Source organism: Sander lucioperca, chromosome 2 (assembly GCF_008315115.2).
Source record: "Sander lucioperca isolate FBNREF2018 chromosome 2, SLUC_FBN_1.2, whole genome shotgun sequence".
Taxonomy (NCBI): Eukaryota; Metazoa; Chordata; class Actinopteri; order Perciformes; family Percidae; genus Sander; species Sander lucioperca.
Genome location: NC_050174.1, coordinates 2,090,058 through 2,212,966, shown reverse-complemented (window position 1 = coordinate 2,212,966; position 122,909 = coordinate 2,090,058). Strand labels below are relative to the sequence as shown.

At 40.5% G+C, this 122,909-nt stretch overlaps 7 protein-coding genes and 1 long non-coding RNA gene across 18 annotated transcripts; 1 reads left to right on the top strand and 7 right to left on the bottom strand.

Moving 5' to 3' along the window:
* Nucleotides 1–13,938: 13,938 nt before the first annotated feature.
* LOC116063211 lies at nucleotides 13,939–34,517 on the bottom strand. The gene is made up of 3 exons (XR_004108211.2): nucleotides 34,438–34,517; nucleotides 33,352–33,516; nucleotides 13,939–14,251 (listed from the first exon to the last, which is right to left on the bottom strand). It is a non-coding gene; the product is annotated as an uncharacterized LOC116063211 (long non-coding RNA).
* A 4,014-nt stretch (nucleotides 34,518–38,531) lies between these two features.
* Nucleotides 38,532–40,434, bottom strand: LOC116063519 (transmembrane protein 275-like). Of its 2 annotated transcripts, none has more exons than XM_031318516.2 (2): nucleotides 40,291–40,434; nucleotides 38,532–39,825 (listed from the first exon to the last, which is right to left on the bottom strand). In XM_031318516.2, exon 2 carries the CDS (start codon nucleotides 39,758–39,760, stop codon nucleotides 39,155–39,157), a length of 606 nt encoding a protein of 201 aa, XP_031174376.1. In that variant the 5' UTR covers nucleotides 39,761–39,825; nucleotides 40,291–40,434; the 3' UTR covers nucleotides 38,532–39,154. The 2 variants fall into 2 exon arrangements, with proteins under 2 accessions (XP_031174376.1, XP_031174377.1); XM_031318517.2 differs by having other exon boundaries at nucleotides 38,532–39,775.
* Nucleotides 40,435–41,090: 656 nt separating this feature from the next.
* Nucleotides 41,091–51,487, bottom strand: mknk1 (MAPK interacting serine/threonine kinase 1). 4 transcript variants are annotated; one of them, XR_004899127.1, is made up of 15 exons: nucleotides 51,363–51,487; nucleotides 50,592–50,654; nucleotides 49,498–49,600; nucleotides 49,273–49,371; nucleotides 49,085–49,182; nucleotides 48,121–48,200; nucleotides 47,957–48,030; nucleotides 47,578–47,852; nucleotides 47,385–47,480; nucleotides 47,047–47,241; nucleotides 44,180–44,344; nucleotides 43,543–43,586; nucleotides 43,011–43,231; nucleotides 42,397–42,976; nucleotides 41,091–42,337 (listed from the first exon to the last, which is right to left on the bottom strand). XR_004899127.1 is itself a non-coding variant. In XM_036008620.1 (15 exons), exons 1-14 carry the CDS (start codon nucleotides 51,426–51,428, stop codon nucleotides 43,012–43,014), a joined length of 1,464 nt encoding a protein of 487 aa, XP_035864513.1. In that variant the 5' UTR covers nucleotides 51,429–51,487; the 3' UTR covers nucleotides 41,091–42,976; nucleotide 43,011. The 4 variants fall into 4 exon arrangements, 3 of the variants coding, with proteins under 3 accessions (XP_035864513.1, XP_035864507.1, XP_031174243.1); XM_036008620.1 differs by having other exon boundaries at nucleotides 41,091–42,976; nucleotides 47,578–47,633; nucleotides 47,748–47,852; XM_036008614.1 differs by having other exon boundaries at nucleotides 41,091–42,975; nucleotides 43,008–43,231.
* A 555-nt stretch (nucleotides 51,488–52,042) lies between these two features.
* mob3c (MOB kinase activator 3C) lies at nucleotides 52,043–58,033 on the bottom strand. 2 transcript variants are annotated; one of them, XM_031318091.2, is made up of 4 exons: nucleotides 57,679–58,033; nucleotides 55,200–55,793; nucleotides 53,669–53,871; nucleotides 52,043–52,486 (listed from the first exon to the last, which is right to left on the bottom strand). In XM_031318091.2, the coding sequence occupies exons 2-4, from the start codon at nucleotides 55,615–55,617 to the stop codon at nucleotides 52,457–52,459; spliced, it is 651 nt and encodes a 216-aa protein (XP_031173951.1). In that variant the 5' UTR covers nucleotides 55,618–55,793; nucleotides 57,679–58,033; the 3' UTR covers nucleotides 52,043–52,456. The 2 variants fall into 2 exon arrangements, with proteins under 2 accessions (XP_031173951.1, XP_035864498.1); XM_036008605.1 differs by having other exon boundaries at nucleotides 55,200–55,634.
* Nucleotides 58,034–61,131: 3,098 nt separating this feature from the next.
* elovl1b (ELOVL fatty acid elongase 1b) lies at nucleotides 61,132–82,785 on the top strand. Of its 3 annotated transcripts, XM_036008593.1 has the most exons (10): nucleotides 61,249–61,404; nucleotides 63,554–63,557; nucleotides 76,027–76,141; nucleotides 79,428–79,530; nucleotides 79,615–79,805; nucleotides 80,002–80,082; nucleotides 80,168–80,224; nucleotides 80,314–80,419; nucleotides 80,790–80,926; nucleotides 81,162–81,488. In XM_036008593.1, exons 4-10 carry the CDS (start codon nucleotides 79,461–79,463, stop codon nucleotides 81,486–81,488), a joined length of 969 nt encoding a protein of 322 aa, XP_035864486.1. In that variant the 5' UTR covers nucleotides 61,249–61,404; nucleotides 63,554–63,557; nucleotides 76,027–76,141; nucleotides 79,428–79,460. The 3 variants fall into 3 exon arrangements, with proteins under 3 accessions (XP_031173949.1, XP_035864488.1, XP_035864486.1); XM_036008595.1 differs by lacking the exon at nucleotides 63,554–63,557 and having other exon boundaries at nucleotides 61,160–61,404; XM_031318089.2 differs by lacking the exons at nucleotides 63,554–63,557; nucleotides 76,027–76,141 and having other exon boundaries at nucleotides 61,132–61,404; nucleotides 81,162–82,785.
* zfyve9b (zinc finger, FYVE domain containing 9b) lies at nucleotides 69,963–92,503 on the bottom strand. 4 transcript variants are annotated; one of them, XM_031318086.2, is made up of 16 exons: nucleotides 92,205–92,495; nucleotides 89,849–90,648; nucleotides 89,624–89,723; nucleotides 89,341–89,537; nucleotides 89,114–89,225; nucleotides 88,152–88,274; nucleotides 87,820–87,975; nucleotides 87,337–87,561; nucleotides 87,171–87,253; nucleotides 86,921–87,025; nucleotides 86,682–86,832; nucleotides 86,173–86,253; nucleotides 85,722–85,884; nucleotides 85,461–85,566; nucleotides 85,192–85,371; nucleotides 82,968–83,716 (listed from the first exon to the last, which is right to left on the bottom strand). In XM_031318086.2, the coding sequence occupies exons 1-16, from the start codon at nucleotides 92,266–92,268 to the stop codon at nucleotides 83,555–83,557; spliced, it is 2,808 nt and encodes a 935-aa protein (XP_031173946.1). In that variant the 5' UTR covers nucleotides 92,269–92,495; the 3' UTR covers nucleotides 82,968–83,554. The 4 variants fall into 4 exon arrangements, 2 of the variants coding, with proteins under 2 accessions (XP_031173947.1, XP_031173946.1); XM_031318087.2 differs by lacking the exons at nucleotides 82,968–83,716; nucleotides 85,192–85,371; nucleotides 85,461–85,566 and adding exons at nucleotides 75,847–75,858; nucleotides 85,093–85,095 and having other exon boundaries at nucleotides 85,714–85,884; nucleotides 92,205–92,503; XR_004899121.1 differs by lacking the exons at nucleotides 82,968–83,716; nucleotides 85,192–85,371 and having other exon boundaries at nucleotides 85,467–85,566; nucleotides 85,722–85,994; nucleotides 92,205–92,503.
* Nucleotides 92,504–92,684: 181 nt separating this feature from the next.
* Nucleotides 92,685–98,389, bottom strand: btf3l4 (basic transcription factor 3-like 4). The gene is made up of 6 exons (XM_031318092.2): nucleotides 98,246–98,389; nucleotides 97,696–97,757; nucleotides 95,459–95,572; nucleotides 95,081–95,282; nucleotides 93,325–93,384; nucleotides 92,685–93,049 (listed from the first exon to the last, which is right to left on the bottom strand). Exons 2-6 carry the CDS (start codon nucleotides 97,747–97,749, stop codon nucleotides 93,003–93,005), a joined length of 477 nt encoding a protein of 158 aa, XP_031173952.1. The 5' UTR covers nucleotides 97,750–97,757; nucleotides 98,246–98,389; the 3' UTR covers nucleotides 92,685–93,002.
* Nucleotides 98,390–100,070: 1,681 nt separating this feature from the next.
* On the bottom strand, nucleotides 100,071–104,646 carry ptgfr (prostaglandin F receptor (FP)). The gene is made up of 3 exons (XM_031318386.2): nucleotides 104,058–104,646; nucleotides 102,884–103,692; nucleotides 100,071–100,902 (listed from the first exon to the last, which is right to left on the bottom strand). The coding sequence occupies exons 2-3, from the start codon at nucleotides 103,676–103,678 to the stop codon at nucleotides 100,588–100,590; spliced, it is 1,110 nt and encodes a 369-aa protein (XP_031174246.1). The 5' UTR covers nucleotides 103,679–103,692; nucleotides 104,058–104,646; the 3' UTR covers nucleotides 100,071–100,587.
* Between the last annotated feature and the right edge of the window lie 18,263 nt (nucleotides 104,647–122,909).

The following is a 122,909-nucleotide window of genomic DNA, read 5'->3' as shown; positions in this document are numbered from 1 at the left end:
TGAGGAAAACTTCCTTTTAGGGAGAAAACCTCGGACAGACCCAGGCTCTTGGTAGGCAGTGTCTGACGGTGCTGGTTGATGAACAGCGGCAATAATAGTCACAATAAAGATAATGGAACTATGACTAGAAATAGTAGTTGTAGTAGTTCATGGCGTAGCAGGGCACTGCAGGGCGTTACAGGGTGTAGCAGGGCATAGCAGGACGTAGCAGGGCACTGCAGGGCATAGCAGGGCGTAGCAGGGCACTGCAGGGCATAGCAGGACGTAGCAGGGCACTGCAGGGCATAGCAGGGCGTAGGAGGGCACTGCAGGGCATAGCAGGACGTAGCAGGATGTAGCAATGCATAGCAGGGCGCGGAGCAGGACCACGGCGACAGCTGCAACCATGAACCATGAGTTAGGTGCCACCCTAATCCAAGGAAAACTGCTGGGCGAAAAAAACACAAGGGCTCCGGGGAATAAGCTCACCAGAGCTAAGTTAGGAACAAGCATTTCTGGGACATGGATGCACACAGATGGAAAGAAAGAGGAGAGAGGAGCTCAGTGTGTCAACGGAAGTCCCCCGGCAGTCTAAAACTATAACAGCATAATTAAGAGCTGGTGCAAGGCAAACCTGAGCCAGTTCTATAAGGGTTGGTAGATGAATCTGACGACTATGAAGAGAAGCAGAGAAGAGAAGCCTTAGTGTTTAGGTAAGTACATTTTAAACTTATTTTAAATACAGGCAGCAGGGAAACAGTCTGGCTCTATCAGAAGGTTCAAAAACCGTCTACCAGCTCCTCTAAAGCTCACAAATCAAGACGTTATATCTGGAAACACTAAACTGTTGCAGGGAATATGTTACCATGTTGAACCTATGACCTGACGTTAATCAAACAGTATCCCCAAAGATTATTGCTGCATTCATATGGTGTCATAATAATTGGAAAAATTAGCTCCCGACTGGGAAAATTCACATGAATGCCCCCTCAAGTCAGAACAACAATTTGGTTAAAATACATGTTGGTTAAATTTTTACTACACGACTTGCCGATTTGGCGATAGATTACGCAGTAACAGGGTGGACGAAAGTAAATGTTTGATTAATTAACGTATTGCAAAGCAATTTTTTGCTCACATGTAATTTGTAATATGGTATTAGGTTAGTTTCTTATTAGCATTAACCCTGATAACAAGTCAGGTATAACAATATTTGAAGAGTTTTAGGGAAAGCGCTGGTGCAGCAACAAGCCTGGGAAAAAATCGCTAATATAAAGCTTAAAACTGGAACTAAATACTGGAAACAGCTATTTTTTGAGAGCTTTGAGTAATGGGGACCGCGAAGAGCACGAAGAGCACGTGAATGCAGCATATGACACGGAAATGTTTCAGTGCCAATGAATGGGCACTTGAATTTACAGCACAAAGTCATACAATGTTAGTTAGTTTTAACTTTGAAAGCACAATAGCATGGACTTCACTTCTGAATTAGAAAGAGAGAAAAAACACTGCTGCAGTCATAATTTTATCTTTTGCAATTGATCGTCCTTTGAGCTATAGGGAGGGGTAAACAGTAAACAAAAACCAGTTGCCAGAAACCAATGTGAAGTATTTACTTTAACAAACTAAATAAAGAGTCTAAGAAATGTAGTATTAGATAGTATTAAAAGTATTAAACTGTGAAATTCAGCTGTATTCCCTTTTAAAAATCGTTGTATGGCACACGCGAAAGGCTTCCATCCACTATTTGACTGCCGTGATCCTGTAAAGTAGGAAAGTCTATATTCCCATCCTTCCAAAGCCAGCCTACCATCCAAGAGTAATCCTCTCTGGTCTATATCAGCCTCACAAAGCTGTGCACACTTACATGGAGAAGATGATTTTTTCTGTCTGTTTTATCTGATTTGGAAGCACTTAGAAACAGCTCTAAGTCTTCTCTCGATTAAAAGAACTAGGGAAAAACTCAGTCGGTGTGATAACTGATCCCTCCTACAGCTACCTCTCATCATCCAACATCTGGCTATTGTTGTTAAATCTGCTTTAAAGCATCAGTGGGTCATCTGGATTCAAACATTTAGAGAATTGAGGCTCATCTGTTGAGCTTAATTCACTGTCGAGTTGCACTCCTCTCCTCTTTAGTCTCTCATCAGAATAAAGGCTGCTGTTTCAAACACCTCTGAAAGTGCTGCTTTTCTGCCTAATATCTGATAATTGAGCTGCAATGAAGTCCAATGCAACTTTGTCTGAAGGTGTGTGCACACATACATGCACAAAAACATCACAGATTTTTCCATTATCATTCCTTAACTCAGACGTTGTGGGCCTGCATCTCAGCGAGAGCACAGCTCAAGTCAAGCTCTTCCCCCCATAAGCTCTATTATGCAGTGTTTTATGAAATGAGAATAAGGGGTTGATTTATTGTTATTTCATAATCTGGGTTTATGCCTTGTTCTGCAAAAATCCTTTAAAAAAAGGCTTTGGCTGGCAGTCAGGGCAGAACCACATCCAGCATTAACCCACTGACTAACCAATGCCTTGGGGCCCCAGCATGACCATTTGAATAGGAGCCAGAAACTGTTTGTCAAGAAGGGCCAAGGGTCAAAATTGTGTGACTTGTGGAGGATGAATAATTAAGTATAAATAATTTCAAATAATAAAATATCATAAGAGAGAGCGAAAACTGCATTGTTGCATATGTGTGCCAAGTGCCACACATAACCCTCCAGTTATGTCGAAAAAAAATCATAAAAAAAGTCATAGTATAATATGTCGAAAAAATTATGAAAAAGTCATAGTATGTATGTCGAAAAGAGGCATAGTATAGTACGGTCGAAAAAAGTGATAAAGTCATAGTATAGTATGTTGAAAAAGTCATAGTAAGGTATGTTGAAGAGTCGGAAAAAAGTGATAAAAAAAGTCATAGTATGTCCAAAAAAGTCATAGTATAGTATGTCGGAAAAAGTGATAAAGTCATAGTGTAATATGTTAAAAAATAGTCATAGTAAAGTATGTTGAAAAGAGTGATGAAAAATTCAAAGTATAGCATGTCGAAAAAAGTCGAAAAAAATGATAAAAAAAAGTCATAGCATAGTATGTTAAAAAAAAACATTGTTTAGCATATTGAAAAAAGTGATAGTATAGTATTTCGAAAAAAGTCATAGTATGGCATGTCAAACAAATTATTAACACAGTATGTCGAAAAAGTAATAAAAAAGTGATAGTATGTTGAAAATAGTGATGAAAAAGTCATAGTAGGAAGTATGTCGAAAAAGGGCATAAAGTCATAGTATAGTACGCCAAAAAAGTGATAACAAAGTTATAGTACTGTATGTTGAAAAAAACATCATGAAAGGGGCCAACCCGGACTGGTAATTGAACCTGGGTGAGAGTCTGCAGTGAGTAAAAGTTGGGCAAACCACCAAGCCACTGTTCCACCAAAGAATTTATGTTGAAAACAGTAATAGCATAATATGTCAAAAAAGCCATTAAAAAATCAAAGTATAGTATATCGAAAAGTGACAACATTGTCATAGTATAGTATGTCGAAAAAAACGTCATGAAGAGGGCCAAACCAGAACAGGAATCAAACCTGAGTAGGTTTGCAGTGAGTAATTGCCTGTTGGAGCAGTGCCAAACACCGAGCCACTGTGCCACAGAAGAATTAATGTTAAAGCAGCCATATTATGCTCATTTTCAGGTTCATATTGTATTTTAAGGTTGTACCAGAATAGGTTTACATGGTTTAATTTTCAAAAAACACCATATTTTTGTTGTACTGCAGTGCTCTCTCTCACTGCTGCAGATCCTCTTTTCAGCTGGTCTCTGTTTTAGCTACAGAGTGAGACCTCATTTCTTCTTCTTTTCTGTACTATCTTTGATTGCACTTGCACATGTGCAGTAGCTCAGATGTAGATCATGTCAGCTAGCTAGCTCCATAGACAGTAAAAGAAAGGCTGTTTCTACAACTTCGGTCAGTTACAAGGCAGGATTAGCTGGGAGACTTCTAAATAAGGGCGCACATGTAAGTAGTTCTTTTGTAGATTATGGTGAACTTGTGTGTGTTGTAGCAGTGCTTTGCTATTGAGAACGAGGTAGCATGCTAGCGTTAGCATTAGCGTTAGCATTAGCATTAGCATGCTAACGCTATGAGCTAATGGTTGCGGTTAGCCTGCTCGTTTCGGCTTGTGACGTCACAAGCCGTGCTGATTTTGAACAGCTCACCCAGAGACTGAAGGTAGGACACATTCAGAAACTGTATCTCACTCTAAACAGCATGGATGGATTTTTTTCAAAGTTTGTATGTGTGTGGAAGCACCAGAGACACAAAAGAACACCCCAAATCCCAGAAAAAGTGATTTTTTCATAATATGGCCACTTTAAGAACAGTAATAGCATAGTATGTCGCAAGAAGCTATTAAAAAGTCATAGTATAGCATGTCGAAAAAAGTGAGAAAAAAGTGATAGTATAGCTTGTCAAAAATAGTCATAGTATAGCATGTAGAAAAAAAGTGATAAAAAAGTCATAATATAGTATGTCAAAAAAAGCCATTAACTTGTCATAGTATAGTATGTCGAAAAAAATTATAAAAAAAAGTCACAGTATAGCATGTCGAAAAAAAGTCATAGTATAGTATGTTGAAAAAAATTATAAAAAACTCATAGTATAGTATGTCGAAAAAAGTGATAAAAAAGTCAAAGTATAGTATGTCGAAAAAAAGTCATAGTATAGTATGTCAAAAATAGTGATAAAAAAGTCATAGTATAGTATGTTGAAAACAGCGATAAAAAGTCATAGTATAGTATGACAAAAAAGTGATAAAAAATGTCATAGTATAATATGTCAAAAAAGGGATAATAAAAGTCATAGTATAGTATGTCAAAAACAGTGATAAAAGTCATAATAAAGTATGTCGAAAAAGGGATAATAAAACTCATAGTATAGCATGTCGAAAAAAAATGATGAGAGAATGACAGGAACAAAGCTTCTATTCATCTACCTGCATTCTTCATTTCTGTAATTCAAGTCTTGAAACTAACTGAACCATACTGGATTTGAACAGCCAACCTTTTGCTTTTGAATCATTTGCTTTCCCTACTGAGCTATCTGACTTGACTCAAAATAATGATTTTGGTCAAAATAGTCTCTTTCACTTAGTGTCTGTGACCTCAAAACTTACTGACGAAGACAGGATTTGAACACTCAACCTTCTGTCTTTCAATCATAAGCTCATCACACTAAGCTATCTGACCTGACAAAAACCTCATGTTTTGTTAATATAGTATGTCGAAGAAGAAAAAAAAAGTTATTGTATAGTATGTTGAAAAAAGTGATAAAAAAGTCATAGTATAGTATATCGGAAAAAGTAATAAAAAAGTCCTAGTACAGTATGTCAAAAAAAAGTCATAGTATAACATGTCAAAAAAAAGTGATAAAAAAGTCATAGTATAGTAGTATGTCGAAAATAGTGATAAAAAAGTGATAGTATAGTATGTTGAAAACTGATAAAAAGTCATAGTATAGTATGTCGAAAAAAGTGATTTAAAAATGTCATAGTATAGTATGTCGAAAAAACTCAGTACAGCATGTTGAACAAAGCAATGGGAGAGACTGACAGGAACAAACCTTCTCTTCATCTATCTGCATTATTCTTCTTTGTAATTTAGGTCTTCAAACTAATTGCGCCATAGGTGGATTTGAACTGTCAACCTCCTGCCTTCGAATCATTCTCTTACCACTCTGAGATATCTGAACTGACTCAATAGATATGTTTTTTGTCAAATTTGTCTCTTTCACTCAGTGTATGTGACCTCAAAACTTACTGAAGCATATGGGCTTTGAACACGCAACCTTCTACCTTCCAATCCATTCTCTCATCACACTAAGCTAACTGACTTGCCTCAAAAGCTATGATTTTGGCAAATTCGTCTCTTTCACTTAGTATATTGGACCTCAAAACTTCCTCAAACATAACAGATTAAAACACTCAACCTTCTGTATTGCCAACATTGTCTTATCACTCTAAGCTATCTGACCTGACTGAAGAGTTTATGATTTTGGCATATTCGTCTCTTTCACTTAGTATATTGGACTTCAAAACTTCCTCAAACATAAGATTTGAACACTCAACCTTTTGTCTTTCAATCATAATCTCATCACCCTACTATCGACATGACACAAACTTTATGTTTTTGTAAAAAAGTCAAAATATAGTATGTCGAAAAAGTAATAAAAAAGTTATAGTATAGTATGTCAAAAACGGGATAATAAAAGTCATAGTATAGTATGTTGAAAAAAGTGATTAAAAAGTCATAGTATAGTATGTCTAAAAAAAGTGATAAAAAAGTCATAGTATAGCATGTAGTAAAAAAGTGGTAAAAAATTAATAGTGTAGCATGTCGAAAATAGTCATAGTATAGCATGTTGAAAAAAGTGATAAAAAAGTCATAGTATAGTATGTCGAAAAAAGTCAGAGTATAGCATGTCGAAAATATTGATAAAAAAGTCATAGTATAGCATGTCAAAAAAAGTCAGAGTATAGCATGTCGAAAATATTGATAAAAAAGTCATAGTATAGCATGTCGAAAAAAGTGATTAAAAAGTCATAGTATAGTATGTTGAAAGAGTCATAGTATAGCATGTAGTAAAAAAGTGGTAAAAAATTAATAGTATAGCATGTCGAAAATAGTCATAGTATAGCATGTAGAAAAAAGTGATAAAAAAGTCATAGTATAGTATGTCGAAAAAAGTTATAGTATAGTATGTTGGAAAAAGTGATAAAAAGTCATAATATAGTATGACAAAAAAGTGATAATAAAAGTAATAGTATAGTATGTAAGAAGTGATAAAAAAAGTCATAGTATGTATGTTGAAAAAAGTGATAACAAAGTCATAGTATCATAGGTCGAAAAAAAGTCATGAAAAGGGCCAACGCTGTCACTGTGTCACCACAGAACTTTTAGTATGTTAAAAAAGCCATTAAAGTCATAGTATGGTATGTTGAAAAGAAGTGATAAAAAAGTAATGGTATGTATGTTGAAAAAAGTCATAGTATAGTATGTGGAAAAAAGTGATAACATAGTCATAGTATAGTATGTCAAAAAAACATCATGAAAAGGGCCAACGGGGTAATTGAACTTGAGTAGGTCTGCAATGAGTACTTACCTGTTGGAGCAGTGCAAACTACCAAGCCACTGTGCCACCAAAGAACCTAAGCTGAAAACAGTAATAATATAGTATGTCGAAAAAAGCCATTAAAAAGTCATAGTATTGTATGTTGAAAGAAATCATAGTATAGTATGTCAAAAATAGTCATGGTATAGTATGTCGAAAAAAGTCATAGTATAGCATGTCGAAAGTTATAAAAAAGTGATAGTAAGTCAAAAAAGTCATAGTATAGTATGTCGAAAAAGTGATCACAAAGTCAAAAAGCTATTAAAAAGTCATAGTATGGTAAGTCGAAAAAAGTCAAAGTATAGTATGTTGGAAAACGTGATAAAGTCATAGTATAGTATTTTGAAAAAAGCCATTAAAAAAGTCATAGTGGGGTATGTCGAAAAGAATCTAAGTATGTCGAAAAAAGCCATTAAAAAGTCATAGTATAGTATGTCGAAAACAAACGTCATGAAAAGGGCCAGGGTCGAACCTGGGTCAGAGTCGGCAGTGACCAGTGTTGTAATGTAACGGAGTACAAATACTTTGTTACTGTACTTAAGTAGAAATTTCACGTATCTGTACTTTACTTCGCTATTTAAATTTATGTCAACTTTCACTTTTACTCCACTACATTTCCTAGATTAAATGTATACTTTTACTCCGTTATATTTCCACTAAGCATCTTCGTTACTCGTTACTAAAAAAATAAAATTAGAAGAAATGTGTGCAATTGCAATAAGGGAGGTTTGGCGAATCACTGCTCCTAGATTGCATTACGCACGCTGATTGATTGATTGATTGATACACCCGTGGCCGTATTTGCAAGAAAAGTTTCTGTACATTGGAATGAAAGATTCTTCCTACCGGATGATTAAGAAGATATGGGAACCCTGAATATGCTTTATGCTTTACTATAAGAAAGCCACAATAGAGTTCACAATAAAAGTTCTAACCGCTTGCTTTTTAAAAAAATAAAAAAAAATAACTTTTTACTTTTACTTCAAATACTTAAGTACATTAAATATCAGAAAATTACTTTTGATACTTAAGTACAGCATATATATCAGATACTTTAAGACTTTTACTTAAGTAATATTCTAAAAGGTAACTTTCACTTCTACCAAAGTCTTTTTCTAGTACGATACTTGTACTTTTACTCAAGTATTGCTTTCTAGTACTTTATACAACACTGGCAGTGACTACTTGCTGGTTGCCTGTTGGAGCAGTGCTAACCACTGGACACTGTGCCACCAAAGAATTTATGCTGAAAACAGTAATAGCATAGTATGTCGAAAAAAGCCATTAAAAACGTCATGTTGAAAAAGGGTTAAAAAAATATGATGGACTCTTCAGAAGAGGTAATTATCTTCACTAGAGTTTCTGCGTGCGAAAGTTGCCGGACAACACAATCTTTTGAACATAGCCATACTGACAAATACAGAGAGAGTTGTGTGGAGCAGCATTCACACAATAAAAGATTCCTGTCCTATTGTTATGCTGAATTTTCCATTTTCCGTCTACTTTTTGCATACTTTTATTACAGATATATGGGTAGAGTCTGTGTAACATTTTATTATAACTCAGACAAAGTTCACTTCCCTTAATTATAGCATGATAACAATGGGCAGCAAAGTTGATATCATATTCTATTGGGTTATACCTGCAGATCAGCAACTCTGCTCCCAGCCATTTAGCTCTAATTACATTGTGCTGGAAGCGTCTGCAGAGAATGTAAGCCAGTGTGGAAATAAGTGCTTAAGAAATGACTGTGTGAGAGATGGCCTGAAGGCATTGAGCTCTCTGCAGAGACGCCGCGCTAGGCCACTTAACCTGGATACCTGCTCACATGGATCCCACCAATCAGGGACGAATGAAGAACACTTATTGTAATACCGCGGTGAAAGCATGTTAACTGGCATCTGTATCACTCTTAATACTGAAATGAAGGGGGGAAAAACACTCCCTACAGCCACAAATGAGCACCTCCTTTACCCTCAGAGACAGGGAATAAGGGAGGGAGCAGTGGTGGAAATTTGAGAGAGAGGCCTTAAGAATAAAAAGGCCCAAATGGCCATGTAAAGAGTCGGCCGTCCTGCCAGTCAGATGGCGGCTGGCTGGAGGAACCCGGGAGTGAGAACTGCTGTCTTCTCATTAGATAATCCCTCCAGCACACAGCGGCAGCAGGGGGGGCAGAGAGAGCCTGTCTCTCCATTTAGTGCATGTATAGGTACTGAGCATGTGTGTGTAATTCAGGCCTGTGTGTAATGTGTGTAATAACAACAGAGTGAAAACATTGTAATTTCCCCTTGCAGGATTAATAATGTATACATTATTATTATTATTATTATTATTATTATTATTATTATTATTATTAATAAAGAGAGCCAGCGCTGGATGGTGGATATCTGTATGTATTTATCTATTTTCTAGCTGCCCACCGAGGTGGAACGTGGGCATGAGAAAAAGTAAATACTGAAGGAAAACACTTTCCTGTGAGCCTAATTCTGCAGGATATGAAATGGTAATTTGTTTTGCATACAAATATATTTTTGCATTAAAAATATGTCTTTTTTAAATACTGCTGCTCAAAATCACACACATTTGTCACATTTTACTTCCCATACAGTACAGTATGCTTCATGGTGAGATTGACTACGATGGTTAATGTGTGTGTGTGTGTGTGTGTGTGTGTGTGTGTTTTGAGTGTGTTTTCCTTGCCTAGGGGTCCTGCCGCACACCCCCCACCCTGCAGAGGAGCCCTTTGGCAGAGATCTGACTCCACATGAATATGAATGAGGAGGTAACACACAGGGGAGAGCCAGGGAATCTGATGACAGTGCAGGAAAAGACCAGAGCATCTACGGGGATGTATGACTTCTCAGCCCTGCCACTGATATGATAAAGTGACTGAATTTGAATATATGTGTGTGTGTGTGTGTGTGTGTGTGTGTGTGTGTGTGTGTGTGTGTGTGTGTGTGTGTGTGTGTGTGTGTGTGTGTGTGTGTGTGTGTGTGTGTGTGTGTGTGTGTGTAAGGGTGTGTGTGTGTGTGTGTGTGCCTCGCCTCAGAGTGTGTCCCGTCAGATGGATATGAATAATGTATTGATAGCCAGCCCCCTGTGGTAGTCCATACAATCACGCCTGTGTGTGTTGTGTTTAGCCTGCCCAGCTGGCAGGGTCACAGGGGATGCACACACATTATGTCACAGTCCCAGGAGAGGTTAGGGTGCATGTTCCCTTTTTATCATCAATCAACAGAGCAAACTGTTTAACAACAACAATGAGGCAGTTAAGAGGCCCCTCAGTTCATGCCAGAAGTGGTGATAATTACCTAAACATGAAGTTGTCACTCTTCTCCCTGCTCAGCCTCTCCCTGCATCTGCCCCTTTTGATTTTGTGCCGAGTCGAGCGTGACTCACTCACAAGTGAGACGGACAGTAATTGGTGAGATTGATTTTTAAAAGCTTATTCATTTGACCTGCACCATGTCCATATGGAGCCTTTTCATTAAGCTTGATAAATGCATCAATATGTTTCCTGATGCACTCGTTATGGTTTCATTACCTTTCCAGAAACCTCTTCTTCCTCAGTGTAAAATGAATCTGAATTCCCCTTTCTGCTAAAAGGGGTGGTCAAACACACCTCCTGTCAAATTGTCAGCAGGTCTGGTTGAATAAACCAAATGCCTCACACTGCCTGCCCTGCCTAAATGCATTTACTTAGCTTTCCACACCTTAAACACTCTGACTGAGATGTTTTATGATGGCAACCTAAATGCTTTACATACAGCATGTCAGCAAATAGAAATTAAATGAGAGTCCCTTAAAGTGCTCATATTATGCTTTTGGCTTTTTCCCTTTTCTTTATTGTGTTATATATCTTTTTTTGTGCATGTTATAGGTTTACAAAGTGAAATAACCCAAAGTCCACCCCAAAGGCACTTAACATCTCCAACAGAAAACACTGTTACAAACTGCTCCAAACAGCTCTATTGTAGTCCAGCCTTTACTTCTGTGACGAACGTGCGTCACTTTGTAACACATGTTATAATGCTCGCTTAGCTGCTAGCATGGCACTCCCTCATACTCTGCTTCTGACTGGCTAGCTACTGCGCATGTGCGACTCCCAACAAAGATGGAGTAGAAGTAAGATGCCTCACTCTGTAGCCAAAATGGAGAACTCAACACACAGGGTGAAAAGAGGAGCTGCAGCAATGTGCAGTCCAACAAAAATATGGTGTTTTTTGAAAATTAATCCACATAAACCTATTCTGATATAACCTTTAAATACAGTTATGAACCTGAAAATGACCAAAATATGAGCACTTTAAGCAATCAAAACTGCTCCCTCACACGCACCATTTGCCAAATACCATGGCAGCATTGTGGCTCTTTCAGTAACATGTCTGAATAAAGCCATAATGAAACATTAAATGGGCACCTCTGAGCGATGGCATTGACATCTTATCACCATAGAAAAGTGTGTTAGAAAACAGTTGCCTACGTACACATCCAGAAGAAACAAAGCAACATTAGTATTTTTTTGGAGTCGTGGCCACCAGTTTAATATCCATTCGCCTTTTAGCTTTTTGTTTTCACCAAGTCCTGAGGGAAATATCTGACTTTTGTTGGCCAGCTTGTTGCGATCTGTCTGTCTGCTGTTTGGTGCGAGGTAGGTATCGTACAGTGGGTTTTTAGAGCTGAAAATTGCTGCCTGCTGCTGCTGAAAGTGACGCTGGTGAGAGCAGCGAGAGTGAACCGAAACACCAACAAGTTGCAGTTTGTAAAACCAAAACAATGAGCTGAAAGACACTTAAACGCACCGTATACTGTAGCTGAGCTAACTGCAAAGTCGGGTGATAATTATCTGTGGGTTCGTCACTATGAGTAAGCCCTTTTACATTACACATACTCATTTCGCTTTAAACAGGTAGATGTTTGCACCTGCTAGGCTCACGGCCTGCCGCACCTCCACCAGTGCCTGTCTGGTTAGATGCGGGATCATCAACCGAGGACTACAAGTCATTAATGTTTCGCCCCTTATCCAGGAACACCACATAGTGGTGGGGACTGTGACCAGGGACGTCTCCCTGACACCCCTTGCAGCTAACCCTTTCTTTAGGATCTGCTAGCTCCCCAGATCTTGTCACGCTTACTCAGCCATAACCAGAAGCTGGCCTTCTCTTCCTCTTCTGAGAGCTCCCTCATGTGCTCTTTGCCTCGTAGCCCTAGGTGTCGGAGCAGGTGTAATGTTGAGCTCCCCACAAAACCCCTCATTCCAATCTCCACAGGACAGAGTTTCGTGCTCCATCCTGCACCCTTGCACTCGACAACCAGGTCTCCATATTTCGCTGCCTCCACCCCTTCCTCCCATGGCACAGTCAGTTCCAACAGCAGCGCTGATTTAATCGCTGACCAACGCACCATGTCTAGTCACAGTGTGGTGCTGCAGATCTCCCTTGGAAAGTGAAGCTGTTTGCCCAGGTCGACCTCCATTTAATTATTTGTGAATATAATTTATTAATTCATTCAACCTTTATTATACTCGAGAAATCATTGAGGGGTGGCCCTCATTTACAATGACATCAAGACAAATTACAAAGACAAAACAACAACACAGAAAAGAAGCAACACCATTATAAGAAAAATACAAAAACACTAAAATGAATGCAATTATTAATTAAGAAAAATTATTTTATAAATAAATTAGGATAATAAGGAGGCAAATGTAAAGCAATTACAAGTAGAAGTTTGCAGGTTTAAAACCAGATTTCTAAATTGTCCAAAAGGCACAAATGAGTTGATTTTAACGACGTGCTGTAATTTGTTCCAGGAGTCAGGTGTAGTAAAGTTAAAAGCAGTTTTTCCAAGTTCAGAACAAGCTTGTGTAACATAAAGCAATAGCCAGTCAGCAGATATAAAATTGATAGAAGTAGCCAGCGATGTTACAGTGTATATTGCATATCTGCGAAGGGCTTTATTTTTAAAATGTTGCATACAAGTGGTGAAACATAATTTTCATATTTTATTCTCTCTTTAACAATTCACCAAATCCCTTATTGAACAACATATGGAGGTCAGTGTCTCTGCAGGAGCTGGTACCTTATTTCTCTGGAACAGTTAGCCCTCCACTGATTTCTGCTTTCCCCTTAGCTTAAGTGTCAGCTACAATAAAGAGATTTTCCTGGTTTGATAGTGTAAGCGATTCACTGGGAAGGTTGAAGAAGAGACAGGAAAGAGAGTATATTTAATGACAGCAAAGTTGCAGGACACTCCAACTGAAACTTCATTAATGAGCACTGACGTGAAAACCGAGAGAAAACCAAAACTACTATATTTTATTACTTTATATTTGCATTGCACAGATGAGAATTGTGTGATATTACACCCTAGTACAGCTCAGTGGAAAGGAGCTGCAAAGTTAAAATGTGGCTGAGTTCTTTATTAACGTTGAGCAGGCTTGCAAAAGCAGACTCGCTTCCACAGAGTCGCATAGCCTTGAAACACAGAAACCAATCCATGATATTGATCAGTTTGTTTCACATCGGCCCCTGTAATCCATCAAGCTAACAGTGCGGGATAGGTCTAATTTATATCATCTGAAAGGTGTAATCAAAGATGAATGAACCCCAGCGTGATAGAAATGTGCACTGGGTCATAATTTCTACCACTGTGAGTAATGGTGGGAGGCGATAAACACAACAGCCGCTGCGGAAAATAGGTAGAACTAAACAGAAGGTTTGTACAGCCCAGCAGAGTGTGCATGTGTGGCACCAACATGGTCTTTTGTGCAATATGATACAAATAAATAAAATAACGTGATATGCAAACTCTTCTTTTGGATCTCCACAAAATGTTTTAGATACTGTTCGAAAACAATTTGACAACAGCAGTTTGATTCACCTGAGGCATGAAAAACGTATTAAATTACCAGTTACAACATGCATGTAATGACTATATATCTACAGTCATCTTTAGTTTTGATGAATTAGTTATGAGTGTTGCTACAAGCTCAAACTTTAACAACAGCTTTATCCATTGTGCAATAGGGAAGCTCATGTACATGTGACAACGCAGGCTGACCCAGAGGTAAAAGATGGCGGTGACGAGCTTCAAGAATAGCTGTGGAGAGGGAGAGAGAGTAGCTGTAAATTTATGTGTAAATATATATAAATGTTTCCTTTTAAAAAGCCACTTAAGAACTCCAACCCTTTAAATAAGGCCAGGAATAATCTGTTTCCTCCGTTGCGGTAGATCCAGCAGGGATTTGCAGAAACATTCGGCAGTGACACAGATCTACATAATCATTTTAAGTTTCTACCCGCTCCTTCCAATGATTCTCCTGCTGTCACTTTAGATACCGCTAAAACTGATTTGGGCTCCCTAATCTTCCAGTATTTCTTAGACTTTAAAAATCTCTAATATTATAAGGAGATTATTTCATTTATAATTGATTGAGTGCATTTGCCGGAGTGCCACTTCAAAGTTGCTGAATTAAAGATGCATTTAAGAAGCCTGGTGCCGGGCGCTGTGAGTCACAGGGTGGGGTGGGAGGTTGCGTCGGGGGAGAGGATGGTGGAGGGGGTTTGGGAATAGTGGTGGGGGAAGCTTGTGTCTTCTCGGTGGAGAGAGCGGGGCTGATCCATGGAGATTTCTTAAAATGGGCTCTTGCAAAGTGCCTCGCTCGGAGAAGGCATCGGAGGACACTAGCCAATGACAGCGGACCAGCCGTGGCGGGAATCTGTGTCTGTGTTGGTAAAGACTCTTCAGTAAAGAGGTGGCTCTTGTTACATTTACTCTCTCAGAGAAACTGCCAGTCCTGTCCATCCTCAGAGTTCCTCTAAGAACACATCAAGAGGATGATTCCCAGGTGAAGTCTGCTCTACCTGTAAGAGACTTTACCCAAATATCTTCCTTTTCACTCAAGGGAAACCACACTGGACTGCCAAAAAGTGTACGTTTTTTGAAAGCCTTTTTTTCTTAAGCTCTATCTTTGGATTTCCAGCACATAGGACCCTAAAATCTCCACAGGCCAGGGCTAAATATGAAGCTCCCTGATTCCCCATCTTTCCCCTTCTCCAAACCGAACACAATTCAGGAGGCAGGCTCTCACCTCCTCATTGGCTTACAAATACCTGCAACTCCCATTGGACCACTTTGAGGGTCTTCATTAATGCAGAGAGAGAGATAGAGAGTCTTTAAAGAAAATCCCCCCCAGTCCGAAGGAAGAGGAAGAAGATATGGCCTATTGGAGAGCTCAGGCCTATTGGAGTGCTTAGTTCTGACTAAATGAATCTTGACAGTGAGGAGGATGCTCTCCTCCTGCCCAGTATTGTACCAGCCGACTATATACCCCCCCCCCCCCACATCCCACTGCCTTAGATGCTCTGTCACTCCAAACCCCAAACCCCCCCATCCACCACCACCACCACCACAGCCCCAACCAGATCATAATCCTCTTAACGCTCTGCCTTATTAACCACTCATCTAAATGACATGAAAGCAACCGGCTGGAGAGAGGGGAGAAAAAAAAGTAAATTATTTCCCCTGGAATAAAGTCCTGGCCCTTTCACCATACAGTACTTTGTATTTCACATTTGATTATGTGACAAGTGTATCTAAGTCTGCTCGGGGCTCAAGAGAAATGTATTTCAGAGCCCATCAGGCACAGCAAATTTAAAAGAGGGTCCAACAGCCCTGTGATTGTACATGCACATACACACTGTGTCATATTAACACACACACACACACACACACACACACACACACACACACAGCTAAATTGAATTCCAATTAAGACGACTCCACAGATGATGAATAAATGGATGATCTATTTGGCTCACTTTTTCAATTGGTTAAACTGATCCCTCTTACCCCAGAGGAATCCGCTCATTAGGGTCTATTTTTGAATTAAGGACTCCAGTTTACATTTACCCACATTTGCCCTCACGCCCTTCATCACCACCCGGGCTGTACAACCACAATCTGGTGAACCTTTCTAATACTCGAAACTACCACCTGTAAATTAATTCTTGTTTCAACCATTTGACCCAGTTTTTGCTCCAGAGGTAATAGAGGTTTGTCCCTCTGTGCATTCACAGGCCAAGGCTTATGCAGGACTAACTGGGGAAATGACTTGTATTCAGGGAGTTAGTCACACACACACACACACACACACACACAGTTAGGTCTCTGGCCAAGTGTTAAACAAGTGTGAAGGAGTTAAGATCAATATATCTAAGAATTGGACCTTCTGTGGTCAAATGTTGAGGCAGGACTAATACAAGACGTTCCCTGCATCAATTCATGTTGCCAAACATGCATTTATCCAGATTAAATAATAGTCCAAGACATTAAAGCTACACTAATCCTTATTGTATCCATTAACAATGGATAGATTTATGTGAAAGGAGTTAATTATCCTCCCAAAATCTAGAGCGATAGGCTAAATAAAGTTGATAACTTAATTAATTAATAATGGTGTTCATGCTACCTGTAATTTTTTTTTTCTATCAACATGTACGTATGTATGTTGTATTATGACAGTAGAAATAAATTAAAAAAATACCCTGGAGACCAGGGAAGTATCAAAATTGGTTGGAGGAGTTGAGGAAGTTGGTGGAGACCAAAACAGAGTTAAAAGGAGAGTGAATATTGAACAGGGCCCATAACAAGTTCAACATATAACTAGGGGGATAATATGCCAATGTTCTATTTACTGCTTGTTCCTCAGCCACAAAGTGGCCAAAGAAAATGTATCACTGCAGGTTTTAAGAAGCAATTAATATAATTTGTCCAGCACTTGAATACAGGAGTTTAGAGTATAGGAGCTCTCACTTTTCATTAGAGTGATGGCTGACAGGGAGGGTATATCAGCTCAGTATGAAATAGTTTTCACCTGGCCTTTACAGTAGTTTTGGTGGCATCACCACAAGGCTTTCATTCATCACATAATTTACCACAACATCCTGGTATATTCAGTAAACTCTGTTTATCTCGCCTGCTTTAAGATGAGGTGCTAATTCGTAGTTCTTGACACAGACTCAAGAACTCAATAAGTCTCTCAGTGATGAGCCACAGAATTGGGTTTTCACCCTGCAAGCTTGAACAAAAACAAAGTTTATTCATTGTCTATTGTTCTAGTGGCAGAAGAGTTTGATGTCATAACATTATAAAATCAGATAACTAAAATGGGTTAGAGAAGGCAGTTCAAATTGCACTCATCCTGATTATTTTAATAAAAAGAAATACATCTCCAAAATCTGCAAAGATTACTGCTTGTTTTAAAGAAAACACCCATTCTCTTTATGGTCCATCAGCTGGCCAAGATTTTAAATTCATCATATACTTCCTGTCTTTCTTAAGCCAGTGTGTGGACTGTATTATCATGGCTGTGACAGAATCTCACACCACAACCATAAATGACTCTTCTTCTGGGTCCAAGTCTGGATCACAGAGCTGCCCTCGAATCTGTGCTTAGCCAGAATGAGCATCACGTCACCAACTAGCTTTGGCTGCAATAAACTTTATCTTTGTATTTAAGATTAAAGTATTGCAGAGTACAGGCTTCCCCCCCACTCAGACCACAGTAAGAATCAGAGAGAATAAACATGTTTAAATAACATATTGTAGATCAGACATAAACTGGTTTAACAGGCTGTTCTCCTCCGGTTTTCTTTCGATTCTCTGTTGGTATCACTTGGACACTTTTCAGCATGAAATACAGCACTGGTCTGTGTTTGGACCTGCTGAGATAAAACCGAGCTGAAATTTGCCTTTCCTTTTACTCCCCTAAGTGAACACCATACTCCTGTTAGGTTGACTAAAGACACCATGTCCAGGGCTTTGTAAGGTCTGTTTGGTTTCCCCACATCTTGTTTTCTTGTGGCTCCTCAGCACTCTAAGTCCTTTTCAGGGAGTTTATGAGGGCCCGCCTTGTGGAGAGAAAGCCTTGGCTGTGTTTGCTTTGGGAATAGTCTCCTGACAGGGTGCTAAAGGAGCATGTCAGAGCACGGGTCCCAAAGTGTTTGGGTAAAGAGAGCCGCTACCTCTTGCCACTGAGGAATCCGCCCTTCTTCGGTAATCTGTCACACCTCCTTCCAAATAAAATGGCTCAGAGATTTTCACACGAGTCTGTCAGGGTTAATATTTACCCCTGCCCTCTGGTCAAGAGGGAGGGAGAGAGAGAGAGAGGCAGACAGACAGACAGAGGGAGGGAGAAAGTGGGTGAGTTTGGTTTTTGAAGCAGGGAGTCATCTTGCGTGTCTTTACAGCAGGACCTGACAAGGTGATAAAATATTGACAGACACATTTAATCAGACATTTTTCCTTAGAAAGGTCTGATTGGTAATTTGTTTATAGAGATTTTTTTAGAGAAATTATTGAAGTATAAAACTTTAAAGCAGCAGTTTGACATTTTGGGAAAAATGCTTTATTGCAAATTCAATCAATTGATGAAGATTGATATGACTCTCGAGACAGAAAGCAGGGTTAAAAAGCCTAGCTCTGGCTAAAAGTAACACATTAGCACCTCTACAACTCACAAATTAACACGTTATATCTCATTTGGCAAATCTGTCCAAAAACCGGATTGTAAACAGGACAAGTTGTGGACTATTTCTTCACCAGGAGCTGCAGAGTCTCCACTGGTTGCATGTCATAGTGATCTTTAGAGGTGCAGGTATGCAGATTTTGTTACATTCAGACAGACCCAGGCTTGCTGTTTGTCTGAACTGTCTCCTGGCTCTACCTTCCTATTTAATGGACAGATATATGTGTGATACTAATCTAATCATCAAACTCAAACTCCAAAGTCCATTTCCCAGAATGTCAAACTATTCCTTTAACAGGTTCCAACTAATGAATTGGCAGCCTATTATTCTTTTCAAGTGAATAGAGGTATCTTTTTCATAAACATGAGCATAAAATTCCCTTCTATCAGTTTCTGTGTCTGTCACAGCCTGTCAAACACGTGTGGCGGTGGGTGAATTGGTGGAGTCGCTGCAGGAGAGTACAGGAGGAAAGAGCAAGTGGGGCGGAGGGGAGGAGGCGTGGGGATTTAGCGTGGCCTGTTGGAGGGCTAATTCCTGTGCTGGCGTTGGAGCTCCTCAGCTCCGCCGTGGCTCAGATATTCAGATTTGGGCTGGGCTGCCATGTGGGCTCGAAGATACTCCGCAGCCGGCTCCTCCCCCGCTCTATTCAGGGCCTGCGAGGAGCCTTGGGATGGCGTTAAAAAAGGAGATTAAGTTTCCTCCAGAGAGCAAAGCTCCTTAAGTGGGTATCTTTGTGCCTCTCAGCCGCCTGGTCAGTGAGGGATGCGCGAGGGGGGCCTCGCCATGAACTCTACTGAAACTGGGGGGCGGGGTGACACATAAGAGGTGGGGGCGAGGAACGCAGGGAGGCTGACCTGACTCCCACCCGATGACTGGCTTCACCCTGACCCTGGTTACCAGCTCAAATGTCGATATCAAATCACATTCACTGCTTTGGGTGCTGTAGCAGAAAGAATCCCCCCGATAAAGGATGGAAATGGATGATATATCACCTGAGAGGATTTTGGTTTTGTTTGTCTGTATTCGGCTATCATATAATGTCATTTTAGAGTATGTCTCAGGGGTTTTGTGAGCATGACCACGCATATGTGCTTTTGAGTGTGTGAGGGAGATACAGTGTGTCTGTATACAAGGACAAGTCTCATTCACAGAGCTTAAATTTGGGCTCCAAATGGCAGAAGTAATGCTTAAACATACAACGTGATTATAAACGCACAAACACAGACCAAGCTAAATGTACATAGATATATAGACATTAAAAACTCTTTTGTGGAGGATTAAACTTCTGAAAAATGGTCTGAATAGCATCAATCAGTGGTTTGGATTAGGTCAAAAGCACCCAGGCGTCTATTACACTTCTGATATTAGATCATTAAGTGGCCATTCAAAAGGCAGACTTATAAGTATTGCACATTCGGAGCTATGAAGTAAAGTTAAAATCTACCCTTCAAAAGGCTTTGATTCCTTCCTTTGAATCAAAAAGGGCTGGAGCGCCAAAGCACAAGTGAAAAAAAACCCTTACACATTCCTTTATTTGATTAGCAATACTGATGACAGGGTTGAATGAGAGGGGGAAAAATCTAATGACTTCTTCAGCTTTGTAGCAGGGCTGAAAAAGCCTTATCTGCTTTATTCAGCAGTGGTCTCTCCTGGGAAGCGAGGATCACAGTGCTGAGGGACTGTCAGGTCCTGCCAATAGCCGTAATGGGCCCTAATTCCACATTAATGCAGTCTAAATGAAGTGTCACAGGAAGATTGATCTGTTGAGGGCGTTGCCTTGATGGAGGTTGTTCTACTGAGTGGGCGCCTCAGTGGACACCTGGTTACCCTCTGCAACGCCCCAGGGGCCTCATCTGAAGCCTGCAGAGCAACCTGTCACATGTCTGAGTGCATGTTCAAAAATTCTTAAATATATTTAAAGAAAACGGTAACTGAGTCAAAGTAAGAGTGTAATTTTCTATGATTCCTGTGAATAAATGCTAGCAGGTAGAGGGATGGAGCCGTCCCGTCTCTAATGTTTTGAAGATTGTCTTAATATTCGCTAGGCTCCTTTTGATGAAGGTACATTTTTCATCGTGTTCTGTTGTCTGACAGGTGCATAGGCCGGATAATGCTGCCAGTGGGAGACTTTGCAGGGAGCTTAAATACAACCAGTCCTCCTACTGTACATATCTAAAACCCCATTTTACTCCTTTCCATTAGTAATTCTTGTCCACAGAAATGGATTTTTACTCACTGTCAAGTTTAAACTGCTACTTTTCCTGTATGTTGAGTATTAGGCTAATCATGCAGTAATTCTAGTTTCTGTATGCTTGTCAAATATACAGTATATACAGCTGGGCAGCCACTTGTGACAAGATCTTTCAAGATCCAAGTCAGGTCAAATGATGGAGCGTCTTTTAATTTGTCATTTAGGTAGTGACAATTTGGAATATTCATTTCTAATATAGGCCTACTATATATTGAGTATTTTATGATGATTAATAAACTTTGTATTCTGAAAAAGTGTATCACATTGAAAGACTTCCTGTAAAAGTATTTTGTTAAACAATGTAATGATACCTTAACAAATTTTCCAAATAAGTGAATCATCATTTACTCACTTATTTACTTAAGTAAAGTTATATTACATTAAGGTATATTGCATAATAAAGTATAGACAGGTATAGGTATTATAAAGTTTGGTCCTTGTTTTTGTTTGTTTTTTTATAAGGAAGTGGGGTTGGGGGTCCTTCTCTGGATCCAAGATTGTCCGAATTGAAATTGTGATTTTGGGCTACACAAATAAAATCAACTTTATAAAATGTACTTTAAAAATTAAAGAGGCCCTCGGCGTACAAATTGGACAAAATTAGCCACACTCACACATGGCAAAGTGCAAATTATATTTTACTTGACTTTTTATTTTATTTGTTGTCATATGTGTGGGAGAGTCAAATTTTCACTTGACTCTAATGATTTAAAGTGTGACTCTAAATAAGGCCTATGGGCCCTTCAAGGTTCCATTTGATGTTTAAATCACATTCATGCAATCGTAACATTTAGCCATGAGGCTCACAGTACTGGACACACTTCCTTCACATCAAACAGTCTTCCACACTTAATTGGAACTCCATAAATTATATTTCATTTAGCTATGGTTGCGGAGGGGCGTTGCAATGAGTGTGTCAAGCTGCCGAGTGTGTATGACTGCACATGAGCAATATATGCATACTTTATGTGTACACCTTCGACATAAGAAGCAGCAGGGCCCTGGATGAGCTTCATAGGTGACCCAGAAGACTACAGCAAGTGTGTCAATGTCAGTTTGATTAACTCTAATACCGGGGCTTTTGGCACATGTGGTCAGGTTAATGAAACTCAGTGAGAAGGCACTTTTTCCTGGTTCCCTCCCCGCCAGGAAGCTGCGGGTGATGGGATGAGGTTCAGCAACTCGCTCCTTCTCTCCCTCAGCGGCCCCCCCTCTCCACCAACGGGACAGTCTGATACCCTCTTTAGGCACCGAAGCTGTTGAGATGTATTACTCATCCACATCCCTCCTTCTTAATCACATCCCAGTCAATTTATATTCAACTGATGAGATAATCAGTTTGGATTTCTTTACTAATGGAAATGTATAAATGTAAAGTTTTGAAAATGCTCTTCCTGGTGATTAATGAAATCTCATGAAAGCATGCAACAAAAACAGAATTTTTTTTGTATAAAATCTCTGAATGGGTTGGATCCTGGAAACTTCCAGTAACAAAATCCAACCAATGAAAAGCTTTCTTTAAACACACAGAATTTAGTTAAGGTTTTCTCCAGGATTGCCAAGGTTATCATGACACCAGCTCTTCAAAACCTCTCTTTCTTCGCTGACACAGAAGTAGGGCACACCGGAGAATGAGCAACACAATTGGGAGGCATCCTGTCGTTTTAAGAGGGGGACCCATCTAATCTCTCCCTATCCACTCAGGCCCTGGATTTATAAATTTCCTGCAATCTCGATTCCTAAAGCCGTCTTGATTTTGAGAGTGTGTGTGTCTGCCTGTGAGAGAGGAAGTGTAGGACTGGCAAGAGGTACTATTGGGGGGTTGTGGTTTGTTTGTGCTGTCCTTTAGAAAAAGAGCTTACGAGTTCAGCAGAAGAAACGCGGGGAGCTAATGTGAAGATTTAGGACTTTCTCCGAGGCTTGGCCTCGTCTAAGCTCTGTTTGCTTGAGCCGTTTGTGGGGTCCTGCTCACACTAAACCCAGATTAATATTCCCCCCATATCCAACCAGCCCAGACACCGGCTCCCGGCCTTGCTGTCCTCCACCCCCCCCCTCTCTTCCCTGCCTTTTCTGGCCGTGATCGTCTCCATTCCCTAATCCAAGTCCGCTGCCTCTCATCTCGCTCTTTATCTCGTCTAAGTAAGCACCTTTCTCGTGGCTTCTTTCCATGAGGGGAAAGCAGCAGGAGGAGCGTAAATATGTTTTCCCCGAGCCCTCCTCATTGCTCACTGACCTCTGTGAGGTGTTATTATCAGAGTGACTGCTAAGCCCTGAGATTGCTTTTAGCCAGGTTCAGCAGGGGAGAGTAAGGCTGGCTTCAATGGCTCTGTATTGGTTTACATGCCACCCAATGAACACATAAAGGATGGGTATTAGGTAAATATCAACCATTAACACACTAATATACCCAAATAAATAAGGAGGTAGACTTTTTTCGTCTAAAGAAATATATTTGACTTGTCATTTGTTTTACTTTTCGTTCGAGGCCATGCTAGTTAATATCTTCTTCAACATTTTGCATATTCATCAACAAATCTACTTTGAGTGTAAATTAACAAACTAATCCAAACCACTTTCTGCTACATCTCTTGTCTAAAGTAACTCCAGTGATTTCTAGACAATCTTATTTACTCCAATGTAACTGCCACAATAAATTAATTTTCATACATGTGACAATAGTATGTGATCCATTAGAGCAACACCAAGTATCAGCTTCAGAATTGACCGTAATATTAAATCAAGGCCTTTCCCCACACTCATCACAAAACATGCGCAAGTTAAATTAATTGCAGTATTTTGGGGATTTATATTGGATTGCATTGCACTGTTGGGTGTTCCTGTTATTTTGCCCACATACATTGTCCCCTGTGCATCTCCTTATTGAATAAACACATTTGAAAATGAGCTGAGATTGATTTTTAAAAGATACTTTTGCACTTAAAAGCATTCAAACGCTATATTATTTTATATTGATTAACTGTGAGAACAGCAGAAATGCATCACAAGCAGTGGGCCAATAGCAACAGTAAGATCATCACTGCTGCACTGCTGCACTTCCCCACTGCTGGTTTCCCAGACTCCCTCACAAGATTGTCACCGAAAGCCTCTTCTTCATTCTTTTTTTGTTGTTTTTCCTCCCTTTCTTGTTCCTTTTCTACCATCTGGATCAAGGGTGAGAGAAGAATAACAAATGCATTTTGAGCCGAGAGAAAAGGGGGATGATTTTGGCGTGCTAAACAGGCAGGCTAAACCCATTACCTAAGTGTTCTTTATCTTCCCATATGCTTTTGTTGTTTAATCAGCTTTGTATCTCTCCAAATCCTGGATTGAAATAACAAACAAATGGATAAGTTCAACGTGCAGAGTAAGAAAGCCTTTTGGCTGGCACCTTAAATGCCAAAGACTAACCTGGTGCTGCGCAGTGGTCAGAGCAGAACATACAACTGGGTCAGATTCTCTGATTTTTGGACCAGGCCAACATCCATTTCTCCCTAAAATTACCTCCTCTACTCCCCCCTGTTGTAAGGGAATGGACCCAGAGAGAGAGGGAAAGGGGGGAGCAAAGCTGGAGCTCACAGATTTGCAATCTTCAGCCACGATTTCTCTCTGCTTCTTCTACATAAGAAAAGGAGGATTCTAGATTATCTCTGGCACTCAAAGCCAGGGAGAGTTGAAGACTCACTGCATACAGAAAGGACTTTACTGCCAATGTGGTTGTACAATAGCCACAATTGTTATCAGATTTACTTTTGGGCTTCTAAAAATATGGTTTGTGTCTGTGGCTGCTATAAATACTGACCACGAAGACCTAAAGGTGACTGTGAACTTTTTGAGAAATACTCAAGGGGAAAAAAAACAGCCAAAATGTTTAAATTCTGCACATATCAGCCTAAAGCGTGTCTCCCTGCGATTGATCTAAAGTGACGTGGTGTTATTGGCTTTGTTTACATCTTTTCATATTTTCAGTACATTTTGTGGTAAGGAACAATGTTATTTTAAAGTGAGGCTTTTATGACACATCATCACATTCACTTCATCTGTCATAACTGTCAGGCCTACTTGCGCTTTGAAGAACTTAGCCAGTTATTTAAAGGGGACAGAACGCTACAAGACCATCAGAGTCATGCTTAAACCTGCACAACAGGTTCTCACTCCCATCTCGTAAAATAAGGACGTTTGGTCAGGTGCCTTTTGTCGTTGTTATTGACGCTGAAAGTCTCCTTTAGCGTTTTAACTAAACGCGCTTGGTCGGGACTATTGGCGTCCCTTTTGACGCAGTTATGTTAAGGAAAAGGTCGTGGGTGGGCTTACGGTTCCGTGACACGCGGGAAGAACGGGACGGTTAAAGAAGAAAGCGACTTTAGGAAACAAGTGGTGACAAGCAGGACACAAACCCCGGTCTCCTGGGTGAAAGTCCTGTGTTTGACCCATCCACCACCCCAACCAACCTCCCTACGCGGAATTTCGGCCTTACATACTACTCGCTAAACCTCGTTTAGCTGCTGCTCTCCCCACTACGTTCTACAAACACGTTGAAGGACGCCTTTTTCGTCGCTTCAGACACTGACAGCCACTGTCCAAACGTCTGTATTTTACGAGTTCGGAGTGAGAACGGGTTGACCTGCAATAACTCGGTTTTTTTGGGGGGGAAACCAGCTGTAAACAGAACACTGACATACAGGATCATGTACATTTTAAGATGACATGATGATATTTATACAGCTTTTAGAAACGAAGCAACATTAGCATTTGTTTCAAGTCTTGCTTCTGGCTACATTCACTCTACTTTTAAATTAGTTTACTATGTATTTGAACTTACGATTTGTTTGAACTATCTGTCACTTTAGCTGCTAAATCCACTATGTTCTTGTCTGTCTGCTGTTTGGTACCGGGCAGGAGGTGTACAGTGGGGTTTTAGAGCTTTTTCACTCAAAACAGCTGCCTGCTGTGGCTGAAAACAGAGTGAACAAAAACAGTAGAGCTGAGGCCAGAAAACTAAAACAATGAGCTGAAAATGATAAAATGCTCTGTAGAGCTGAGAGGAACTGCATTATTCTCTGTGGGTGAATTATTTCTGTTTTGACATTTACCTTTTTAATCCCTTTGCATTATATAAAGTCTAACAGACAAACAAAATAATGGTGCAGCAAGTACACACAAATGTGTTTGTGGAATTACTTGTACTTCATCATAAGTATACAGTCATCTTCAGGATTCGAGCACGGAAAATATTGCATCACTTGTCAACGTGTTGAAGGGCTCAGAAGTTCCTCTAAGTGACACCAAAACTCATCTTTGACAGAAAAACACACGCACAGAAACAATTCTGATCAGACCAGAGAAAGTGATGATAAGAGTGGGTGCAGGTGACCTGAATGTGCATCTCACAGTTGAATTCCCTCAGGGTAGAGGGGCTCATCGCCCCTTCTTGTTCCCCCCATCAGCTATACACACACTGACACACACAAATACACACGGTCTGGGAATGCTGAGGAAAATAGCCCTCATTTATTATTGCCACACTCTCTCGTCTCGTCCCCTCGGTTCAGCGGGTGCGGCGCCAAAGCACGTCTTCCACCGCCAATGTCACACAATTACCTCTTAACTGCTCAAACAAATAGAGCGACCCAGAGAGTGACATCAAATCAAAACTGTCACAGGTGATTGAGCCTAGTCATCAAGGCAGCCCGCCCGCTACCTGTCAGGAGAGTGAGGGAATGAAAGGAAGAGGGAGAAAAGAGGGAGAATGTGATAGCAGCTTTATAATAGACCCCTAATAATGTATAAACACCCCCTCTTTTTTTTTTTGCTCCACTCATATTAAAGTTGGGCACAGAGTGCACGATGCCCTCCTTTTCAGCCGCTCCGCTCCCTCTCGGGACTCAGGATGGAGAGAAATGGCTGTGAATGGAGTAATGATAGGGAAAATGATAGAGGGGAGATTGAAATTTCCATCCTCTCTGAACCATACCGGCTCTGCTCCTGAAAAGACATTGGCTGCTAATGGGGTTAGATCACACGCATGAGAGTTTGAGAACTGAGTGATGTTAGCTGGTGATACTCCAGACACAGATTGTAAAAAAAAAAATAAGAAAACTCCCTTAAGGTTTGGGCATAGAGTGATAGTCCCCAGACCCCAGAATCCAGCAAACAGTTTGGGCTTCACTGTGCATAGGAAATCACAGAAGAATCCAGACAGTGACTGATGGTTCTCGTGTAGCCATGATACAGAGGACGCAGAGAGGCGAATGGTGCATCAGAGACAGACAGAGAATAAAAACAGAGAAATAAAGAGCGTGAGCAAGGGGTTGAGCAAGAGCAAGCCAAGGGGACATTAGGGACATGATGATGTTGTCAGTATCTGATGTAAATTGGAGAACGACACAGTCAACAGACACGGCTGGCTGCTCGCCGAGGCAACACGCCGGGGCCGTGACACTGACAAATGGAATATTTCGAAGGACTTAATCAGAGGAAATGGGGTTTGGTCTGCAGGTGACACGAGTCCCGCTCCACTGCTCACAAAAAGAAAACTGATTGCCTGCCTTGAAACCCCCTCCATCTCTCTATTTCTCTGTGTGTCTGTCTGCTGCCTATCTGTTTCCCTGTCCTCGCTCGCCTCAGTCACTCCGATACAAGTGGGGGGGGGTTTACTATGAGCATGTAGTTCAATTAGATTCAATCAGAGATAGCCTGTGAAAGCTGTGCCAAAAAATGCAGATGTAGAACTACAATATACAGTAGACTGTGTAGTTCTGTTTAGTTTGTTCTGTAGACTGTATTAGAAGAAGAAGGAAAGCATCTCTGTGAGGCTATACTTAGACACAGCGGTGCTTTGAGCTAAATGCCAATGTCAACAGGTTCACAATGGCAATACCAACAGTAATGTTTATGATGTTCACCATCTTAGTTTAACGTGTTAGCATGCAACATTTTCTTAATAGCACTAAAAGTACAAAGTACAGCTAAGGCCGATGGGAATGCCTTTAGTTCTGCAGGTATTCCATCATAAACCAACATATTGGTCAAATCAAGTTTTTGACCTGATGAAAAAATTAAGGCATGATTAAAATGATCCTGAGGGGGAAATTAATGTCTGTTCCGAATTTCATGGCAATCCATCCAACAGTTGTAGAGATATTTCACTCACAACTACAAATGTGAACCTCATGTTGGCGCTAGAGGAAAAGTCAGGGGATCACCAAAGTCACTAGGCTTCATCCTCTAGGGACCATTAATGTACAAAGATTTATGATGATTCATCCAAAGATATTTCAGTCCGGAGCAAAGACAACCATCCCCAGAGACATGCCTCTAGCATGGCTAAAACTGACATGTGCATTAGTATTAAAAATTCAACACAAAGCCACATATATTGTTGTAAACTGACATGTACTTTGCGAATACAATGCTAACAAAGTCATAAAGCATGCAGAATAACATTGTGTCCCGGGCACGCTTTGCTGGTCTCACTGCGCATCAGGTTACCACACAGAGGCAGATCTCCCTGCTTCCAACCTGAGGAGAGGTGGAGGCATCTTGGCCAACGCAGGGGAAGGACAGCAAGAGGAGGGGGAGAACTACATTAGCAACAATGGATGAGGAGAGAGAGAACACCTCTAGGAAGAAAGTTACGTTTATTTCACTTTCTGCAGGCTACTTCATGGTCTAACTAAGACGAGAACAAAGTCCTGAAGATTTTAGAGTTCTGGGACAACATGCCAAGCAAGACTCCCCTGCTGGTAATTAGCCTTGGTCAAAACCGCCACCTGGAAAGTAGCAGCAAAACCCCGAAAAACTGAAATCCATCTCCTAACTCCTTTGTTTCCAGGACCGGGCATGGCAGTGCCACCAGAAGCTGCATGCGTCTATGAGATTGGTGATTTGGTGCCTCAAGTCCAGTAGCCCCACGCCGGGCATGAATCATGGCAAGGGGCTGCTGCCCTGTCACAGCGGCTACAGATCAATGATAATTACCACCTTGACATGAGTACGCTTATTACTGAACAGGATCAGGGACAGGGGCCCGAGCTGTGGCGGCCGTAGGGCCCAATCGATACTCCAGGAATAATGGCTCTCTGGGGCCCGAGATTGGACTTTGCCACTAAACAAGCCATTACAGCCACACGCATGACAGCTTAGGTCTAGATATGCGTCCTAACTCTCCTTCTCCTGGAGGCCTCTCTCTTAGAGCCTGCCTCACTATGGCTCCCACATGCCTCAGTACTCAATCTTGTCATGGACTGTTATGGGCAGGCGAGACACATGCCTCTGGCTTTGAGACGTGTTAACCAGAAGTGAGTGATTGGGGAAGCATGCCGCTACAATACAATGTGCTACCGTGCAACACGCCGGTAAAAGGGGCCTTGCAATGTGACCTGACGATTGCCACTGAGTATAGAGATCAAACACAGCTGCAGCGGTGTGTGTGTGTACACAGGAACACATATAAATATATATATATATATATATATATATATATATACACACACACGCATGCACACAAACAAAACGCACACAAAAGCAAGCACATCAATGCGTCTAAGCGATGCTGATCCGTCTATGGCAGCCCTCATCTTCTTTTCTCTTTGATTTTTACCATTTCCCTCCTCCAGATCCCTTGTTTTTTTTCCCTCTCCTTTTTTAATCCGGTCATACCTGTAATCGGGCTCTGCGACAGGAAACTTCAGAGAATCAATTAGTCCTCGCCTCATCCGGGAGCCAAGACGATTCCTCTCGACTTGAGCCGCAAACTCCTTCTATCAGGAGTCATTCTGCCTGCCTAACACCCAGACTCCTCTCTCCTGAGCCCGGATAGGTTTGACTCTAAGCTTCTAAAACGTTGACAACCCAAAGCGCCTTTCTCTCGGCGAGCCCTAACCGCCTGCCTCACCCCGGCCCCTTCTCCTCTTTCTAACCGTCGTTGCTGCTAAATAAAGCAGGATTTGTTTTTCTTCCACGGCAGAACTGTGATAATGATGCTGCGTTACCGCATTTCATCCACTATTTAATAAACAGTCCCTTTGAAAAGAATTCAAACTTCATCTTAACGCTAAAGCTCGATAAGAGTGGATATGAGAGGAGAGGCTGGTGACTCCGGGCCTTCCTTTGTCCCGGGGGAAGTTAGCCACTGAAGAGGCAGCATTGTGCACAGAGTTGTTTTTAAATGCCGCCACATGGCACAAAAGGAAATGCAAACCTGGGACTCTTCTGCTGGCTACAGCAGGCCCTCGAGTGGAGTCTGGAACAAACAGAACATTGAGGGGTCAGATTTAATCCCCCCGCCCCTGCCTTTTGTATTCAGATTAAAGACTAAGGAGGATTTGCAGGAGCCTGGAGTCTCTTGTTAAAAGACTGTGTTCTCCACTTAACCTGCAATTTACCTGTCACTTAAGCCCGCTGCAGCCATCATCCACACCTCTGGTAGTGAAAGGGGCTGTTATTTTTTTCTGTTTTTTTAACAACTCTGAAGAAAGGCTTTATGTTCACTTGAGCATAATGAATTCCCTGACAGATGCTGATTAAAGCAGCAGCGGTCCGTGAAAGATACTTAACACTTTGGAAATAAACAGGAGTGAGATTGCCACTAGTACACACACACTCACACACACACACACACACACACACACACACACACACACACACACACACAAGTCTATTTCTAATAAACCAGAAATCACTGCTTGACCAGTCAGACTGTTCTGATGAGGTTGAACTCGGTGTGTATTCTCTAGAGTGCCGTGAAAGAGATGCCTGCAGGACACAGAGCCGAAACACATTGTGAAGCTTCTTGACTTGATTTGTATTGCCAACCCTCCTCATCTGCTCTACTGAAAAATCCTGCCATGGAAACCTGACCTTCTTTTTCCCTCCGTAACCCTCTCACAGAGGCCAAGCGTGATTCATCTCCACCAAACCCTAAGTCAGGGGAATGAATGAAACTGCCGCCATCATTCTACCCCACCTCATCCATTTCATCCTCTCCTGTGAGTTGTCTTGGCCTCCGCTGGACCGCCATAACGCCCCTCTAAATCTTCCTCCTGAACAGAACTCGCTAGGTCCATGGTGGCAGTAAAGCGGACCATTCGTTTTCAAAGCACAGCCAAAAGGAGTAATGGGAGTGATGTTGAGACATTATCAGTCACTCACAGGCTGCCAAAGTGAGCTGCCCCCTTCTTTATAAAAAAAAAAATAAAAAATCATGTGCAGATGCCCACCAAACAACCGTACAGCTCTTGATGGAGCTTTACACAAGTCTTTGATACGTCCCTTAATCTCCACTAAACTATCCCACTGGTTTTAACACCCTTACGCATTAGCCTATGTCTTATAACTTAAGAGTTTATCGTTACGTGCTAAATTTAGACGCCCTTTCTTAAGACTCACGGCATCTTGGAAGCTGTGTGCATACAGCATGCAAAATTATAAACCTTTCCGAAACGTTCATTGTTTTAGGACTCAGTACCTTCTGCGATTGAGCCATAACAGATTAAAACAGTTTGGAGGAACTATCATCTGGATGGAGGAGATAATTTTTTGTGAACATTTGAGTCAAAAGAAAGCAAAACTCTTTCAGTAAGCCCAATGTGAAGGGCAGGACCAAAAACAGAAGTCCCTCATCTGCTGAAACCCTTGTCTCGATTTCTTTATGTTAAAGAAGATCGCTGTCTGGTCTGCTTTATTTTTTAGAACATTTCCCGTCCTCTTTTCTACATGTCCTCTTCTTTTCCTCACCCCCCCCCCCTCCCTCAACCGAGCCTGTTCTCTCTGGTGCCCGTGAGAGTTTCCGTCTATATTGTGTAGGAGCCCACCTGTCCACCTGCACATCAAACCCATCCCCGGTGGGCTTCTGTGTTAAATTCCAAAGTTAAAACCCATTACTGAGCTATCAGCCCACTCATAATGCTGTCTAACTACCTCATTTCCCTAAGTGTTAGCCCTGTCAGTCACCAGAGGCCCTGTCAGCTCGGCCGCCCATGTCCGAGGGTCCCGGCTGCTCTGAGGCATCACCGCCACTGCGCGCGCCTCATCTCAGCCCGTCCTCATCAAAAACAGGATAGAACGCTCAATCTCTGGAAACATGTCAAGGCAAAGTGACTGGGGACACAGGGGGTAAGAGACTTTGGAATGAAAGTGCCGGGTATTTCATTTACCATATCCACTCTATTAGTCAGAGCGGCACAGTCAATCAGGGGCCCATTTTGATTCAAGGGGAGTCCGGGGAGAGAGAATTGGGACACGGCAAAATGGCTGACGGTCACGGCGTGGCTATTCCAGCTCAGCCCAAATCAGTTTGAGGAGTTGGTGTGTATAAAATGGATTATTACCATTCGGATCCAAAACGTCACCGCCTGTCCTTGTTAACCGAGGAGGTGGCACTGAGCATGTGCGGGGAGGAAAGTGTCGAGAGGGGACGAGAGGGTCGAAGCAAAAAGTGTGTGTTTGTGCATGTGCTCACTGTCTCCTCCCCAGGTCTCCCAGCGTACCTTTCTGTGAAATCATTTGGTAAATATGGAAAGGGGCCCCTAGGCCACACAGGCCCGGCCCCTCTTTAGGAGTGGATAATTGACTCCTTTTCCTCCTTGATAATTCATTGCTTGCATATGCCAGCTAATACATCAGCTGAAAACTGCCATGGCCCTCATCTCCCTTGACACACACACACACACACACACACACACACACACACCACCCAGAGGAATGAGCGACTGTGGAGAGCATAAAAAATGGGGATGACAAATGGGAGCACTTCTAGATCTATGAATGAATTATGTCTTCTAAATACCTTGAGCAGAGGCAACTGTCAGCTGGCGTCTATACTAATCTGGGACAAAATATGACCAGCTCCACATTAAAAAAAGGAGGGAGCAGGGCTGCTAGAGAATGAGGCGAGAAATGAATGAGCATTCAGGCCATTAAAACCTGGTGTCTGATTCAGCTTTGGTGGACATTTGCACATTTATCACGAGATGGAAATATCCTCCCCTTTTTGTCATTTTAATACGGCCCCTTCCATTGAAATAGATTAGGATTATTCCAACAGGACAGAGATGTCATTTGTTTTACAATAGCCGAGTCAGCACTCACAACAGTCATTAGGAATTAGATCAAGCCGGCTGCTGTTTGGAGGGACGCTTTGCAAACTGAAAAGAAGGATAAAATTAATGGCACTTCACTATAAGAGGTGGGATGTTAAACGCCTGTTCTACCCGACAACAGAGGTGGGACGGAAAGACAAATGGTTTATACAAGAAGCGGGGGCAAACCGTATATGAGCCGGGCCTGTGTATAGGAAATCAGCGTACATGAAACACATGGGGTCACTCACCTGGTGATGATTATGTTAACAGAGGAGGTCAAAGACATTGCAACCTTGCTATTGTTCTATCTTGTGAATATCTGGGAATGTAGTGTATTACCTGTGGGAAATGTATTTTTCAGGCGGCGGTTCGGAGACGACCTGGCTTTGGTTCAGGGCCGCAGGAGGATCACTGCATCGCTCTCTGAAACGCAGTGAGCTGCAGGCAGGAGACGGCACCAAGGACGGTGCAGTTAGAGGCCGTGGTGTGTTCAAGGTCCAGACACTTTGGAGGCGGAAAAGTGTAAATTTAAAACAACTAATCCAGCCAACCAGAAATAAGGAAATAAGAAAAACTTACACTTCTTTACTTACAGGAACATACATTTTAAGGAACTTGATGATACAGCTGTTAACTTCTTTATCAATTGGAAGAAGAAAAAATGAGATTGTGCTCAGTAGTGGTGATTATTTAATTCCATAATAGATCTTTTTTTAATGGAATGTTCCTATTAAGACTTGTACCAGGCATGTTTTAAGACACATATATGTTTTCCCCAAAAAAGTGAATTCCCTTAGTAATTCAATTGTTTTGTTAATTGGCAGATTTAAATTACATACAGTTCTTCTCACTCATTCAAGAATCCATTTCAAAAGTTGAACTACTGGATGTCTACTCACTGGTAAGTCCATTCTCACTGCAGGTTTCAAGTTTCAACAAATCCAACACGTGTAAACTGCATGTTGGCGACCAAACTATTGTGATGTCAAAAAAATCATCTCATACATACAAGTTTTCAACTCAGTTAGCACAAAGACACTGTCCTCCTTCAGCAGATGAATTAGACAACAGCCGCCTGCTGCTCATACTTCTCTCAACCAAACATGTGAAGTGACAATAAGCACATTTCTGAGTGGAGAGGGACTTTAAATCTGCACTTTCTATGAGGGATTCTCCACTCAGTTGCTAGTTTAGAAGTGCACCCAACTGTCTAATACAACAGCGCTGTAATAACACTGAGCGGTGTCTCTCATTTGTCCATCTCATTTAAATATCAATCAGGGTGGGCTCAACATTAGAAGAGAGTAACGTTACGCCTAATGTAAGCGTTGCACTGGCTTTCGTATTGCTTTCTGATTAAATATGATTCAATATAATATCAAAGCCAAAGACTAAAATCAAAACAAACCCAGCAAATATTCTCACCTCGAAATGAATACGACATTCCTCACCTGGCGTGGAAACACTGTGTGAATGGCGATGCTGCCCTCTAGTGGCAGAACTCAGTACTGGAGACAGTGAAATACATGAACATCTATCCTGTTGTTTCATTTTTTTTTTTTTTTTTGGTGGAACACTTGAAGAACACTTGAACATGACATATAATGCAACTTTAACCTTAATAAAATGATCACGATTTTTAAATGAATGCAGACTCAAAATGAGAGGAAACAAGAGATGTGTCATGTGACATTTCTTACAGTAACTGACATCCTGTTGTCTAAATTCCTTTGAAGCACCAGGCTACAGGATGATGCTATCTGCTTTAGTACTTTAAAGGGAGTTCTTCATTAGTAGAAGTTTTGCACTTCATGAGCACTAATAGAATCTACTAGCTTCTCTCCAAAAGCAGGAGTCAAACGACTTGATGTAGTTGTATCTCTGTCAATGGAGCTGACCTCTTTTTTAAATAGTTTTTTATACAAATAAGCTCCACAAATAATCATTTACTGAGCTGTTGCATTTGAATCCAGTTCATTGTACATTCACTGAGCACGCTCCTCGTTCTAATGGGAGCTATTTGCATAAAAGTAAAACCTCAGCCGTAGCCTTTTGTGAACCATTCAGCTCTCACTGACAATTATGTGATTATGAGCCTTCAGCCTAACTATTATTATTACATTCATAAATCATTACTTTAACGAGTGGAGTGGAATAAAATAAAGATTGCTTAGTAGATTACGGCTATTTTATGCATTTGTCAATTATCAAAGACAGTAATATTTGTGGACTCGTGAGAATCACTATGAAGAACAGCAGAGAGCAAGATGCTGGTGAGGCTCCACAGTGGTGAAATAGATCCAAGGATAATCTTTACAGGAAACATGAACACACACAATACTTTTATTCAAAGTCCTTGTGTTCACAGTGCTCTTTTTTCCGATCATTACAACATTTGCTCTGCCATCGCTGCAGCAACATCACTTTCTTACTGTTTCGGTCAAATGATTGCCACTATATATACTTTAGACCATCTGACTGACTCAATGAAAAACTGTAAACTCCTTGACTGTGTGTTGTCATATAGTCAACGCTTAATCTGGTGAAATATGGTAAAATAACCCACATTCTTGTCAGCAATGGCTTCTGGTACGTTTTCTAGTTGTGTTGTGCTAGCCCTTTGGTGATCCAGGACCAGAAACCCTCAGTATGGTTATTGTCACAGCATTGTGTTTGTTGGTGTTAGAGGAGAGAAAGGATTCCCAGGAGTCTTCAACGTTTTATAGGCCAAGAACCCCTTAGCTGTAAATAAACAGAGCAGGGACCCCTTACTATATAATTTATATTGTATAAAATTGAGTTGCATATTAAACTGGACCTACAATAAAGTGTATGGCGGCCTAAAGCCTTTACAAATACCTTTTTATGGTGCATACAATGCTAAGCTCTTGAAATAAAAATTGTCTGCATATTCATATATTTAAACATTATGTTTTAATGTTAAAATGTGGCACAGTGAATCCTTAAGCTTAACTCAGTGGATGGCTACCTTATGGTTACCTTAGCTATCATCAATGTTGTGTACATTGTGTGTTTTTATCTTTACTAATAATATGTTGGATCCATGTTGATTTTTAGACATATCAGACATATATATATATATATATATATATATATATATATTGAAACCATTAAACAATAATTTGGCGGCCCCTTTATAGCAACTCTGAGGACCCCATAGGGGTCCCGGACCCCCTGTTGAAGATCTCTGCCATAGAGAGTCTCAAGTACTGAGGACAGGCCAGGACACTGGTCAGGAAATCACTTTGTTGGGCATTGACTTGTCCTGCTTTCCAGCACAGTTAGTTTTCCTCTCATTATTAGACATTTTACAACATATGTTTTGCCTGGAAAACACTAGTTGAAACATTCTCGACTAGTTCACTTAATAAATATTCAAAGTTGTCAAAGTTGTTTTCTGTTTATGCAGAGGTAAACCCTGCATCACTTGTGCTTGCTTATTTGTGACATACATTTTATACTTTTATATATATTACAAAAAAAAACAGCCCACCGACACATCTGGCACATTTAAGCAATTCTTTTTCTATATTTATACTTGTATTTTTATCCTATTTTTTTTTTACTTCATCATTTTACTATTATTCTTATTATTTATTGCACATAAGTATTTTAGTGCACCGTCAAAAGTCTAAGTCGTCAAAAGTCAAAATCGTTTAAGCATGTGACAAATTAAAACCTTTCAATCTTGAATCCAAACTGGGACGGATTGAATGAAGAAACAGAATGAATTGATCCAAGATGGTAACCGTCGATGATGCAACAGAACATCTGAATATCTCTGAATAATTGAGCAAACTGCCAGAACAATTCCAACATACGCTGTTAACTGACTCCTAAAATACTCCTTTATCAGCAAGTATTGCAGGAATTCTGCATCTACCTATCTACTGCATTTACTTTCTGTTAAAATACTAAAGGGGAGATAGGTTTAGATTTTTGTTTTGATATTGTTGGTAACAACTATAGCAAATCAGATATTTGAAAGTCAACCGTTTTAGAAGCGTTGAATGACGATGCCAATACAAATTACACACTGAACTACTTCTATTGAAAGGCCCCAAAATGTAACTTTTGAGTATCAAACTTTCACCATCAGTAGGTTTATGCAAAGGCGGATGCAAAAAAGTTTATTGCTTCCTTCTAATAGAGACAGCAGATTTGTTCATCTTATATCAGTGTCACGTAGAACAGAGCTGGATTGCAGCCGCCTTCAAGCCTACAGCGTGTCAATGTTGAAACAACAGCTGCTATATGGATGCAGTCAGCCAGGGGAGGATATTATCTCTGAGAGGCCACCCATATATTTTCACCTGGGTGCCAAACTGAAGGCTGCTCTACTTAATAGAGGTCTTGACTGGCATCCCCCAGAGGTTGTGCCCAGCAGTGTTGGAGACTTTCTGTGGGCATCCTTCCTCTACGATGATCCCAGTAATCCTACTGGTCTGAGATTGATCCCGAAGAGGGTTTCTGGTCCTCGCTAAACCCAGGAGGCTGCCTCATGACCCAGTCTGCCTCGGCAGGCCCCCTGTTGTGTGCCGGTCTGGGGCTTAGAGATGGTCTCATGCAGGCAGAGAACAAGCACTAGATGATGAACTGGGATGTAAAGAAATGTACAGAAATCCCAAATTAACACAAAAAAAGGAGTTGTGTTATACAAATGTGTCATTATTACTGTACCTGGATCGCCCTCTGACAAAGATCACTATGACATATTACACTCAAGTTTAATATTAAGTTTTGTTGCTACTTTAATTTTATACAAGAAAATGTAATGTGAAGATAGTCCTCATTAATTGACAGAATGTTTCCTTTTTGGTCAATGTTGTGAACAAAGGTGGTATCAGGTCCCATTCATAGTTTTAATACCATGTGTCATTCATGTATGTCTTTAAGTGAAATTCAAACTCAAAGTTGGAGTAAATGATCAAAAATACAAGAGGAACTGAGAAGATTGTTATGATCCAAAATGGATCAGTTACAGCAACTCTGCACTACATTAATGTCACTGTGCCATCAGTCAGAGCAACATGACCTTTATAGTTAAATGAGTTCAGGTTACCAAGACATGTCATCCCCTTTATGGAAACACTAGCGGTCATATTTCTGACTCACTAGATAACTACAGACACCCACACTACCTGCCTATAGCCATTCATAAGACAATAACAGCTGACAGTGGCTGTCCTGTTATCTTTTCCAGTGGTTGAGCTGTGTGTGCAGTTGCTCACACTGTGTCTTGCTGTGTTTGTGGACAGCAGATGTATAATGATGAGTAAACAGGGCTCTCGCCTTTGCCAGCCGCTGTTGGGTCAGATGCCAAGTGATGGGCAACACGTCATGAAGGAGCTGTTTGCACTGGCGCAGCTGGCTTTTTCCCAGATAACAAATTCATTATCTTCGCAAGCCGTGTACCTTTCTTAAGTATAGCCTGACATGTATGTGCCATTGTGGTTTTTCTATGTTTTTTTAACAGAAACACAACATATACCTGACAATCAAATCCCATTTTAGCTTTATTTATCAAACATATAGGTGCCACAAACATGTATGACGTCTGCAGTAACATCATGGCATACACATTCACTAATTTGTTCTTGAATATCCATCTTGACACAACACAGGTTACTCACTCACTGCAGTTGATGCAAACAAAAATTAGAACATTTCTTTCAAAGTGTGCGAAAAAAAAAAAAAAAAATGTGGCTGAGATTTACCAGGCTTACAAGAACAGCTTTCGTGACTCAGAGAAGCTTGGCTGGACATCTTCTTTCCCGACGTAGGTTGACAAGCGCTAACAGCAGGATTTTTAGCCTTAACTGTTTTATACAACAAGAAGTACACAAACAGACACTTGGATTAAGGTATCATCTCCAGTTCCTGTTTCTGGCAGAGTAAAGTACACACTGGGACTGAGCAATAAACATTCAACAACACAACACACCGAATAAGCTACAAACAGAGAGGTTTACAGAGGTAACACATTTCAGTCTACAGTCTGAGAGTCTGATGGCCATTTATCAGGCTCTTTTGTCTGTGGTCTCCTCTTTAAAGATGCCAATCAGTCATGTCAATCACATCAGACATTTCCACCTGTAATCAGCAAAAACAAAAGCCCATGCTACGTAGAGGAAGTGTTCTGGCCAGGCAGCATCTGTGCGAGAGTGCTCGCCTTGCTGTCAGAGGTCAAGGCGGTGTAATCTCCAGTGACAGCCATGTCAGACATCTCTGACATGAGCGGCTCGCCGGCTCCGTCCTGACAGCCCGGCGGAGCTGTGTCGCCCCTGTGGCTGGAGCTGGACTTGTGGGAGGAGGTGGGGGAGTTGGTGGGGCTGAGCTGGACGGCAGTGGTGTCCTGCAGCGTGTGCTCGCTCGTCTCCATCTCAAACGCTGCTGTCCCCATCCGCATCAGCCCCCACTTCTCACCTGCTTTAGCCTTGTGGGCCATGTGGGCCGGGGGCCTCCTGCTGACCACACAGCACGCTGTGAAGAAGGCCAGGGCTATCAATAAAAGAAGAGGACCGATGATGATGGGGGGGTTGCCAGTAGGGATGTAGGTGCCAAAGGCGAAAGCTCCCACCAGGGTGATGTTGATGCCAGCCAGCATGATGCACAGGCCGCAGGCGCAGCACAGGGCTGGGGAGGGCAAGCTCTGGTGCCGCAGGGCGTGCTGCTTGGGGACCTTCTTAGGAGCAGAAGGTCTGGAGGTTTTTTCAGGTAGCACCATGTCTCATTGAGAGCTCTGTGAGACCCAGAGAAGCTGATGAGACTGACTGATCACTGAACTCATCACTTTACAGAGAGAGAGAGAGAGAGAGAGAGAGAGAGAGAGAGAGAGAGATATGGTGATAAAGAGGCTGAAGAGCATATGGGAGACGTTGTAGAGGCTCTTATACACTTTAAATGTTTCTAACACTTGATTATTTTAAACATTTTATTCAAAGGTAATTCTTAAAATGCTACAAAAAAAAAATCCTCCATAAATGTAACTAATTATAGAAGTTACACCCACTGAGAAAGCTTTTCACACAGCAATAAATAGGCTAGCAGCAATAATAACGCAAAAAAACATGTAATGCATTCGGCAATCCCACTAAATGAGCAGCTATTTCTAGTGACACGTTTATAAAACAAAACATAAGAGATACCTAAATATCAAAATCTTCACTGCTGGTCACGCAGCCTGACGAAGAAAGAAGAAAACCTGAAAACAACCATACAGCAACATTGTTGTGTACTTTTCTCAGTGTTACTTACCTTAGATCAGACCCATGATCCTCTGTGATGTTTTGCCGCCTTCCGTCCGTCCATCATGTTGCGCAGCAGGAGCTTTCTTTAACTGTCTATGAGCAGGAGTGGTGGAGCCCAGCAGGAGAGCAGCAGAGTGATCAGAGACAGCAGAGTGACCAGAGACAGCAGAGTGATCAGAGACAGCAGAGTGACCAGAGACAGCAGAGTGATCAGAGACAGCAGAGTGACCAGAGACAGCAGAGTGATCAGAGACAGCAGAGTGACGCTGCTGCTCACACGCCGCAGCTTTAAATAAAGATGGCCCACCGGGGGCGCTAAAGGGCTCTGAAACAAACCGTCCAATCAAATCGAGGGCAATAAAGTTTTTTTTTCCAATAAATGCACATCTGACCCATTTTCTAAGGGATTTCTGAGAAATAAGTAGAAACTCAGATACACAGGATGGAAGGGTGGGAATGTCACTGCTTCTTGTGTCATTAAATCCATTATTAAATTATAATAAAAGTGCATTTTGTTGTTTTGGACTTTGGTTATCCGGATACACACACTTCTCTGCTTTAACAAGGACATCTGTCAGAGCGATGCTATCTCATCAGTGTCTGTGCAGGTTAATCACACCCTCTTCCTGTCATTTCACCATCCTCTCAGCATTCAATACAAAAGTACCAAAGGACCCTCGCTGAATAAAAGGTTTAAAACCACATTTACTCCTATATGGAAGAGAAAGTAATTTGCTCAATACAGCTGAATGAGATCTTGCAATTAAAAAGCATACAGAGTAAATTATTTGATGTACGTAACACAGATTAGACAGGAGATGTTAAGGATCTTTTTATTGAGAACACAGCATGCCAGTGAAAACATGCTCCACACTGAGAGCTTTATGCATTAGACCCCATAAGAGCTTTGACAAATTTCAATGGGAGTCCATAATTGCACACAAATTACTGTATCTCATTTGATGCCATTACATAATGAAGGGGGGGGGGGAAACAAACAAGTCCTTTTATGATTCGTAATGGGAGAGAGAGGGCTTAAACGTAGCAAGTGGTTGGATACTAATGTTTGTATTCGCTCTGAGCAAATCTCTGACAATTCCTTCCAGCCTATGAAGGACCTTTGTTGCTATAGGGATGGGGTGTCCATGGCAACAGTGTGAAATCAGGGGATGTGTCATTAAGCGGGAAACACATGACGTTAATAGGGTTAGGGAAAACAGAGGTGATAGACTGCCATCGGTGACCCCATTCAAACATTGACGGGGTCCATAAAAAAATAGAATTAAAAATGTTTCTTAAGAAATAAAATTAAAAAAAAAAGATCAAAAGGAACTTGATGGACTTAAGAAGTCTTAGCATGGTTAGTCCATTATTCTTTCCCTTGGCACATTCAGAGCCAGTCACAGAACCAAAACTACAAAACTAAACAATATACAAATACTTGTATAAAAATAAATCCCTTTCAACCTGTTTGGAATCCTCTATTTTACTACAGCACTTACATCAACATACATCTTAAGCGTAACATTACTATTCATAAAACCTCTGTAGGTCTTACTAGCTACATACAACCAAAACTAAATTCTGCAAAATCCAAGTCATTCAGACTAAAAACACTCTGACATATCAAATCAATAAGACAATTAGAAACTAAGACTAAGTCTTTTTGGGAGGGTGTTACGTCGGTACAGTAACAAACGTGCAAAGACAAAAAAAAAAAAAGGTAATGTCAGATTCTAAGGAGGATAAAAAGTTAAAACCCCTTAAAAGATAATTACTGCAGGTGTGGATTTCACATTGTTAGACCAAACTGATTATTTCCAATATAATATTCTCCCTTTCAGATAAACTAAATAAGTGACTTATTTTAAAGTACATCAGTGCTACAGGTAACTTGTGTTGAAGTGAAAGCTAGAACTGGAAGGAAATACAAAACTATTTGATCAAAGGGTCTCCTCTAACTTCAACATCCATTCACATTCTTGCACTTTCTGGAAGTTTTACGTAGCATCGACAAGAATGACTTTAAAAAAGGGTTAAAATGGAGAAAAGCCCTTTTCCAGAGATGGACAGTCTCCTCTAAGTGTAGTCCCATTTTTATCGTTTAAACCACATACAGTACATCCACACACTTCAAATCACATACACTGACATACTTGAAAAAAAAGCAAACATAAAAGATAACTCATCCCTTTCCCTCCAGCAACTGAGAAACATTTACCAATTCACAGTTGCACAAGATAAATAAAATCTATCAAAATGAGATATTGCATTAGGACAGCAACAGCTGCAAACCTGTGCTGAGCCCACGTAATGCTGTGTTGATCATGATATGTACGGTTTAGATACTCAATATAAACTGCTGGCATTAAGAGCGGTCTCTGCTGTATTGGGGTAATCCATGTACATATTAAAATCATTGGATAGAAAATAAACAACTCTGTTAAGACTAAGCCTAAAATATAACCCAAAGCTATTCTCAAATGAAAGTTGTTCTCAGGCAGCTTAAAACATTTCCTGGACAAATCTCAAGAGTTTCAACTATGTTTTCAATTAGGAGGTGGTAGCCGACGATTAACTGTCCCCTTGGTGCTTAAACTCTCTCTAGGTGATAAGATTACTGGCCATGGGAAAGAGCTTTAACACCAAGAACAGTTAGTCTCTTCTGATACTACAAGGCCACACACACACGCACACACACCCACACATGGGGACTTGTACTGGTCCTTTAGGCTGTGAGGTCGTCCGAAGCGGGTGCGAAGTCCGTGGTGCGCAGGGCGTTGGACTGCGCCCGTCTGCGGGCCAGTCTGGAGTTGGAAGGAGGAGAAAGCCTCATGGAGCAGACGATTCCTCCGACATCCTCCTGCTGCTCGTCGTGCTGGGATAGCTGCCGGTTAAAGGCGATGGCTTCTGCTGCAAACTGGGTCAGGTCCTTGGTGCTGCTGTTCCTGGAACAAGAGAGGGGGGCAGGAGAGAGACAATGTTTACCTTTGTACTATCTACACATTCCCATAGCACATTGTGGTTTTCCTGCCTCTTCTTACCACACACACACACACACACACACACACACACACACACACACACACACACAGGCTCTACTGTCCTATCAAAATGTAATAATAGTACAGTTGTGATTATTGCTTTTATCTGAATATACTTCCACTGTAGAGAATTTTAAAATAATACAATTTTGTTTAAAGCACCTTAAAAACTTCATAAATACATTTGACTTGACTTTCTAAGCCGCCTGTCATACCTCTGTAGAATATGAGGAGTTGGAAGACCTCTCTCTGGAGCGTTCTGTAAAACAAAAAATAAATAAAAAATGGTCAATTAATTTGAAAAAAAATAGCAGTGAATGAGTGTGTACAGTGGTGTTGTATCAGACAATATTAGAGTGCCAAGTACAAAGCAGCTATTCTCAGGGTTTGATTTGTGAAAAAAAATGAAAAAAATAAAATGCAATAATGAAATCCCCCTTCAATACCATGGATAGTGCCACTCAGCCAGGCATGCCAAAACGCTCATGTATGAACTTCAATATTCAATGGAAAATAATCTCAAAATGAAATAGCACTACGTGGTGTCAACATAAAACGGGGAGCGGAGTTCATTTCCCGGGGGAAAACAAAATACTTTCACCCAGGAAACATGTGTTCGTTCCTCGGGAGTGTTTTAATCCAAACCATGATCTTTTTCCTGAACTTAACTAGTCGCGTAGGTGTCTAAACTTAACTGTCGTTGCCACGTGACGCTCACTTTTTTCCGGCTAAACTCCACTACCATGGCCCCTGAAAGGGCCGTCATCTGGCGGTGTCTGTAGCTGGCTCACAGTCACCTATTAGCAGCTAAACACCCTGGCTATTCTAGTGCACAGATGTAATAAAACCTACCCCCTGCACCCAAGGGTGCTTGAGGACCTGAGCAGCACTGAGGCGAAGAGTTGCGTCCCGAACCAACAGCTTGGATATGAGATCCTTGGCCCCCTCTGTGATGTGATCCCAGTCCTTGTCTGGAAATTCATACTTGCCATGCTGGATGCTCTCAAACAGGTGACTCTGAAGAGAGGATATGACACAAGGTGCTGTAAAACCGTTCAGCTGTCGGTGGTTTGGTTATGCAGTGGTAGTGAAGCGGAATGACAACATTCTCCGTGCTGACATTTGGATCAGCATTAGAGTGTCTGCATGTGTGTCTGATGGTGACAAAATGCTCTGGAGGAGAGATTAAACATTAAACCCGGACTCAGATAATAATCAGGTGACAACAGAGGAAAACAATTCATGTCCAGAATTACAGACGCAGTCACACCTAAATCAAGCTATACAGTCACACACTTTTTGTTCCTAAAAGGTTAAAAGTAGAGGTCGACCGATAGTGGATTTTACCGATACCGATAGCTAGGTTGGGCCGTATTTGCCAATAACCGATTAATCAACCGATAGTATTTATAACTTATACAGTTGACAAAATACATACATTGTTTCAAAAAAAGTCCAGACGCTTTTGCCAATAATCAAAATAATAATGTCATATTTATTGATATTACACCCACAGCAATGCTACACAAGCATGTGTGTTGTCTAAAACAGTTCTCCTACATATTTGGAGTCATCCAGTGCAAAAATAAACATAATGAGCATTATAATTCATATAAAGGACAAACAATCTCAAAACAGTGACGCCATTCTTCTCTGTAGAACGGTTTAGAACGGTAACAGACGATCTCTGACCTGGAGGGATCTATCTTTCCCACTATATACTCTTTGTTCTCGCTTGGATGCCCATATAAGGCATAATGTGTGACGGACCTGCCTTTCCATTGGTTGAAAATATAAACAAAGGCATCATGGGAGATTCCCTTGTCGGTAGCACCAAAGAATTTCTAATATGGGAAGAAGTTCCACTCTCTCGTTACTTCCGGCTTCTGAACTGGTTGCAGTTCCACCAGAGTTCCATATAGGGGGCGCTCACAGGCCAGTGCAGAATGAATGGGACTCTATGGAGCTATACCCCTCAAAATCCACTTTTCTCAGGATATAATTTTTTGTCTACTAATTTGAATGCTGCATTTGAAAGGGGAGGCTAAGAAAATACACACTGCTGGGTGTTAGATTTTTTTAAAGTTGCTTTTTTGTTCTAAAAAGCCTTTTAAAATGTCAATGACGTCATACACATATACGGCCAGAGATACTGCTTTACAGCAAGCTTTGAGTCGCTTCCTTTTTTCTCTCGAGGCATCGACAACACAGCTGACAGATTAGACTCTCCCTGTCAATACACGTGCTAGAAAGAGGTTTGCTAATGTTTTAAAGACCACGCCGAAATATTCACTCTGGCATTCTGGTTCTGCTTCGGATGCCGTCAAGCGGGATCTCCGATCGTAATCAGTCCTTCACTGACCAATCAGCATTCATTAGCAGAATGCTAGCGTGTTATGGGCAACAACGACTCAACCTGTAACAAATCGAAAGGGCATAAATACTCGTTCATTCAACTTTTGACCTATAATCCATGTTGAACTTGCAAAAACTACAATCAAATCTGAGATTTCTCAACGACAATCAGGCGAAAGAGACAAATTTAGCCGTCTAGCTCCATAGAGACCCATTCATTTTGCACTGGACCGTGATCACCCCCAGTGGAACTCTGGTGGAACTGCAACCAAAGTAGGTACAATGGGGCTAAATAGGGAGTGGAACGGCTTTCCGTAGACGGGCTTTGGTAGCACCTACTGTCTATGGGTAGCACGGAGTTAGCGGCAGAAATGACCAAAAACGTGATGAATTATGGACATCGAGTGGATAAATCTTGGATGTAACAGTTTGGATTTAACGCTCAACAACCCCGAAAAAAGGAACAAGTTCCAGGCTGGATAGAAAATCACCTGTAAAGGCTAGAAAGACACCAAAGACACCCCCGTGACGGCTAACTCGTTAGCTTTTAGCTGCAGCAATCAGTAAGTCTCTACGTTTAACTGTTATTAAATGATCTAAATATGAATCAGAGGTGCCGTTTGGGATCGTGGACGAGCCTTTAGGGTTCTGATTCTGACATTTGGGTCGGACTTGCGTTTATTTTTGTCAGTGTTTTAACCGCTTGAGGTAAGTTAGCCTACTACTAATGTTTACTTACTAATGTCATCTCAGCCTCGAAAGCAAACAAACATACTGTTGTGCTGTTCTTTCTCTACTAATGCAGCATCTATTCAACAAATGAATATGTACTGTATACATACCTTTTTGCTGTCGATGCTTTAAACGTGCATCTGATGTCAGTCTTCTCCGCACAGCATGTGCTCTCCATGCAGCGCGCAGTAACACATGTCGAAAATAAACAACACGAGGCATCAGTGATAGTTTTTATTTCGCCTCTAGAGGCCGCTATTGTAATGCATGATGCCAGCAGACCCTTCTCAGCTCTCGCGTACTGTGTAATGAATGAAAGCGCGCGCTTCTCAGCCGCTCCAGCAACGGACGCAACCATCGGTATGGATTTTTGCCGATAACGATAGTTCCACCAATCAACTATCGGTGCCGATTAATCGGCAAAACCGATGAATCGGTCGACCTCTAGTTAAAAGAATACACTTAGATTAGATATCACTAAACCAAGAGGCACATGTACTATGCAACCCATATAACTGCAACCCATGCCCATAACAAGTTCCCAGAGTCCAAGGTGACATCTTAAAATGTCTTGTTTGTCGGACCAACAGTTTAAAACTGAGCGAACCCAGCGGCTGATTGGGCGGACATACCTGGCAGGTTCTGCAGGTTTCTCCCCGGTCCCAGCCACAGTCGGTGCCACAGTGGCCTGTGAAGGGGGGGCTGCCGCTCAGCAGGATGTAGAGGATGACCCCGAGGCTCCATAGGTCACAGCGTTTGTCGTAGAACGAGGCCTCATCAGTGAACACCTCCACTACCTCTGGAGCCATGTACTCTGCTGAGCCACACTAGGAAAGGGCAAAAATTAAAATAAAGCACACGGGAAGTCATAAAACTGTTATCCATTAGGTTCGTTCAGTGTGTGTGTGTGTGTGTGTGTGTGTGTGTGTGTGTGTGTGTGTGTGTTATGAATTAAAAACTAGACTGCTACCGGTGTGGTGAGCTCTGGAGTAGTTATGGGCGTACAGGCACTGCTAAGCTTCACTCCACTTCCCAAGTCAAAATCACAGATCTTTACTGGGGACACCTGAGTAGAAATGTGGGAGAAAACACATTAGACTGTTATACCTCTAGGAACAACTAATGTCCTTCTGAAAGCTCCCTGTCCTTTAAAAGCCACTTACCCGATCTGTGTATTCACAAAGGATGTTCTCCAGCTTAAGGTCTCTATGGGCAATGCCTGCAGAAAAGCACATTGTCACCATGACAAAAAATAAATAAATACATAAATAAAAGAAATCCACAGCTATTCTATTTGGACATCCATAGGATAGCGGTTTGGATGTTGACTTACCTTTAGTGTGTAGGAAATCAAGAGCTTGGGCAATGTCCCTGACCACCTTACTGGCCTCTAGCTCATCAAAGTACTTCCGGTTCTGGATGTGTGTAAGAATGGAGCCTAAAAGGAAGAGAAGCAATCAGTGTGTATTTCTAATGAGCCTTCTGAAAAAGCTAAGTGTAGATGCAGACGGTGTAATTGTTGAGCTATTCTTTTATACTTACCGCCACGCAGCTTTTCAAAGACCAAATAAAAGCAGGAGCTGTCTTCAAAGAACTGGATCAATTCCAAAATGTTGCTGGATCAAGAGATTTCCAAATGATTAGAATCTGTTTCATAATTAGTTTAAAAAAAAAAAAAAAAGAAGTCTTATACAAAATGCACTCACTTGTTTCCTTGACACTGGTAGAGAGTCTCCACTTCTCTAAAGACTCTGCTGCGGCTGTGCCCTGCACTCTTTTCTATGATCTTGGTAAAACAAAACAACATATTAAACACATTAAAGGGGTGCTATGCAGCTTTGGCAATTTCTTCGCCGTCTTCTCGCTTTTTGCTCGCAGGTTTCTCTATAGAGCTCCCCCTACAGCTTCGGAATAAATATTTGGCAACACTGTTATAAAAACTTGCTCGGTCAGTCTGCCATTTCCTCTTTCTCTGTTCCTCCGACAATGCTTTCCTAGCTTTCTGCTTCTTTTTTGCCCGCTCAGCCATGACGATAGCGTGAAAAACTCCATCGCTACCTTGTTCTTATAGCTAGCCGGTTCCTGGATGTGTGCAGCGCCGTGAAGCAATTTGTTACACTGCGAGACCTGATATCACGCGATACTTCTTGACGCTGAGGCCGGCGGCTCGCCGGCCTAAAGTTGCAAGGGTGGTTTATCAGCTCACGGGGAAGCGAGACGACCACCATTCAACCCCACAAAGGTCCTATAGCCATTCCAATGACTCCAAAGCTGTTCAGTTAAGGTAAATTAAAGGTCCCATGGCATGAAAATTTCACTTTATGGAAGTTTTTTAACATTAATATGAGTTGCCCCAGCCTGCCTATGGTCCCCCAGTGGCTAGAAATGGCGATAGGTGTAAACTGAGCCCTGGGTATCCTGCTCTGCCTTTGAGAAAATAAAAGCTCAGATGGGCCGATCTGGAATGTCCTCCTTATGAGGTCATAAGGAGCAAAGTTACCTCCCCTTTCTCTTCTTTGCCCACCCAGAGAATTTGGTCCACCCATGAGAAAGACAGAGACATCATGGCTTGAAAACAAGCGAAGCATGGCAGTTGGTCAAGGCCACACCCCCACCCTCCACCTCCAAAAAAATCACTTACTTTGTTAGATAAAATATATCGTCACTCACCTTCACAGCAAACTCCTGTCCATTCTGCAGACTTATGCATCCTTGGACTTTAGCATAAGCCCCCTGACCGAGCACCTCATCTGTCAGTTTGTACAGATCTGAAAAAAAGGTGACGTACATGAGACGCCGGTCGGTGTTTGTTTCCTCTTTTGATTTTTGATGTCTTACAATAATATCAGCTTGGTTACCATCAAAAGTGCCTGTGGAGCTGTCTGTTGCTCTAGTTCTTTTCTTCTTCTTTCTTTTAGCTGCATCTGGGATATTCACTGGCTGGCTTTTCTCAATTTCTGTAGCAAAAAAAAAACATATGCAAGCTAATCAGTTAAAACAGTCCAGACTTTGCCAGTGTGTTATTGTATGCACCGTTAATTTCAGTAGGTCCAGAGCGGTTCTGAATCATAGCGCTATTGTACCTGCTGGACCCTGTGAAACGTGCTGTCTCTCCTCTGAAGCGACCCCGTTCTCCTGAGTTCCCCCGCAGCTCTGCCCTACTTGGCCCACAGCCAGGGACTTCTCCTGTAACACAGAGAAGGAGGCCGCATCGGAGGGGGGGGGAGGGGGCGCAAGAGCAGCCAGAGAGAGATCAGGTGGTGTTACAGTGGAGAAAGCACGAGAAGGAATACATAATTCTTTGTTCTTAGTAGGACTGTGTATTGGCAAGAATCTGGCGATACGATACGTATCACGATTCAATATATTGCAATACATTTCGATACTGTGCGTAAGGCGATATATTGGGATTTTTTAAAAGTATAATTTTAGAAAAAATTATATTTAAAAACAGACATGATGTTCATAAAAGTCAAAGAAGTTCACTTTAGGTAAACAATTCAGTACACAGAAAATCAAACTGCCAGTTTGGGATTGTTGTTCCCAGGTTCTTAGTGAGCTAATTTGTATATGCTAAAGTAGGCCAAAGTTCAGCCATAGCTACATTGTTAGCTTCTAGCAAAAAGTCAGGCACTGCTAGTCACTGTTAGGCGAGGACACTAGTGGTGTGTCTCAGCATAGTCATCTAGCGGTAGGGGGTTTAAACACAACATAAACGTGAACCACTGTCTTACATGAATATTTTTTAACTTAACGCTTTTTGAAAATCGATACAGTATTGCAAAATAAAATATCACGATACTCAAGTGTATCGATTTTTTCTTACACCCCTAGTTCTTAGTGTTAAATTGTGACAAACTTAAAATGTCAACTGTCTCCAGCAGGCTAACACATATCATTGACAAAACCTTTTTTTGCAACCTAGCTGATGTTATTTCCCCCCTGGCAACGTGCCAAAACAGTGACCTGATGAGAATACAGGATGACAGGCCTTGCATCACCCTGGATATTACCAGAGGCATGACTCATGGGGGAATGATGAAACTTCTACATTTCTGTATAGATAACCTTGACAGTTAGTAGACTACTTTCTAGCAGCTATAGGTGGTATTTAACACAACATGTTTCAGCAAGTTAAAGGTTTTGAAATCCCCAGTATTAACAGTTCAGATCTTACCTGGAGAGACTGCTGGAAGGTTTGCAACTCCGTCGTTATGCTGTGCCTCACCATATCTGCCCACTGAGAGTAACAAATACTGAGTTAGTCTGGAAAAGACTACATCGACAGAGAACACGATAACAAGTCATTACAAGTGGTGGGAAGTCAAAGAATTTGAGCAATAAAAAAGAAGTAAAAACTCGATTAATCACCCCGCGGTAAACTGACGTGTACCAAAACGGTTTCCTCTTTCTTTCACTCTCTTCTGTCAAATTTTGTTTTGCTGTTCGCGGTTATTGAGTAACAGAAGCCGCAGAAGTACGTTTAGCTATAATATCCAGCCTTACACCAGCTCAAAAGGTATAGCAGATATGTAATCATAGACTGTATATTCATTAATTAATATTAACAGTCTATGTATGTAATCCTTAATCCTTAAATATCTGCAAAAGGTCCTTCTCGTTAGCAAGTGACAGCCAATACTGCAGCTAACAATTGCCACATCGTTACTTAACATTTGCACTGTTGATTCACACATCTAGGCACCCTTACCAAGACGAAGCAATGTCACGTTATAAAAGATTAACCAGAACATTAGGAAAGCTAGAGTTAGCGTTTACTGTTGACTGTATAATCCGATGTTATTGTCGTTAGCTACCCCGAGCTAGCTAGCAAGTACCCTTAGCTAGCTTGTCCTAACGATTTACGTCCATTCGCATAACGTTCGTATTTTAATACCGGTCAGGTCTCGTTAAAACGAAAAACATAAATGCAGTAAAGCCTTCAAACCTGGACTCTGTGTCCAAAACCAGCCAAATCCCCTCTGTCAAAACCTCTCACAGCTGATGTAAGCATCCATCGCTAGCTGAAATCCATCAGTCAGACAGCCAGTGACGCGCAGGGCGGGAAAAACACATAAACAGACGTATGCCCCGCCCCTTTCTGCATACCTCCTTCTCCCATTGGTCGACAATATGGTTTATCGTAACGACGTCACTTGGCTTGATTCCCCGTCACACCCCACTCCACGTAGTGGGGATTTTTTGTGCATGATGATGATGACGTTTATTTACAGATGCAGATGTTGGCAGGTCAGCAGCACCGAAGAAGAAGTAGCCTATATGCATACAGTCTATGAATATACGGCTCACGACACATATCTACAATGTTTTATCATTATTATTTTTTAGTCTACAGTTAATCATCCATGTCTTTATTTATCCTGTGAAATATGTATGTATGTATGTATGTATGTATGTATGTATGTATGTATGTGTTGGTTTTGGCCTGAACCAAACCTTTAAAGCAAATATATGATTAAAAAGATATATAAGTAGCCTAATTGTCTTTTGTCTTTTCACTTATGTGGTAGAGTGTTGACTTTTATAATGAAAACAAATTCATGACCCAATGTTTTTTTGTACAAATGTTTGTGACGCAGTGCAAAAACACATTTGCAAAAGCGTTGATCATTTTTAGGCTACATTTTTATGTTCAAACTATGAAAAACTTCAAATAAAATACAAACTTTAATTCAACAAATAAGACTCAACACTGTATATAAAAAAAGATCCAACATAAACATACATGCACAGGAGGAAAGAAAAAGCATGAGTACAGGAGATGTATTGTAAACCAACACAAAGTCCTATAATGATGGCTTCAAGCACCACAGTTACTGTTAGTAAAAACCTCTGTGAGGGCACAGTGCCACCATCTGAAGAAGTGTGGTAGGTTAGTGGACCATCCCAGTTATGCTTAGAAAACCACTCATACAACTTTATGTAAAGTTGTTCTTTGTTTTGAGTGTTTTGAAGCCGATGATTTCTCACGGGGCTCAGATAATGTCAAAATGTAAACTCCTTTTGTCCATGTGGTTTTGTTTAATTGCATATCTTCTCTGTCATCTCTTTCTGTAGGAAAAGAAAAGAAAAGACATGTTTAACACATCAAATTCATATTGTAGGAGGAGATGAATGATTGTTACGAAGTGCAATCTACACTTTTAATATGAAACACATTATTTCTTATCATGAGACACTCTTGTTCCTTTAAAGGTGCCCTGCCACACAAAACCGTTTTTACTGGTATTTTTTTTAAATATGTTAGGTCCATATGTGTTTGTGTTATGTCGTGAATGTGAAAATGAACTGCTACCTCCTCTGTCAGCTCTAGCCACTGAAAAGAAATAAGCGGAGAAATCAGGCCAATTACAAAAGCTGGTCAGTCTGACGTGGTGTTGCCTGAGCTCATTACTATTCATGAGCTCGCCCAGTTGGGCTCGGTAAAGGATGCTGATAGCCAGGCTCTCATTAGCTAGCTGTTAGCCAGTCAGAGTCAAGCAGCTTAGCTCGTTGAATATTAATGAGAACTGGCAGAAATCGAGCTGAGTCTTCCTGCAGGCTTTCTATACCACGCTAGAATGGCTTGAAACAAGGTAACCAAGGCATTTGTTCCACAAAAAAATGTTACAGAGCCCATGGTAGAACTTCAGACATTACCACAAAGTAATGAAATACGTGTGGCAGGGCACCTTTAAGACCAACAACAACAACAACAACAAAAATAATATAATGAGGATAACTGAAGCCTTTTATTGACGCTTAGAGCACCATTTTCCATCTGGTCATATGTGATACAAACTCTGCTTCATTACTGCACAAAGTCAGTAACTTCTCTAATGGGAGTTGGTGTTTCAAACCTAATCATTTTCTGTTAACAAGGGTCTATCATGATTGAAAATTGTGGGAAAAGCGAATGCTGATTCCATTCCCAGTGTCAAATGGAAAATGATTGTTATCTTAGGGAGAACAAGTAGTCTGTGCGGTTTCAAACGAAAAAAAAAAATGCTGTAATTTTCTTTGCGCTGCATGTGCACCAGCCGGGAAGACACCCTGACATGGGGATAAAGCTCAATCTCACCAAGCATGCTGCACAATAAGGTTATAGATGGCAGGATGGCTGATATTTTCTGCGAGACTGACAGTAATTAGAGCAATACTGACAACCCTCCCAACACAAAACATCCATTTGATCCTCTTTCTCATGCTCCCCGTCTTCCATCTCACACATCTGAGGTCTTGCTATTGTCTCACCAGGGGCTCCAGTTCAGAGTGATCAATGAGGTTGAACTCTGAGATGAAGTAGTAGTAGTGCTTGTAGCAGGTATTGATGTGGGCCTCTGCACCCATGCTGCAGATGCTGTCAAAGTGATGGATGTAAACATGCACAAACACCCTGAAGAGACGGCTCAGGATCTTCTTGCACACCTGCTGGAAGTTCTTAGGAAAAGGTACACCTAGTGTGAAGAAAAAACGAGAAACGAGTTACAGACTTTAATAGACTTCCAACTGAGAAATTGTTTGATTTAAATCTGTCACAAAAAAAGTAATTATTGTCTTTATTGAAACCCATCATTTAGCAGATGTAATATTCTATAAGTAATACAATTTCTCCTCAACAGCATCAATTGTTGCGTTCTAGTCAGTAGCTTAATGAAAAACCAATTTACATGGACAATGTATTTAAGTGACAAGAAGCCACAGCCTCATTTTAGGTACGGGTTTGATAAAAGTGGACATAAAAGAGAAAAGATATGACCTGTAACTTAATACTGTATTGCACCTTTATTCAAAATCGTTTAACAACACAATTTTTCAGTTACATGAGGCCCCAGTCAGTCTTATAAGTGCCCTTTATGTCTTTATTTCTGCAGTTACTGTGGATTAGCTCTTCCTATTTGACGAAGTAGAAATTATAATTTGATTAAAAAAAAAAAAAAAAAAAAGAGAAAGTTTGTTTAGGAGGAAAATGAACAAACAAATATGACTACAAATAGGTTTGAGCCTAATCTTTAGTACATTTACTGCCACTATAACCAATAACATAAGAAGTTGTGTGAGTACATAATACAACTAGAGGGGCACTCTGAGAGCGCAGACCTCCGCCAAGGCATGCCCTATCTCACAATGTTAATGCAATGTGAATTTTCCTAGCCGGGAACAACTTTTTCTGATTATTCCAACACCATGCAGCACAAACTATCTGGCAATGTTTAACAAAAGTAAAAAAGTGTGTCTGCCCCGTGATTCGGATCTGCTCCAAAATATAATGGGTCCTTCCTTGGCCCATCTTACACCCATCCACCAAGTTTAATGAAAATGGGGCGTGTAGTTTTTTCCGTAATCCTGTCGACAGACAAACCAACCAACAAACAAACGGTCATAGAGACAAAACCCATTTACACCTATGGGAAAGGTTTTCATTTCACCTGACCTGCATGTCGGCAAGCAGCGCTCCCAGAGGACACTCTTGCAAAATCCACACAGAGAGGCCCCTGATTCTCTCCTCTAATAAATGTTGACTGTCAAATCTGGTGCTGAGATAAAATACCACCACCATCACCCATTCAATCTCCCCTAAATGTCAACCTCATTGTTTAATTAACCTCTGCTGGAATGTTATCATCCCATTTGAGATATTAATGAAGGGGAACAGCATTGCACCACCAGGCTGACACTTCAGCATTGATGCAGCACAACGTCAGTGCAAGCAGCAATCAATCATGTATTAGGTTACACACTCAATAATAGTTCTGATGCCTTCATTTGTAGACTCCTCACACACCTACTCTGGTGGGGAAGATGTCCTCATTATTGATGAGCGACTCTATCCAGTCCATCAGCAGGTTCATGTACTTAAGAGCGGGCAGCTTGGTGGGTTTCTTGTAGTCGTCACCGTCCTGCCACCTGTACTCGTACCTCAGCCCCCCAGACATGATGGGACACGTGCGCTCGGAGCAGTACTCGCTCACCGTGCCGTAGATCAAGTTGATCCTGTTGAAGAAATCCACCACATGGACCGCAATCCAGTCGTTGATGTTCTCTCCCTCCGGCAGCTGCACCACTTTCCTCAGGTCCAAGCCGGACTTGAGCGAGGCCTGGGCCTTCTTGTAAAGTTCAAAGCGCTGCGTGCCCGGTTCAAACCGCTTTCTCGGCCTGAATGTTTTGTCTTTGCTGAACACTTGTCCAAGACACAACGCCATTGGCTCAGCCGCTTCACCTGAGATAAGGGGAGAATACGCTCTCCAGAATAATAATTAGTTTTGCGTTTGATAAAGTGTCACCTTCCTGAGCGATAGAAACAGGATGGTTTCAGCTCGGAAATCAGGTCACAGGGGGTCAGCGTCTGTCATGTAAAGATTGCAGGGACCTCTTGTTTCTGTGAAGAAGAAGAAGAAGAAGAAGAAGAAGAAGAAGAAGAGAAGTCAGAGGCCTAATTCACTGCCTGTCAATCCACTGCTTTAGGCCAGAATGGCCAAAAATTGCGTATGACCAAAACATCAAAAGGTATAACTACAAACTGTACATATCATTGTGAAATTGTTTATAAAGGAGTCATATAAACCGTGAAGTAGGCATGACATCAAAATTCACAAGCCAAACATTTTCAAGAACTACATCATTAAAATGACTCATGTACATACTGCATAGAAAATTGTACCCCCCCACCACCCCAACTAAGGGAAAACCAGTGAGTTCATCCCAAATGTGACATTTTTGCCTCTACTGCTCTGTGCAACCAAGATGACCAAGATTTTCAGTGGCTCCCATGAATAAAAAATAGCAACAGTTTCAGTAGGTTGTGGCCAAATTCAGGCCACTAGAGTTGAACATAATTGAGAAAATGAATGGCATGCTGCGACTCACTAAAGATTAACCATTTCTAGAGAGAGTTTCTAGTTTCTGACAGAAAATGTCCACAGCACAATGATCGCTTTGCCTCGAGCCTCATTTAGAACTATGAGGTATAAAGGTAGATGCTATGACAAAGTAAGTTTGTTGTAAAAAAGAAGAAAAAATACACAACATGACAACCGATGAAAAACACAGTGTCAGTTCCCCCTTCTGGGAAATTAGTCCTAAGATATATGTAACACAACCAATACATTATTGACAAGTGATTTGTTTTTCTTTCTTATAGCTATTAACCATCTGGCTGATAATGCACACTGATCAGGAGCATGCCCTCGCTGAAGGGCTGGTTATGTGATCCAAAGCCTTTATTGTTATGATAATAAAACATAATGTCCTCATTTGAATATTAACTACAGTAAGTAGGTCATTATAGGAAAATAATGTGGGCAGTCCAAGTACTTCACATAATAGAAAGGGTTACATTTTATTGTGTTACACTCCTCTGAGTTGTGTGTTTCCATTCAGCAATTTGGAAGACTGTAGCATATGTTGATTTTGCAGATTTGACACTGCAGTCACATTTTAGTAACTGCGGTTGCAACATGATACTATGTCCGCATTTGTGTCCGATTTTGTACTGACTGCCTCAACGTTTCCTGTGGTTGTTTCTCTGTGACTCAGATTAGCAGAAGTTTCAGTCTCTGCATAATCATGTGTGCTCATGTTATGGACCATGTTATGATACGGTGGTTTGTTGTGAACTTCTGTTGCCCTCGTTTCAGAAGACTCACAATCCACAGACTCCTCACACTGGGTTCTGTTTGCTCTTATTCACACTGAAACATTGATGATTTCAAATGCAAACAGCATTTGAAATATGAGAAGGGTACTTTTTCTTTCCACTAGCTTTCACAGTCTGCCTGATCACCACACACCACTGGGGGAGCATGAATACGTGGTCATGAGATAGCTCCTAATTTGTCCATAACAAAAGGGCTTCTGAGGAAGGATCATAGTTACAAGTGTGTCATTCAGTATACTCCATTCAGGGAGAAACAGTTCCAGCTAAACATTAAACTTGGACACTTTTTGTACTGAAGACAGTAATGGTAGACAGTAACAGTAAAGAGACTGCATGTGGGACCGAGTGACATAAAATTTTGATCACTTTAAGTCTCCCAGCGTGCCTCAACAGCCTCAGACTAAAGCCTGTCTGATTACGCACTGTTGGCATGCTTTCACATTTTTTCTGGAATTGGCCTCCACACTGCAGGCTAACACAAGTCGGCTCAAGACCAGACACATAAATGAGAAAGAAAAAAAGAAGGCACTGCAAGTAACCAGAAACAAAGGAAGAGGGAGGTCAAAAACAAGAGATTACACAATGGAAAAAGCAGTCTGCACTGTACCTGGATGAAATCCTACAGCAGAGGAATGTGGTGGGAAGTTGTGGGAAGTTCAGGGAGGATTCAGGCTCCGGAGCCCTTCTCTTTAAACTCCCTGTGCAGGAAAGCTCCGGCAGCTCTGCCCCCCTCTAGCTCCTCTGGATCCTCTCCCTCTCTGCCGGGCACTAACAGACCGAGAGGCTCCAACTTCACTCAGCAGCAGAGACAACAGAGTAAAGAGAAAAAAAGTTGTTTGGCTTCTTTTCCTGTGGATGATGTCACATCCTGATTTTGCCTTCTGCCCTCTGTCGTCTATGTGTGTGTGTGTGTGTGTGTGTGTGTGTGTGTGTGTGTGTGTGTGTGTGTGTGTGTGTGTGTGTGTCAGTGCCTGTGTGTGTGTGGAGGACCTATAAATTGAAAGAGAAAAAGGGCTGGAAAAGGTCTTTCAAAACCCCAACTCAGCCTTCCCCATTTTCCATTTCTTTCCTTTCTTCTCATCCTGTAGGCAGAGGAGCCAGCCCTCTGGTAAAGGTCCTGAGAAAACAGCCCCTCCTCTTAAGCCACATATAGGACAGAAAGAGCAGAATGATCCCACAAACATTTCTGGATGTTTGGCAGTCCATGCCCCTCTTTATTGTGTGCAGTCTCAATAACATATCATTTAAATTCTTGGCCTTTTTAAGATATTGTCATTGAACTCAGAGCTGTACCTTAAAAAGAGAAAGTGCTAGTCTCCAAATAAAAGCTAGTCTCCAAATAAAATGCATTTAAATCATGAACAAATAAGGCATGTTTGACTGAAACTATTTACTGGTGCCCTTGGGGGCAGAGTGTTCTTATGATAGCTGCCCTGACGCGTTATTATGGAACCCACGTCACTTCTAGGAAAGGCCCGCCCTACGAAGCAGCTCGATAGGCATTGAATATTAGTCTCAAAGGTGAATGGGTGCCACTAAAATGAAGAGGGTGTCTATTTGTCTGCTATGTAGTGGCACTCAACCAGCAAAAAGATGCTGTCTAGACTCTTTGTGATATAAATCCCTCCAGAATGATAAAACAGTATAGAGAGGTATAGCTTTATGACACAATTTACATTTTCTAAGTTAAGGAGCAAAGGCATCAAAAGCCAGCAGTGCAGACAACTATGCCAGATTTGTGATGACAGCTGCCTTCCTTCCTAAGATTAAAATATCGTAACAGGGTTCAGTGTGTGTCCTGAACATTCCCAAAGTGTTTCACTGAGCTGCAGCAATCAAGCCAGTAGTTGAATTAAGGTGGTGAGAGTTCCAATTTTGGGGTCCTCTGTGGGGCAACAGGTATACCAAAATACAGGATTTTATTGCTTCCCTGACCTTTATCTCAAAACGCTTGATGTTGCTTGATAGGAAGAATTCTAAACCTCATCTCACACTCATTGGATTCAAGATGCATTGTATTTTAGGAGGTTAGAAAATATAAAGTATTTTTGCTGCTAAATTTGATTGCATTTTTACTTCCGTTTTTTGGAACATGTTGAAAGGTTATTGCTTTATATGTTTGACTATATGTGAAGCCAAACATGTGCTACAGTAGCAAGATTTAACCTAAGACCTAACTGCATGATTTTTTAAAATAATTTATATATATTTATACGCACACATATGTATGCATATGTATATAGGTAAATATGTATACATTTTGTTGAGTTTCTTATATATTTAATTCTACATCTCCATCTTTATACTATTCAATGCTTACTGGAAACTTAAATAAAAAAGAAAACAGACAAAAGAAAGTAGGTATTAATTGCAGTTACACAACATATCCACTTGGTGTCAATATATTGGTTATTATGATGAGTGCTGTTTTATGACACATTCTATAGTAAGGGTTTTCAATAAGTTATCATCAGAGGAATACCCTTTTTTCAGACTAGTAGGTGGTTTTGCGGATTAAATATAGTTCAGTGCTTATCAATTTGGCATAACATGTTTGTATACTGCACAATATATAAAGAAAGTAGCTTAAGGGTAAGTGAAAGACGAGTGTTTGATTAGCCAAACCCAATTCAAAAGGTTGAAGTCTTTAAAAACCAAAAACTGGTTAGGAGGTGTATATTATTTTACATACAACACGGATCTAACCAAAATATATGACTTCTACATACACAGTGTAAGGTTTTTCAAAAACTCCCAATGGTGACGGCATACACAGGAAACACACAGATTAGGCCTGCTGCTGCCCTATGCTCTACTTTTGTGTGGTGTTATCACCCAGAAATGTGACACAAGAGGAAATGCAACCAGCCAGGTCTTTTTTCCACCTTTGATTGTCACTCAGCATCGCACTCCCTGTCATTATTCCTCAAAAGCACGCTGCCTGTCCAAACAAACACGTTTAATGACACTTGTAGCTGTGGGAATGGGGTAAGCCTGTATATTGAACTGTGAATATGTGTTGCTACTATCTGTTCTCAATTAAAGTAAAAGTAAAATTAGAAAAATACATATATTCTAGGCATTTATATATCTTAGGTAGCTACATACTTATACCAATATTTGGAACCAGACACCTTCCAAGCTTTTTACTGGCAAGTCAACTTTTGTCTAAGTTACCATAAGGAGATATTTTTGTGTATTTCTGTGTCTTATGTGTGTCTTATGTGTGCATTAAACTATTTAAACATATGACTGATGGTGTGACGAGGACGAAGATGGATGGATGGACTAATGGTGTAGGAGGAGTTGTTTTTTTCTGGTTTAAAAATTCTCCTGGAGGTTTCAGGTACGTAAGAGAGTAAGAGAGTTTACAACCACACAGGTGGATGAGTTATGGTCATGCAAACAAAGCAGGTGTCTGATGCTGCCAACTCAATACAGATCCTCCATTCCCTCAGTAAATCTCTGTCTAATCATTATGGTGACGCTCACCATCAGAAGAGCGTCACCCACAGCATTGGAATTCCATTCATCTCACTTTAACAGGCTGCGAGTGTGAGATCACATTAAGTAATTAGATCATTTTTTAAATGTGTTAGGTAAACTGGCACATACCTGAGCAGAGGTAGGTTTACATAGTGTAAAATGCAAAACATCTGACAGCCGCTGTTTGACAGACATGTACAAGCAGACCTTTATCTTTACTCGGATTCTGTCATTCACTGCTTTGAAGCCTGAATAACAGTGTTGTATACATTATCTTGCTTTTTTATCCTGCCTGGTGGAAGATAACATCTGAATAAAAACCAATAAAAGGTGGAGGCAGATAGGCCTAGCTCAGGTGTGCTTTTAGCTTATTATTTTGTTACAAATATTATGGTTATGGAGATTGTTGTTTGATAGTTAGGTATTTATATATGCCTATTTTGGTGGTAATATGATGCCATCTATATACTTCTGCCTCTTTGCTCTCTTTACATCAAAGACTAAAATGGAGTGTAGCTGTATAGCAGAGTTTAGATATCCCCTCCCATCAGAAGCAGCACACAATTGGTCTGAGAAAGGTGCCAATTAAAAGTCTGTTAGAATGAATCTGCCGCGGATTGATTTTGTATCGGTGATGATTGACATTTGATACAGTGAGTTGGTTACGTCCATATTAGGCGACCAACTCACAGCAATTACAGAGATGACTCCACCTTTTTCCAGCTCCATCAAAGGGGGTTGCGTCGAGAGATTCAAGCGGAAAGGAAGAGGAAGCAGAGCCGACTTCACCCAGTCGCTAGACGAAGTTATCAGCCTGCTTTCGACAGTTTTCGCAGGTTAATTTCCAGTGAGTACTTTCTAACACTTTTTTTCTACAGTAGTTTAACAGTTAGCAATATGTAGGCCTACGCAACGAGGTTTTAGTTCGTGTCAGGTGCGTTTATTTATTATTTTATGCGCTGCCAATTTCCGTAACGTTATATTCAAATTATATTCATTCATGTGGCTTAACTTGTTGTGTTTCTTTATAATGAGAATAGCTTAGACGTAGACTAAAAGACACAGATTAGTTTGCTGTAAATTGAGTAGGCGCGAGTCACCTCTGACCTTGTGTACGGCGGTGTTGTGCCCAAAAGTGTACCCCCTGTGTAGTTTGGGGATTACATTTGCACACCAATTAGTTTAGCTATTTTGGCTATTGGTGGTTCTGTATCGGTCTGCTTCTCATCACTTGCACCTGTGCTGTGGACAAAGAGTTCATTGACAGCCGGCTCTCTCTCCGCTCAGTGGCTATTGTTACTCTGCACTTTGAAGGCAGATGCTAATGTTGACGGTCTTCTTTTTGTTAATGGTAGCTGCCATACATCTTCATGCTAAGTGAAACAGAGAACTCGTAGATGTGTGTATGCATGTTTAACAACTAGGTTATGAATTAGCACATACAGTATCAGACTGGTCGATCACAAGTAAAACTTATCCTGCTGGCCAAATGTTATAACGACAACTGTATCTAACGGTTCAGCCTCGTTTTCACTAAGCAGCACTCTAAACCAGAGATACATCCGTGGGTCCTGCATCTTGTTTTAAGCTCATGGTGGCCCCAGTTTGTGACTCGTGTAATATCAGAGAGGCACATACTGTATTTGAAAATGGGTCCAGTTTTCTCGCAAGCACAATTTTTAAGACGGGTGTTATTTTCTTCAGGTGTTTAGCTGAGTATTTGTCTATTTACCAGGCTACGATTAATGTGATTAGCCTGTGTCAAAGGTGATGCAGCCTAACTATCTACCACGTGTCATATAGCATATAGGCTACTTATTACATGCATACATATATTTTTTTTTTAGATTGTAGTATTTTGTTCCAGTAAAACACATTTGACTCATTTGAGCAAGAGGAGGAGTTGAACTTTCGACAAAAAGTGATTATGAATACATGAGTAAATATTAAAGATAACGTTCTCGATAATGACTTTGATAATGTTGTCACGCACCTCCTTTATTGGGTGCAACAGTATTAGTCATGTCAAACTCTTGTTTAATTTCACCATTCTGGGAGAAAGACAGAACCAACCACACCTAATTTTTACAATGCACAATGAATTAATCAATCAGTTTTATTGGTCACATGAAATCGTACATGGTACAATTCCGGTAACATGTTGTCCCATCAGCTCTTTCAACGTTTGCATGATTCACCATAAAGCAGAATGAGGCCGTCAGATCGGCACACGGCACTGGAAAGAATACTGTGAGGCTAAAATTGTAGGTTTTTTTTACCACACAAGTAAGTGCCAGTTGACATCTGAAAATGATCCAGATACAAGTAGTCATGCTAAGATGACACTGTTTACATGGCCACATTTGAATGAAAACACTTGTTTGTGCAATGCATCAGTAACTGTTTGCACATTGAAAACAATTTACAAAATATATTTTTACCAAAAAAGAAAGTGCTAAATATGTTGCAGCAGACCCTGATCTCCTCTCTCGTACTGGCGGGGCCTCATTGATGGTTATCTTCTCAGATGTTGGCCTCCTAAGGCTGTTTATGGATCACTAACTCTGTGTAGACATGTAAACATTAGCTGTATAATGAATGTGGGATGGAGACAAAGGGCCTCAAGGTCAACAAGCCCAGGTGAACTCACTGATAGTAATGTAAACACTACGGCAGCACTGTGACTGTTACCACTCTAGCGTTGCATGTTGTTTTCACTTCCTCAACTTCCAAAGTCAACACCCTCTCTGAAGGATTCACATTTTTAAGGCAAGTTTCAGCCAGTTGAAATGACATGATGGACTCTCTTTAAACCAGGTTGTTCCTCCAAGAAAACTTTTGCAGGCTGAGCTGGGTGTGCTCATGCAGCAGTCAAACTTCACACAGTTGAGCGCTGTCTTGTCCTGTTGGTTACTGAGCAGCTGTAGTAAAGTGCTGTGCTCGATAGTGGAAAATGTTAGTCATGCATGTTTCCCTTACCACATATTCCCAACCAGGCTGGTGTTAAAGGGATCCTTGTCACTTCTTGGTGACTTCCCTGAAGCACAAACTGTAACTCTTTGCTTGCTTACTTGTCAGTTAACATGGCCCCTGTTTGCTTTGTACGTTAGATAATGTTACGGAAGTTACGAATGCCAGTAAGAGTTCAGTTGAGGATACTGTTATCTGTTACAGCTACACCTTGATAGTTTTAGTTTGAGACAATGTTGTTTTCATACAGTGTACACCTTGTCTAGTGCAACTTCCAAACCACTCACGCATTTTGGTTTCATTGGATTGAATTGACTTTTCACACAAACTGACGAAAAAGAAGAGTGAACTTATCTTTTAACACTGACCACCGGTTTGCAGTTTCCCTGGTTAAAAACAGTCAGTCAACTTTAAGTTTGAATCCACATGAACCAACGCAGCAGTAGTATTTTGCACTACAGCACGTGCTTCAGTGTGAATTTACCATTTGAAGCTGCTTTTTAGTGGCTGTAATAGTAGTACAAGGTTTTGATTATACAGCTTGTCCAAGGACAATCTATGCACATATTTAACCTTTGTGTGGTGTTCATATTTTTGTTACACAGCCAATGTTCCCGGGTCTGGTGGACCCACCACATTATTAGGCTTTTAAATCAATACAGCCATAACATATCATCATAACAATGATATATATATACACATCATTTATGGTTCATATTTGCCATTTACCCCTGTGAGATCACATTTATGATCATATGATATGATATCATCATATCATTTTCGTTTTTTTGTGAGAAATTCAATTATAAAAAAGGTTAAAAAAAAATAGAAACAAGATTTTTGATCATTATTGGTGCTTATTTCTTAGAACTTTTTTAATACGTGGGCCGTTATAACTGACGTTCTCAACTACAATTCAGAGTTGTTTGAACTGCAGAAATCTGTTTAGAATAATGCAACAAGGACGAAGCCTGTAAACTGCGCTGTTTGTTTATTCAGAATGGAACGGATCGCAAATGGATCCGAATGAAGAAACGTAAAAAAAAGAAACAATGATGAACAACATATTGTTGTCACTGCCCACGACTTGTGTAAACTGCTTCCATACCTCCAACTTTCCTCCACACTTGCTCAAAAGGTAATTCTCCTGTTTTTCTTTTTTTCTTTACATCCTCAAGCTCCATGTTGCACTTAAGATACACAATACAGCACAGCAGCCCGGTGTGATGCGTGCGAGAGGAGGAGACTCCGCGCATGAAGTACTGCATTTTGTAACTGCAGCCTAAATTTTGTACACATTTGTTACTTTTATATAGCTTATATATATATATTTATAATATTTCTGATTATGGCATAGCTTTCTCCCCACCCAATTAGGCTAAATAGGTAATGGATAAAAAAAAAAAAAAAAAAAAAAAAAAAAAAAAAAATTGCTTGATCAAGGGTCCGGCCCAGGCCCGGCCCGAGGATAGTGGCGGAAAATAACGGCCCGAGAATCTAAACTCTAATAGCAGGTGCAGAAAGACAACATAGTTTCATGGCACCTACATTTAAATACACTCGGGTCCAGTAGACCCGAACACCTCATATGTATATTATATATATATGTATATTATATATATATATATATATATATATATATATATATATATATATATATATATATATATATATATATATATATATATATGTTATATGTAGGGGGGGGGGGTGTACCATGTGCAGTCATTGACAGTAAGCTATTTTTTATGTTCTTCACAGAAAATGAGCCAAGGCCAATGAGTTTGAGTTAGAAGAAATAATAAATAGCATCATTTTTCTTTTAGCAAACATTGAAAACGGGTCCCACAGACCCAAACACCACACAAGGGTTAAGTATAATATATAAAATCAAACAATTCAGCACACGGGGAACCACAGAAGTGAAGAAGAAGTGAGAGCAGGGTGGTGGTTATGCACCAGTTTAGTTCAACACTAGTAATACGTAATACTACGTAATAACTTAGTAAATAACTGTAACATGGTTCTGAACAGTGCAAGGATAAGAAAAGTTTAGTGTTTCCCACAGAATAAAATTCTATTTGTGGTAGTGGCTGACAGGGTTAGGCATTGGAAAGATGGCTGTGTGTTTTGACCAGAATGTCTGGACAGGTGGCAACATGTTAAGGTGTGTTTAGTTTTATCAGTGACTGGTTAGGTTTTTTTTTAGTTTTTGTGTGGTCCTGTAATTATTACTTTGCCTGTTGTAATGTTTTAATAATACAAACAGCTGCATCATATTTTTTTTGGAACTTCAGACTAAAGGTCAGATTTAGAAAAAATAACCACAGTTATTACAAATTGTAAAAATATAGAACTGTTTCAGATGTTGGTGCAACTGGCTATTGTTTTCACTTTCTCTCTGTTAAATGAGTCAGATTAGAAAATTGCAGATGTAAATTTACTACGGCTTTTTTTTTTTAACACGTGTGCATGTTTGAAACTATCAAGTGGAAGTTCCTGTCATAGTAGCATGTTAGGTATTCTTGTTAGACAGATGTGTCATTCCAGTCGTGGTTACGTCTTGCATAATAATCCCAACCGGTCTACAGGGCCAGGTTTACACGTGACCCAGATATCAAGTCTGGAGTTGTTTTGTTAATGAGTTTGAGCATGCTCTCCCATCAGACACTCACAACGGCACACACCCTAGAGTGGGCAAGAAAAAAAACAGACTTTTTACACAAATGTGTGAATCCCTTTCTGTGGTTATTGGCGCTAGTGGGCAAATGATAATGAAGTGAAACAATATTACAATTGGTCTGGGTATCGTTGCACGGATAGAAAGCCATCCAGATGTGCACCAATCAACTTGGGAGTAGCATAGTTAAGTTTCCTGATTGGAAAACTTGAAAAAAAAGTAATTTAATTGCCTTTTTTAATTGTTGGAGTAATCTGTCAATTCAGGTGCCAAAGAGTACTTGCTTGCACTAAATATGAACCTACTAACTGTATTAAGTGCAATCTGTAAGTGTTTACATTTAGTCTTATCATCATTCAGATATCAGGAGGTTGTCTCAGGACAGACAGTGGCGTTCGAGTGTTTCAGGTGATGGCTTGTTTTTGAAGGGGACCCTCCTATGTAAATCCTGGTAATTATTCCTCTGTGTTTATGGGTTTAGTTGGAAATCCCTTTCAGATTACTAAACTGGCAGAATACTTTACACAGCTCTCGAATCAGAACTTGTGCATTTTTGCAGTCTTGAGCATTGACTCCCAATGTACCATCAGCTACTTGCAAGTTGGATGTTTTTTTCCGTTGCTTCAACCATCGTTTAAATAATTTCGCAAACATTGTACTATCCACTAGGGCTGGGCGATATGGAGAAAATCAAATATCACAATATTTTTGACCAAATACCTCGATATCGATACCGCAACGATATTGTAGTGTTGGCTATTGGTGCTTTCACAAAATATTTATACAATGAGATTTTTGATAAATAATCATCAGTAATGTGGATATAACTTCAATTTGTGTTTATCTGTTCCGTATTTTCAATGATAAAAAAAAAAATCAATTGATCTTAAAAAAAAGTAATGTGGATATAACGACTAAGTGGTTAAAGGCAAATAATAGAACAGTTACAACAGCCAGAAAATGACATCACTTTACTGTAATGCAGCCTTTAAAACCAGGAAAAGACAACACTTATGCCATATTACGATATCCAAAATTTAAGAAGATACCTAGTCTCATATCACAATATTGATACAATATCGATATATTGCCCAGCTCTACTACCCACGTTCCTTTGCTGAGATCTCCATAAAACAGCTGCATCCCTAAAAATATATCATACAGAATGTTTTTTTTAAAAGCTCCAGGTTAAAGAAAATCAAAGGTGAAGTAAAATTACAACCCAAAGTGTTTGTTATTAACACCCGTCACAGTTTACAGAACACCTTCCTGGTTCAACTACAGTACTTTAGTTTCCATTGTTGTGTGCACACAGTTTTCCTGTGCAAGGAAGGTTATTGTAGACACTACAGGTGCTTACAGTATATTTGGTTTTTACCTCTAAAATGGTTTAGATAATCTGGCTGAGTTTACTACTTGTTTGCACAATTAAGTTCCTTGTTTGATATCTCCATGTTCTCACATACCAGCAATTACTTTGAGTACAATATAATCCTAACTATTGGGAAACCCAAGTTATGATGAACCAAAATTACCCTTTAACATTGTGTAATTAATGCCACTTTTTATGTGCAAACTAAATTGTCTAGTTTCTAAGATACAACAGTTCTTTAGCTTAATTATTTGCAACATCATACCTAACCAGTTGCAGCAATCTTTGCTCATAACTCAGGTGGGATCAGATAATTCTGCAGGTCAGTGGGTGGAGAATGCCACCATGCAAATTCACTTTTCTCCTCATTCTGCTCATTCAGAAGGACCCATGCAGTATTGTTGTCTGTGGAAAGTTCCAGAAATCGGAGTCGTTGAGACCTGTCGAGGGGGGGGGATGGGGGGGGGGGGGTAACGTGAAGAGAATGAGACCAGTGTTAAATGGCCGACCTTGTCTGAATACTCGCAGGTACTGTAGGGGTGATACTTATCCCCCACTGTGTGCGCGCGCGCACACACACACACACACACACACACACACACACACACACACAGAGAGAAGGGGAGATGGTGTAAAGATGTCAGTGTCCAGACAAGTTGAGCAACATTCCTGTGCTGGGGGGGGGTAACGGTACCTACGACTTAAGCCTTTGATTGTTTAAGTTTGTTTGTCTTTAATATGTATTAAAATATATGCATTTTGTTTCAATTTATACCACATATCTGCATGGCTGGAAACTAATGGCCACATTCAAATCTAGATGTGCAGTCACTTTTGACAGAGGACATTTGTAAGAATAGCCTTTTGATTTCGATTATGCAACTGACAATGTCACCAACCCGTGCATTCTTACTGTATATTCAGATGCAGGAAAAGACAAGGTTGCAGAACAGATACAGAGTTTATCCTGTGAGATTTCTTTTAAAGAGACCAGAAAAGTTTGCTATAGATTGACGTTTTCTAAGAGTTTGTTAGAAGTGAGGAGGATTTTTCTTTTAAATTCAGTGTTGTCTAAACTTTGACATGTAATAAACCCGTATTTACGCTAAATGTTTTACTGCCAAGTGTCTTATTGACCTTACTGGATTTTTTAGGCTGTTGCACATTGGTGTTTTTTATTATCTATTTTACACAAACAACTAATTTTGGCACTTTTTTTTTTTTGACAGGAAAATTTGGTTACTGAAGAACTGTGATAGATTTCACACAGATGTGATAAGGAATAATTACAGATGTAAAATAACACCAACCAAGATGACAGTGATAGCCAATATATATTTATAACTGGAATGTTTACTGGAAAACATTTGAAATAAACAGTAACTTAAATAAAATGACTAAAGAAACAAAAAGTATTAAGCTTAAATATACATTATTGAAATATGTGGCCTATTGCAATTTCTGTTTGCATGTCTGCCAACCAACATATACCAATACTATATATAATACCTATATATATATAATACCTATATATATATATATATATATATATATATATATATATATATATATATATATATATATATATATATATATATATATATATTTTATATAGAATACTATAAATCTATAAAACAATCCAATCTTTCAATAATATTAAATCATTGAAATATTGTTTTAAGCTTTACTGTGCCTGTATGTGTGCTTATGTTTCTAACCAGGCAGATGTTATCAGGTGCACACGTTCTCTGCCACTCCTGTAGACCCTGCATGGCTCAGACCAGTTTGTATTTTAATGTATATGTAAATTAAAAGCTTTTCAACTTGGCCCTCCTCATTGCTCAACCTGTAATGTTGCTGACGTAGTCCTCCTTGTAAAGCTTTCCCGATTGTGGCATATATGTCATAGGGCTTTTTCTTTGGATGACAAAGCCGCAGAACGAGTTTGGATTACATTAGATCATCATTTTTTTTGGAGTCAGCTCTTTTTTTATCTCTGTTATCTTGAGACACCGTTACGTAGGCCTGTCACGATAACAAATTTTGCTGGACGATAAATTGTCCCAGAAATGATTGCAATAAACGATAATATTGTCGTTCTGAGACCATTTTCATCTAATATAATGATAATGGCATACTAATGCAGGTACACCTTTTCAAAGATCAATAAACTTTTATTTCTAAAGAATATTTAACACTGGAACTGGAAGACATTTTAAATATCCACAATATGTCTTTGATCTCCTTTAGTATGTCGTCTTTCACGCTGTTGTACAGTTGTGTAATTGCCGTTTGTGACACGTATGTTCTCCCAGGCAATTCGTACTGGCTGTCAAATGTTTGCAGCATTCGTCGAGTGTTAGTGCGATAGACTAGACTCTATACACACACACACACACACACACACACACACACACACTTCTGTTTACTGATAGCTATCGTTTACCTCAGGCTAATTTATTAGCTAGTAAGTGGCGATTTTTGGCAGCCAGCCTTCCAAAAGAAAGCACAATGAAATTAAATAACCGATCATTAACCGCTTACCGACAAGCAGGTAACGGAGCCTCTGACACACTTTACGCACTCCGTATCCGCGGACAGCTGTAGGCTTGTACCGGTTAATGTTCTGTGCATTGTCGGACACATACAGCCACTTTCCTGAAACCACTTGCGAGACTGACAAGTCCATAGCGTTGTGTATGTCTGAGCCTGTCTCCACCGCCTCCACCTGCAGGTTGTCAACTGTGTGCTTTGAAATGAAAGGGAGAAAACAGGACGCCGAGTAACACGGCGGATATTGCTCATATAATTGCTCAAGATAGCGCCTTAACTGCAAAGTGCTGTGGGAAACCCTGCTCCAACAACTAGCGTTTTCTCTGTCTCTCTCTCCGCCAGGAGTCCCGCCTCCCCCAACACAAAGACCATGCGACTGACAAGAGGGTTCTCTCCTCGTTACGCTAAGGAACCGAGAGTGGTCATTCAGTCTCTTTGAGAGAGAGAGAGAGAGAGAGTGAAAAAAAACACAAAAGCATGCAAATCGAAATTATCGCGGCCGGAAAAATTATCGAGCTCATTTTTTTTTAATCGTGCAATTAATTGATTTATTGACTATCGCGACAGGCCTACCGTTACGTCAGACACATTTGGACTGAGAAGACTTGGTGCCCAGGGAGAGCACCCTGACTCATGCATAGTTTCCTCTTCAGTGAGTTTGTCATCCTGCTGGCTTGACTGGAATGTGTGATTTCGTTATGTGACTCTAGTAATCACTTAGCTGATACTATCTGTTTTAACTTGGCATTCACTCAATTCAGTCAGGAACACTCTTGTCATAGATTTAACCATTTATTGCAAAAAAAAAATGGAAATACAGTTATGCTTGGCGTTGATGGCTCCGCTCTTGAGAATGCTCCCTGGACCAGCCAAGCAGCATGCTAAACTGAAACAGGGAGCCCATGCAGAAACCCCTCTGGGTAAAAAAAAAAAAAAAGAGTGAGCCAAAAGAAAGACATTGAAAACCATTTTAAACTTTGAGTCATGTTAGGACTCTAAACTAGGAAGGTGGAGGCTGGGGTGGTGGAGGCAAAACGTTGCCAGCAGCAGCAGTGAGTGAAGCAGCGTCAGTGTAGCAGGGATCAGGGAGAAGGGAGTCACATTTAAAAGTTCCGACCTTGATGTGAGAATGGCTGTGATTGGTATGTGTGATAGGAATGATAATTCAATCAGTGGGCGTATGACTTCAACAACTAATGCTAAGCTTAATTTTTCAGAGTAATGTTGTTGCCATTCCAGACTTTCTGCTGACTTGTTTAAAAAGTTGTGAGCACAGGAAGAGACCAAACTGTCAAACATTAGCATAACATATTTTGTCCAGAATGCTAGTTCTGAGCAGAACCACTTAAGGTTGAAATACCATGTCATTAACCTTTTCATTTTTGCATCAATCTCTGAAGGGAATGCCTCGACGATATGACCTGGCTTTGATTCTGCTCATCCTTGTACGCGACAATGGAAGTTATTTACATTGCATAGCTTGACCTGACATTTGTACCTTGGCAGCAAAGTCAGACTCCTCACACCAGTATGTGACATGCTGGTGGAAATTCTGGGAGACTTGTGCTTACTGCTATAATGCAGCTGACACCCACACATTCCTGCTTTTACACTTTCCAGCCTATCATTCATTGGTATTATACTGTTTTGGTTTACGAAGATTATCAATACTGTAATTTAGAATCACAATTTGGCAGTTGTATGTCAAACACACTTGAAATCCACATTCAATGAATTTGATGCATTTTAGGATAAAGTTATAGTTTTCAGTAGGTAGGTCACTCAGTACTTTGTGTAATGAATTGATTGGATGACTTCTGTTTTCTGTCACACATCAGTTGTGAACCCATACTGTGTGTCTTTTAAATTTGAAATGTTTTTGTGGCTCTATGAAAATTAAAAATAGTATCTATTAACAAGTCTTATTTTTAATTTCATTGGTGTAAAGTTTTATTGACGGAGCACAGTTAATCTGTGGTTTGGTTTTTACTTTGATAAAATACACCTGATAACAAATAGTCGAGGCTTTTACTTAACTAGGGTAGGGCTGTGCTCGATTAAAGAAATTCTTAGTCGACTAACACTCATTCAATTGTATCGACTAATCGATTAGTTAATTTAAATCGACAGATCTGTAAATCTGAGTTTCTCTGCAAAGAGTCATGCAAAAGCACCACTTTAATTCTTGTGTTTACCAGGGATGTGCTCATACGTTTCTTGGAAATAAGTCATTCAGCATGAAAAAAGCATAAAACATGACTAATCGACTAAAGAAATCTAAGTTGACTAAGACCAAAACGACCGATTAGTCGACTAATCGACTAAGAGGGAGCAGCCCTAAACTAGGGTTACCATAACTTTAACTTTTACTCTCTTACATGACTGCTTATGGTTTGTTTTGGTTTGATGGAGCCTTTTTCAGTCACACACTGGCATAGTCTGAAAGAGGGCAGTTTTAATTATTCCATTTCAGAAGTCGACCATAGGTAAATAACTACATTTGTAAACCGCCCTAATTGGAATTTTCTTGAGTTGCTTATTCAGCAAGGTGGAGAGGGCTGTGTTGGTTTCCAAGGACAACATTGCTATCATGTTTGAAATGGCTTTGTCTGTGACTAGCAGAGAACGATGATTTAGAGTGACAGGTAAAACCAGCCGAGTCCATCAGATGCGGTGCAACGCTGAAGACGTCACGGCATTTACTGTGACATGATCACTCACGCAATGCTTTCAGATGTCTGATATGAACAGCCAAGTTCAACTACTGTAGTATAATAGTGTGCTTTCAATAGCAATGTGTGTGCAAAATGTATTTTTCTTATAGGCCTTCCACTAAAATGAACTAAAATTATCCATAAGCAGAAGATTTTACTTTTGTTTTTTTCTCCTTGGAACAACTGGGTGTGACCTCCTTACACAACACGCTCAGAAGGTGTTAAGCATTATTGTATGAGGCATGTCTTCCCTTTGCAGCAATCATTTTGGTCTGCTATTAACCATACTATCCAACCCTGAGCAAACATGAAGCTTTTATGACTATTTATGGCGCTTCCTAGCTCGAATGTAATAGATTTTTCTCTGAAAGGCTGTCATGTGTCGCACTCCCTGTAGTTGCCAGTAAACTGGAAACGAATGCTTTAATGTGTGAATACATGATGCAAGCATGCTGTGGCTCTGTGCCAAATATTAGGCAGACAAACAACAAAAGTACACAAATGGAAAGAAATGCAACTACTCCTGACTTGTTTCAGGCATTTTATCCATGATATGGATCGTCTCCCAACAGAGAGAGAGAGAGAGAGAGAGACATGGAAGCTAGTTTTGCTTTATGGGTGTTGGTCGGCCAATAAAGAGGTAACAATGGCCCCCTTCATGATAACAGAGACTCCTCTGATTTCTCGCCAGCTGCCTGTGAATAATAATATCAGCCCACCCTTGAGCAAAAACTTACAGGGCGACTCCAGAGTTATGCGTGTTTCTCTACGTGTGTGTTAGGGCTGTTGGAACGAATTCAAAAAGTTGAATATAATTTGAATATTAAAAAAAAAAAAAACTATTCAAATGCTGAAATTACTATTCAAATATAATTTTTTTATAGATTTATTTTATGTTTATTTTTTTTTAACGTTAGCTAATCTCCCTCTTCTCATGTCACGTCTGATGAACAATAAGTACAGGAGTGAGAAACACAAGACATTGTGAGGTAACTTTGTGTACCGAGTAACGTTGGTACAGGGGGGAGTGACAGGCTGTGGCTGGAAATCGGAAGGAGGATGGGAAATAGTTTTAACATGACTTTAAAATCGATATCCAAAATGCCAAAATGCTTAAGTTATCAACAGTTAGCTCGTTCTGGTTTCCTAACTGCGTCGCGAGTTTTGGAGTTCATGGAGACAGCTAGCTAACGTTAATGTCAGCTGCCCTACAGCTGTCAGTCGAATTTATAAACTCAGCAAAAAAAGAAACGCCTCTTTTTCAGGACTGTATTTTAAAGATACTTTTGTAAAAATCAAAATAAGTAGAGATCTTTATTGTAAAGGGTTTAAACAATGTTTTCCATGCATGTTTAATGAACCATAGACAATGAATGAAAATGCATCTGTTGAACGGTCAAAAAGACAATAACTTAAGGGCGGTAGGCAATTAAGGTCACAGTTAAAAGAAAATTAGGAAAGTAAAGAGTAGGGCTGCCACCTCTTAGTCGATTAGTCGACTAATCGGTCGTTTTGGTCTTAGTCGACTAAGATTTCTTTAGTTGTCATTTTTTATGCTTATTCATGCTTAATTACTCATTTCCAAGAAACTTATGAGCACATTTCTGGTAAACACAAGATTTAAAGTGGTGCTTTTGCAGGATTAATTGTGGAGAAAGTCAGTTTTACAGATGGTTAATTGACTACATTTATATTGTGCTTTTCTAGTCTTAACCACCTCTCAAAGAGCACAGCTCTGTCGATTACATCAACTAAACGATTAATCGACAAAATCATGTAAGTGTTAGTCGACTAAGAATTTCTTTAGTCGAGGACAGCCCTAGTAAAGAGACCTTTCTACTGACTCTGAAAAACACCAAAAGAAAGACGCCCAGGGTCCCTGCCAATCTGCTTGAACGTGCCTTAGGCATGGTGCAAGGAGGCATGAGGACAGCAGATGTGGCCAGGACACTACATTGCAATGTCCCTACTGTGAGACGCCTAAGAGCGCTACAGGGAGACAGGAAGCACAGCTGATCGTCCTCACAGTGGCAGACCACGTGTAACAACACCTGCATAGGATCGGTACATCCGAATATCACACCTGCGGGACAGGTACAGGATGGCAACAACAACCGCAAGAACTGGCCAGTCTGGTGCAGTACATGAGGAGGAGATGCACTGCAATACTTAATACAGCTGGTGGCCACACCAGATACTGTATTAATACATACACACACACACACATAACATTTTAACAGCTATATTCTCAGTAACGTGACAATCTGCAAGAAACAGGTTGCTTATAAATCACTAAAGTCACTAATAGTGGCAGCACCATTTGGCTTAGTTATCAATGCCGTTACAATCGTGGTTAACACTATAGTTACTTAACTAGCTAGTTTATTACAAATCGTTTCGGCTGTGCTTTTGAACATGATGTCATTGTGCTAACCGAGAAACGTTAGCCTTAACAGAGCCGCTTCAATACACTTGTTAGATAATGTTTCATTACAGAGTTCTGTCGATTTGTGTTTGTCGCTGTGTGCTTGGTGGAAAATAATGTAAACAGAGAGCAGCGTGCCAGAAATGCAATGCGCCATGACGTAGGTCCCCTTCAAGGCCAGGCTGATGTTGGAAGTCCCTCTAGTGGACAAAAGTGTAACAACAACCACATGCTTATAGTGGCATTGACAATGCATAAGCCTGAGTAGTGTAGTAAAGGCTGCATTTGAGCATTAAATGTTCAAATATTATTCAAATAGTTAAAAAAACAACAAATTAAATTTGAATGGTATTATAGAAGACTGACAGCTCTAGTGTGTGTGTGTTTCAGTGGGTGGAGGGCATGTAAAGGGGGGGGCTTGTTGAATTCAGGGCGGCAGTCACAAAGTAGCAAGTCGCATTATATTTCGGTGTGTTTTGTAGTATGGGTTTAAATAGGGGCCATCTCTCTCTCACCCCAGTTGTACTCTCTCTTGGCGCCCGCTTGCACACAGTGCTTGCTCTCTCTGGCTCAGCCTCTTTCCCTCCCTCTCCTTCTGTGAGCTAGTTATTCATCCACTGTGTGAGTCAGGGAGGGTGGGGATTCGGAAGACTGCTGTACCAGTCACACTTTGTCAGTTTACTTTCTCATTCCCTTACCCCATCTCTCTCTCTTTCCCTCTCTCTGGGTTTTTCTTTTTGCTGCTGCTGCCCCAGGCTGCCTGCCTGCCCGCCCGCCCTTATTGTTTACAGAGAGGCTTTGCCGTCTTGTGAAAGAGGAGTCCACATTGGCTTTTGATGATTTAAGGGGAAAAATTCTAGTCTCAATAAGGTAAGTTGCATAATGTTATATAGAAGTTGAACTAACTTGTGTTGAATCTGCCTGCATGTTGAGCAGGGAAGATTTCTGTTCTTTTGGTAATTAAGGGTATCAGGCTGTTCTGGTTAAAATGTTTTTGTTTTTTACTTTACTGTGTGTTTAACTAATGGGTTCCTCTCAGATTTTTTTTGGTTCATCATTAACTTCTACCTCGTGAGTGTGAGCTCCTTTTTTCCATCCCTATGATTCATTGACATGGCTCTCACAGGAAATCGTCCCCCTCCCTTTCCACTGTTTTAGATCTCCTTTGTAGATGTAAACCGGCCACCTCGTTGTCAAGGTTGCCTACTGTATTGTTGAATTAGTGGTTGTGGTGACACATACAGAATAAGTAACGGTGTGTTAAAACAACTTTATTTTACTTTGGTCACAAGAATGGACTGGTGTAGCTAAGGGCTGTAAATCGTGGACATTTCTGTTGAGAGGGAACACAACTCATTGCCTAAAGGTTGGGTGGTGCATGTCATGTGTCTGCAGCTAAATTGCTTCACTCTGTTATGGGAATACCACAGCAGACACTTTGTGGACCCCTCTCACAGTTATGAGGAAGTTCCTGTCCTCTTGTGGAACTGCTGCTAGTATTGCTGATATAGCTGAGCAACAACGACCGTTAAACAGTAAAGTTCAGTTGATCAGTTTGTACTGGTTCCAATTCTCAAGTAACATAAGAATTTAATTGACGGAGATTAGAAATGGTAACATGGTGTCATTATGTAAGAGTTCACTGATAACTAGAGGCAGGAAATGGTACAGAAGTGTCAGAGCAGTATGGTTCACAAACTGTGGTTGTTCTTGTAAAATGGTCTTTGGCAGTTGATTGTGGTTCACTGAGCTGGAATGGAAGGGGCTTTATTTTTCACTTAGGTTACAGAAATATTGTTTACTCTTTCTTCTTCCTGTTCATCATAAAACTATCCCCCTGACTCACACAGTCAGTTTCATTATTAGTCTGTATTCTCTAAAGAATCACTTTAAAGTGAGTCACATGTTGCATGTTCATACAGTAGTTTGAACATGCAAACTGGAAGATTTAGATAACTTGTATTCAAAAAGAAAAACCTTCATATTAAATCCTATTTATTTGTAGGATTTAAAAAAAAAAAAGTCTCCTTGTGCACTGTGAGTGTCTACAACCCATTTAATTAAACTCAGAGAAGTGGCTTTTGGTGCCAAACAAACTAAATCTGTTTTCTCATTTATACAAACCTATACTACCAATCTTTAATGCATGACCAACATTATTAAGGGAGAGTTAAGATTTCCTTTTAAATTTCTACTGGAAACAAATGGTCAAACTATCACTACACAACTCATGGTCACTGTGTTACAATAACCTCGGCCTTAACCACTTACCTGACCAGGTGGTCATCTGCTCATTTTAACTGTTCAGCATTTCTCCTCAGAACAAGACAGACTCACTCTACACAACAGACATGATGGTAGTCTTGTCGAAATGTGGGGCGCCTGATCAAATGCCTCATCTTCGGTTCAAAAGCAACCACAGCGTTTTGTGTAAGAGTTTTCTGAAATGTCACGTATCTGATCTGTTCTACAACTGCACTTGTGGTGATAATGCTAAGGCCTGCAAGGAGACAAAACTCCAGTTCAAGTTTTCACCACATTGGTGGAAGGAAGTTAAGTCAGCAGTGCAGCTGTTCCAAATTAGAGTGAAATGCTAAACTCAAATCACCTGGAAGCTCAACAAGAAGGAAAGGCCAGAAAGATACTCAGCTGTGCTGTAGACATGCCTTGTGGGTATAGAAAAAGCCTAATGTGAACAAGCTGCAGGTGGTATCTACAAAAGGAAGAGGAATGCTGTTCAGAACCCATTTTAACTTTGGCACAATGAACCCACAAAATATTATCCTAAGCATATCAAGGGCTATTATGTTTTGATTTTAACTGTGCAAAACAGGCAACATCCCAGGATGTGGCATTTCACAAGTAAGCACAAATTACATGTCCTGTTTGACATCTTGTGATAACAAAATCTTAAAAAGTTGATACTGAAGTTAGCATCCTTAACCCTTGTGTTGTCCTCCGGGTCCCGGTGAACCGGAGGACAACACAAGGGTTAAACTTAGAGCCAGCTCATTGTTGGCAAAATGCATAGCTGTCTTTTTGCTGTATCCCTTCTTGCTGTTCACCTGAGCAGCACCCTTGTTAGCTCCGCTCCCTGCTCTTCATTCCTCAGCATGAAATCATGAGCTGCTAATTATATTGGCTTAAGGCGGGCTGTTCTTTAAGGCCTCGGGGAGCGAAAACTCGGAGCATTGTAGATTGTGTAACAATAGCGTGGTGGGAGGAGACCGCACCCTGTATGTCCTCTACTTTGTGAACACGCTTTATAGTTTACACTTGAAATGGTGAGCCTTTGTGAACAAAAAAATACGCAGGTCTGAAAACCATAGCAACATTCATGTGTACTTATTTGTAGATGAACTGATAGATTCAGTTTGCAGTGGCAGTTCTCCAATAAATGTGGTTGCTACATAACAAGAAGCAGTACTTTTTGGTTTTAAGGATCTTGGATATCAATGTCAGAGTTCTCCGGTTTGTGATTTTAGTTCAATGATCCGCAACCTTCCCTTTTTTGCTTCCAGTTTGGTTCATTTGAGGAGAGCAGTTTAGCTTGACTCCTACACACCTAGAGAGCTGCCACCTAACTGTGAGATGAGGGACGCCCTCCCAGTTCCCTGTAGCACCTCCTCTCTGATATCAGGCCATGTCTCACGAATGGTTGGAGCAAAGCATCCTGGTATTTATTGTTGGGACTGTTTGTTTAGTGAGAGATGAGCTGCTGTGTCGCGGTAATTGTATTTCAGTCCCTCTGAATCAGGACATGTCTCAAAATGCTTCTCCTTGAAGGCATCTGTGGGTCCCATGTGATTACCAGGAAGACCCAAGCAATGAATAAGACGTGATTTTTTATGTAATCCATTCTTGAAGAAGAATACTGTTGAATGTTATTCTTTAATGTCTCTAGAAATGTTAATGTCTAGGAAAAGTGAACCGCTTTTTAAGCCGTAAGGTTTCAAACAGATGGGGAAGGATAATGGTACCTACTTTTACACATCCAAAAAGATGTCAGAGATGTGCATCCTTTTTTTGGACCTTAAAAAAAAAGATCAAAATAGTTTTCTTCTCACTATTTGAATTGCTGTCATGGGAGTGGTGGAAGGATTGTTGCTTGGCTTTGACAAAAAGGTAACGATGAGCTTTTTGGTTTTTTTTGCAGATAATTGGGTCACAACAATACAAGACGGCAAACATGCTTCAAGAGATTCAGGCGATGGGCTCACATGCCATGGATATCTACGACTACCTCTTAGCGGGAATTGGTAAGTGATTTACCTGACTAAATACAGAAGATCACTCTTTTTATTTTTGTTGTCTAATGTATTTTTTGTCTTTTTTTTTTTTAGATCCACGGCTGAAGGAATATCCACTGATGCAGAATCCTATTCCCATGTCCTCAATATTGCTGTGTTACCTATTCTTTGTAATGTACCTTGGACCTCGCATAATGGCCAATCGAAAGCCCTTCCAGCTAAAGGAAGCCATGATAGTCTACAACTTCACGCTAGTGGCACTGTCAGTATTCATTGTCTACGAAGTAAGCCACTGCTACTTTACGTCTCCAACATTTAAAGATTTGTAATTAAGTTACTTTCTACACATTTTAAACATTTCATGTGTTGACATGGATTCATTTGTGTAGTTTTTGTATAATTTATATCTGAAAGGATCAACTTTTGTTCTTACTTTGTACCTATGACTACAAACCAAGTAAATAAGATGTTGTTATTTAGTTCCTGATGTCTGGTTGGGCCACAACATATACCTGGCGATGTGATGCAGTTGATACGTCTGACAGTCCTCAAGCACTTCGAGTAAGTCCCCTCTAACTACTTCGTCATATACAATTCCTCATTTAATGTGAAGTGAAATGATTATTTACTTTGTTCTCCTCACCAGATGGTCCGAGTGGCCTGGCTGTTCTGGTTCTCCAAGATTATTGAGCTCATCGACACAGTACGTTCAGTCTTTTACTTTACCGCCTTGATGTGCAGTTTTGGTCACAACAGCTGGGCTTTACCTAATCAATAACCTCTTTCGATCAGATGTTCTTCGTTTTGAGGAAAAAGCACGGCCAGGTCACCTTCCTGCACATCTTCCACCACTCCTTTATGCCCTGGACCTGGTGGTGGGGAGTTGCCTATGCTCCTGGTGAGTACACATTAACAAAATCTTGATTTTTCAAAGAGTTATAGTTATAGAGTTAAATTATGAATGGAGGAGCATCAGCAGGTCGTTACGTCATCCTGCAAACCAATCTTTGTAGCTACATGTTGACCTGTACAATCAGCAACACTGTCCTCCATTTGGTTTCTGCTTGTCTCGTTAAAGAACCCTTAAAGAAGCTTGTGCAGGCTACCTGTAAAGTACTGAGTTCTGTTTAGTCATACGAAAATGATTAACCAAGTTTCTGACCTTGCGAGATAAATCAAGAATGTAGAGGCCATAGAGGTTTTACTCAGAGGTTCTTTGGCTACAAAGGTCTGAGTAGGCCTAATCCTGTTTGTGATTATTACCCCAGGTGGAATGGGATCTTTTCATGCCATGGTGAATTCCTCCGTCCACGTCATCATGTATTTCTACTACGGCCTTGCTGCTGCTGGACCACGCTTCCAGAAGTTTTTGTGGTGGAAGAAATACATGACTGCCATTCAGCTGGTACAAACACCCTATTTTCCTGTTGTTTATCAAATAATTCATTTTTCATTTGAATTGTGCTACTTATAGGCTTCAGGGATCAGCTCCAGGACAGCATGATGTAGCTTGAATGCATGTTCTGTCGGCACGTTTTTGAAATCCCAAGTTAATGTCTCCGCTCCAAAGCCACCAAGACAAATTCCTCCACATTTATTTATAGTAAGTGCTTGGCTGACTCCTGATTTCTTCCCAACAGACCCAGTTTGTCCTGGTATCTCTCCACGCTACCCAGTATTACTTCATGGACAGTTGTGACTATCAGTTCCCAATGGTGCTCCACCTCATCTGGATGTATGGAACCTTCTTCTTTGTGCTCTTCTCCAACTTCTGGATCCAAGCTTACGTGAAGGGTAAGCGGTTGCCAAAACAAGACGTAAAGCAGTGTAAGAACGGCACAGCTGTCCACACCAACGGCAAACACCACGAGAACGGCATTAACCACGGAACCAGCAACGGAGCCAGCAACAGCTCTGCTCCCCACGAAAATGGCAGCATTCACGTGAGCAAGATGAAGAAGGCCTAGGACCCCTGGAAGGAAACACCCAAGAAGTATGACCCAGTGAAGCTGTTAAAACTACGGATTCCAAAGATAGTTTTGGCTGTGTTTCTTTTCTTGTTTTTGGGTTCATGTGCAACACATGGGGAGATGACGTGGTCAATGATTTCCACAGTTAGGGTCCCCCATTTGGTTGGTTTGTTTTTTTGAGTTGGTAAACCATTTATGGAACAAAATGTATGAAGAGAAGATGTTTTCACTTAAATGTTATCTTCACTGATTTTGCAACCTCTAGTTCAGTATCACACTGGTGGCCTTTTCACCCCACTTGCCTTCACTACTTATCTGACCCCCCACATCATCCTGAGCCCCCTGTGGACAGATGACTGTACAGTTTTATCAAACTTGAACATACTTTTTGTAAATAGTTTTACAGCAAAAAAAAAACAACTAATTGTATTAGTATGCTTTAGACTTTCTAAATGTTGTTATATTGTGTATTTAAAATTAAATGCCAATAAATTCAATTTAAAATTTTCTAATACATATTGTGTGTCAGTATTTCCACTTGCAGAGTAGGCGCTCACTTTATGTGTAACTTGCTGAAAAGGTTTTCAGTTATAGTTGTCGGGGCTTTGGGGGTAAACTTGGACATTGTGCTGTGTTGCAACAAAGAAGAAAAGCATTTTGCGTTGCTGGCTTGAGCCTCTTGTCTTGGCCATCCCAAGTATGTGGAGCAAGTAGGAGGTGAACAAGAGCCCCATTCTGCTTTGTTTAAATTCATCATTCATCGTAAGAGGCAGAGAGAAAGCATCCTGCAGACCGGATCTACACCCACCCAACTCAACCATCAGCTGGTTCATCACGGTCAGAAATGCGGTCATATTAGCACTCAGAGAAAATGTATTTTCTTTACATCCATTCAGCCTGCAAATGGATGCAATCAATACACCACTGATCCAGTACATACAATGGTGGTAAACTGCTTTGTTTTTCTTTATTGCAACATACCATGTCACAACTGTAAGTTAACCCTCCTTTAAAGTTGCTTTATGAAACTGATCTTGAGGGCAAGAAATGATTGTATTCATTATATTATATCTGTTATATATCGAAAGGTGGTTCTTACATTCTAACCCCCTCATGTTTGGAAATGGGGTGGATTCAAAATATTAGAAACTAAAACAGTTAAATGCATACCTCTTTGATAGTGCCAATCAAAACTCAACATTATTATCTTTACAATCAAGCTGTTGTGTTGAATTGCATTTGATTTTACAGGTGTACCTAATAAAGTCACTGAGTGCAGATTTTGTGTGTAAAATCTGAAAAGTAGTTTTTTTTTTTTTTTTTTTATAGATATTGGAATTATATAGTGGTTGGAACAAGTGTTGTGAAGAAAAAAAGTACAATAATTCCCTCTAAAATATTGTGAAGTAGAAGTATAAAGCAATGTTAAGTAAATGTGTTAAGTAGAGGGTTCCTGGATAAACAGGCAGTATCTCATTCGTTGTTGCAAGTTTAATTCCAGGCTGACATTACATTTCAATAGCAATCCATTAAAATACATCCAGTAAGAAAACATTATTTAGGCATTCATTCAGTGTGCATCAAATTGCTACATATACAGTATACTACATACTGTTCTTCAAGTCATTCTCTTTTTCTCTTTGCTTTAAGGTCGTGGGGCTGAATCCAGCTCCCACTTTTAAAGGTATTCTCCATACGGGAATTTGTATTGAACATTGTGATGTAAATGATATCAAGCTATGAAGTTGCTACTGCTGTACAGTGTACGGTGTACAGTGATCTGATGGTCCATCCTAGGTTTCATGCGTACCCAGATTGTGGCAGGGCAGGGTGAGATCATAAAATCACTAAGAGTCAGACCACTTCTCTCTACTCGTGAGTGGATGAGATGGATGCAGACCTTGGATGTGGTCTGGTTCGCCCTTTGAATGCTTTTATTGTCCTGAAACTGACAGCAGCACTGATGAGAAGTGCCAAAGACAGAGTTATGGTCAGGGTTAAAAAGATGAAACAAGGGTGTGTGTGTGTGTGTGTGTGTGTGCGTGTGTGTGTGTGTGTGTCTTCTAAGTGATGTTCTCCAGGATGTAAAAGATAAGCTCCATCACCATAGGCTTGTCACCTCTCTTGCGCCCCCTGCTGTGGATGACGGGGATCAGCACGCTATCCAGGGCGTTTAGGTACTGAGCTGGGAGGGGCTGCCCATTGCTCCCAGCTACAAATCCCACCTACAATTACAAAACAAACCAATAGGAGCTTGTGTTATAAACGTTACAACTATATGCATTATGTGAGTCATATTTTACATGGTAAATGTATTTATTTTTGGCCATGTGAGAGAGCATCTGAAACTTATCTTTAAAGTGTTAGTAGAGTGATACCTATTCTGTAGCATAGAAATAAATGTCTCTGCTAAATAAAGAATTGAAAGATGAGTACTGGTTAAAAAAAAAAAAAAAAAAAAAAATATATATATATATCTCAAGGTTCTAATGGCTTCATTTTATGCCTTTATGGGCTGATAATCCTACCCAAAACATTTCCATAGACCTACATAACCTACCAACCTATAAAAAAACTTTTTTTAGTAGTTACCACATGTACCACATGCTATTTCCAGGAACACAATTTTTTTTAATGGCAGAACACGTCAAAAAGTCACATTTCTGTCTTCACTCAATTCTGAACCATTATGTAGGCTACAGTGGTTACTCTATTTCGGCTTTGTAGGGCAGTAGCCTATTCATGCTGCAACCTTATTATGGGAGGTTAGTAACAATGTGTTGTTGTGATTCAGCCAGTGTTGCAGTAGATCAGTAGATAAGTCTTGTTCTCACTTTTTAAGGTAACGTCTCAGAATCGACTGCATTTTTCCTTGGCCTTGTCTAGGTCTCAGACTATTTCGAGACCACAACTGCCGGGAAATCATTAAATTGCCTGTGCATTGTCTGATTTATTTGTTAACATCATACTGTGATTGGATGTAAAACTTCCTGCTTCAAATGCAACCAAGAAATTGACTCATGTTTAATTTTAAATTCATGTTAACAGCTGTCACTCCTTCACACGCAGTCAAAGAAAGTGAACGCGAGAGACAGGAGAAGAAGCTGTGGCTGTCTGGGAGATCTTCTGTTGTGAAATTTGACTAACTAAACCACAAAGAGCTGCAAAGCAGCGTCCAAAAGAAAATACACAGCAGTATTTAAACTCGACGACTGGACCATGATAAACTTTTATCGGCACTTAGAAAGTAAGGATAAAGGAAAGTAAGCTAAGTGTAAGTGACGTTTGCAAAGCTAGCTAGCTAATGGTAGCAATCTGCCTCTGTAACAAAACTCTTCAGGAATCTCTTTCCCCCTTACCCAAAGAAATTTAGCAATTATAAGCTATAAAAAAAGGTGACTAAATAAAATCTTCATTTGTTTTCTGTGGGTGTTTTTTTTATGGGAATGTGGATCTTTCAGATCAATTAGAGCAGTGTTTATGGTTGCATGTTCCATGTTTTATCGTAAGTGTGTCATGCAGTGTGAGACTCGCACTGGTCTGGTCTTGGTATTGACTGTCTCAACCCTTCAAAGTCTTGGTCTTGTCTCAGTCTCGATACACGCTGGTCTTGGTCATGACTTGGTCTCGGGTTTAAGTGGTTTTGACTACAACACTAGACTCAGCTCAGTGATATTAAATGCCAAACATCCTTTCTGACCTCTTGAGAGTGAAAAGCGACACGCAGACCCAGTTTGGCCATCCCGTCCTCTTTCAACAGTTTGAGGTGTGGACACAGCGCCAAGCAAAACGCCCGGGCGATCCGCTCCGTTAACCGGTCGTGTTCAGCAGAATCACTCGCTCCTCCTTTGGGATGATCCCTCCTCTGCAGGAAGAACACCTGCACGACACATACACAGAGATGTGATGGGAGAAGACAGTTTCAGACGGACTAATGTTGATATTTTTTAAGCAGATCATCAAATGTACTTCTGTCCAGCGGATAATCTTCCCGTTTTCTTTGTACTCTGACTTCTGAAACATCTTGGTACTGCTGATGGACTCCATGGATTTCCCATCGATGGGGCTGATAACTCTGGAGGATACAAACACACATTACAGGTACCAGTCATTTACAACATACGTAGATCAGAAATTGAAATGCAGTTGTTATATGTTATTATTATATTGTTGTCTTTGAGCTCCAGAGCTTCATTCTGCCACATGAACATCAAACAGGGACACGCTCACCCCTTATTCACAGCGCATTTCTCCTCCACCCACTGTACACAAACACGTTCCTGGCTGTCTGATTGGTCAAGACGTCCACAGGTGACAGTGTAGTCTTTCATCTCCCGTAGCGACCTGCGGAGCTCCGCCATGGTTTCCACGGTGATCTGCACCATCAGCCCATCTGGGGAGAGGGGACAGCGATACAGGAAAAACCACACACACACACACACACACACACACACATATACACACTCACATGCATCAACATGTACACACGCCTAGACAAACAGTCTGTTAAAATGTACACAGACACACACATACAAAGATCAACACATTCTGAATCAACCAGTTTTAAAGCAGGGGTGTTAACATGCACTACTTAGTAAAAAAAATTATATCAACAATGAATTTCCTGCAGGGCAGGAAAAAGTCAAGGTGAACCTTAGTCCCCTCTGAGCAGACATCCTACCTTCTACGATGCTGGACTTTGCAAGGTATCCTGCAGATGCTTTGAGTGCACTGCTGAATATAAAAAAGCATGATCCAGTGACTGCAAGAAAAGAAAGAAAGCATAATTAAAGACACACTCTGTGGCTTCAATCCTGTTACAATCTTTATTATAGTGACAAGAAAAAATGATCATAGTGCCATCTAGTGTTATAAAAAGGAAGGTGAACTTCTTTGGTCCTGTGGGCCACTTGAGCCCTTTGTTTCTCTTTGGACAGTTTTAAAGTTAAATACTGCTGAATCATGTCATCTATATTCTTTATCTGCTTCTTCCAATACAAGTAAATCCATTTTGGCTGCACATTTATTTGTAATGGTGGAGTCAATGTAAATATATGTTTCCCCCCTTATAGTCCCCCCTTGTGGCAATTCACATTTCTGATTGCAATGAATGTCCTCCACTACTACTTGATGGTGTTACATTAAGTCCAGACTCTGATATCTTGATGTCAGTATGCTGTTATGGCCCACCTTTGCGCGGCTGATTGTGGATGCTGATGGCTTGGGTCTGGTACTGGCCATCCTCTCCTTGCACACAGATGAGGTGGGAGTCTGCAGTCTCATTGAAGCACGCCCCAATGGCAAGCACATGCTCATTGGATTTATTCAAAGCCTTCATTAGCTAACGAGAGGGAAGGATGACAAAAAAAAAAAAAAAAAGCATAAACATTATTATTAACTCTGTAATGCATTTAAAAGCTTAGTCTTACCTCATTATACCCAGTGGTCGGTATCTTTATGCAGGTCCTCTGAGCTTCTAGATCCACAGTGAGCCCTGGCACCATTGGTAGGCTGTAACGGTAATTCCTAAAGTCCTGGAACAGGATGGGAGGAACAGGTCAACATCAGTTATGGGAAGTTTGGTCAAAGTTACAACACCAAAATTAACTTTTAATGGTGGGAAATTTGTTTTTTTTTTAACAACACCAAAGAGAAGTAGTTACAAAATGTCATACTCACAACTAACAGTCTCATTATGGTATGGCCAATTTCCCCAAACAAGGGCTTCCTTAAGCGCACACTGTACAGAGGACACGGGTAAACTGGAACAAAAAAGAAAGTGGGTAACTGAAGAGGAAACCTCTAGCATTATCGATGCAGTATTTAATACCGGGGCCTGGCTTACATCTGTATTCGGCCCCCAATCGCAGCATGAGACGCAAAGGAAAGGCTTTGGCCCAGGTCACCTCTGCTCTGTGGACCAGCAGGCCAAAGAGGTAGGGCTGGTTTGGCAGAGGTAGACCTTGAAGGGACTGGAGAGTGGAGCGTATGTACAGGAAGCCCGCATGCTCCTCGCTGCCTAGGAAACTACTGCCAAACAAGGACAGCGACAGGTGTTTCACAACCTTTCCTGCAGAAACACACAGGGAAAAGGACACGTGTAATTGTAGCAACAAAAAAAACTTTGAGGGAGATGACAGTCAGTGCATGGTAGGCAGTTGGAGGTGGGGTGGATTAGAGTCTAAACATAGGCAAAATTCTATACAACACATCTCTACTTTACTATACTATCTGTGTGTGTGTGTGTGTGTGTGTGTGTGTGTGTGTGTGTGTGTGTGTGTGTGTGTGTGTGTGTGTGTGTGTGTGTGTGTGTGTGTGTGTCTCTGACCTGTGAGGGTGTCCCTGTACAGCTGGATGAAGTGGCTGAAAATGTCTTTGGGGAAGCTTTTCTCTTCAGGAAGGCACTGCAGCAGCACCACCACCTCCACCTGGCCCACAGCATGCATTCCCTTTGTCGTCACACACCAGCACTTCCTGTTAACATCTGTCACACACGGCACAACATCAGGAGTCTAAAAGCACAGTTGTTTTTTTTACTGAAATACAGCTAGTCATCCTTTTTTGTAATCACAAATAATTATTATTAGTTATTTGTAGTATCACAGCAGCCCTGTACTTGATTGTGTACAATATGTTGCCATTGTATCGATCGAAACGTACAGTTGACCAGCTTGACCATAGCAAGTAGGTTGGCATTGAGGACAAACACCAGGGGCTTGGGCCTGCCACTCTCCAACTCCTGAATAAGCAGCATCTCAGAAGGCTGCTCCTCCACAGTGTAATCTGATGGAGGAAAACACATAAATTAGTAACACTGCTGTTAGACTGTGTATCTTCTACGACTGCACATACTGGCACAGATCAGTTTTTTTATGACATTGTACTTTTATCCATTGTAAGCTAATAAAAGAGCTAACTTCATGACTTCAAGATACACATTTAAAAAGGAACTCATAGCTGTGTAAGGATTAACAACCATTGTCTAAGCTGGGCACTAATAAAAATGCAAGGACAGGTAGCTTTTATTAATGCTATTATTTTAAAACGCCCCTGTTTAACCAGGAAAGACAGGGTCCACATTATCAATTACAGTAACAGCACTATAGGGAGTAGTCATGACTTTTAAGTGGGAATAATCAAAACATAAATACACTAATCGCTACTTCATCTTTTGTTCAGAACAGACAAGCTTAAAATTGTTCATTTAAGAATATCCAGCATTTCTCTTTAATTACTAGTGTCACTTTATTTTGCTGCTTCAGTTTGCTCTGCCTTTTGTCATCACTACATTGTCAACTGTTCAACATCAGAGACCAAACTGTTTTTTTTAAGATTATTTTTTATGACTTTTCTGCCTTTAATTGACAGGATACCTAGGTGAGAAAGGGGAGAGAGAGAGGGGGAAGACATGCAGGAAATCGTCACAGGTCGGACTCGAACCCTGGATCTCTGCAAACTGCCTTCTGTGTGTGTCTCTCCTCTTATCTTTGCACCATGCAAGACATGAGGACACCAAGAAACAGGCTAAGCACATTTCAAGGAAAGGGAAATACCAGCATGTGCGCCATTAAGAAAAAAATAATTTTGCCTCTCACCCTTAAATTGGATGGAAGCTGTCTTACCTCCTTTGACTCCTGTGGAGGTGAGGATGGGTGGCAGGCCATCCAGGGGGATGAGGTTGACCGAGCTGCTCACTAAAGCTGTGGTGCCCCAGCCATAAGGACCACAGGCCTCCTGGAGGAAGAGGGAGGCAGAGGAGTGAGCCCACTTTTTTTGTCAAATCTTTGTACAAACTATCCGACTAATTATAGAACAAATATGTTCTGTGTTATATTTTCGATGATCCTACATTGATATTTGTCCCATGTGGCCGCAAGGCTCTCCTGATCTGTGGTGAACCCACAGGACTTCTAACCCGCCCGTCCAGCGCCCGTCTAATCAGCGGTGAGAACCCTCTGACTGGTGTGGTCGGAGCAGACTCTGACTGCTTATTGGGGAGCATGTCCTCTGCAAACCACACCCTCCTTTTTCCCCTCGGAGGCGTACCTGAGGAGAGGATGTAAGAATTACTTCTGCAAATTTTCATTAAAAAAAAACTGTGAACTTTACCAAAAAAGTATGTCTGTGCTCACTTTTGAGGAGGGTTGAATGACAGGAAACACAAACTCGTCCCTCCTTGCCATCCAGATGTGTGAGTCTGAACTTCAGATTGGAGCAAAGTGCACAAAAAACCTGACGATACACACATGCACATGCACACACCACATAAGGACAGACACACATCCAACACGTCAACAAGTCACTCGAGAACATCTAATCCACTTTAACTTGAAATGCTGCACAACATTTTTCCTCACCTTTCCGCAAGCACGGCAGTGATGCCTCCTCTTGGTAAATGTAAACTTGACCCCACACTTCATGCAGACCTGTGCCTGAGCATCAGGAACCCACACTGGAGCTACCTCCCCGAGGACAGTGCCTCGATCCTTGGATAGAATCCCAACGGGGCTCAGCTGGGATTCGTTGTCAGGATCCAGAGGCGAAGCTGCACAGTCCCCCATCGCTCCATCCCCACTGGCTGCCTGGGCCTTGCTGCTGTTCATTTCGTCTCCTTCCTTAGATCTGACCATCTTAAACTGGCCATGTGTCTCCTCATGTGAGAGAGTAGAGGATGCTGCTGTCGCCTCTGAGCTGCAGGACTGCTCTTGCTGCTCCAGCCTGCTCTCCTCCAGTTCCTTCTCCTCAACCACAGAGTCCTCCTTTGATAGGAGAGCATGGGTCGGCTTCTTCTCCTCCTCTGCCACCTCTTCGTCCTCCTCCTCTGGCCACGCAGCCTCGGCGGGGCTCAGCACCAAGGGGCTGGAAGACTCCCCGAAACAACTCTCACCCCATGTGGAGATGGCGGTCACAGTGCAGCTGCCTTCCTCCAGCTGGGAGGGTGAAGCAGTTTTGGCAGGATGTTCAGATGGTTTCTGCTCACATGGCCCGAAGCTGCTTCTGACTGATGTGTCTGAAGAGGTCTTAGACGGAGATTCTGGTCTGATTTGACCGCAACCCAGTCCTGGTTTGGACACATCCCCATCTTTGAGCACCAGCAGGCAGGGTCTGTTCAGCCAGTGGTGCTTGGTGTCCTGAAGAGACGGATTGTCTCCTTCATCTGTTTCAAGGGGGAACATGATGATATCATGAACCCTCAATGTCTCTATCACTCTTTCTATCAAGCACACACACACACACACACACCATGCAATGTATGCTCATTAATAATGACTCATTAGGTGGAAATGTTCACATGTGCTAAGTGGCCATTTAGCAGCATGTGATAATCTGTTTCATCACCTCAAACACACAGGATTGCTTTCAATCATCACTAAAGGCAGCATTAGCACTCAGTTGCCCTTGAGAGGTGTGTTTGAGCTCACAGAAAAGACCACATGGTTGAAATAAGAGGACGAGGTTTCTTGAGGACTAAATATTGATGTAAAACCAATCGTACTTGTATAAGCAATTGGTGATAGGCTACCACATAGCTGCTAGTTCCCCAGAGAACCAGCAGTTCAATAGTGGCGCTGTGTTTGATTGGCTCTCTAGCCTATAGCATCTGTTACCATGTTACCATGAGGATTTACAGATGCTCTTGCTGTTGACTTGCAGGTGTTCACACTAAAACCATGACTGGTTCTGTGTATTGGCCCATCTGTTGTGTGCCTTTGGTGGTAAAGACAAAGACAAATGAACAAATGCTTGTGGTAATAAATGGTTTGCACATTCCAGTTTAGTTTCCCACTGATCATCACCTGCACATCATGTTTATCATGTGTCTCATTGTAAATATAGTCTAATGAGCCATTTGATTCTGAATGACTGCATTCGTAATCTCAACGTGAGATTCTACATAAATGCAACTATACCTTCTCTGATTAAAGCCAACTACTGTTTCAGCACCCTTCTCTCATATGGCAGTTACGTAATAACCATTAGGCTACTGTTTAGTAAGCCTGCCAGCACGAAAGAGAGTTAATGTGTCCACAGCGGGTGTTTCAGTGAGCTGTACCACCCAGTGATTCATGAAGAGTTATTATATACTTAAATAAATAAGCACTAGAAATCATACACTAGCCTACTGCTATCCGGGTATTATTGACTCTTCTAATTTATATTTGATGTAAACGATCTCTTCTAATTGTCCAGGTTATCCTGCATTGCAGCTCCTTCACAAAAAAAAAAAAAAAAATACATAAAAAAGAAAGGCGGGACGTGTCGCTCCTGCTGCGGGCTCCAGAGTGAAGATTCCCGGACACGGCGGAGGGTGACACCGATCCGGCTGACTGGAGCGATCGCTTGAACGGGACAATGACGCATTCAACACACACGTGCAAATGTTTAATCCGCTCGCAGGCACCGAAGCCGGCGGCAATGCGACACTCACCCCCGCACCCCGTTACATCAGACCAAGCAGGACACTTCACTGAGGTGATGTTTACTGAGGAGAGGAGTCTGCGGACAGCGCGTGTATGTAGCCTACGCAGCCTGTCTTCACACGGGAATGTGCGCAACACACACACACACACGATGCGGACTACGCGCGCGGCCAAATGCTGTATCAGCGATTCTGTGACAAACACAGACGCGCAGTATCATCATCCTGTAACGCACACGCGATGGATGGGAAGTAAAGCATCTCGACCCCGTTACAATCAACACCACTCTTACCCTCAGTTATCGCTCCCAAAAGGCTTTCATTCTCGTCATCCCGCGCAGAGAAGAACTTCAGCATTTTATCCTGTTAACATGTGAGAGCCGAGGAACACGGACTCAAGCAGCAGTGCCCTGATCACAGCTGGAGGATGGGATGATTTCGCCTCTCTACCCTCCTCTCTGTGATATCCCTCCTCCCCTGTGCCTCTCTGCAGCTCTTTGAAGAAACTCAAGAGGTGTGCAGAAATGTCCCTCCCCAGTTTGCTTTCTACACAACCCGCAGGACACTGTGCAGGCCAAGACAACAGCTATGACGCCAGATATGAAAAGCAGTGGCTGCATGCACAACTGGTCATACTGTAGGATTTTTTTTTTTTTTTTTTGAATTAGTAGATCATTTCCATGTAAAACTGCATAGTAAAATCTTCAGTTTGGATGATTTGAGTTTTGGATCAATATTTACACAACCTTGTCAATGACCACAGCACCATCTAAAAAATGTTAATCACCTTTATTTTGTTTCATAAACAAAAAGTCTTAAGACTAGCTTTAATGACCACAGTAATCCTGACCATGACTGACAATGTGGTGAAGGGCTTTAACCATTTACCAGAAGGGAGTATTTTTTATTTTATTTGTTTCAAGTGCACAAGCCAGTCTGACTCGGACATCCGTGGTTCCATCGTAAAATAGAAAAGTCTCTGGTTTGTGGGGATAGTGTCTGATATGTCTGGATGACTAGACTTAAAAACACAGCAGAAGGTTTCTTGCTTCATTGCAGTCCAGCCCGTGTACACATGAGCTTCATGTGTGTCAGTTTGCCTCATTCTTTGACGCTTCATCAAAGTTCTCCACCAGATCTGCAAAACAACAACACAATGTGAATTATTACACTCAAGGAAAACTACTTTGCATGATAGATGTTTTACCCTACTACTTTTTCCAAATGATATAAAATGCACTCGGCTGAATTATTTAGAAAGGATTGCAGTAGACAATATTCCACTTTTACAGAGTGAATCTTCCTTTGTCAGACTAAATAATAGACTTAGCATTATGAGAATTAGTTTCAACATGTGTAGACACAAAAAAACTATTTAACCGTCTTGACTTTTATACATCTAATGGTGCATACCTGGAACATCATCATCCTCTTCCTCAATGTCCTCTGCCTTTGGAGCCTTGCTGTCGAGAGCTGAGATGAACAGAAAAAAAAAAAAAAAAAACATATTATAGCTATAGCTTTGGCTATTGGATGATTGTAACCGGATTTTCTGAAAGAATAAGTCTGGAGATATATTTTATATTTTTCTTATTGTCAAAAGATTCCATGAAAAGAGCAAAACAAAATGCATTCCTCCTACTAACAAACATTTTCTGTGAGACCAAAGCCTGATGTATCTTTTTCCTCTGTGCCATAGACCTCCGTCGTTAGAGCCACACCTTTACACTGGGTGACATGTTGCCTTGCTATCATGAACATGGGACCTGTAGTTTATTTTGAGTCCTGATGTTGTAAATATTCATTGGAGCACTGAATGTAATCCACCGCTGAAAATCGTCGCCAACATACACTACTTCCTCCTGTTTGAGTAAAGTTTGCTAAAAAACTAGTGTCCTGCTGTTTTAGGACATTGTTTTGCCCTTAAAAGAAGAAACTATATAATTGTGACCTGTTTTTTTAACATTTACTTTATATCTTCAGTAGGAACGAATGTGCTTGTGGCTGAAATAAAAACTTTAATGGAAAAAAGGGAGAAACTTTAGGTAGAGCAAAAGAGCAACGGAGGAGGGATTTCAATGTTATCTGAGCCAACGGCTAGCACAATAACTAATGGTTAAATAACTGGCTGGTTACTACACGTTAATATTAGTCCTTAGCCTGTCCACAAAGCTACACCTGTCTTCTCCTTGAGAAACAGTTGATCTTGACTGATTTTTCTATACATAAATGGCTTCAGACCAAATTATTCCATCACATAGACAATAGGGATGACAAGTATGTAAAATCCTAAATCCCAGAGGAGGTGTTGTAAGAACTTACCTAGGAATGAAATTGTAATCTAACTGTGGTGTCAGGTAGAGATGCTTCTTCCCCACAGGAAGTGACTAATTTGTTCTAAATTGCCCTCCTTTTTTACAGTGGTAGTGTGAGGTCTAACCCCTATTTTCCACCGTGCGCGTCTGCGCTGCGTTTCGGAGGCGACCCCCATGAGCAATCGTGGCCTTTTTATAAGGACAACGTCAGAAAAGAGAAGGCATGGAGTTTAATTGCAGGAGTGCTTAGAGTGGAAGGTAGATAATAGCTAATAAACATGTAATTGTTCTTTCAAGTACTTGTAGAGAAGACAAAATCTGCGAGACGCTCTGTTTCTGAGGCGCTCCCGGTGTGCTATGGCGTGTGGCGGAGGACGGAACCAAACCGCGGCGCAGCCGGAATGCAGCACGGGCTAGGGCTGCACGATATGAGGAAAGTATCTAATTGCGATTATTTTGATTGGCATTGCGATTGCGATATGATTCACGATAATGGAGGGAATGATCGTTTTTGTATCATTATTCTCATTTTCATTGAAAATTATTAACATTGAAAGAAGTTAAAATGATTATAGTGTGAGTTTTGCGAGGATCTGTACCGAACAAAGATTTTTTTTCTTTAGTCTGTAGGATACGATTTGTAGGCTGGGACATCTCTGCAGCACCACAATACTTAATTCAGACTGGTTTGACACATATTTTGCCATTAACAAAAATTGCACCCCCCTGCAATTTGGATATTGCACTAGTCCATATTGCGATTTTGATACAATTGCGATTAATTGTGCAGCCCTAAGACTAAGACTAAGACTCGCCCAGTGAAAAATCGGGGTAAGAGGTCCTGGCACACCCACCTTGCCGAGGGAACTGTTCTGCCAGTTTGCGCAGGCTGCTGAGGCTGTCTGCTCCCAGCTGACTGAGGATGCCGGGAAGCATCTCTGTCAGCTGCTTGGTCTCAGCGTGGCCCGTGATGGCGAAGGTGTTGGCGGACAGAGAGGCCTGAACTTTGGGGTTGTTGAAGTGGATCACAGTCCCGTCATCCTTGATCATGTTAACCTGAGAAGAGAAGACCACGCAGTTTTTACAGTTATGGCTAAATGCTCTGGTGTCGGTATGATCTGAGAAGTTACTCTATGCTGAGTAAATTCAGTAAACCTGAAAGCAGCCTGGTCTACACTGCCAAGTAAGAACGCATCACATTAAAGTAAAAGGTAAGATCCATACCAATTTACCTCCTCAATCCCTGCAATATTGTTGACAGCCAACTTCTTAAGTGAACTCTGAAGCTTTTTGTCATCAGCTGTTGCAGTTCTGTGTACCACCTTCTTCTTCCTGCGCGCAGAACCCTAAAACCAAAGGAGACATGAGAGTCTTAGATTACAGCCACTTTGTCTTACAAGTTTGTTTTGTAGTTTATTTTGAACATGTAAAAAAAAAAAAAATAAAATAAAGTCTGACACAGAGTCTGGCAGAGGAAAAATAATAATAATAATAATAATAATATATAAATATAAATAAATTAAAATAACATAAATAAGACGTGTACATCTCAGCACAATCATCCAAAATGATTGTAAGTGATTCAAATAAGAAATTCCCATGTTCAAAAAGGAGTAGGAAGAAGTTAAAAAAAAATACTTTTCTGGTCCTACCCCCTATTCTATTTTTATCCTTTAGTTAAATACAAAACTATTTGATGCTTCACTTATGTATACATGTTTACATACATGTGCAATATATCTACCTACACTCACAGATGCAAACATACATGCATACACACACATTTACTCTTTTTTTTCCTTTTCCATCTATCTTCTTCGTTTCCGTCTATCTATATCAAACCGAATAATAACCCATCCAAACTAGACTTAGTATATAAGCCTAGGAACCATACAGTCAGTATACAATACTATCACCATGAGTCCTTTTCGTATCCATTCAATTTCATCTCCTCACTGCAGCTGTTCCATAAATTAACTCCTTTGGTTGTGATGCAGTGATATTTAGCATTTGTTATCAGCTTCCTTTGAAATACAAAAGTTCCTCTTAAGTGATGTTTGCTCTCTCTCATTTGAAACAACCCTTTGTACATGATTTTTGCAGTTTTAAAGTCAACAATATCTCAGAATTTTTGTAGTTTGATGAAAAGTGGATTAGTTGCATGCAGCATGAGCATGAGTGACAGCATTAGGAGAAAAAGAAAAGGCCATTTGGAAAACATAGCCGTTGTTGTTGTTTTATAGTATTTCATACTAGGCTCTCAATTCAATACACATACGAATCAAACAAGAATTTACAATGTGATTCTGCTCAAAATCTGCTGCAGTCTATAGCCGGACAGATTTTTTTAGGCTGATATGGAATATAGATATTTGAGTTAAAAAACTCTGATATTGATAAATCTGCAGATTTTACTTTAAAGTATAATCACAATATAAAACAAGTTAATGAAGATCCCTTGAATGGGTTTCAATGGTCTCTGGTGGATAAACTATTTGATAATATCACTGTTTATAAACTAGCTTAAATATATATTTGGCACTTCTGTAACAATTTGTTGTTATCAGCCGGCATATGCACTGATAGCAATGTATCGGCGACAAGCTAATATCGGCTGATAGATCGGTCTGGCAGACTTATTTGTCGAAATCCCACTGTTTTTATTTTGTGTTACACTGCTGTGTAATGACTCAATGTATGTCAATGTAATATTATATTTTAATAAATACGAGTAAGCTATAATCATCTGAAAGGGGGGGGAGGGTGTAAGGCACATACTGAGACACTTAAAAATCATAATATGACCATAACATACCGATTTATCCACATAATTTATTATTGATTCATCTCCTATTTATTTGAATAAATGTCAGAGTTAATAGTAAAACAAGCCCATAACTATTTCCCAGAGCCCAACATGTCATCTTCAAACTTGCTTCTTTTGTCCAACCATCAGTCCAAACCCAAATAGATTCATTTACAAGAAAAGAAACCAAGAAAAACAGCAAATCTTCACATTTGAGAAGCTGGAAGCAGAGAATATGGCTGATGTTATTAACTGATTAGAAAAATAGATGCAGATTAATTGTTTGTCGATCAGTTAATCGACTAGTTGTGTCTTCGCTCTACATAATTTGAAAGACTCAAATATTTAATATTTAAATATTATCATTATTTTAATAAATTAGCATTTTAGCTCTAATCTGAAAGTCCAGCAGATTCTGAATGAATTTTAGTAAATGCTATAAACACACTAAAACAAGTAAAATTACAAACACCAGTTTTTATGGAAAGATGTATTGTAGGTTTTGGTTTAGCACAGTTCATTTGACATAAAGAAAAGGATAACACAGACAGACAGACAGACAGACAGACAGACAGACACACAGACACACAGACACACAGACACACACACACACACACACACACCTAATTACTACAATAATCTACTTCCTGGGTGCCAACTTACCTTTCCTCCTATCCGGACCTGGGCTTGAAGTTTTGCTAGTTTTTCTTGATTCATCTTGTCACCTACAAAATGAGAAAATCGAAGATAATGTTGAAAATGTTATGTGCATGCAGCTAAACAACTAGCATGCTGCTGCTTTCCCTGTCGACTGTGAGCTGCAACATTAGCTGCTGCAACAACAACATGAGCTGACAGAAAGAGTCCAGTTTCTACAGAACACAGTCAAATTCAGTCACAGAAAGAAAAAAAAACCGTTTTATCAACGAGACAACTCAATAAAACAAGACGTTAGAGACATAAACATTGTACCACGCTAATGCAATAATAAGTCAGACTTGTCAGTTTGCTGTGTGTGTGTGTGTGTGTGTGTGTCTGTGTGTTGTTAGCAGCTGCAGAGATGAAAACACAACACAAGGCCTAACGTTACAGACCGAACACAGCGTGTCACTGCTCGGCTCGGTCCGACAGCTCTGCTCCGACCACACACCAGCAACCACACACTCCACACGCACCGCACATTACACACAAATGAACATGTATCACCACAAACCTGGTCAAATATCCGCACAGACATGCGGCAGTGAAAGATGGAGGTTATGGGGAAGAGATTACGTCACACACCATACGGATTTTTCTTCTTCTGCGTTTCCGACCAGCTGGATGGATTTGAGCGTCGTGCTGCCACCTACAGGACACTTTATGGATTACACTAACAAACGCTAAAACGATGGTGCAGCCCTCACTGTGTACAGGTGTCTGTAAAATGTCACATTAATAGTTTGCCTCTTCACAAAGAATGAAAAAAGTTGTACTGTTAAAAAGATTTATGAGAAAGAAATATGGAAAGCACCAACGGAACTTCTCAAACCGCTCCTGCAGCATGTTATTCCTTTATAAACAGCCTTACTCTATGGAGCCAGAAGTGTGCCACTGAAATAATGCTGTTTCACCAATGAAAGATAGCCCAACCAATAAAATATATATATATATATATATATATATATATATATAAAAATCTATTATACATTGATTACTGTAATTAAATTGGCATTTAAATGGTGCACGTTACTGTAATGTAAAACTCACAGTGAACAAAATGTAGCAAAACAATAAGGGACCGTTCGGTATTTATGGAATTTCATATGAATACTAATTTACTAGAGGAGTAACTTAGTTTTTGAAGTAATGCAGTAATGAATGAAGTGTGCATTTAGTTTCCATGCTTATTGTGTTTCCACAACAATGTTAGTGAGTAAATCTACTGAAATGGCCACCACACCATAACAGAGGAGTGGGATGTGTAAGATGAGAATGCAGAGGTTAACTCCTGTACATCATGGCTGTAAAAATCAAATGGTGTCTGTACTTCTTTGTTAAGTGCAAACTTGCACGCGAGGGGAGGGTCATTCATTTCTTTCAAATCGTTTTGGAGGGACGAGGGGAGGGTCACGTCTTTTTAGGTTAGAGGCCACAAAACTCCCCTGGTGGCCACTTAATTAAATAACGAACAGTCCCTAATTAAATTTGCAAAATATCTTTTGTCTTTAAATGGATTAAATGGATTTTAATGTGAAATCCTAAAATTACTATTTACATTATTATTTTTTTACCAATTTTTTTTTCCATTTGTGTCTGCCTATATTCCTCCTTACAATGTATTTGTTCTCAGTTTTTTGTTTTCAAAGATGTGTAAGCAATGTGCCACCTACAAGTGAAATCAAATGACTGTAAACCTCCAGAGCAGCGGTGATTAGCAGGAGTTCTGCCAACACATAACAGCTGGCAAATTACTAATGAATCAGTTCTTACCTTATCATGATTGATTGCAGTAATTATAATTAGGTTAATATAAGCCTAATTGATTGGCATTTACAATAATAATTAACTGATAATAACTGAACACTGAAAATGTCTATAATTATCCTGCTGCCAGACTCCACAGAGACAGATGGACAGACTTTCTCCTTCTCCTCTTTTGGTGAAGAATAGCTTCCTCCTAACACATATTACTCTGACCATCACCCATTATAATACATTTTTACTGTAAGAGTATTCAATTTGCTCAGTAATATTTGTTGATTTGTTTTTACATTTCCACATTTATTACACAGTTCAGCCCAAAGAAAGATTTCATTAGAGAGAGAGATTATATACTACAAAAGCATTTGTGCAGAACATTACATTTACTTTAAAGTAATGCACACATTACCTAAGCAGACCACTGACTGACTGTTCTGTCTGATTTCATTCTGTGTCTTTCATGGTTGTATGCTAGATAGACAGACAGATAGATAGATAGATAGATAGATAGATAGATAGACAGATAGATAGATAGACAGATAGATAGATAGATAGATAGACAGATAGATAGATAGATAGATAGATAGATAGATAGATAGATAGATAGATAGATAGATATTACATATATCTAAACATTGTGTGCTATTTCTACTTAAATATCTCTGCAAACACAGGGGTATACTGTGTTTAGTATACAGACTGGAGCTGCCAAATTGACATTTCTGCAGCATTAAAACAAAGACGGTCACTTTTTCAATAGACAAATTGAATAAAAGAATGACTGAACCAACCTGACTGTGACTGTAATATTTTCTGAGCACTGTGAACATTTTTAGACATATCTTGTTCAGAGCCGCTGATGCGAAAAACAGAGCTCAAAGGTGAGAACAGAAAATGAATCCCACATTATACAATAGAGCACAATACTGCCAGTTCATGGTGACCAAAGAGAACATGAAAAATAACTTTAAAATTGTAGTTTATGTACAACAACTTTGATTGTCTGTATTCCAACAAAGTTCTGCACATCTTCACAGATTCTTCCAGTTTTTCTTCACAGGTGTTCTCAGATCAAAACATTGTGACCAGGATTCAGGTGATGGATTTGATCGCAGTGTTTGGCAGAGAAAGTCTACTGTGGCAGCGGCAGTCAGTCGGGCCAGCGCCCGAGTTGCTGGTCTCCATCGAGCTGTGGAGCATGCTACGCTGCCAGCGGTGTAAGTTATGAGACTTTGGGCCCCAGCAGCTGTGAAACAACATGAAGATTTTCCTCAGAACAGCCTTCCTCAGCAGGATGTAGACCCAGGGGTCCAGGATCTGGTTCCATGTGGCCATGCGTACCATCATCAGCAGACTGGAAGACGCACGCTCGTCCTTGGCTCTGGTGCTCACCATGATGACGTGAATCTGGTGGAGTGGTCATAGGCAAATGGAAAGTGACAGAAAAACTTGAATAACTACATACTATCTAAGACATAAATAGACAAATAACTAATGTAGCATTTAATAAAACTCATGTAAGAAATTTGAGAAAAACGTTTTGTTTTTTACTTAATTGAAACCCATTACAGAAAGCATCGCCACTCAGTGTTTATGTAAGATATACAAATGCTTTATCGGATACATATTTTAAAACTCGTATTCTGCAGACTGATAGTGTCTGTCACTTGGCATCTTCTCATGAGTGGCACATTCATTATCTTCCAGAGTATTTGAATGATGAATTTAAACTCATAAATAAATAGTTACTCACTAAACTGAAACATCCTATTTAATTGTTTGCTTGATCCACTGTAGGAATGAGATGTTTTAAATAACCTAAAGGAAATATCAGTGCATTTCTTTTGGACAAGTTGCCCAAATTTGTAAAGTACCATGCAAATATGTGAGAAATATGATCAGTGTTTTGCTTTATAACTGTAATGGATGAGGAGTGTGGCATGCAGCTATGGTGTAAATCACACTGCACTTTTGCAGCAGCAATAAGAGGTTTGAAGGGAACATACTGTATTTTGAAGGACAGAGGTGTGTGTAGGTATGCCTTCAAAGGTCTGGACATACTGCAGTATTTTAGCAGTTTAGATCAAGGGCCAAACAGTAAGTATTTGTGTCTTGATGTCATAAATTATTGGAAGAGATCTTCTGCTGCAAAGAATGAGAGGGATGGACGGATAAAAAAAATTAAAAGCAGCGGTGCGAAAACCTTAAAAACAAGCTTTTCTTGAGCCATCTTTTCATCACACATCACAGATAATAAAATCTGCCATGTTTCTGTCTCATTTGACCGTCACTTTGTAGGCTATTTACCAGTGTTCAAAATCAACAAATTCATGACAGACTGGCAAATAGGAGATGTGGTTTAAGATCAGAAAAATGATAGTATCTAAAATTGAATAATAGTAGGGTACAAAAAGGGAATAAATTACTGTAATATAATAGCCTGGATTAATAAGGAGTTACAACTAATTTTCAAGGATTCAGGCATCAACCTGCACTCTGTGTTTTTTAAAGGTTCCATATTATGCTAATTTTCAGGTTAATACTTGTATTTTGGGTTTTTACAAGAACATGTTTAAATTTTCAAAAAATACATTCATTTTCACATACTGTCTGTCTGAATATACCTGCATGCACCCTCTGTCTGAAACCCTCTGTTCTAGCACCTGTATCTTTAAACCCCACTCCTGAAAAAGCCCAGTCTGCTCTGAATGGTCAGCATTTCAGGGTCTTCCACATCTGCGCTCTCAGCATCTCTGCACCATCACTGCACCAGGGGACTGACTGTCAAGGCACAGTAGCATCACTTTACCTATATATATATATATATATATATATATATATATATATATATATATATATATATATATATATATATACATATATATAATGCAATGAGGGAAAATCTTTTGGCATGATGCAGCCACCCCCTACAATAATGTGCTGTGATATCCTCACCTGTCACCTGTTTGCGTTCAGTTGCTCTAAATGGTGAGGAAATTGTATTGTTCCCCATCTAGCCTAAGTCTATCAATCTGACAACTTTTACAACAATACCAAATAACTATTATGTATCTAATTAATGTGTGATAGGTTACTGTGATTGTTGGTTGCTCTATTTTGCATGTAGGGATTTACACAATGAACCTGTGTATACATGCATTTGAGAGTAATATGATTCAATAGCAAATAAATGCTATTGACTAAACTATTTTCTTACTCAATGCATTTTGTGTCAAAGCAATTATAAATGACTATAGTCAAGGGAACAACTGACCTAATGTTCATATAAATAGTCGTATAGTTTGACAAAGTTTAATAGTCCTTCGACAATTGTGCCAAAGCGATTGAGAAAAAATGTAAAGGTCTAATGAGGAGGAGATATTCTTACCAGCAATGGGCCCCAGCACACGCAGGACACCAACATGATAGCCAGCAGTTGGCAGATCATCTCTATGTGGTAGGAAGTGCCTCTGCAGTGATGCTTGCAGCGCAGTCTGGCCTGCAGCAGAGCGCAGCTCGTCAGTGCATTGCACACAATGGAGAGCACTAGGGCCAGCAGCCCCAGCATAGAGAAAAGCAGAGGGAGGAGCACATCCAGCCAGTCTTTGGGTTCCTCCATGTGGAAGAAGCACCAGCTCCTGGAGCTTTGAACCTTGTAGGGCCTCCACAGCAGCACAGGCAGCACAGCCACCAGGGAAGCAAGCAGCCACACGAGTCCGAGGAGCCTTTTCATGTGATGGGAAGCTAATGCTGTGGAGTGGAAGATAGGCCTGGTGATTCCAATGCAGCGCTCCACCGCCATGGCACTCCCCAGGAACAAGGGGCTCAGGCCAAAGAACACCATGCACGCCCCGAAGATGCTGCACACGATGCGGTGAGGGTCAAACGTCTCCCATTTCTTGTGGAAGCTGTAGACCAAAAGCACCAGGGAGCCGTTGATCAGGTGACCCAGCAGGTCTGTGATCACCAGGCTGCTGGCAAACAGCAGGAAGGACGCCTTGGACTTGATCCGGATGCGGTTGTAAGACTTGATGAGGATAAAGAGCGCAAGACTGTTGGAGAAGATGCCCACAGTCATGGAGATGACGGAGGCGGTGACAGACAGTTCTTTCTGGCTGCAGGAGTTGTTGCTAGGTCTGACCTCTGACCTGCAACCTGTCTCTGAGCTCCCATTGGCTGACATGGTGGAAATGAAATCTAAAAGAGAGGATAAATGGTAGATGAGATGCCTGATTTATTTGTACCAACATATTTGTAATACATCTTCACAGGTTAAAAAGTAGCTTTTATTAATTTAGTCTGGTGAGCGATCACTTCATACGTAACATAGTTTTTCTTATTTAGAACAGATGCTCAGCTTTACCATAAAATGTTTACAACATTTTACTACAGCTCACATGCAGTTTTGGGTGTGACTATGGGGGCGATGAACGCTACTTTCATCAACACTGGTGAGTCATGCGATAAAATAAAAATAAAAATCTTAACAAAATGTTCCACATTCTCATTAGCCAATAACTTTTGTCGATGACCGTGGCTTACTAAAATCTACAGTTCCTTACCTTACTTCAGGTTTTTTTCTTCTCACACGCAACTCGCCATAAGCCAACAGCCTCTTCACTCTGTGTGTCTCTTATGATATGTCAATACAGCAAAGCGACGTAAAATCAGCCCGGCAGTAAATGCCATTAAACGTCCAGAAACCGCTCTCCATAATATTCCTGTCGAGGCGGCGATCTGTGCAAATTGTTCCGTCTGCGCTCCGCTGGTGCCAAGTCAGTGAAGGCGGGCGAGCTTCAGTCTCACTTCAAACTCAAACCCACCTTGATGGCTGGTGACAGTACAGTGTACATCTGTCGCATTCTGCAAAAAAAAAAAAAACCTGCTTAAGTGTCCTCTTGTGTTTTGTGTCGACAGGTTGTCAATAACTCCCCATAATGTCCTAAAAGAACAGTCTGTATATGTGACAACATGACATGCTGGTTACTGAAGCCTTATACTGGTATTTTTGGTCCAAAAAGATACACCAAAATCTTATTTCAGTATAAATTGCGTTATCACTGTTAAAGCGTTATCACTTGCTAAGGTGCCTTTTTTATTTTATTTTTCATATAGCCTATATATAGCCTATTGTTATATCCTATCACTCATGCGTTGGTCCTGTCAGCTGCATTTTATGTTGCAGCAATCTTTGAAATTGACAACAAATTGAACATTGAAATAAAAACAGTGGGGAATAATATAATCCCCTGCCAATTTTAAGCAGCTTCAACAGTATGTATCCAATATTACATTTTTGATTTTAAAATATTACCAGTTCTGAAGATCTAACAATGCAATGCTTGTGATGTGAAGAAAACATCTGATCTAGGCTGACAAAATGTCTTAGCTTTGACTGGACAGAGTGCTGTGGTTCTTTGCACCTATTAATCACACATTTGGCTTTCTCTGGCGGCTTACAGCCTGCCATTAGATATGATCATTGTACTGGATGGGGACAAGCATGTTTCACTTTCATAAATGGTATTTGTTGATGCTATTTTTTTCATAAATTTGTTGTTGTCCAGTGGGTTTATGCAGTCCCTTGTCATCGACATTTTTTTCCTTATTCCAGAATGATGACAAAAGAGCTTTCAGTGTAAACTGTGATGTGGAAGTTGCTCTTTGGACATCACTAGGACTTACAGTGTTACAGAAACTACTATTTATAAATAAATATCAGATTTACAGATTAGATAGAGCGAGACTCAGCCAAAGGCGGGAGTCTGGCACAACCAACTCCGATTGGCCAAAACTACATTTCTGTTGACCCTTTCCTGGACTGGGTTACAGGTGCATAGAATCGGCGACAGACACACAGGATATTAAATCTGTTTCAAGCCCTTTGAACCTGTAATTGTTTGTCCTCACAGACAAGTTTACAACTCTAACTTGAAGCACCAACATTGATTAAAATGGCCCATGGCCACAAGTGGACAGTATAGCCGAGCAGAGAAAATACAGCAATGACTTAGAGATCTCTGTCAATAATTAGTCATTACGCAACAGAGGAAATCTGGAATTTATCTTTTTATTATTATTTAAAGAGTGCTCCGATTTAGCATTGCATTGTTGGACTCATGATGGACAGTTTACCAAAAAAAGGATCAAAATTGATGCAGCAGAACCAGAAATATTGCCTTTTTTTGTCAAAACCTGGCATCCACATTACCCACAATGCAACTAAACTAGACTCAAGCAGAGACGAGGAGCTACAGAGGTCTGGTTAACTCACTTCTCTCCAATGCCGCACTCCCAGATTTTTATTTTTCCAACTTGTAGTCTTCAGCTACAACTGACGCTGACTCGGGTGACATCACTTGAGGCAATTTATTAGACTTCAAACAGCTCCCTCTGAGTCACAAAATGGCTTAATATAGCTTTTTTCCCCCACATAATCAGTAGTAGACTACTTTCAAATACCTGTGAACAGACTTCAGTTGAGTTCCCCTTTAGGCTAAATAACCCATTTAAAAACTCATAGGATCATGTGAAAAAGCATTAAAGTTATTGACCATAAGATTTTAGTACCTATCTATCAAAAAGTGAGTTAAAACAGTGGTGATTGAGCATATGACCCACTGATGAAAGCGCTTGTATTTGCTGCTTTGTCAAGTAATACAATTTGAGTGTCTGTGGCGACTTTCCCACCCTAAATTTAAATGGAGTTCCCAGTTAGTGATGCTATTTACACAATCAGCAGGGGTTGGTTTTCCCCATCTGCCCCAGGTGGAACTTGTCACTGCCGATTATGTTGTACATTCCATTGTACTAGTACACTGTAGTTGGAAACTTCCGACGAGGAAAGATGCAAAGAAACGGTACGTTATGTAATCGAGCGCCTACATTTCATTACTGCTGACTCACAATGGGGGACCAACAGAGAAAGAAGACCGTTCAACTTCAGGTCCAAATAAAAATATACAAAAAAATAAACTCTCACACCTACAAGAGGGCCGAGCTGACGCTGGCTGTGATCACATGTCAACCTCTGCCTTTGACTGTAGCCGGTCTGTGTGCAGCTCATGTGGGTATAGCCTCAAGAGTTTTTCTTTCCTGCACTTTCTGATGCTCAGTTTGGTTCAGATGTTAGCACTGTCAGCCATGTTGTGGCAGCTAATATTGTTAGCAGTGAGGCGCCGCACTCAGGGGTCGTTCAGCCCTCTCCTCCCCTGGGTGAGTCAATAAGGGGAAAGCGCTGCATGCTGGTTAATCTATCGATTGAAATCTATCTATCGAAAATGTAATTTTACCTCCATAGCTGCCGCTAAAAACAACCTAACTTCAATCTTACGGACAACAACATCAACTGAAAACATGGCTGTTTCTCTTAGCTCAAGAAAAAGTTAACATTTTGGAGATACATAGTTGTACATGGTTTTCACAGAACAGTGACAATTATGCAAATTGCAACAACAACAAAAAGCCCCAATGTCCCTTCTTCCTTCACACTATTGGGCCTGTGACACCTCCAGAAAGCTCACAATGATGTTCATCATCTCTAAAATATATTATATTCCTTCCTTCTGTGCTGCATCTTTCCCTGGCCAGATGTGTAGCAGATCATCTCCAGCGGGAACTTTTTTTTTATTTCATTTTTTTTATTAGCTGCTCATAATGCCCACTCTATATAGATTTTCATTTGTCTCCAAACTCTTCTTTTTATTCAGGAAATTCTCTCATCTGACAAAACAGAACTATCTATTTGTTTACACACACTTAAGCGCTTGATTGTAGCACTTGACTGACTATGGAAGAGAACTTACCATGCAGACAGGATCTGTCTGAGTGATATTTTGTAGAGAGTAGGTAGGTAGGTAGAGAGGAAGTTTGAGTTTTCAGATAATAATTACATGATTACTTTGATGAGGAAGCCAAGTCGACTTCATACACACATGTATTTTAAAACATCAGTTTATTTCCTTAATTTCCCAAGAGAGCGCAATCACAGACCCACTAATTATATCATGCCTATAGACTCTGGGGTCAGCATATTGATTGATAGGGTCTCCATGACGTCAGCCCACTGCAACAAAACAGTTCCTGAGTATTAGCCATGGTGCCGGGCAACTGAGTTAGACAACCTTTGGGTCACACATCAGCTATAAGCAAATATCACTGCAGAACATTGTGCAGGGAAACCAAATTATATTCTAAATTATCATTATGAAAGTGATTTGAACTGATGCTGAGCTTAATCCATGAAATGAGATTCCTGTAGTTATTATGTTGCTGTCACAGTCATTTTGTGTCGTTGTCTTTCCTATTTCAAATTCTGTGCTCCTGTATATTAGTGTAATTTTACTGCATTTCCAACAATAATTGTCCCGGGGTATTCAGATCCAACTTTGAAATTGAGTGGTACTTTCTTTACATTAAGTTAAATTGAAGTTTAAGTCATTTTCTTAATGTCCCAGTTGTTGCACCACCCTGAAGGACTTTAATGCTTTATCATGTCTGAAGTGTTGAAGAAACGCTGACTTATTTCCATCCTCTAAAACTTTATCTGATCTCTTTGTTCAACAGAAGTTATATAATAATAATAATAATAATAATAATAATATTAATAATAATAATAATTTATTTTTATTAAATTTAAATTGATAAGGCACCTTTTACAGACAAAGTCACAAAGTGCTTCACATGATGAACATTTATAAAAAAAATACAGTAAGATCTGACAAAAAATAATTGAAAAGGCTAAAAACAATCGTTTAAAGATTAAAACCTAAAACCCAAAGTTACAAACATGAGTCAAAAGCAAATTTAAACAAGTGCGTCTTCAGCTGATTTTTAAAAGCTTCAACAGAGACTGCAGAAGTTATGTAGGCTACATTAGTACTAAGAAATAATGCAGTGTCTCATTCGATATACAGTATGTAAGAATTTGTCTATGTATTATGTTGCTAATCTTTGCTTTTGTCATAATAGTTACCAAATACTTGAATCATTCTATGCCAAAATATACACTTAGTGAAATACTAATAAGGTTTGCATTTGTTTGAAAAATTACGCTTAGAATGGTTTTGCTTCAGTTTCTTTGTTAAACCATTTGCATCCGAACTGCTGAAAGCTGAGTGACCTTGCAAAGAGCACAGGATGTATCCCTGAGGGCAGAGCGCATAATGTGGAGGAGATGCCGGGCCTGACCAGGGATAAGAAGAAAAGCTACTGATTGCATGAACCAAATAACTAACTTGATTCCCAACTCCTTTAAAAAGACACTGTTGTGAACAATCGTCAGTCATTTTTCTGTACTTGCGCTGAAGTGCTGTAAAACTGACTCTACTTGCAAGTAAACTCAGTGATTCCAGTGATTTTGTCCATTCTTTGATAAATAATTATCCTAACAACTTGGTCCTTCGATGCCGGGGCCCAATATCCTTCCTCCCCTTCCACGTTTTGGGTCCTGAAACACCGTGCACGGGGGAGTCATTTGCGGACTCCTTAAAAAATGACCTCCGGCTTGAATTGCTGTTTACAAAGAGGCCAGTTCCTGCTGGGGGAGAGGGTGGACAGAACCACTGGAGACAGATTCCTAGGTGAGATAAATTGTATTTCTTTATCCGGAAAGGCTACTTGTTTAAGACAAAACAGTGATGATGTCTTTATTTCGCTATGGTATTGACACTGCATTGACACTGCAAGCCTTGTACAACTTAGAAGTGGTGATAGTTTGCGTTTACCTAGTGAGAAGACAATCAGAGAAACGAAGCAATAACAAGTGATGTCGATAGGAAAAGGACAATACATGTCCCTTGTCTTATAAGACTACTGAAATACAATACTAGTCTATAGCCTATGTGAGAAGGCTACAGATAATAACTAACTCCGTGGGGAGCTCGCTACTCCTAAGAGACAGGGTGAGAGGCTCTGCAGGGAAATCAGTCAGGGACTGAATATAGACAGTGTGGTGTTTCCTTAACAAGGAAAGGTCTGTATATAAACTGTAATCACTTGATTGATAAAAGAGTGTCTCCAGTGACAAGGTTCATTCCATACATGCTACCTGGCTCTTAATGAAATCAAGTGATTCACGAGGGAAGTTAAAGATAAATCTTATAAACAATAAGATATAATTTTTAACAATAACGATGTAATATACTTTGTATATTAAATGGGTAAGAATTGTTGCAAAAGAGTGTGGTGAAAGTGACAGGAAGAAAAAGAGAACAGAAGGCTTAGATGAAGCAAAAGCATGGTTTGGAAAGGCAAATACACGAAAAGAAGGGATAGACAAAAGAAAAGCTTGCGTAGAAAAATAAACTTTAGCTTTAGTAGATAAAGAAGATGAAAACGCAGTGGCAGCAGTGGGCTATACAATAGTTATTGCCTTAATGCCGTAAAAAGTAGAGAGAGACAGCCAAGTACGCAGGACGACAGTCCACGAGCTACTGGCTCAGATTACTCTGCAGGCTCACCCAGCGAGGAGGAGTCTGAGAAGACTAGAGCATTCACATAGTGCTTTCACAGACCAGAGAGAGCTAAATGTACTTTTGAATTAGGATAATGGAGTTCCTATTGATATTACTGTTGTTGGTACAGAGATAATATCTCTGAGGCGTTATGTTGTTTCACCAGTGTATATTGTGCACAGTGTGTATGATATGTTGGCGGCTTGTATGGAGTTAAATTTAACAAAGTTACGTTTACTCAGAAGTCAATTATAATTGACCCACTTCTTGCCTTTATCTGAGCGATATTTAAATGATAGTTAGAGTAAAATATGCTTTTTTCCAAATGCCAAAAGCTGATGAAGATTGTGAAAGTACATAAGTGAAGTGCTAAACGAATCGAAAATGCACAGTTGATTAGAAGTTGTAAAAATAAGGCTGACAAAGACAGAATATATTTTTTGTGAAATTTTGAGCTGCCGTAACTAGGGAATTTCCCCAGTGTGGGTTCAATAAAGTCTTTCTTATCTATAGGTGATAGACAAACAGTTGATTTTTGATTTCAAAGGCGAAAGAGTCAGTAGCAGAGTTTTGTCAAATGCTTTTAGATATTATTGTAATCTGATTTTGTCCATTCTTTGATAATTAATTATCCTAACAGGATTTAGCCTTCTACATTCTTGCACTTTTTGGCCAATTTTTGAGCATGTGGTAAATTAAACTTTATTTCTCGAAATGATATCCCATTTTTCTCTCACTGCATTATTTGTGAGTGTAACAGAAATTCAAAGAAAACACAGAAAAACGTGAACATTTCAACAAACAAATTCCTTACATAGAGGCAATCTAAAAAGCATTTCTTATCGTGATAGCTTAGTCATAAAGCACATGTGTGGGGTCTTTGAGAATCTTGTTCAGTATTAGGCTGTGCAAGGGATCTCTGTGTTTTGCAAACAATTTTAGGGCTGAGGTTAACAACACCTTGCAATCGATTCTTGGCCTCTTTCACAAAGTGATGTAAACTAAATACACAAACAAACTAAAACGTTGAAATACTTTCAATAAAATAGGTGTTCTCAATGTCAATATCCGCCCATATACTCCAAAGGAATTAAGTTTACATAGCCAGTGGAGACGCTGCACAATTACATCTGTATTTTCACAAAATCTAAGTTATCAAACACAGGTTTTTGTAGGTGGAGATGACCTCAACACTTAAACAAAAGAAAAGCATTTTCTTTTAAATTCACAATTAATTGTTTTTTCAAGTCTGTAACTGACTTGCTGCTGTCTGTTCTTATTGTAAGAACAGAATAGCTTGTCCTCTCAATGTGGTAATGAAAGCTGCTTCTAAGCTTTGTTATGTGCCCAAATGGTCACTAATTATCCAACAAGGGGACTCCTGATCAAATCTTCTCCCAGGTGACATTACACTTTCAAGCGTGGTGTCATAGACTATCTGCTGTAATGACAGGCAGCGGAGTGGTTGGTCACAATGCAAGTCGAGCACAGCACAGGCATGGGAGAGCAATCACATTCTTTTGTTGGCTGCATCAAATGGGATGGCTATTAGACTCAGTGGGGTTCAGATGGAGCCAGGAGTAGATTGAGCGAGATGGGGAAACAACCCATAATGCAGGCTTTTTGCCAGTGGCACTGTTGCTTCCTCCTTCACGTCTCTATCTCATTTCAAAAACACCCCTGTGCCAAGATTCACAGGTAACAAACTCTCCCTTCCTCTGCTCTCGCTCATCTTGTACCTGCTGTCCGTTCTCTTTTCTGTCTGTCACCCTGACCAAAAAATTTCCCTCATTTCAGAAATTGTTAATGGAGCTGAGTTTTTGTGCCGTGTCAAAACTGTCTATCAAGCCAAAATGGGACGGTCGGTCCAGAGAAAAAGAAAATCCTCAACAGTTTGAACACAAGATGGGGGTTCAAAGCTTCTTTGTGTAACCATCTCACGCTTTGCTTATATCTCACATTTCAACACAAATCCGATCCTATAAGTTTACGACTGACAGTAACAACTGAGAATAAGAGCACAGCTGTCAGCTAATGGCCTCCCAGATGACAAACTCACATATCAAAACAGAACTCAATGAAACTAGGGAGAGCAGAGTTTTTTTTAAGTTCAATAAAAGGATCCGTGAACATCTCATTACTGCTGTTATTGTGCTGTTTCATATCTTCTAACTAACTTGCTTGTTGATTCTGGTCTTTGAGCTAACTACTGTATGCTAACGTGCTCACAATGCAGACCCTCCTCCCATAGAAAACAACCATATAGGTCAATTGTGCAAGCAGCTCATAACGAACCATATTTATGTTCGCTTATAGGCCGCGACCTCCTGTGACTGTAGTAATTATCAGGGGAGCAAAGGAAAAAGGAATGTGACAAAGTACAGGAGCCAAATTCCACATTATGTTGGGGTGGTGGATGTGTCAAACCAACACAGGGCTTTCACTCAGGAGACTAGGGTTCATGTAGGTGAACGGTCACTTTTCGAAATTAAATTAGTTTCATGTGGATCATTTTCAGCCAATCTAGTTGAGTTTCACAACATTAACTATGTGTTTATAAAGGCGCCATTATGTTAAATAGAACGGTCTCGTGATTAAAAAAGCCACCTCGTCACGTGTTACCATCACGTTTAAAACGGCCACCATGCGGCAGTAAATAAAATAGTCATATATGTCCTTTTTTGGAGTCTTTGATAATCAACCTATTCTGTCATTTCGGTATGAGGATGTGTTACACAATATCAATGCTAACATGCTGATATGGCAGGTTGACACAGCCACACCATATGTTTTCACAAATTTGGCCTGTAAAAGTTATTGTACAGTAGGCCTACTGTATGTTTTTTTTCTTTGTTTACCTTTAATAGGGCTTGCACTGGGTCTGCAAACTTGAAATTGGAAATAGAGCACTGTGCAGAATGACTCCGATTTCTGCGAGGAGCTTGAACATTAAGCCGACAAGACTGTTAGGTTCAGCGCTCACAGAGAACATAATGACCCTCAGAGAAAAACAAACATGCTGATCCATTAAGAGACATACAGCTGTACTCATAAAGGCGCATCATGGGAACACGTCACACTGTTGCTCTGGACTAAAGAGAGTGGAGGCACATTTGATCACTTACCTCAACTTATGGATGAACACTAAAAACCTTTCGTTCTGCAGAAATTGCAAACCTGAACAGCATGTTGCAAACAAAGTAACTATTTGACACCAGAGCAACTAAAGCAAATGTTTGTCTCTCTGCTGGGTTTAAGGTGAAAAGAGCGGCGGTTCTAGGTGGGGGCCGGTGCCCCTTTAATATTAAGCCTGAACCCCCCAACCCCCCGCCCCCCTCTGGCCTCCCCAACTGTGGCAAGTATTTTCGATCTAGGCCGACATTACTGTCTTTAAAAGGATGTAGTGGGCTCCGCCTTAAAGCTAGAGTAAGCTAAATAACATTCCAAAGTTTTTCAAAGGGATCCCTTGACCTCTCATCTCAAGATATGTTCTATGGGTACCCATGAGTCTCCTCTTTTTTCCCAAATGTATTATTTCCACCTATTCTAAATGGTGGATTTGAATATTTCTGCAGTCTGGGGTCCCTGAGCAGCTTTGTAATTGCATAAATTGGGTATGACCAGAGAGCTAAGACTCAAAATGAGCCCAATTGTATTCATGTGTGATGATGTGAGGCCCCAAAGTATCCATTTCATTGTAGGGAAACCATTTTTTTGAGACTTGACCTCACTGTTTTAAAATTACCTGTTGTGACCTCGAGGATAAACACAGCTTCAAGAAAATTTCCAACCACAAACTAGAGACCTAGGGCATTCAGAGGTTGTATGGCTTTCCTTGGTATTTTAACAATAAGGGGGTTTCCAGAATAAAAGCGTTCGCTATCCAGTCACAGTATACTGTATATTTTTCTATGGTGTTCCTCAAGGTCTTGGTGTCTTAATGGGGTATTTTGGAGGGATTTTGAACATTGTTATTTTGGTGGAAAGACCATTTTTTATTTCTCGGTAAAGCATAATTTAAAGCCAGCCAAAATTGTTCATTGTATATTAAGTGATGCAGTATAAATTCAGATGACAGTGATCATGGTGAAGTTTAGTTCATTCCAGAGCTCTTCATGATGAAAATATATGCAAAAAACTAAAAGAGAGCAGATATGTTGATATTGAAAATGATCTCACCAATGCAGAGGCCACATACTGAAATCAATTTAATTAAAGCTACATTGTGTAAGAATTTCTCCCATCTAGCAGTGAAATTGTATATGACAATCAACTGAATATTACTTTCTAGCCCCTCCCATTCTGAGCACGTTATAACTCCTAGGGTGGCCGTATGCCAAGATTAACATGGCTTCCAGTACGACTTCGTCCGTTCTGTATATTGTACGAGATTAATAGTGTAAGGCAATGTTTACAGCATAGGCTACATATTTTTCTCTGTGAGCAGAGTCAGAGATCAGTTGATGCGACGGAGGTGTGAGGGAAAGCTAAAGGAAGAGGGAAAGGTAAAGAAAAACCAAAAGACAGAGCCGGTGGCAGTGGATCGGTGAGACCTCCTAGGCAAAGAAAAACTAAAGAGACACTCTCCAAAGATGACGAGGAGAGAAGCAACGGAGGTTTGTGTTTTTAATCATTTCTCTGAGCAGTATAAACAATATCAATGAAACCGAAATTAGCCCCTCCAATATTAACTTTGGTCTTGTTGCTTTGCCTGTCATGTTGTCGTTTTAATTCTCTTTTTCGCTTCCATGGCGACTCCGTTACATGACCTCGAGAATAGGTGTGATCCTCCATCTTCAACAGGCTTTCAAATCTGCCAGCAGTCGTGAGTAATCTCCCCCTGGCACTCGTCACGGTGCCACTGAGTGTAAAAGCGCGAAAGGCGGAGCTTGAATTTCCAGGTATGTCCCTCTTTGGTTAATGTATTTTAAAGATGGAGGCGCAACATGGCTGCCGTCATTCGAGCGACTCGCTCGTATGTACTCTGAATTAGAGTTTAGATTTTTTGCCTGAGCCTGACCTGAGCCCGGCCCGGGCCGTTATTTTCCGCCACTATCCTCTGGCCGGGCCGGGCCCTTGATCAAGCATTTCTGCTTTTTTTTAAACATTATTTAATTAGCCTAATTGGGTGGGGAGAAAGCTATGCCATAATCAGAAATATTATCTATATAGGCTATATTTAGGCCAAAGTAACAAATGTGTCCAAAAAGTTACACAAGTTGGACTAGAGTTACAAAATGCAACACGTGTCATGCGCGGAGTCTCCTCCTCTCGCACACATCACACCGGGGCTGCTGTGCTGTATGGTGTAGCTTAAGTGCAACATGGAGCTTGAGGATGTAAAGAAAAAAAGAAAAACAGGAGAATTACCTTTGAGCAAGTTTGGAGGAAAGTCAGAGGTATGGAACCATTTTAAACAAGTTGTGGGCAGGGACAACATATTGTCGGCTTTGTTGAGCCAAATTCCACATTATGTTGGGGTGGTGGATGTGTCAAACCAACACAGGGCTTTCACTCAGGAGACTAGGGTTCATGTAGGTGAACGGTCACTTTTCGAAATTAAATTAGTTTCATGTGGATCATTTTCAGCCAATCTAGTTGAGTTTCACATTAACTATGTGTTTATAAAGGCGCCATTATGTTAAATAGAACGGTCTCGTGATTAAAAAAGCCACCTCGTCACGTGTTACCATCACATGTTTAAAACGGCCACCATGCGGCAGTAAATAAAATAGTCATATATGTCCTTTTTTGGAGTTTTTGATAATCAACCTATTCTGTCATTTCGGTATGAGGATGCGTTACACAATATCAATGCTAACATGCTGATATGGCAGGTTGACACAGCCACACCATATATTTTCACAAATTTGGCCTGTAAAAGTTATTGTACAGTAGGCCTACTGTATGTTTTTTTTCTTTGTTTACCTTTAATAGGGCTTGCACTGGGTCTGCAAACTTGAAATTGGAAATAGAGCACTGTGCAGAATGACTCCGATTTCTGCGAGGAGCTTGAACATTAAGCCGACAAGACTGTTAGGTTCAGCGCTCACAGAGAACATAATGACCCTCAGAGAAAAACAAACATGCTGATCCATTAAGAGACATACAGCTGTACTCATAAAGGCGCATCATGGGAACACGTCACACTGTTGCTCTGGACTAAAGAGAGTGGAGGCACATTTGATCACTTACCTCAACTTATGGATGAACACTAAAAACCTTTCGTTCTGCAGAAATTGCAAACCTGAACAGCATGTTGCAAACAAAGTAACTATTTGACACCAGAGCAACTAAAGCAAATGTTTGTCTCTCTGCTGGGTTTAAGGTGAAAACAGCGGCGGTTCTAGGTGGGGGCCGGTGCCCCCGGTGCCCCTTTAATATTAAGCCCCCAACTCCCCGCCCCCCTCTGGCCTCCCCAACTGTGGCAAGTATTTTCGATCTAGGCCGACATTACTGTCTTTAAAAGGATGTAGTGGGCTCCGCCTTAAAGCTAGAGTAAGCTAAATAACATTCCAAAGTTTTTCAAAGGGATCCCTTGACCTCTCACCTCAAGATATGCTCTATGGGTACCCATGAGTCTCCTCTTTTTTCCCAAATGTATTATTTCCACCTATTCTAAATGGTGGATTTGAATATTTCTGCAGTCTGGGGTCCCTGAGCAGCTTTGTAACTGCATAAATTGGGTATGACCAGAGAGCTAAGACTCAAAATGAGCCCAATTGTATTCATGTGTGATGATGTGAGGCCCCAAAGTATCCATTTCATTGTAGGGAAACCATTTTTTTGAGACTTGACCTCACTGTTATAAAATGACCTAGGGCATTCAGAGGTTGTATGGCTTTCCTTGGTATTTTAACAATAAGGGGGTTTCTGAGCAGTTTCCAGAATAAAAGCATTCGCTATCCAATCACAGTATACTGTACATTTTTCTATGGTGTTCCTCAATGTCTTGGTGTCCTAATGGGGTATTTTGGTGGAAAGACCATTTTTTATTTCTCGGTAAAGCATAATTTAAAGCCAGCCAAAATTGTTCATTGTATATTAAGTGATGCAGTATGAATTCAGATCACAGTGATCATGGTGAAGTTTAGTTCATTCCAGAGCTCTTCATGATGAAAATATATGCAAAAAACTAAAAGAGAGCAGATATGTTGATATTAAAAATGATCTCACCAATGCAGAGGCCACATACTGAAATCAATTTAATTAAAGCTACATTGTGTAAGAATTCACAATTCAGTGAAATTGTATATGACAACCAACTGAATATTACTGCGTGTGTGCATTAGTGCGGCACGCTGCTCGCCTATGACAGCAAATAAAACGAGGACTTGGATGAGGAACAAACACATGAAGCAGGCTCGCCGTTGCTGAAAAGATGATAGTCAGCTATCAACGTCCTGTTTTGTTACTTCTCCAAGCATGAGGGCGAGGCAAGCCCTCACAGAGAAATGCGTTGAGTTCTTTTTTTTTTTTTTTTTACGTTTCTTCATTCGGATCCATTTGCGAGCCATTCCATTCTGAATAAACAAACAGCACAGTTTACATGCTTCGGGTTGGGTCGGGCTTGAGTTTTTGGGCCCGATCTAAGCTCTACTCTGAATGGCATATTCTACACTTACGAGAATACTTTGATTAGTTGGTGGAAGTAATTGCACATGAATGACCACATATTTGTGAAAGAACAAAGGGGTTTTTGCTAAGAATCAACTCAAAAAATTACACAATGGAGCTTTAAATAATGGAGATGACATTTATACAATAGAAATAGGGAAAGCAAATGGTATGTGTTGTTATTGCCATCAGTAAAGCACTCCAAGCTTACTTCCACTGAAAACAAAAATATAGGCACATGGTCAAAACATATCCTTTTTTTTATTTTGAGGGGATGTTGCAGTGGAAAGGCTTTTTCTAAACTACCACTAGGAGTCGCTGAAGCAAGGATTTTTTCAAAGGGGAAGACCAATTTTATGCATCAAATCTGTTTACAGGTTGTGGCTCCAGGAGGGGGCTGAGTGAAGTTTGTTCAATTGCCTTAAGTGATGTCACATGAGTCAGCGTCAGTTGGGCCTGAAGATTACAAGTTTGAAAAAACAAAAAAAATCTGGGGGAGTGGAGAAAGAAGGTAGTTTCCCAGACCTCTGTAGCTTACGCCTCATCTCTATTTGTGGCTAGCAGCTTGTGGCTACATTAGCCGCTAATAGCATTACATAGCAGATCAAACACTCAGCAAGTTGCATTGTGGGTAATGTAAGCACCAGGTTTTGACATAGAAGTAGTATATATGGAATAAAAAAGACAATATCTCTGATATTTCTTAAATCAATTTTGCCACTTTTTGAAGAAAATGCCCATTGTGAATGTGAAAATGTTTTAGAAGTTACCCTAATAGGATTTTTATTATTCTCTGTATAAATGGGAATATATCCAATATTCTCCATATGCTATGTCTCAAAGCATATGACTTCCTGATCCTCCTGGGGTGCTGTAGTAGCCAATTGGTTTAAAGGTCCAATATGTAATATATTTACTGAAATAAATCCAAAAATGACCCCAAAACATGTTAAGTTGAAATACTATCTTTTCTGACAACAATGCTAATGCCAGTATTTTCTCCTTTTGAAATTTCCATTCCGTGATGGTTTGTTTTGGCCTGTGTGTTGTTATCAACTGCCCAGTTTGACAGCCAGGCCGGGTTGCCAGATATAATGTTACCTGTAAAAACGCAAACCCAGCGCGCTACAGCTGTAACGTTAGTACAGCCATGAAAGCAGCAAACAAACGAACAGGATCAACGGAGATAGATTCTACCCGACCTAAAAAAAACGCCATGTTTTTAACAGTTGCATGACCAGAGACGTAACAAACCTGGGTAAATACTGGAGATGTATTTGAAAGATGGAGACACCTTAGAGTCCAAAAGCACGCTGAGTTGGCTAAGTTCCTCCTGAACAGGTAAACATTAGCTTCAGGCTGCAGATGCAGTTCAGCAATTTTTGCTTTTTTGTACATTCTGAGACACCGTAGATTACACTTGATCTGTGTAGGTCGCCATCTTTGTTTGAAACTGTATGTACTCCGTTAAGGGGATGAGGGAACCAGCCTCCTCTATGACAATAAAACCCAATGGTCTCAGCCACAATCAAAAATTCAGCGTCCTGTGCCCCCTTCTCTCTGCACTTCACCCCTAACATCTAACACAACACAACGCAGAGTATCGCAGCAGTGCCGAGAGGTACCTCCAGGCGGCAGACGCACAGAGGGAGTGGGTTACAGCCACTAGGGATGGGCATTTTATGTCATTTCAACATGCGTGTACTCACATTGAATTATATAGCTAGAGTACCCGAGTTGGTTACAACTTGCGAAAACAATTGAGACACAGCCAGTGAAGTGATCCTGACTGGTCCTGGCTAATGCTGCCATGCTAACTCTGCACTGCTAACGTTACCGGAGGACCAGGCAAGCGGGCCATGGCTGTTTACAACGTGTAGCCTGTTCAGCGGCCGTAGCTGACAAACGGTAAGTTATTTTAAGCCAAGAGAGGGAGGCTGTAAATCAGGAAGAGAGGACCGTGAGTTTGCGTTTAGCGATTGTTGCCGTAATTCTAAGCCGAGGAAGTGTCTGTCCGTCAGGTGGAGAGGACGGCGAGGTCGTTGTGTTTTTAGCGGTTTCTACTGGAATTCTAAGCCAAAAAAGTGTGTCTGTCAGTTGGGTACAGAGCTCCATGTGAGCACAGGCTTTTATGACTGTCAACATAGTCAGCATCTAATGTTAGCTACTCCGCTGTGCTGTGAAGTGATGTCTGGCTATGTGAGACAGGCGTCTAGCAACACTGTTGTGGATGCTGCGGTCTCAGCCTGGCAACCTCCGTGAACTTCAAGTCTGGGGAGGAGGGGGCGGGGTAGACGACTCTCCAGTATTTTGAATTTCTACTGCAGTAACTATTTTAAACACTAGCTGTCAGTATTACATATTGCATCTTTAAGGTTCCTATAATGTACCACCATATGCCCGGTTTTAAATTACGACTTGGGACCTTTGTTGCATGTCTCCCCTTCTCTTCATCGCTCTTCTTGCATTTCCCTCCTTCAGATCAACTGTCAAACAAAGGTGAAAATGCCTTCAAAATAATGTTTTAAGCATATGGGCAAAAATGTGCATGTGCAAAAATTTGTGGTGTAAGTGTAAGGGTCATGAAACTAAACGCAAAGTTAAATGTCAATTTTGTAAACCTGGTAAAAAAGAGAAAAGCATTTAAACTAGACATTCACAGTGGTGTTTTATTAAATGTATGTAATTAAATGGTTGTAACACACATTAAAATACTTGCTATTGACACGAGTGAGTTGTGATTCTAAAATGGTCTATATTGATAAAACCTAATCTTTATTCACCTCATGAATACAGATTAAGAAAGCAGCAACACTGTTAAACCTGCAAGGGCAAAAGACAGCCCTGAACCATCTGATCTGTTTCTAAACCACACCGTTTAAAAATGGTCTTTTTCTGATCAAGTTTCAAAGCCCAAAAATATTTTTTAATGTGATTTCATTACATTAATTAAAACATTATAACACATTATTTCATTGCTGCACCTCTACCTTAACATGTTACACTACCATTTACATAACATTTTATCAAAAAACTATTTTTGTGATCTTGTGAACAGTGGTTTCAGGTTGTGGAGCCTGAACAGAAAATGCTAAGACACACAAGGCCACCAGGTGTCAGTGCAGACTCATAACACACAGCCCTGTATTTAAAGTAAATCAAAAAAGGGCTATTCTAGCTGTTAAAAAAACGTTGTTTTTTTTTTAGAATACTTGATGAAATGTTGTTACTTACTTAATTAAATGCTGTAAATCATTCATTAATTCTTATCTCTAGAAGATGATGGTATTTTGCAGGCTCGATGATAAAGCTCCAGAATTACTTTACAGCTTGCTATCATGAACAGGGCAGGCAGTTTCACACACTGTGCTTATCAGCAGCTGGTATGCAGTTACCGAATGTGTGATACTGATATGTGTCACAATCAAAATTGCTTGCTGAGGAGATAAAACTGCTGCTCTATTTACAGAGGTGTCACAGTCAAACACACAGGAATGAGTAGGACTATTAAACGCACATTAGACTGGAACATTGTCAATGGAAATCAAGAAATTGGGGGAAAATACAGGGATTTTCTGATGGTGTTTGAGAGTAAACAGCCCTAAAACTGTAAACCTGCATTCAGTCTTCACTGTCTGCAAGCCCAAGTGATTCCAATTAATCAGAATTGCATTAAAGGACCCACATTGTAAAAATGTGAGATTTCCATGTCTTTATTGATTAAAAAGAAGGTTGAGGGGCTATGTAAATATTGTGAAAGTATCAAAACTCTTAATCCACAGAGAAATGGACATATTCCATATTCAGCAACTGTGCTTGAACGAGTTGTCAGGACTGCCATACGGCTGGTATGCCACTATACTATACAGGTAGAAAGTGCCGCTACAGTGCCGTTACAGTCATTCCTCGGCTGCAATGAGGGTGCAGAAACGCCAATATTCCAGATGCGGAAGACCAGAAACGCTGACCAATCAGAGCAGACTGGGCTTTTTTAGCAGAGACAGACGCTAAAACGTATAGAGTTTCAGACAGAGGGTGAATACAGGTATATTAAGACGGACAGTAAGATAAAAAAAATGATGTGTTTTTGAACATTAAAGCATATAAACATGTTCTAGTAGAAACCATCAAGTCATGTTTAAGTATGAAATGAAAATAAGCATCATATGGGACCTTTAATTCTGCACCAGTAAATCATATCTTTCAGTACAAGGCTCGCAATTTAGTACAATAGTCTGCTAAAGAAATCACCACACACAATTCAAAGAATGCAGTGCTGTGGAAGTTGCCTTATGTTTTGTCACCACATCTGATTTTTGTCATATTGTAAAGTGCTAAATTAGTTTTGTTTTGTCTTGTATTAAATGCTGCTGGAAAACCACTAAAAGTAATCCGGCAAGATTCAAGTTCATTCATTCACTGAATACATTGAATGTTAAAATGATCCCAAAAAAAATAGAAGGCACATTGATTTAAGCTGTACAAAAACGTATTAAATCATTAAAAAACAATATTTGATATCAATTGAAAATGTGGATTTTATTAATCATCACACCTATGTTTCTCAGATATTTTCTAAAACATCACACCGTTTTGTATCGAGGGACTGAAAGCTTAAAGGAACGGTCCAACATTTTGAGAAATATGTCTGAGAGTTAGAAGAGAAAATTGATGCCACACTCATATTTACACAGTAAATAAGTGGCTAAAGCCAGCCGCCAGTTAGCTTAGCTTAGCATGAAGAGGTGCTATAATAGGCAGACTTCTTTATAATGTCTGTGACACCCATCTGGCTCTAAGCACCTCTGTATCATTGTTTGTCTGCTCAGGTCTGCAAGGTCAATGAAAATCATGATGTCGCCTCGAGCATGTGATTAAGACAGCAAAGCAAGCTTATTTGCAGCCAGCTTGTCCTTTGAAGCCTTTAAAATCCAACCTTTCTACCTGAGGGGCCAGTAATTGGTGTGCAGAGCACACAGCACATATCTCAAAAGCAGCTAGTGCACTTAGCACTGCAAGAGCTTTTCTCAGAGCACCTGAGAGCATTACAACATTAAAATTCCACATGAGTGCGGCAACAGGCAGCAGTCAATGTCTTTTTTGAAGCCCCCGACATCTTGAATTCTGCAATAGTCTTGCTGCTCCCCTCACCCTGGAGATCCGGTTGGATAGCACAGTATAATCCCTTGCTAACAAGCAGCTCTCCTCTGTATGCCGAAGAGGCTGAGACAGAAGCCTGTGGGTCCAGATTGAAGAGGCTGCAGGACACTTTGATGAAATCATTTGTATCAGTATTACAGTGGAAAAGCCTTTGAGGGCTTGTTCTGACATTTGGCTTTAATA

What these genes read in the sequence shown, in the direction of transcription:
- LOC116063519 (XM_031318516.2), bottom strand. Translation starts at nt 39,760, where the DNA reads ATGGTGCTACCTGAAAAAACCTCCAGACCTTCTGCTCCTAAGAAGGTC.
- mknk1 (XM_036008614.1), bottom strand. Translation starts at nt 51,428, where the DNA reads ATGCTTACATCAGCTGTGAGAGGTTTTGACAGAGGGGATTTGGCTGGT. An exon ending in CGTTTCACAGGGTCCAGCAG is followed by an intron (nt 49,372 to 49,497) that starts GTACAATAGCGC and finishes TTTTTGCTACAG; the next exon opens with AAATTGAGAAAAGCCAGCCA. An exon ending in TACCAGTGTCAAGGAAACAA is followed by an intron (nt 48,031 to 48,120) that starts GTGAGTGCATTT and finishes CTCTTGATCCAG; the next exon opens with CAACATTTTGGAATTGATCC.
- mob3c (XM_031318091.2), bottom strand. Translation starts at nt 55,617, where the DNA reads ATGGCGTTGTGTCTTGGACAAGTGTTCAGCAAAGACAAAACATTCAGG. An exon ending in CATCTTCCCCACCAGAGTAG is followed by an intron (nt 53,872 to 55,199) that starts GTGTGTGAGGAG and finishes TCTTCACACTAG; the next exon opens with GTGTACCTTTTCCTAAGAAC. An exon ending in ACTCTGAACTGGAGCCCCTG is followed by an intron (nt 52,487 to 53,668) that starts GTGAGACAATAG and finishes CTTTTCCTACAG; the next exon opens with AAAGAGATGACAGAGAAGAT.
- elovl1b (XM_031318089.2), top strand. Translation starts at nt 79,461, where the DNA reads ATGCTTCAAGAGATTCAGGCGATGGGCTCACATGCCATGGATATCTAC. An exon ending in CAGTATTCATTGTCTACGAA is followed by an intron (nt 79,806 to 80,001) that starts GTAAGCCACTGC and finishes GTTGTTATTTAG; the next exon opens with TTCCTGATGTCTGGTTGGGC. An exon ending in ACAGTCCTCAAGCACTTCGA is followed by an intron (nt 80,083 to 80,167) that starts GTAAGTCCCCTC and finishes TCTCCTCACCAG; the next exon opens with ATGGTCCGAGTGGCCTGGCT.
- zfyve9b (XM_031318086.2), bottom strand. Translation starts at nt 92,268, where the DNA reads ATGCTGAAGTTCTTCTCTGCGCGGGATGACGAGAATGAAAGCCTTTTG. An exon ending in TATGGTCAAGCTGGTCAACT is followed by an intron (nt 87,976 to 88,151) that starts GTACGTTTCGAT and finishes CGTGTGTGACAG; the next exon opens with ATGTTAACAGGAAGTGCTGG. An exon ending in GTACAGGGACACCCTCACAG is followed by an intron (nt 87,562 to 87,819) that starts GTCAGAGACACA and finishes GTGTTTCTGCAG; the next exon opens with GAAAGGTTGTGAAACACCTG.
- btf3l4 (XM_031318092.2), bottom strand. Translation starts at nt 97,749, where the DNA reads ATGAATCAAGAAAAACTAGCAAAACTTCAAGCCCAGGTCCGGATAGGA. An exon ending in AGGTCCGGATAGGAGGAAAG is followed by an intron (nt 95,573 to 97,695) that starts GTAAGTTGGCAC and finishes CTTTGGTTTTAG; the next exon opens with GGTTCTGCGCGCAGGAAGAA. An exon ending in AGAGGATGATGATGTTCCAG is followed by an intron (nt 93,050 to 93,324) that starts GTATGCACCATT and finishes GTTGTTTTGCAG; the next exon opens with ATCTGGTGGAGAACTTTGAT.
- ptgfr (XM_031318386.2), bottom strand. Translation starts at nt 103,678, where the DNA reads ATGTCAGCCAATGGGAGCTCAGAGACAGGTTGCAGGTCAGAGGTCAGA. An exon ending in TGTGCTGGGGCCCATTGCTG is followed by an intron (nt 100,903 to 102,883) that starts GTAAGAATATCT and finishes CCACTCCACCAG; the next exon opens with ATTCACGTCATCATGGTGAG.